The following is a 144,179-nucleotide window of genomic DNA, read 5'->3' as shown; positions in this document are numbered from 1 at the left end:
AATATTGTACTGCATATTGCCAGAAACATTGGGCACATTTGAGTGAAAAAAAAGTGCTCGTGCTATATTCAATATGTGTTGATGTTTCCTTTTCACAATACCATTTTGCTGTGGAGTCTCAACACAAGAGGTTTCATGAACGATTCCTTTTGAAAGTTAATAAGAATCAATTTTAAATTCAAGGCCATTGTCACTTCAAATTCGTTTAACATTTTTACCGAAATTGAGTTTGAACTAATTGAATAAAATCTTGAATCAATTTTCTGATTTCTTATTTTAATTTCCTGCAGTATGTCCATGTGAATATAGTTTTATCTTCTACAATGGTAAGAAAGTATTTGTGTCCAGATGTGAAAATGATTGAAAGTGGTCCCCATATATCCATATGTAGCAAATCAAATATATTTTCTGACTTTGTATTACTAACAACAAATGGAAGCTTTTTTGTCTTGCATAATGGCAAGAATCACAAACATGAGAAGAATTAATGCATTCTATGAATGGAAATGATTGTTTTAATGTAATCATCCTAGTATGAGGCAAATGGCCTAATCTGGCATGCCAACAAAATCTTGAATCCTGATTTTGCTATATACTGAGTGAGGTAGAAAAAGCTTTAACAGAGGAACAGAACAATTGTTGAGGTGTTGCTTTAATCACATATAGATCACCAATAACTTTAACTTGCCCAATCATCCTCAAAGATGGAAGATCCTGTATCTTACAAGAAGAATTAGTGAATCTGGCTTCACAATGCAATGATTTTGTAATTTTTGAAACAGAAATTAAAGTATATTTGAAGTGAGGTATGAAAAGAACATTGGTAAGGATCAAATTTGCTGTCAACTGTACAGTTCCACAAATGTTTGTAGTTGTTTTTGACCCATCAGGTAGGTTACTAAAACTAGTTTAATATGCATGAAAGTTTAAAAAAAAATCTTGGATGAAGCAAGCATGGTCAGTGGCACCACTGTCAAGAATCTAAGAGTTTGCAGAAAAACATGATACACTAAGAATGTGTCTACCTTTTGGTTGAGTTAAGGTGGCAAAAGAAGTGATGTGGTTGACATTACTTGAAGTTGTGATGGATGATTGCTACAATAAAGCCATTAAGGTATCCCTTTGGTCTTGAGTTAGAGCAAGTTGAATTTCATTATTCCTTTCGTCATGACCAGAATCAGCCATATTAACACCTGAATCTTCAATTTCACCTTCAGTGTTAATATGATTAGCTATTTTCTGTTTCTAGTGTGTTGAAAATCCATTTTTCTTGTAGTAATTGTCAATTAAATGTCTAATTCAGTTACAATAGGTACATTGCTTAGATATATAACCTTTTCAAAAGGTTTTTTGCGAGTGACTACCTTTACCTGTGGTAGAATTAGACTTTTCTCTCCCTTTTTCTTTGGAGAAAGTAGACTAAGTTCCTCCTGAGGATTGCTGCACATCAAAAGCATTTGCTACAATTTTGTTATCCAACAGATCAGTAGATAGTTGTTGTTCCTACTGTGTTAGCATAACCAAAACAGTATCTGAATTTGGAAGAGGTCTCAGCAACATGATCTGAGACCTCACACCAGCATACTGCTCTTTTAATCCTCTTAGAAATTTCACAATAAATTCCTCTGAAGCATATTCTCTAACAACTTTCAATCCACAAGTACAATTATCTGAGTAAGATATACAGCTAGGAAAGGCTCTAAGACTTTCAAATTTTTCCCAAATTGACTCTAATTGTACAAAATAGGAAGTAATAGAGATATCACCTTGTTTAACAGCATAGACTCTTCTTTCAAAGCAGCAACTCTGAAAACATCACCATGAGAGTATGGATTCTTCAAGTCCTTCCATAGATCCACATCTGAAGTGATCCACGTGATACTCTTTGCAACTTCTGGACTAAGAGATAGATTGATCTAAGAAACGAGAAAATTGTTGCATCGATCCCACGCTTCATACTTCGGTTCATGCTCCGCTGGTTTGATTATTGATCCATCAAGGAACTTTACTTTGTTCTTAGATCTGAAAGCCCTCTCTATATATCATGAGATCACTGATAATAATTCTGAGGCGTGAGTTAGAGAAGAATGAGTTCTGTTCCTGGACTTTCTGCTGGATTCAAGAAATAAGGGCTCAAAGGATCTGATATGAGCATCGATGAAGGTGACTTGTTGAATTGTGTTTGAAACTGAGAGAATTGCTTCATGAACGTCGTAAACCTTTTAAAATTTGTAGCGACTTCAGATCCGTCATTTGGATTCAAGCTTTTGTCGTCATTGTTTCTCATGGATTCAGCAAACTCTGATACCATGTAAAACGGTACTAGAATATGATGTTAAATAAAAAAATAAATTACAGCTCTGCTCTGAGTAATAGTAAATTAAGAGAAGGAAATTGAGAATTGAGAAGGGAAGGAGAGAGAGAGTGATGAATATTCAGTGATTGAACTAAATGAACATTCATAACAATACAAGGAATGTTGTATACTATATATAGTTACAAAAAGAAGAAAATAAAAATTAAATAATTGAATTCTTCTAATAGAATTCCACTACTTTTTCTCTAATAGAATTTCACTACACTATCAATGCTAACCAACTTGTTTAGTTGTACAATTCTAGCAGAATTCATCTGTATTTTATTTTAGTTTATCAGTATCAGTATTTATTTCACTTTATTTAATGTAATAAATCATGGTAATATGCTGTACTCTAATTCAAAACTTAACGAAGGCCAAGTAGTTGATAGAAATTCTTATGTGTTGTGTGTGTGAATATGTAATCTGAGTGAGTTTGTGAAGTTATAATACTTAAAATTAATAATGGTTCAATTCATCAAATAAGAAAAAAATATACATATAAACGATAAATCACTAATAAATTCCCTAACCAAGTGAAAGAGTTTAAATTCCACTTTGAATATAAAAAGCATCTTGTTAATAACTATTACTCTTATTTAAAAAAATGGAAGATTTTATAACGTAGACTGTAAAAAATATCAATATTTATAGATCTTAAATGTTAAATTTTTGTGTCCTACGCGTGATAGAGACAACTTTATGATAGTTGTGATAGAAACAACTTTATGATAGTTTTAATTGATGCAACTAAAAAGCTGACACTAACCGAGTAGCCAAAATTTTCTCAAAACTTTGTCTCATAATAACATAATTAGAAAGGTAATCAAATATGCTTAATAACAAGTTTCACCTAATAATTTTTTCTAATGGGCTAACTTCTATTTTGGAGCCAATAAGTTTTCATTGGGCCATGCTGCCGACTGTTTTCTAAACAAACCTTTCTTAAATTTTTGTCACTATTAATGATTTTCTATTAATAAGATTATTGGAATTAATTTTCAAAAAATGTCTATTTCGGTATTTTTTTTGAATTCTTTTGCTAAAAAAAATTCTTCACAAAACTAAAACAACAACTACTACTACTACTACTACTACTACTACTACTAATAATAATAATAATAATAATAATAATAATAATAATAATAATAAGCTTAATTAGTTTACAGTAAATAGACATATACTAAAATGAATTACTTAAATAACAATGTAAAGCAAGATAAACAAATTTTAAAATCAACATCAACAATATTTTATATTTAATTAATGATTATATTGTTAAAGTAATTCAATCATGTTCCATGTATACTAAAATCAGTCACTAATATGAAATACATATTAGATATAAATATATATTAAAAATAAATTAAATTATATATATATTTATACACAAACTTGATGCGGTTTTAAAACCGCCGAAAATAATCCTAAATTAGAAAAAATCATCCTAAATTACGGCAATTTGTAACTCGCTGGTAAACATGCCGAGAATTCTGACACTTGCATATTGCGACAGTTTTCAAACCGCCGAAAATAGTCATGAATTTGAAAAAATGGTCCAAGATTGTGGTGGTTTGTAACTGCCGATAAACTTGTGCGAAACCCTGACACTTGCATCTTGCGGCGTTGAACTGCTGCTTAATTTGATGCCGCAAAATGCTGATTTAGTAACAGTTGTACCGGCGGTTACTGAAAATCGCTGTGAAATCAACTCTCCACACGTCAATAACGAGGACGGTCTGTTCAACCGTCAGTATTTAATTTTGCGGTAGTACTAACCGCCGCTAATTAGCAAAAAAACTGCCGCAATATTTCATACTCTCTTATAGTATTAATGTACAAATAATATTTTTAAAAATAATTATATATATATATATATATATATCCCATTATTTGTTGAAACAGTAGAATTCGATTAAATTTAGTATGTAAAATACGATTGCATAGTCCTCTAAAAGAGCCTACATATTGTCTTTGGTGTGATGGGAATCACATAACTAGTTGAATAATATTAAAAAATTGATATTAATTCTTATTCAAATATTTGTAAAAGTTGACACTAGGCATCAGTAATCAAAAAATAAAATGTCACCATTTACAAAACCACCAATATATTAACTTTTTTATTATACTATCTCAACAATAAATTTATTAAGAAGATATATCAAAAAGAACGTACGTAAAAATTATAATTTTATATAATTATTAGTCCATTTCTTTTAGTTAGATTATAATGAGAATAATTACTTATATATATATAAAATAATAATTTTATATAATTATTAGTCCATTTTTTTTAGTTAGATTATAATAAGAATAATTTCTTATATAGGCCAAATCTATAGTGTTTATAAATTTTTGTCTAAATTTATCTAACTTATTTTTGTAGTAAATTTTAATTTATTTTTAAGCACCATAACATTTATATACATATATATATATATTGCCTGTTTGTGATAGTTAGATGTAATCAGTGGCTAGTGTGACTATAAGAGTTTGACCTGTAATAATGTAACACGTAACAGGTTGACTACTAAGTTAAATCACATGATTCCAAATTTGAAGGACAATAACTTTTTTTCATTGATAAACCGACCGTAACTCTTCTAATCAAGATGGTAATTATGAGTGTGTGCACTTAATTTTTTTGTTGTTTTTTATTTTTGTTTTGGACTATGCATTTGAACCCTACCCAAAACCCACTAAAACCTGCCCGCCCCGAACCCATTCCTACCAGATACTACGCTGCTACTAGGTCCCCCTGACCAGCGAAGAACTGCTAACAAACTCCATGGTTGTCACACCTTACGAGAATTGCTAGTGATATTCCCCCAATGGCGCTAATCAGAACAACGAGACCACTTCTGCTCTAATAAATATGTTCGAGGATGGATCAAGTCACAAGGATTTCAATCGGATTCCTCTGTCAAACTCTCTTTCGCCGCCTGTCGTACCACGCTTTTCTCTTTTTCTTATGGTGTATTTCTACGTTTCATTTGGTACAGAATTTGACTAATGAATTTAAACAAGAAGACGTGGATATAAATATATAATTTTTACTTTCAAAAACCAAGCTTACTACTAACAAAAATAATAAAGAATAAAGTAATGATTTTTCACTCTCCATTCTAACACTTTCCGTTCACTATTCCACTAGAGCTCCGCCTCTACCTTTAACCTTCTTCATCCGTGTTTAACCTTCTTCACTTAGTCTAAACATTCAATTAAACTTGTGCAAAAATAAAAGAATCTTAGTCCAACCATAGAAACCACAAAAATTTAACAATCAACATAAAGAACTGCCCAAAGGCATTTTGAAAACAAAAAAACCCAAAAAAATAAACCAAGTGGCACCAACACATACTCATGTTCAACCTCTCCGTGCCATTGCCACAACCTGAAACCTCGCACCAACGCTGCGACTTCCTACTGCTTGGGATATTAACACACATAACAAAAACTCCATGGATGCAGACCAAAAACTAATGCCCGTTGTACACGGATTTAATCTGGCCTTCTTCAGTTTCTTCCTCCATAACCATAACTAAAGGATGAACATCACATCACGGTTCCACAAAGACATCCACACCATTCCAAAACATTTCCAATGTTCTGCTTTCTTCACTTTGAACCTACTGCATCGATGGAGGTTAAGTCCGGACGTCGCCCATCGCCGACCGGCACAAAACCCACCCAATCTCCCCCCCAAACTGATTGCACCAATTGACATTCATATCCCTAACATATCATGTATTTCCAACACAACTGCTGCAGTAAACGAAAAATAATTTACCACGTTTAATGTGTTAGTCACACTTTAATGCTATAAATGTACAATCCACATGTCATAATACCATTGTAGGATCAGCGCATAGCCATTTGTAGCCACCAGAGATGTATTTCTTAACTGAGAAAACATTTCTTTTGAATAATTTAAATAACTGAGTATAAGAAATATAAACTATAAATTAATGGGATGAATGACATGTGAGAGTCGAAGATGGTACCATGATAAAAATATATCTTTTTATTTTTTAATTATTTTATAAAATATAATCTTTTATCATTTAATATTTTTTCTCATATATTTTCTCTTAGAATCATTTAAAAAGTGTATAATAAAAAATTACACTTTACAAAATAATTAAAAAAAATGAAGAGAATCATTTCTTACCAGAACAATATTTATTTTTATTAGCTTTAATTGTTGAAAAAAATTCAAAAAATATTAAACTAAAACTATTTTTTCGTGGAAATAGATATTTTTTTAAATAAATTCTAATTGTCTTATTGATAAAACATTGTTTACAATGACATGAAAACCCAAAATGGAAGGGCAGCATGGCCTAATAGCATGGTCTCCAAAACAGCAGTTGACTACCCATGTTAATCATGGTAGCATGAGACAAAGTTCTGCTTGTATCAGTCTTCGAATAGCATCAACTGAAGCTGCTATAAAGTTTCTCCCACCACGCGTTACATAAGGAAACGTAACACCTAAGATCTATAGGCGTGTATGTTTTTTATAATTCACAATTTCACACCATAGACGTTCCTAAGAAAGAAAGCTTTGTTAGACATATCAGTAGAAGAACATACATTAGTTCGTCACTATTTTTGACTAATTTCACTTGAGCTCCAAAACGATACAAGAAAACTAGAAATAGGAAATTCAATATTGGTAAACAATTGGTAAAATAAAATGAAACAACAACCATACTTGATAGCTACACCAAAAGTAAGAGAGAGATATATATTTTAAATTTTATGCAGGGTTCTAAGTCTAACACACATTTCTCTTACTTTTATAAAATTAATCAGTGAAGTGGCATCTTTGCAAATGAAAAGATAATGGCTAATTGCATTATTGGATATTGAGCATACAGAAGTCTTTTTCTCGTATATGGAAGTTGAGATGGCAAAATTTTTAGAAGTGCGAAAATTTTTGTGGAGATCGTTTTAAACGATAATTTGAAGATGGAAATTTTTTTCTGTGAACATAAAAATGAAAGACAAAATTTTCTAAAATAAGTGTGAAAACTCAAATGGAAATCTCGACGATTTTCGCTAATCCTCGAATTATTAAATTTATTTAAATATTTTTAATAATTTATTTTAAATATAAATTTTTTTAGTCATTTCAAATAATATATATATATATATTAAAAAATCTAACTTTAATTTAAAATGTCTTTTTTTTTCTCCACAACACTAAAGTATCGTTTGTTTTGAGGTACTGAGATAGAGATTGAGAGACTGAGACTCAGTATCGTATTTGTTAGTTCAGAGACTGGTACTAAAATTTTTGTTTCTGTCTTTAAAATTTCAGTATTTTAGTACCTCCAAAAAGTAGGGACACAAGAGACTGAAATTTTTAAAGATGGAAACTGAAACTTTAATAACATTTTATACCTAAAATACTCTCATTTCAATTAATTAATTCCAATTTTACTCTTTGTACAAATTAAATTAGAGTTTCATTCTTGTTTCAATTACTGTCTCCCATTTTACACCAAACAGAATACTGGAAATTATTTCAATCCCTGTCTCTTAGTCTCTGTTTCTCAGTATCAGTCTTTCCGTCTCTGTCTCTCTACCAAACACTACCTACCAGTACTGTTCTACTTTTTAGTCCCTTCCTTCCATAATTATGGTGTGTTATCTTATAGTCAATCTTTTTTTAGTTATAGCTAATTGCATTATTGGATATTGAACATACAGAAGTCTTTTCCTCCTATGTGAGGGTGGAGATGACAAAATTTTTGGAAACACAAAAATTTCGTAAAAACCGTTATAAATATAGAATTTTTAATTTATATGTTATTAAATTATTAAATTTATTTAAATTCTTTTAATAATTTATTTTAAATATAAAATTTTTTTAGTCATTTCACACTCACATAAATATATATATTAAAAAATTTAAAAATTCTAATTTAAAGTGTTTTTTTTTTATTTTTTCTGCATCATTAACATTGTGCCGTTCTACTTTTTAGTCTCTTTTTTCTATGACTATACTATATTATTTTATAGTTCTAGACTTGTAATCTTGGACAATACTTTATTTATATGTTATAATAATATTTGTAATAATAGTTTGTAGCTTTTTTTATTTTTTTTATTTTTTATTAAAATTTTATATATAGACAGATAAAAAATAAAATCCCCACAAGAAATGGAGTCTCACAGAAAATAAGAATAAAGAACAATATTTTCTTACAGCAGAATATGGGCGTTTGAAAAAACTTCGATCGGAGAGTCCAAATAATTAACAAAATATTTTTTTTTAGTTTGGATTATTATTTTATATAAATAAAATAAATATTTATAAATATTTTATTTATAAATATATATAATTTCAAAAATATTTATATATTAAAAAATATAATCACACATTAAATATAACAACTATATGAAATAAATACACAAATCTAAGATGTATTCCGTTGGCAAAAGGTGAATATCTCAAACCAGGATACGTGTTTACTCGTCTTGGAAGCAAAGTGTGCAAGATGTGAAAAAGTTACTTCAAATTTTGTACATCCGATGTCCGAAATTGATATAATGTGTTATGATTTTTTTTTTTTGGTGACTATAATGTGTTATGATTTGAATCGTATTAGTTTGATTTTATTTTTTTATTTAATTTAATTTTATTCAAATTATTTAAAATTCTAAGATTACAAAATATGTAATTTAACAATAATATTGCAAAATTTTTCGACAAATCAATTAGGAGTTATAAGAATAGACTGAATTTAATTTGTTAGTTGTTAATAACATTGTTAGATATGATTATAAAAAAATGTCTATTTATTTAATTAATATTTGATTTTTTTATTTGTTTTGTTTAGTTCTTCTACTCTGTTTTGTTGAGCTCTTTCTTTAAAAAAAAAAAACCATTGAGATAGATATAATTTATGAAAAAGTCTAGGGGACCAGCAGTTTTATTGAATTTTGGCCAACATGTAATCAGCAGAGAAATGTGAGCCATTGGATGAAATCTCACACCAATCTCACACCATCAAATCATTATTGATGGCTAATTGATGACTAACAATCACAAAAATTGCTGATAAATTGCTGATCCCCTAGCATTCCTCATCATTTATATCAAAAATTTAGTTTAATTGGATAAAAATAAGCGTCCTCATATAATAATGTACTCACACTATTCCCTAGGCTCCCATCTTCTCCTCACTTTGTCATTGAATCCCATCCTCTCTACACTTTGTTTTTCGTCATTGTTCGCTGCTCCTCAGTCCTCCGTCAACGCTGCTTTTTTCGGGCCAACAGTTCTCACTCTAGCTGCTTCTTCATCATCGATGATCTACTGCTGCTTCTGCTTCTACTTTTTGTTCTTTGCATCGCCGCAACTTACTTTTACTTTTGTTCATGTTGCCATTGAGATCTGTTCACTCGATCAATAATAATGTTGTTATTGTCTTAAGTGTCACTGCAGCTGTTCGGCTCACTAAATTCTCACTTTGTTGTTGTATATTTGTTTTCAATTTTTTGTTAGCTGATTAGTAATTTATGCTACTAATATTAAATTAGGATTTTTTAATAGAAATTAGGGTTTAAACAAGGTTTTTATTTTTTTGTTTTAGGTCATTTTCAATTTATATCATTTTATGGGAATAAAATCAAATTGGAAAAGGGAGAAAAACAAATCCAAAGCTTTGATTCAATCCAATTTGGTTCGGATCGACTTCCAAGATTAAAAATGGCAATACCGCATCGGATGCAAAATTTTGAATGCACATCGTATCGTGGACTTGCCAAAATCAAATCCAATCTTATTCGAATTATACACCCGTTAAATCAATATATATATATATATATATATATATATATATATATATATATATATATAATTTAATAAAATAAAATTTATTAATTTTTATTCAATAAAAATTATATATATTTATTGATTTTTCTAAATTATTAATATTTTTTAAATAATTTTATAATTAAAAATAATTTAAATTAAATTATAAAATATTTATTTTTTAATATTATAATTATTATCATAATAATAAATTTTTAAATTTAATTAAAAATTTTATTATATTAATATTTTAATATAATAATATTAATAAATTATTTGACATAAAATTAATTAAATTATAGTTTTATTACTTATTTCCAACATTGACATGCATTAATATTGTGACACTTATTGTGCTTTAAAGTGTTGTCTCGATCCTTTCCCGAGGATTTCTAAAACAGGTAGGTGCCACTTCGACACCTACAGCATATATATATATATATATATATATATATATATATATATATATATATATATATATATATATATATATGTTGAAAATCAATTTAAATTAGTTAGATGGTTAATTTATTCGTTTATTTAAATAAATATTAAAAATTTAAATATGTAGCAAAATAATAGAATTATAAATAAAATTTAGATTCATAATAAATTAATGGTATATTAATAGATATTATATAAAAAATACGCAATGAAAAAATCATATGCCGATTGATTTAAAAAGAAAATATTAACTCTATCAACACTACAGCTCCAATTAATTTAAATAGAAAATTTGCAAAGCTGCTGGATAACTGTGTGATATAGGGATGTCAAAATTTTTTAGGAGGTGGAGATTCATGTGTGAACTATTTCGATTGAGGTTCTGATGACAAAAAATTTTTTTTATGAAAACAAAAATGAGGAACAAATTTCTCCTGTGATAGGTGTGAGGACTTGAGTGGAGATCCGTGTCTTTTTTCTCACATTCTCCGAATATATTAAATTATTTTAATTTTTTAGTCATTTTACCAACTAAATATATATATAGAAAAAGTGAGAACCCTAATCACTTTTCTCTTTTACCGTTCACCCAGTAACTCTCACTCCTGACCTAGCGACACCCCCTTTCTGTGTTCTCTCCATCCTTTCTACGTCCATCCGGCCATCTCTGAACATTTCTCATGTCACTGTCTGTCTCACCTCGCTATCCCACTCATTGCGTCATCACCGGGCACCCTAGCATTCTCTTTTTTGACGCTTTTCTCTATTCTGTATGGTGCCATCATCGCACCGCGCCGTTCCCCCTTCACACCGCGCCGTTGCGATCCCTGCTTCGTCGTGGCATCCCCGCAACTTGTGAAAAGAAGCCTCCAAAGTGTCCCTCCAATTCGTGGAAAGAACTCATCGTCGTGTCCCCCAACTTCTCCAACGAAGTCGTCGTCGCATTCCTCCACCGCAGCTGTCAGTTGTCCGTCCTCCTCCTCCTCCTCCACTTTCACCTGATTTTAGGTTTGATGTTCCTTTTTCCTATGTTTTTTTCCCTCTTTTTTTGACACATAGAGTTTATAATGAATTAATTATGAAACAGTTCGGGTTTGATACTTTTCTTTTGTATAATTTTTGTTATGTGTTCTCTGAATAATTTGCTCTATTATGTATTTTTTTTGTTGGTTTATTGCAATTTATAATTTTTTCATTTCTGTATTTTGTTGTTGTTTTCGCTGATTTATTGCAGTTTATATTTCATCCATCTTTGTTTTTTTGCCATTTTTTCTGATTTATTATGTATTTTTTTGTATTTGATTTCATTTTTTTGTTTTTTTATTTTTTTATCTGAAATTGAGCTAGAATCTAATTTAGTATTTTTTGTATTAAATCTTTAATTTAGTGTATCTGTATTAAATTTTGCTATTTATGTACATGACAGAAGGTTTTAACTCGACTCCTAATAAAAATAATAATGAGGCAGAACTAACATAAAGTGATGATGGTCAAGCAATTGAAACAAATCTCCAAGTAACACAAGGGGAGTGACAAGAAAAAATACAAGAGGAAAGACAAAAAGTTAGCCAAAGCATACAGTCCTAACAAAAAAAGATTAACTTCCAAGGTTTGGAAGCATTTTAGGAGGGAGCAAATTTAAGACTTTTCAAGTGAAAGTACTTATAATTCAAGTTTTATTTGGTATTAAAGTTTAATTTCATGTCAAATTTAACTCTCGTGAATTATTAGTTGATATAATATAGGTAATCAGGATCAAAAATTCCAATTCTTTGGACTATAAGATGGATATGGGGATTTAAGATTTTAAGTAATTATTTTTTTACTATGTCAAATTTTTATTTAATACATGATATTCTTGTTTATGATGTATGTTAACATATTTATATTTGTGTTGTTTTAAAGAGAACTTAAAATTATTTGTTGAAAATTATATTCTGATAATAAAAAAAAGATTTGATGTTGAAGACTTTATTTTATGATTTTTTTTTAGAATAGAAGTTGTATTTAAAATTTTGTTTTATAGACTATAATTTATTATTTTGTATTTCTGGATTTGTAAGTTGTAATCTTGGATAAAAATCTGTTTGTGTGTTATAATAATGTTTTGTGATTTTTTTTATTTTTTGCTATAATTTCTATATAAATGTTCAATATAAAGAGATGAGGAATTGAGTTCAAAAAACACGAAAAAATGGATGCAATTATTTTTTCATGACAAGAATTGGAACGGAGGCAAAAATAAAATCTATCTATCTACTTAATATACTAAAATTGGATTTTTTTAATTAATGAAAGCGAAGTATTGATTCCTCATGAATTCATTATTTTTTCGTCAAAATAAATGCACTATTTTCTCTTCTAAGTTTATTTTATAAAAATATCTTTGTTATAATTATACTATAATTAGCATTTAAGTAATAATGCATAATTATACTAATTTTAAAAAAATCTTTATTATAGTTATATAAAATCAATATTTAATGCATTATTAAACTATTTATCAATTATCAATCGAAAATATTTTTAATCATTTTAATAATAATAATAATAATAATAATAATAATAATAATAATAATAATAATAATAATAATATGATATGATAATTATATGATAATGGCACCAGTTATTAATAACCAATTTATATTTCTCTAAATAAATTTATTTTAAAAAAATATTTTTATTATAATTATATTATTATATTATAATTAGTATTTAATGAATAATGCATAATTATACAAATTTAAAAAATATCTTTATTATAATTATATAAAATTAATATTTAATACATTATTAATTTAATTATCAATTAAAAATATTTTTAATTATTTTAATTATATTGATACAATTATAATTCTTATTCATTATCCAATGATTTTATTAATGGCAAGTTGTTACCTTAATAATGATATGAAGTTATCCCCCTATTATTCTATTTATGATAAAAAAATAATAATTCTAATCATGATATGATATGATAAAATTATATAATTTTAACAAAACAAATATATGATGTATAACTAACATAAATAATAAAAAAATTTTTTAATAATAACTAATTTATATATTTATTTTTTTGTTAATAAAGTCTATATATAGAGTTTTTTGTGGTACATGAACCTAAATTTGAAAGTCAACTCATTTTCTTTAAATTTATTATTCTTCTTTTACTACTTCATAGACTGTAACCTTCATTTTTCATCAAAGTTGATTCTTTTAAGGTACAATTTATAATTTTGTACAATATTTTTCATATACTCATTTTATTATATTATTCTTTTGATAATTTAATGATTGTTCTTACTTCAACTTATTATTTTCGTCTAATGCTCTAGTGTAATTGTCTTTTGCTGCAATCATTTACAATGCATCACATCCATGAAATATCTCATTGAGTTGTATTCACTGATTCGGGTTCTAACTACATGGATGTAAGCGTCCAAAAAAAAGGCAGTAAACTTTATTTTAATGAATGATGATTGGATCTACTCACATATTATGACCAACCTAATGGAATGTGGGTAAAATTAGTTTTCATAGGAGGAGCTCGATATTTTATTGAGGAATTGTTTCCACGGAGTTTTGTAGGCCAAGTTCAAGTTCCATTCCCTCTATGCTTTCTACGTCTACCCGAGATCTTCGAAGTGGAACCATAATGAAATTGAATTCCCTCAATTTAAGTTCAGTTTTGCTGAATTCGTGTCAAACTCGAATATGTAATTTCAACGATTGGTAATATATTTAATTTTTTTTATTTTAAATTTTTCGTTATTAAAATAGTTTTATAACATATTGTGATTTTTTTCAGAAATTACCGGCCTTCTTTTACATTAATACAATGCCATTGAGGGAAATAAGGGTCAGTTTAGTTTCTCGGTGTGGCAATTCTATACCTTGCCGTATTGCACGGATAGTGGATGATGAAGCTTATTTAATAAGAGGATGGTCTGAATTTGTACGAATTCTAAATGTCCAAACTTATGATGTTTCAGTTGGTTGTCATTACGAGAATGACTCTAATCTATATGTGTCTAAAGACTAGAATAAATTAAATATTATTTAAGTAATTTAGTTCTAATATTGGTATTTGATTAAATTCGTTTTACATTAATTTAAATTTAAATTGTTATCTTAATTTATATATTACGACTATTTTTATTGGATATATTATTTTTAAATGTTTTAATATAAAATTTCTTTTTTTCTCATATTTAAGTTTTTTTTCTCTTGGATATATGTATTACTTTTTTTTTCTCTTTTTGTATTTTAGATTAGTAATACAATTCTTAATAAAAGTGTACTTAAAAAAAATTCAAATATCACTATTTAAACAAAAAAATATATCTAAAAAAATAAAATGAAAAATTAAAATTGCTCTATTAAAAAAATTATATATAATTTACGGATGAATGGAGTTTGGATTGGAGGCTATATATGGATATTAAACATAAAAGCTTATTGCACGCATTGTGAAATAATAAATATATTTAAAAGATAATTATAACAAGAAAATATTTAATATATGTGATTTAAATATTTTTATGTTTAATTAATATATATGTATGTATAAATAAAAAAATATTTAAAATTATTTAACAAAATTAATATATACATATACATAAATAAAGAAACTACTATAATTTATAAAGATTACATATAAATTTTTTTTCTTTCAAATGAATTTATTCTAATTATATTACAATTAGCTCATGAATAATATATAATTATATCATTTAAAAAAAATATCTTTATTATAATTATATTAAATCAATATTCAATGTATTATTAAAATAATTATCAATCATCAATATTTTTATTCATTCTAATTATATTAATTGATATAGTTCTAATTCTCATTCATGTACAATAATTTTATTAGTAGATAATTATATTTACAATAATTAATTCTATCCACAAATTTATTATTAGATAGTTGTATCTACTGTACAATGTGTGTATGTATATATATATAAGGAGTAATAGTGAATTGTAACAATTATTTATCATATAGAAAATTCGTACCTTATATATAGTTCTTTTTCTGTTTATTATTTTTATACCTAATGACCTACGATTCTATTAACAGTATTATTTATGGTAGATTATGTAATGAAAAAATTTGAAAAATAAAGACAAGAGTAATGAGTAAAGATGGTTTGTAAGTGCTATTGTAAGATCACAGATACTTGAAAGATAACTACACGGTGAATAACGTGGTATATAAAGAAGTTTTTGAGAGCTTATAATGAAAAGGTAATAACGAAATCTCTTAATTAAATTTATTAATTTATTAAAATTTATTACTATCAATTTAAAAAATTGACAAATTTTAGGTGCTAATGGATAATACATTTTTATTGTACATTTATAGCTTGAGAATATTAGAATTATCATAAAAATTCGTATTATTTTATTCTCCTGATAAACAATTTTATAATTACATTAATCATATAATTTTATATACTAACATTGATATAATATTGTTTCAAATATATATATTTTACAGATATCAAAGGATAGTATTGAGTTGTTATTTAATGAATTTAAATTATTTATTGTTTATTAAAAAAAATTTACATTAAAACTTTCTAATAAATTATTATTTATTTTCAACTGATTTTGATATTTTCTTACACATATAACAATTTATTAATAAATTTAAATATTATTAATTATTTATAATTACATTTAGTATATATATCTAATTTATTAAAAAAAATAAATTACTAAAAATAATTAATAATTATTTTAAAATTAATATAATTAATATTAAACTAAAAAAAACAAACAATACATAATTCATTAATTTTTTATTAATTAAATTATTATAATTTAAATTAATTTTAATAAAATAACTTAAAATTATAATTTCAATTTATGTCATCGTTACATTTGTTTGGAGACGAAAACGAAGAATAAGGAGGCATTTTTCAAAAATGAATTCATCCCCGATTCCCCCCTAGTGTGATGACGACTAATAAATACGACACAGTAAATACACTTAATTAATTATTTTATTTTATGATATTTTATTTTCTTATTAAAAATATGACATAATTGGTGAAATATATTGAGTACGATACCCTAGAATTGCTTCTTGGCCACAACATCTTGAATAAGCATGCAATTATTTCGCAAGGACACGTTAAGCTACCTGTTTGTATTTGCACCATTCATTGCCAGACAAAATTGTTGTTTCTAAAATATTTAAAAATATAATTATTATTTATGTTATTTTTTTATTAGTTTAATTTAAAAAAATAATATTATAATATATTATTAGAATTTTATATTTAAAAATTTGATTTTTAGTAAATTTTAAAAGAAAAAGATAACATAAAATAAATAAAAGAAAAATTATATAAAATTTAAATAAATAAAAAAAGGATTATTATTTGAGGAGGAATATAAAAATATAATTAGTTTAAAATTTTTAAAAAATAATATTATGATAAAATAAGTTTTTTTTCAAATTATTCAACAATTATTTGGATTTTTAATGATAAGTATTGACGTGACCATGCATGATGCAATATTTGACAAATTAAATTACTTTACCAGCACACAATGCAATGTCTGGAGATAATTAATGTATATGTGGCTCTTCCCCTAAACACACACTGATACTTACGTGTTTGATTTTCTACTTAACCCACGCTTTAATTTATGCTATCATATCACTTGAAAAGGATCAGTTGCTTGTTACATTCCAGGTTCTATATATACATTTATTTGCATGTTCAAGATTTTTAATAACCTAATGTTGTACATACATGTTTGCAACAGTTGTTATGTATATCTCATACACTTTCTTTTATGATATAAAAGATAAATTAATTTGTTCACATTTTTTTATCAATTTTTTTAATACAAAAAATAAAAAATTAATAAAAAAGATGTATATAAAAATGTATATATATTTATCTCGTAAAATAAGGCTTGTATAGTTGTATTGATGCTGAAGCTGGAAGGCCTATATCAATTATCATAGCGATGGTATCTTCGTCATTCAGGGGCGGAACTACATACTGCAAAAAGGGCAGCAGTCTCCCTTCTAATTTTAATGTTTTATATGTAAATTATATATAAATTTTAATTTAATTTTTTTAAAATTTATTTTAATATTATTTTATTATATAAATATTTTTAATTTATCTAATATTTCTTTTAGTTCCGCTCTGTAGTCAATGGCTACGTAGCATACGTATGAAGGTTCTGGAATCGTAGTCAACAGCTGTCCTACTTTTATTTTGTCCGTGTATTTGAATATTGAAACAAAGATTATGTGATGTAATGATGCTTTTTCATGGATATGCTAATTAATTCTTGGCTAAAGTATGTATTTGTTTTTCAAAGTTTTAAAAAAATTTTAAATTAAAATTAATATTTAATTTAATTCTCAATTTAAAATAAATTTTAATTTTATCTCGTTTTTTTTTTAATTCTTAGTCAATTTTTTTACCGTTAAATGTACATAACCATTATCCTTAATTCTAATCTTAATATTTTCTCCAATCTGAACCTGGACTTCTTTTTTGAACAAAGGACAAAGAAAATTCAACATATTAGTATATTACAGTAGAGTGACTAAAAAAAAAATAACACATACAACAAAAACAATAAAAATACAAATATCATTAATCTATTATTATATTTGATATTATCATTAACAATTAAATAGTTCAATATCATACTACTTTTTATAATTTAACAACTATCTTATTTTAATGTCCTCAATGCTATCTTTTTTGTTCTTAGATATTTTCGTATTTTGTGTCAGTCAGATATTTTAAATTATTATACAAAGAATCTAATGAACTTTTTTTTCTGCTCATATTTTCTGTTAGACACTCTTGTTCGACTCTCAAACAGTTCTTTGATCATACCTGAAATAGCCCAAACTCTATTAAAGTATGTCAACCATATACACTACACCTGCTAAATAAACTCATAGCAAAAAGACAAATTAAATGATGAACAAATTCTACATTTTTTTTACACATAACACATGTATTATCATTTTAATGAATGACTCCTAATCTACTCAATCGTTTTTTAGTATTCACCATTTCCACTAAAATAAACCATACAAAAAGCTCAATTCTTGGCGAGACCAAACCTCTCCAAATTGAACTAGTGAAGTTATAACTTGTGACTTCCTCCGAAATAGTCTCTATCTGCAATACCTGCACAAAAGAGTTAGCAAAAAAAATACTTTTGTTATCAAATTTTCATATCACTCTGCCCTCTCTATCAGTTGATAATTTAACTGGCTTTAACCTTTTATGGAGTTGGTTGACAAATGCCAACTCCCGTTAGAATAACTCTTTTCTTCAATGAAAATTTCATATCTATTCTAACCCATTTTAAAACCCACAGTTTCCTATAATAGATCCTTATTGGTTTGAAATAGAGAAAAGCCTAAAAGAAAACTCCCTTTCAAGGACTCACCTTGTAACCAATTATCTTTCCAAAATCAAGTTCTTCTCCCATCCTCTATTTTCATAGACAACCTACTAATCATCTTGTCTTTTTCCTATTGCTCCTTGAAATTTAACTTACATATATCTTTTCACATATCACCTCTTGAAGGTAGTAACTAATTTGATAATATTATATTGGGATATAAATTATTACAAGAACATACAATCTTATTCCATAATGGACATACAATCCTACTTTAAAAAATGCCAACACTACTTAAACAGAAGTGTTGTATTCTTAATCACCGCATCTCCCACTCCAATCCACCTAACTTTTTCGGTGTCTGCACTACTTTTCATTTTACAAGAGACATACCATTGTTTTCATTCTCTTTAATCCATAAATTTTTTTTTTGCAATGCAATCAACTTCTCTACAACCCTTTTTGGCATTTTATATAAGCTAAGATAGTAAACTGATAAGCTATTAAGCACAGACTTGATAAGAACTAACTTCTCAGTTTTGTTGAGTACTTTCATTTTTTTTAGAGACTGAACTTCTCTTCCACCTTATCTATAATCGATTTTCAGGTCTTCACCATCCGAGAATTTGCTCCTAAGAAAACTTCAAGGTATCTCACAGGTAGAACAGCTTTCGTACATTCTAGTAACCCACACATATTTGACACCCACTCTAACTCACAATTAACCAAATCAAATTTGACTTGTCAAAGTTATTACTCAAGGCAGACATGAATTCAAAACATTACAGGAGCCTCTTATAGTTCAAAATTGTCTCTGCCTTTGGTGGGTAAAACAAAATAGTGTCATCCGTAAACTGAAAATATGACAGTTCTATATTATCTCTCCCAACCAATAGTGGGATATGCGCTCATTTCTGGCTACCTCTCCCACCATCCTATGCAATACATCAACAACAAGAACAAACAGGAATAGAGATAGTGAATCTCCTTATCTTAGACCTCTTTCCATCTTGAACGGTTTGGACTGTGACCCATTAATAAGAACTGACATAGAGGCTGTACTTACATATTCCATTACCTGTGCCCTGCATCTATGACCAAAGCCCATATTTTGTAACACAATATCCACAAACCTTTTGAAAATCTAACTTTATAATTGCACCTTCTTCTTGTGCATTCTCAACCACTGAACCATTTCACATGCAATGAGAATGCCGTCATGTATTTTTCGTCTCTTCACAAATGTACTCTATGTCTCTCCTACTAATCTTGGCATCATTGAACTTATCCTTCTCACCAATACCTTTGCATCACCATGTACACATATCCAACTATACTAATTGGCCGAAGATCTTTGATCTCCTTGGCACCCACAAATTTTACAGCTAACGCCACCCAAGTTACATTCACGCCCGTTGATAATTTGGCGCTTTGGAAAAAATCCTAATACAGCTATAGTGAATTCATGACCAATCTCATTCCAACCCTTTTTGATAAAGTTCATGTTATATCCGTCATTACCTGAAACTTTAGTCGACTCACAATCCCAAACAACCTCTTTAATTTCCACAACAGAGGACATTACTTCCAATGCTGTAGCCTCTTCTCCATCAATCTTCTTCACTATTTCTTCCCGAAAATTAATCATTAGAGCATATTCCTGCCAATACAAATCTTTATAGAACCCTCTAATCGCAACATTTATTCTAACCTGATTCCGTACTAACTTTCCATGAAGTAACAATGCATCAATTCTGTTGTTTCACCTTCTAGCGAGGCTACTTAATGAAAGCACCTAGTATTCTTATTCATATTTCTTGCATGTCGAGATCGAGACATCTGCTTTCAATGAATTTCCTTTCGAATATATCATTTCTCACAACATCTCACTAGGGCCTTGTGTCTAGCCTCCACCATACCGTCATATGCGCCCTTACTTACCATATCATCAATTTCCTTTAATGCATTTAAGTCAGTTACCTTTTTTTCTTGAACAATTTTAATTGCTCCTGATTCCAATTATTCAAAATTAATTCGTGAATTACTATTCTATCCTTCTCTTCACTGTGATCCATTGACTTTGCCACCACCAATTCAGCTGTCAGATCAAATAATACTGCCAACCTTTTCATTCATCTGTCACTTAAATCATGGTTTTCCTTCGTCCTTCATGAATTTTCACCTACTAGAATACTCTTCGCTCCATATATCTCATGTCCCACTTCCTTTACAAGAACATCAAACCCATTAGTATCGACCGTTATGTGAATTCATTCACTAATAACATCAAACATACATGTATCGATTTGGACTCTTTTAGAGCTAAATGATAAGCCTGATTTCGTCACTTCATCACACCATACTACTTCCCCCAATAACCACCTGTCATTTTGAATGTTTCTGTGGACCATACATGCAACGACACTCCAACATATTCTAGCCAAACTCTTCTAGCCTCACTTTGTTCTGATTCTTCCCATCTCCAAACACTATGACAAAATTGCAAAAGTCTATTTATTTTGAAGGTAAAAGACTTCTCTGCATGCTTCACGGAGTCAAAAGTTAATAGTGCCTTATATGCTCCTAATTTTCGGACTTGAACAACCTGAGGCAAATTCTTACTAACTGCCTTCTTTAATGCATTGAAATCTATGGCCGTAGTCGTCCCCTCGACTAAACTCCTTGCTAACCAACCCATATTCTTTTGTGCAACTGTCACTTCAACCTTCTTCGTCCATCTATTTCCATTTGGGTTATTAACCGTCGTCTTCTTCATCGTCACTTTCCCACCTGCATGAGTAACCATATTGTCTCCACGTTGAGTCTGCCTATTTCCAGCAACATTTTTTACTCTTTATTTGGCATGCACTCTTTTTTTCTTCTCCCCATTGTCCTTTTATACTTAGCATCTTTTACTGAGATTGTCTTACCTCATAATCTCATGCGTCCATATCCGTTATAGCCTTCAAGGTCCCTTTCATCGTGTACTGTTGATGCAAGCTAGATACCGATTTAAAATTTTTCACAAGTTATGAAACTTAATTTCATCAATACTATAGTCTAAACCGATAAATAATCTTAATCAGAGTTTAAAAAGAAGATTGTCACAAATCAAAATAAATAATCAAGAATGTTAATTTTGGATCATTTTCTTAGACTTGCAATTGTATGTATTAAGGTTGGTTGTGAAATTGAGAGTTTTCAAACATAATTGCGAAAATTTAAGAGATTAAAAAATTAATGGAGCAAATAACAAATAAATTGCAAGAGAATAAAAATCAATAACCAAATGAACAATTAGCTAAGCAATCATGAAACTAAGAACAATTATAAGACAACTATACATTAGAAAATAATTAAATTGAACTAGGAGTAATCAAAGGAATGAGCTAAAGAAAGAGATAACAGTCAAATGATTAAAGGATCTTGGCTAGGATTGAGATTCTAGACTTTCCATCATTGTTATCAACCACAAACATAATAATTGTGAAAAGTTAATTTCACTTTGTTGACCTCTAACTAATGAGAAAAATCAAGTAGGTATAATTAATCTCAATCTACAAATCCTAATCAACTTATCAATTAAATTTGATGAAAGATTAGCATTAGTGAAAACCAAATTAACTAACAATCTTAAATTACCAATCAATATTGGACACTGATAACTCAAGGATACCTAATTACTCAATCCCAAGCCAAGAATTAAAAGTTCTACTCCATACTCAAATAAAATATTTCATCAAACACTTAGTGTGCAATAAAATAAAACGTTATGAAATTGCTAAAATTAACCAAAACTATATCTAATCACTAATACCAATCAATTAAACATATATAAAACATAAAAACATCAATTCATTAATAGGAATTCAAGATTCACAAGGTTTATGAACTAAGAAAATAGCAAAGTAACTCAATGAAAATTCTAAAAAAAATTAAAATAAGAGAACAATAAAATTAAAGCAAAACTATAACTAAACAAGATTAAAGTTTAGAATTGAATGCAAAATTAAAAAGAACCCTAAGAAAATCTAGAGAATTTCTGTTATTAGAAAACTATGAGCAAAACTATAAAAACTATGTAGAATGATTATTTTCTCGGTGTGTGTATCTTCCCTTGAATCTAGGCCTCCAATGCTTCTGAAGGAAGCTGGGTTGGGCTCAAAATTAATATCAAAATTGCGGTCTCGTGCCTTTTTAAGTTAGGCGTGTGCTGCTCATCTTGCGTACGCATGCATCGTGTGTACATACAAATTGGCGATGATATGTATACATGATATTCAGATCTTTAAATCTTCATTTCTTTAAGATTTTTCCATTTTTTGCATGCTTTCACTCTATCTTTTTAAGCCAATTATTTTATCAGTTAAGTCTGAGATCACTCAACAAACACATCAAGACATCCAATGAAATAAAGATGAATTAAATATTTGATAATTCAATAGTTCCAAAAAAACAATTTTAACATTAAAACACAATTAGGAGAATTTCTTGAAAGCATGCATATATTTGATAGATAAGTGTAAGATAAGCTGATAAAATCTACTATTTTCAACCCTAAATTTATTACAAAATATGAGTTTATCAACTGTATAAAAGCAAAAAGATATAATATATTATTTTTCTGTTTTTGAAAAAGATATGTCATTAATTTTTCTTGTCCAGTTAAATAACTGAAATAATTCTCTATTCAAAATATCTTTAAATAAATTGTCGAAAAAAATAGAAAAATTATTTTCCAAGCGATGATACCCTTCTTTGTTCCAAACCTTAAGAATTAAGATCCTTATTGCTGATGAAATTTTCTAGTCCTATCCCACTACGTGTTTTTTCCCTCTCTCTCATCTCTCTATCTAAACCTGAACTTTATCCCACCCAACACCTATCCCCCGCCACTGTCTATTGCGCCTCCCTTCCATGGTTCATATCTCTATCTCGCTGTCCTCTCTTACCACCGTGCCCCTACCTCCACCATTTACTCTCACCATACCCATGCCTTCCTCTTTTTCACTTTGTCTTTTGGCTTAAAAAATTAACTAAGAGTTTAATAATGTATAAGAATAAAATTAAAATTATTTTAAATATTAAAGATAAAATTAAATTAAACATAACGTTAAGAATAATTTTAAAAAATTTAAAAATATTAAAGATAAAAAAATCAAACAAAAGAGTTAATTAGTGATGTTCACATATTAGATTGGATATTCAATCGGATATGCGAATTTAAGGCGTTTCAATTTAAAAATAAATCTTGTTTTTAACTTTTTTTTAATAAATACACTACTTTTTCGTATAAAAAAAAATAACACAACTAATAAATAATATAATTTTTATTTTTAAATTGGACAGAATTTGCAGATCACATCGAATAATATTCTTAGCCTAGTCGATTAGATATTATCTGTGAAAATCGGATCGGATTAGTTCTTATTTTGTTCACTCTAGAATCAATTTTTTTTAGCCAATATCAACTAAATTTTTTAAATTATACTTTTATTCATCTTTATTCACATTTCTTCTTCCTCTTCTAAACATTATTTATCCTTCATTATCAGTCGTTACTGCCAACCACCGTAAATCCTAAATCTAAATTATTCATCTTAAATCTTAAATTTTAAATCGTCCAAAAAATAAAAATTAAAAAAAAGTAACTTTAATTTACATTAAAAAAAGAAATTGGTTAATATTAACTAATAAAAAATTAATTTTTCACTATAACAAAATAGAATTTTTGCAACGATGTTTTTTAACTACTTAACAATAATTATAAAATTGCCGTCCATTTGCGCATTGTCATCGCTAGTACATTGCGAAGATTTAGACAGCAGTTGATAAAGCTGTTGCTAGTTTACAACATTTAATGTGGTCTTTTTTCTGCTACAAAGAGCAATAATTTTAAATCAATAAAAATTATAAAAGTAATAAATTTTATGGAAAAATAATGTTTCTCCATAATTAAAGTAATTAAAATTTTTCTATAATTAAAGTAGTAAAATTGTAAACCAACGTAATTTTCTTTAATTTATATATATATAAAAATTTAATTTTAATACACTAATAATATAAAATATTATATATATTTATGTAATCACAATCGATTTTTAAAATAATTATTTACATAATTAATATAAAAATAATTATTTTTATTAATATAATATTATATAATTTGATACATTTATAAATGTATATATATGATATATCTCCCTTATCATATCATGAATGCTAAGTTTGTTAGGAAAACTATATGATGTATGTGAAAGCGCATCAATGATATTCAAGCTTTGAGATTATTAGTTGACTACGTAGTACTCATTAATAAATTGCAACTCTTACTTTGTCGTTTTCAATTATTCCAAGTAATAATGCCTTCATGATTGGTCCACGTAAAATTTATGTTTTATGAGTTTCATGATGTTTTCCAATTGTAACTTTTATTTTAATATATCTAATGCATGCAACTAAGACATTTTTCACGTATATATTTTCAACCCTTTCCTCGAACTTTAGTTCCTAATTGGGTTATCAAAAGCTGTGAAATTTGAAATTAAGGTCTCAAATTAAATAGTTTATCGCAGCATTTTCAGTTTCATTTTCAACCATTGCAGGCAAGTCTAGTGTGCTATTAATTCAACGAAATGGACTATATATGGAGATGGCTTCTTCAGTCAAAGAGATATTGTGACGCTAATTCGGGTTAAGTACTTCAATCCTGCTAGGGGTGATTATTAAAACATAAATAATCTGCCAAATTATATGATTAAAAGGTTGCGACTTCTACAAAATTAAATATTATTCTTCAAATATGTAATTATCTAAGTTTAAAGGCTAATCCTTAAACATTCTTTGTAAAATAAAGAGTGTTGTATTCTTTGTTAATTAAATAATTTTTAATCTTTAATTTATTATATTTTATATCAATAATTCAAATTTAAAATTTAGACTTTAGAATTTAAAGAGCAATGCACTTTTTTAATTTTTCAGAGTATATTAATATTCGCCAAATTTAAAGTCATCATTAGTTTATTTGAAAAGATTATTAAATAACAACTATTTTTCAACTCAAGACTTTGATAGCAATAATTTCTGAAATAAGAAAAAAAAGGTAACATATGTATATGTTTTAAAAAGAAAAAAGGAGAGGACTTTAAAGTCATTGATCATCATTAGATCATTTCCGTTGATACTAAAAGAAATCATGCTTAAAATTGAACATTGTTTAATAAAAATCAAAACCCTTTTTCAACAACTTTCATGTGTTCTTCATGGATTGAAGTGAAAGTTAATTTTCAATTGTGGTCGTCTCTTAATTAACCCACAGTACCATCACATACACCACTCATTTTCTTGTTCTCTGAAATTCAATGAGGCATACAGCAGAACAAATTTTCCACACGAAAGAACATGTATGGCAAAACAGGTAAATTTACTATAAATAATTAGGGTTTAGGATATACTAGTATAACTATGAAGAAGAAGGTCAAATAACAGCGATGGAGAAGAATCAAATTTTGTCTTTCTTGTAATTTTCACCTATCACTTAGACCCTTGTTATATGGTTTGTCATAACCAAAATTCAAAATTATGTGTAAAAAAATTGATATGAAAGCTACTTATACACATCATTTCCAATATTTTCCATATTAATCATCATTAGTCTACATTTGATGGAAATATATTCATATTATAAATTAGTTATTATTAGTAGCTTTTGAATTCTATGTATAAATAATTATTATAGACCTTTATCTAACACCAATAATATTTTTAAATAAGAATCATAATGTACTTGTTAAAACAAAAACATATTATTGAATCCTTGCGTGAAACTAACGGAACATGTAATAGTAATATTAAAGTCTATACAGATATATGATAAGATAATTTTACCGTATAATGTTGAAGTGAGACCAATGGTCTATTTGGTCACATGTGAGAATAAAAAATATTGAAGTCAAAACATTTGTAATTGGAAGCAATTTTCACTGTTTTAGTTCGTTTAAAAATAGTATCTCTCAACATTTGTTTTGCCGTGTAACACTGTTGGCTATTGATGAACATAGTAAGAACCTTCCATAACAGCTAAGGCCAGTTATTTTACATACTATATATGGTACATACTTTGTAAACAAATTAAATGAAAAAATGAAGATATATATATGTTGACTTTTGACCAGAACAGATCAGAGGCGTTCACTGTAGCGCCGTCTGTATCTGCGTCAGTTGTGGAATAACGTCGCAATATGTCTTGCATGTCTATGGTGCCACATGTCATGTGTTTATTTATCAAACTTTATTTTCATTATTGGTAGAATTATTGGATATGTATGTGTTTCTTTTAATTTTAATCCATTATTCATGTAGAAAAATTTTATACTAATTGATACATAACCTATATCTCGATTACTCGAAAAACTTGGAACGAAACAATAAATTTGGATCCGAGTATTTAAAAAGAGAGACATAATCAACAAAATCTGATCATTTAAATCAGAACACGATAACTGACTCAGAATTACAGATCTATCTGCAACTGACGAACAAAATATCATTTATAAAGTCAAATACACAACCTCGACTAAAGATCATATTCTATTTTCAATTTTATATTCACTTAATATATTCACTAAAACTCCTTATTGACTTAATGAGTATTGGAATATCTTTTGTAAGTATTTCTGTCGTGGTGTTCAGTCCTGACCAACATATAGCTCTTCCTCCTTTTTTGACGACACCCTGATCGAAATTACTATAGCTTAACAACCCCAATACGAACGAATCACTAATATTTTTAATTTAGTATAATTTGTGAAAATATAAAATTTATTAATAATGTGTAAAATTTATAACATAAATACAATATATATATATATATATTTATTGTATGAAAAAAATCTACATAAGTTATCTTCATATAAAATTAATACTTAAAAACTATGAATATTATCTAATGATTTTTAATTTCCAGTTTCACATGAAGACAATGTACACAAGTCTTCAGCATATTGTATACGTTGAGCTCTTTTCAAAGTTTTTTGCGTACTAAACTGTTGATGTGGATAACTGTAGTGTTTGTGATATGGAAGCACATGCATGCTTTCAAGAGTTGAGACAAAAGCCAGCAAATAATTTTTAAATCATTGGTCCAAATTAGTCATTTTGATGTTAATCACTTAAGAAAATCAAATTACTTATCGGAATTACAGGTTTGCCCTTTGAACATTTTATTTTTATTATTATTACTATTACTTACTAATAACTATCATAGTCTCTTTCCATGCATTATGCTTACGTGAGTCATGACAGAAGAAAGGAAAGAAATAATTAAATAATTGAATAATAGAGAATCATGAAAATTATTAAATATATAATATTGAGGGGGTTAAAAACGAGTTAACATAATTGACATTCAAAAAGTTTTATTGAAAAACATGGAATAATGTACACATATATAGTTTTATTATTTTTTATATATATAATAAATATGACGATAATATTATTTATTTACGTATACGTAGCAATAATATTATTGAGCTAGCATGCTAGCTAGCTAGCTAGGGTTACATTAATTTTGTGGTGAGATGGTGTTAGAGAAAAGAGTTACATGACAGGGTGACACATACATATATATATATATATATATATATATATATATATATATTCAGTGAATATAAGGCTATAAGATGCTTTAATTTAATTTCTCATAAAATGTATTTTTTATTCTTTTCAGTAAGACACGTCTCCTAAGTAATGAACAAAGGACGGTACCGAATCCCATTGACTTAGATTATGTTCCTTACATTGCTTTCTCATCCTTCTTCTTCTCCCTTTAACTATTTATATATATATTCTATGCTTTCTTATTTATTTCCTACTCCTTATTATTGCTTGCAAGTAGTAGAGCCTTTATCTCCTTACAACAAGTGTTCATAATATTTGTTTTTTAACTTAATATAAGTAATTAATCATCATGGCCAAGTCTTGTTCTAGTGAAAAGAACAATAATAATGGATTGAAGAAGGGTCCATGGACTCCGGAGGAAGATCAAAAACTCATTGATTACATTCAGAAACATGGACATGGCAAGTGGCGAACCCTTCCTAAGAATGCAGGTACTTTAATTTAATTAATAATCATCTTAGTTATATAAGTGTAGGTGTGTTAGATAATAAGGTATTATACATTTATGTATATACTTAATTAACATGAATATATTTGTAATGATTTAATAATGTTGAACATGTTTAATATATAGGATTAAAGAGATGTGGAAAGAGTTGCCGGCTAAGGTGGGCTAATTACTTGAGGCCTGATATAAAGAGAGGAAGATTCTCATTTGAAGAAGAAGAAATTATCATCCAGTTACACACTGTTTTGGGAAACAAGTAAGATTATTAAATCAAACCTAGCATCACCTAAAGAATGTTATCCTTCATTTTTAATAAGTCTATGTATAAATTATATTAAAGAAGAACCTTTTTGAATTTGCACATGTAATGTACAGAATTATTGCCAACTAATTCATAGACTTTTCGATTGTGTAAAGAATTAAAATTCATTTCATATACAGTACTCTTCAAAGTCAATTATACATGCTTAACTTAATTTGAACAGCATTATTTATAATTAAACTAAACTTTTTTGTGTAATGCTTATTAGGTGGTCTACAATTGCTGCTAATTTACCCGGAAGAACAGATAATGAGATTAAGAATTATTGGAACACTCACATCAAGAAGAAATTGTTGAAGATGGGGATTGATCCGATGACTCATACACCACGCCTTGATGTTTTTCAACTCTCTTCAATTCTAAGCTCAACCTTATACAATAACAATAATTCACCCCAAATTAATAATAATTATTACCCTACCCTCTTTGGTATTGGATCATCAAGTGTTGCAAATAATCCAAGCCAAGTCCTAAGTTTGCTCGCATCTCTTCTATCATATCAAAGCAGAAACAATGACAACATTTTAAATCAACAAAACCAACTTGGTACTATTAGCCCTCTATTATTGCAAAATCAAATGCACCTTAACCCTAGCCAAGCCTTCCAACCAAACCAACCTTGTGCTAATAATTTTCATGTGGAAACCCAAAACATGAAATCAAAATTAGAGCCTCAAATCCCTTCAACTTCTACCCCTTTTAGCCATCAAAATACATTACCAAATTTGTGGCACTATAATGGTGGCGGTTACATGGCTAATCAACAAGGTTTTCCTTCCTTGCTGGAAAATAATAATCAGATTTTGTGTAGTGAAGGGATTATGGCTAATTTCAATTTGATGAACTCAATGTTATCCTCTTCTACAGCTTCATCTTCTAGCCCCAGTAATTTGAATTCATCATCTTCAACAACATTTGTCAATGGGACAACAACCACCGAAGATGAAAGGGACAGTTATGGAAGCAACATGTTGATGTATAAATATAATATATCAAACGGATTGAATAACTCTGGACTTTTGTGATTGCATTGAACTCAGTTTTATCATTTCAAGTTGTGCTGTAATATGCTGATTATTATTGTTATTATTAGTTTTGTCAATACTTTACATTTGTTTAGTTCAGTTTTAAGACTTTTTGAAGGTTCTTTTTTATAACACTCATGAATTTATTATTTACTAGATGATTTATTATTATTATCTTGCAAGATTCGTAACTAAATATATAAAATATAATATCACATTTACTTAATTTTAATAACCCAAAAAATTAAACCCAAAATGGCACGCGCTGTATGTGTCACAGAACTCATGTATATTAGATTATTACTCCTTTGGTATCTAATTAAAGAAATATATATGATAATTACATCTACCAAGTGTTTTGTTACATGAAACAAGCTGCGTTTATTTCTAAGAACAGGATAGGATAAGACACTGAGAATAGGATAGAATAAGATACTGATGGACAGAAATACAAAATTTTGTGTTCTTGTATTCTTTTTGATGATAAACTAGAACAAATTATAAAAATTCAATTTATTCTCATTTTTTTTCATTCAAAAAAATTGAGAAAAAAATATAACAATAAAAAATATATTTATGAAAAAATAAAAAATAAGTTGTGTCCCTTGTTAGTGTCTCCGTGTCCTTCCTGTCATGATGGACACAAAATACATTAATTTAATGTCTCGTACACATTATCTTTGTCTATGTCTCCTCTGCCAAACACAACTTTGTATCTCGTGTCTCTGTCTCTGTGTCCTATCTTTATAAACAAATGGAGACTATATTATCTTTTGTGTCCACCAATCACAATGTTTTCTAGTCTGATACATAATATAGATAAACATGTTGCATAGGTAAAAAGTTATACTTTATTAAAATAAAAAATGTAAGGCAACTATAGAAATAAATAAACATAGATTTCAATTGGCAACTGGCAGAACATAATTGATGGGACAGAAGATTTTTCATCCTTTGAGGATTTGAGATTTCGTCCACACAACAAAGCATATATATATATATGGATAGCTTGATTAATTAGTTTATAATTCAAATTGTCCAAAAGTTAGGCAAGTCCTAGTGAGCATGTACCATGCATTAATTAACTAATCAAACAATGTGTGAACGTTGCTCCATCCCTTAGAGATAGCTAATCAAGAGAATAATAACTTTATTTAGATCATTTTTAAAAAAAAAAATATTAGGTGAATAAATTATTTTTGTATCTGCATTTAATCAAGTATATTTTTTTTGTTTTTCTTATGTTTCTTCTATTTTGTTCTTCTTCAATTAAAATTTTTTATTATCAATCCTTAAATTATTTAACCAACTTAATTAAACTTAGTTACTAAAATGATTTGGTCATATAGTATTACCGATTTTTAAAAGTATATGACATTATTGGGCTATTGTGGATAATAAGTCATCGATGAACACGGTTAATTAATTAAGCTTACCATAGCATGGTCACGTACAACTCTAGGTTTCTTGCATGTTCCAAATATGTAATGAACAATAATCTCGTAAACAGTTCGGATTTATGAATTCAAGTATAGATTTTTGCGAGTCTTGTATGGAAAGAAATTGGGGTGTAAATAATTGCTGAAGAAGTAACTCTAAAGACTAGTTATTCTGGATGCATTTCCATATTTGGGAGGGACCACATAATTGGAATTTGAAAGTGAAGAGAAAAAGCGAATTGTGGAACTTGAACGCTACACTGAATAGAAACACATACACTCATAAATCATTATCACAACAGTCTACAACCTCTTCCGTCTACGCATCTACTAAACTGTTTCAAAGCTTTGACTCCCCCTCATTTTTTCTCTGTTAAAGTTCCCAATAAAATCCACTTCATGTTTCACGTGTCTTAAATTAAAACATAACATGAATAAGAAAAGAAGTTAAGTATATCATTTACCTCTCAAATGTTTTATTTTAATTTTATTCTAATGTTTCAATTATACTTAGAAAGTTAACACTCTTGACAGAGATAATGACGTTGCAATTATATGCTACCATATCACTAACATATAACAACTCTCAGCTGACACATCAACGTAAATTGCCACATCACTCGTATTCACCTGAAAGCCGAGTCCTAAGATATGTTCCTCGTAACACTGTATTTAACGTTCTCTGAAATTTAAAAATATTTTGTCGTCCCATCTTTAAATATATTAGATGCAGTGTGGTCTATCTTTATCCTAAAAGCATTCTCTTAAACTTCCATTCAACTTCTACACTAAGAAGTACTTGCCGGGATATAAGGTGAAACACAATCTAGCCGTTAAAGAGAAACATTCTCATGCATAAACTCATCAAATAACGCTTTGCTATTCAATTTCCAAACAGTTCATTTCTATGAATATCTGAGATAGGTATGAACGTTCGGTCTAGTTCTCACAGAATGGAAGCACAACTGGCAGACCCAAAAAATAATGGTACAGCCAAAGATGAGTGTTTACCATGCCACCAAGAAAGGTATGTAGTGTAGTAGCTGGTTTGTGCCATTCTATCCTCTTTACAGATGAAATGTTCATCATCACAATGTTCAAACATGTGATAAAAAAAACAGTATCTAATTCAACCATCAATCCTCTCGAAAAAATATAGATAGCCCATGTCCTTAGGAGGATTGACCGAAACCGCAACCTTGGTGTCATTGAAAATAACCCATCTACCTTCTTTCAAAATGTGAGCTACATAGTGACCACAATGTGTCGAGGTTCCCATGTGGCTAACAATTCCTATAAGTCGATATTCTGTGAAAAGCCAAAGGTACCCAAAAATTGATTAAAACCAACATGAACACTAGAATGAAAAATAATGGAATTTGAGCAGAGAAGTAGGATGAAGTATCACACCATAGGGCAATGACAATTACAGCATATACCAAAACAAAGTAATTGAAAAAGGTAATAACTTACTTCCTCCTCCATCTGACAAGCCAATATCATTTGAAGCAGAGGTTGTGTTTGATGCACTAGCATCCATACTAGAAACTGATGCATCGGGATTGCTGAATATCCACTCTGTTGCCTTCTCAATGTCTTCACCCTACAAGGCAGGTTTTACCAGTTCAGACTGTCTGGACGAACTCACCCAACAAAATCCAACAACGGGGAGAGGTAAACATCATAGAATAATTACCGATGCCTTCAATGCCTTTCGAGCAACATGATCTTCAAATCCAAAAGAAATGAGTATGTCCACTTTTGATTGATCAACATTGTCAGAGCTGTTCCCTTTTGAAATAGGGCTGTCAATATCTAATTAATAGAAAAAAATTACCATTATCCCCTGAATATTAGGTTTACAACGAAAAGCAACCACAAGATCAGCTAAAAGTAATTGATTCGCATGACAAAGGAAAGCAAAATAGAAACCTGGATCATCCATGTGAGATAGTAACCAATTCATTGCCTCCTCTACTCCAGCATTTAAGGTGTTAATAGCTGCCTTCTGACAATGAAGCTGGTTAAAACCCATAGAAACCAGCTGTGCCACAATGTCTTCATTGGCGGAAGGTTGGTTTGAATCCTCGTCAATGGGTTCTGTGCAACATGATGCAGATGTGGTTAGTTAACTTAAATACCATCTTCGAAAACCAAGTAACCAACACAGAATTCTAATAGAGAACATATTACACAATACAAGCAACTCATTCAAAAATGAAAACTTGACATGGTAAACAACCCATTGATGCGACAGAATGGATAAATAAGCATATATAGAATACATATCCAGACTGATTAATCCCAACATAGTTTAGTTGACACAAGCATGTTTCTCTGAAATCAAATATCTATTATCTACTTAAAATGTCACATACCCGCATCTGGTAACAGTTCTTCCCCTGGGTGATGACCTTTGCTACGCATATGATTAATATCTATGATATCAGGAACATCTATGTACACATCTGAAAGAAAACAAGTTATTAGTAATATGAAATTCTTTGAAAAATAATACTAAGCAAAGTGCATTAATGACATCTTGATAGAAGAATTACCAAGCTTTTTGGGCACCCATCCCTCCTCCATGACGAATTTCCTCATATGTAACACAAGGTAATCAGGGAATGATGTGAAACCAGCTGTCCTGCAGATCAAGAGTTTCAGAAGCAAAATTACTTCCAATGTACTATTAATAATAACACCACCACTACTTAGGACAGCAACAAAATATACCAGCCAATGCATATTTTTATCTACCCAGCACAAATGAGGATAACAGATTAAATTTCTCATGAAGCCAAGGAGCCATAAAATACCATATGGAACTTCTATCCTGTATGAACCAACATGCATGTCATTGTAATATAAGCTAAATTTTATTGAATGCTCACTTCAATGCTGTTGTCTTTGCTTTTAAGGCAGTGCTGTAAAAATCATGTATCTCCTCTGGAGCTGAGAAGTTTCTAAGGCAAGCTTCTAAAGGAACTCTTGGACGTACAATCTCTTCGGCCGACCTATTGGAAAAAATATCATTAGAAAAACCTATATAAGCAAATCTAGGAAATAGCAAGATCCCTGAGAATCTGGACTTACACATCCTTCCCTTCAGAAAGCTTCTCTGCTTTCAATTTGCGAAATAATTCCATTTCTTCTGCAATTCTCAAAGAAACAAAAGCACTAGATATTAGATCTAAATAATTCCCATTTAAGTCCAGGCTTATGATTTGAAAAACCACCTTTATTAGTTGCTTCGTGCAATGGGATATTAAGAGATAGAATGTAGTCTTGTCTTTTATTATATGCAACTTTTCCAGATGAACACAAGATTCGATCTTCAATACCAAACTTGAAACACTTTGCAGGATCTAGTTCAGCTTTCCCAGCATTAGATCTTTCAACTTGATCGAGAAAATGAAGGAAAAATTCTAAAGCATCCTAACAATATGTTGGAAACAAACTGTAAGAAGATAGCATAATAAATGTCCCTGAATGGAAAAAATTTAGTATATCGAAAATAGAAGGAACAAATTATTTTCAAACAGAAGTCCTTAAGTTGTCAGTTTTAGCGCTAGTAATAGGCCAAAATTAATTATAAGACGTAAAATTCATCATAACAATTGCAAGTAAAACATATCTACTTCCCATCTTCTAGTGCCTTGTGATGAGAGGAAGATACATTCTAAGGTTCATATATATATAGAATAAAATACTAAAATTAGATTCCAATGCAAGTTCATAAATAACTATGGACATCTCCAGCAACATAATAACACACTTTTTATACTATTGATTCATGTTAAGGGAATAAAAATACCTGTTGCCGCATAGATGAAAATTCAGGATGACTGGCAGCAATCACAGACTTGAACATTCGTGGAGGTATCCCTTCCTGTTTCTAATGTTTTAGTATATTGCAGAGGGGAAACCAGAGACAACAGGAAAGAAAAAACTAATCAAAATTAAAAACAATAAGATGAAACAAATAAAAAATTCTGATGAATGCGCATTAAAAAAGAAAGGCCGGAAGGGGGGGTCCCATTGACAAAAACTAGTAGTGAATATAATCCTAGAAAAATACACTGCCCGCAGAGGAAACTGATCAATTAAAAAATTTAAGTATTCATGATGACAAAAGCTGACTAGAAATCGTAGTCATCAAAGAGATAGAGAAATTACTGGAGTCTTAGTTGTGGCATCAATGCTTGAATTGTCATCATTCTGGAGGAAAGAAGGTGATATTAAGAACAAGAACATATCTGAACATATATTCAACAGAAATGTATTGATGGTTACGCACCTCATAGACTGGCATAGAATATTTGCCAGATAGTAGACCATGGGCCAGTTTTGTCCTGGAGTAAGACAAGAACCATTATTATACTTTTCTTTTGAAGATTTTTGTATGGGAAGATAAATCTGTTTTGAAGAAGCTATTCATCATTTATAACCTTTTGCTTTATTAAGAAGAGAGAATGACATGTGTAATTAATACCCAAATCCATGTTTACCATCCAAGAAGTATAATAGTATATTATAAACAAAAGATCCACAGATGCAGTGCCGAAGTTGTTCCAAGAATTAAGACACAGCACATACTGATTTAGAAAAGAGATTGCAACAGATTTCTAATAAATTACAACAATCTAGTTACTTACAGTTGCATATTCAAGTCGACGGTTGGATCAGCAGGAGCCGTCTCAAATGCCTTTTTCAGACTTTGGTTTATATAGTACCTGCCACACAATCATACCAGATATAAGATATTGAAGCAACTGCGAAATTGCAAATATGGTTCAAACAATTTGAAGGCGGCAAAAATATACAAGACACGAACAGACCTTGAACAGAATGATCTTGTTGTGAACACAACTTGCATAGTTGCTGCCAAGTAACAACTGAAAGAAATAAAAATGAGTAAAGTAGAAAGCAGATAAAGTAGTACACTGTAGCAACCAAGAGTCAAACAGGCCTACTCTACCTGTTGCCAAGATTGACCAATCCCGTGTATCCAGGTCCAAAAATTGGTTCCTTTTCCTCTCCGCTTTCTTGGATCCGATTCCAATCGAAATTGGTATTGTGATCAAGTTCTCTTTCGGCGGTCGTCATTTCAGTCTGAATATAATAAATTGGCAATTAGATAACATGTAACATTCAAACTCTTATGTGACATCATGTCCAATGCATAAACATCCAACAATACTCACATTAACCTAATGCTTAGAAGGGGAAGAAGCTTGACAAGCAATCGGCATATATTTGCACAATGAAACATTTTCTTTTTAAAGATGGTCAAAGGGCACAGTCATAAGTTCGGGTGAAAAAATGCCACGGAATTCAAGTACCATCAGGAATATATCAAGTTATCAACACAAGAGAAAGAATTAACCTTTTGTAGTGATGAGAAGTCAATGCCAAAAAAGGCCAGATGCTGTGCTAGATGTGGGTCTAAGACGCTGTTGTCCTCTGGATACGAGTAAACGTCTGAGCTGCCAAAATACATTATCCATAATTAGCACCGAATGTGAAAACAAAAAAAGATTAAAAGAAAAAAAAACCTAGTAGCCTCTCCTTCACATTACTTATTTAAAACCAACATTACAGCAAAACAATGAAGTTTGTCAACATAATGATCATGTGGGCAATGGTAACCCTTCATGATTGCAAAGTGAATCAGGCAATACAAGTAATCATTGAAACTACTAGGACTATAAGAATGTCAAAGCACAATATGCTGTAGGGCATCACCTGCTGCTTCCAAATCAGCAGTGATAGTCCCGAGCTTTACAGCAAGAGGGTAGCCTGTCTCATTGTAATGCTCAACAGCATGGTTGTTTCCACCACTTCCATCCCAATTTCGCCTCCCACAAAGAATCATCCCATCAGTCAGATTTAGCCAAAGATTATCCGTCTTGTCACACTTGGCACATTTCCAACCAGACGGAGGGATGACAACACCATTGTCAAGTTGCTGTAAATTCATTGCATAGGTACTAACTGTTTTCTTATCAGCAGTCCAGGCTGCAACCTGCTCCTTCCGTTCAGCACCCTCAGCTAGTACTATAGCATCTGCAGCCAACCTTACCTGGAGTATTTTTAACGAAATAAGAAAAATACAAAAGAAATACACCACCATAACAAAAGACAGAAAGAACCATAAACAAGTACCTTCTCTGGCAATTCAACAGATGGGAATGGAAGAGATATATAGTTTGGTAAAATGACTATACTATGAGTTTCTTCATATTCGGGTTCATTGTTGTCGAATCCCCCTTCAACCCCTACAAATTAACAAGATATATAAAAGATAATACATCCATAAAAAGAACAGCAAATTTGTCAAACTGGTAGAAAGCCCCCTTATTCATCACAGATAACAGCAGAAGCAACGGCAGAACACTGAATATTAGAGCAAGCTTAATTTTCATTTCACGAACCTATCGCCAAGCGGGTTGGTTTCTTGGTAGGCCTGTCTTCTGGAACCAGTTTCTTAGTCTTCTTTACATGCAAATAAACAGGGTTACCAGTCTTCTCGAAATTCCAACCCACACAGTCCTTCCCAAAGGCAAGGAAAGTGAACATGTCGATGTACAACCCACCCTCTGACTTCTGAAAAATAGAATTCAAAAAGAAAATAATGATTCAGCACCAATCAACATGCATCAAATTCAAATCACAGTGCAGCCCAACATTCAACAACAACAACAATATCTATATATAACCTATCATTTGAATAAACAAAATCCATCAAAGAACTAATTTTGATTCCATTTCCAGCTAAAATGAGCCAAGACAGTAGGAATCCAAAGAAGAAGAAAAATTGCTCAGTGAAGCTCTGGTATTCGAGGGGGGGGGGGGGGAAGAAAAACCCTAATAGTAATTTGATTTGGAATTTAGCTTACGGGGGTATCGAAGGAGAGGCAGCATTCATGCTTGAAGATGCGATTGGTGGGTTCGGGGATGCGAACGCGGGAAAGATTTGATCGAAGCAAATCCATAGGCTCCACTTCCATCATCGATTATTCTTTACCAAACACACCACTCGCCACACTGTACCCTAGAAAGAAATCCTTTTTGGTCTCGGAGAGAGAGATAGAGAGAGCTAAAAGAGTTTTTTGAGTAGCAGAAGAAATGAAGAAGAGGGGTTTGGTCTGGGGTTAAGAAAAAGGAAGAGAATCGGTATTTGCCCTAAAACACTATGCCAAGTTAAGTATATCCTTTGTGCCTACCTGCTTCTGCAAAACCCAATTGGGCTTCTCTGTCTTTTTCTTTTTCTTTTTTTGAAGTCTGTTGTTTGGCACAAACAGTTAAGATCGGAAAGAATTCAATAGTTAAAGTCAAATATCATATATGTATAAAGTATATTATAGTTAGAGAAAATAAAAATAGGTTAAGTTTAGTAGTCAAGTTATTTTATTTGTAAGATTATTTGTGGTTAAAGTTTGTTTGATACTCAAGACTACTTGAAATTCAAGATTATTTGAAGTCCAAATTTATTTGAAGTTTAAAATTATTTAAAGTACAAGTTTACTTAAAATCTAAGGTTATATCAATTAGTTAAGAATTTTTTCTCTATAATACGATTAGTTTCAATAAATTAGGGGAACTTTCATTCACTCATACACTTACTCACTCTAAGAATTCTTAGTCACACTAACGTACGGAAATAAAAGTCACGAGTCCATCTAAGTATTGGGAGACTCCATTTTGCTTTTCAAATATTCTCCACATAGAACTCATTTACACGTACAAGTTCATACAAGTCTTTTTAACCTAATTCACCTCACGCGTCACTGGCTAATCAATTTTTCAATCAACGCGCAAATATATAACTGCCTTTTTCGAAAGCATTTTGTTTTCTTTTTCGAATTTTTTCAGCGTTTTTGATCTACGTTCTCTTCCATCTCCGCGTTCTCTGTGTTTCTCTTCATTCGTTCTCTACGTTCTCTTTCGTTATCGTCGTCACCAACACCATCTCCTCATCCTCTTCCTCCTTCTTTTCTCATTGAAATTTCTTTTTCTCATTCTATTTTCTCATTCTCCTCCATCATCTTCATCATCATGATCATTATCGTTATAGTCATCGTCGTCTTCTTTCTACACTATCGTCGTTATTATTATCGTTATCGTAGGATTTTTATTATATTGATGACGTTGTCTAATCCAAAATTGATTTGGATGTGTTTTTTTTTATAATTCAGCCATTTTCGGGTGTTGTTTTCAAACTGAATTTGTGTGTCGCAACCATTAAGTAATTTTGGTGCATTTCTGAGTTAATTGAGGTTTGTAGCAAAATTTCGGTGTAAAAATTAAAAAATTTATGTGTTATTGTTAAGAAATTTTGGTGTATTTTTATTCTGATAAGTTCTGTATAATTCAAAACTCTTTCTCTTCATCTTCCTCCTCCTCATCTTTTCCTGCTTCTTCTTCTTTTTCATCATCATCATAATATTCTTCTTCTTTTTTCTGATTCATATTTTTTTTCTTATTTTACCTTCTTAAGTTTCTTTTTATTTTACTCTCTTAACAAGAATAAAAAACAAACAAATAAAGAAGAAGAAGAAACACATAATGCTGCAAAATTACTAAGAAAATGATGAACCTACATTTATTCAATTAAAAAGAAAGAAAGAAATAAGAAAAAAAAGAAGAAAAATTGCAACATTAAAAAAAATATTTTTGTGTATTTGTAGCAAAATTTCAGTGTAAAAACTAAGACATTTATGTGTTATTATTAAGACATTCGGTGTATTTGTATTCTAATAAGTTCTGTATAATTCAAAACTCTTCCTCTTCCTCCTCCTCCCTATCCTCTTCGTCTTTTGCTGCTTCTTCCTCCTTTTTATCATCATCATCATCATTATCTTTTTCTTCTTATTTTACCTTTTCAAATTTCTTCTTATTTTACCTTCTTAACAAGAATAAAAAAATTAAACAAAGAAGATGAAAAAATACATAATACTACAAAATTATTTGGAAGATGATGGACCTATATTCATTCAACTAAAAGAAAGAAAGAAATAAGAAAAAAAAAAGAAGAAGAAATTTTATACATGTTTTATTGAGTTACATGTCTTTTTGAACTCACATTGTATGATGCAATCAAAAAATAATAGCGGTATGTTTTAGTTTGTGTTTCAGTGTACTTATTGATGTTGTCCTCTTTATACTGTAACTAGACAATAAAATATTGTTATTATGCTTCTGATATTATTTTGTACATATTTGAGTGATTTGCAATTGGTTTTGTTCATTTATCAAGAATTTTGTTCATCAATTTATTGTAACAAACCATAAAATTTTGTTCTAGTGCTTTTGGTATTATTTTATGCATATTTTATTGAGTTGTATGTCTTTTTGAACTTACATTGTATGATATAATAAAAAATAGCGGTGTATTTTGGTTTGTGTTTTAGTGTATTTTGTTTGTCTTTCGATGTATTTTGTGTGAATTGAGGTGTACTTGTTACTGTTGTCCTCTTTATGCCGTAACTAGACAACAGAATATTGTTATTGTGTTAAAGGGGGTTCCGCGGTTACTCATTTTCGATATATAACTTTGGTAAGAGCCAGTTCATCTAAATAGAAATCTTAGGAAGAATTAGGTTGCTTCGTTCTGATGTTATTTTGTACATATTTGAGTGATTTGAAGTTGTTTTTGTCCATTTATCAAAAATTTTATTCATTGATTTGTTGTAACAAACCATAGAATTTTGTTCTAGTGCTTCTGGTATTATTTTATGCCTGTTTTATTGAGTTGCATGTCTTTTTGAACTCGCATTGTATGATGTAATCAAAAAATAATAGCCGTGTATTTTGGTTTGTGTTTTGGTGTATTTTGTTTGTCTTTCAGTGTATTTCATGTGAATTGAGGTGTACACTTGTACTTATTATTGTTATCCTTTTTATGCTGTAACTAGACAACAGAATATTGTTATTATGCTTCTGATGTTATTTTGTACATATTTGAGTGATTTGCAACTGTTTTTATCCATTTTTCAGGAATTTTGTTCATCGATTTTTTGTAACAAACCATAAAATTTTGTTCTAGTGCTTATGGTGTCATTTTATGCATGTCTTTTTGAGCTCACATTGTTTTACTCTTTTAACAAGAATAAAAACAAAAAATAAAATAAAGAAGAAGAAAAAATACTTAATGCTGCAAAATTACTTGGAAGAGGATGAACCTACATTCATTCAACTAAAAGAAATAAGAAAAAAAGAAAAAAATGTATTAAAGAAAATATTTTTGTGCATTTGTAGCAAGATTTCGGTGTAAAAAACTAAGAAATTTATGTGTTATTATTAAGAAATTTTCGGTATATTTTTATTCTGATAAGTTCCGCATAATTCAAAACTCTTTCTCTTCCTCCTCCTCATCATCTTCTTCTTCTTCTTCATTTTCTTATTTTATTTTCTCACAATTCATTTTGGGAGAAAAAATCAAACAAAGAAAAAAAATACATAATGTTGCAAAATTAATAGAAAGAGAAGAAGGAAAAAAATGCAGCAACAACAGCAGCAATAAAAAGAATGACGAAGGCGTGAAGAAGAAGAAGAATGAACCTAAGAAAAAAGAGGAGGAACACAAAAAAAAGGAGGAGGGGGGAGAAACGCGGGGTACAAACATTGGAGGAGAAACGCGATGAAGAAGAAGAAGAAATAAAAAGAATGACGAGGACACAAAGAAGAAGAAGAATGAACGTAAGAAAAAGGAGGAGGAACACAAAGAAGAAGGAGGAAAAAAAGGAGGAGGAGGAGGAACGCGGGATACAAACATTAGAGGAGAAACGCGAAGAAGAAGAGGAAGAAGAAACACAAAAAAGAACGGCGTGATTTCACGAATACAAAAAAGAACGGCGTGATTTCACGAGTGTGTTATGTAAGTGGGTTTTGTTAGATTAGGGTTAGCTTGTTTGGACTTGTTTGCCAAAAAAATTTATATGTGTAGCAGGATTGAATAAATTAATAGACATGTTAATACTTATTATTCACTCGTCTAATATAAAATCAATTTTCTTACAAAAAGTTAACGAGTTAAGCCTCAAAATGATTCATGAAGTTACACTTGAGTCTTAAAATGGTCCTCCAAATTAATAGTTATCTAATTTTGTCCTCAAAATTATACTCCAAAACTCATAATAGTCCCTAAAACATTTTTTGTCCATTGTTGCCATCGAAAAGTTAAGCTGGACTAATTTTTCTCACGTTGACACTGTAATGACTAATTGATATAGCGAAAGAAACCCTATTTTTACAATTTGGTCCTCTTAAACACCAACACCAACACCAACACTTCACACTTTTCTATTTCATTGCATTATATGAAAATCTCAACTTTTAGAGACCCACAATTCCTCTTAACCTTCCTCCATTCCACACTCCTTCAAATGAACTACCACGACTGCTAACCCACCGCCAGAAAATGTCGCCGCATCAACGCCGCCTAAGAAGAAGAAGATTGTGACGCAAATAGCAACAAGAAGGAGAAGAACAGGAATAACAATAAGACGAAGAAACTTAATGGCGGTATCTTTACTTCGTTTGCAGTCCTCGACGTGCAAGAATATCACAACTCCACTGCAACGCTCTGCCACCATTCCAACCACGACAACTTCTACTCCCGCGCGCAACGAAGAAGAATCCCACGAAGTAAAGAAAAAAAAGTCACATGCCATGCCGTAGCTCTACCGCGGCGGTTGTGGGTGAAGGACCATTCGGGAGCGTAATAGGACGAATGCAACAAGCCTGAATTTTTCAAAGAAGAGTTTAGAAAAGCATTCAGAATGGGAAAAACAACATTTGATTCAATTTGCGACGACCTCAATTCGGTGATCGCAAAGGAAGACACCACCTTGAGGAATGCAATTTCAATACGGCAGCGTGTGGCCTACGTGGAATTAAACTTGTTAATAAAAGGGGAATTAAAGTTGTTTTATGATTATATGAAAAGAGTAGAACAATTCGGGGATTAGGTTTTAATTAGGAGGAAAGGAACCAAATTGTAAAAAAAAAAAAAAATATTTTGTCATATTAGCTAGTCATTAAAGTGTCAGCGTGGTAAGAATCAGCTCGATTTTTTTATGGCAAGCTATGAATAGAAAATATTTTATGGATAACTATGAGTCCTGAAGTGTAGTTTTAAAGACAAAATTAAATAACTATTAACTTAAAATACTATTTTAAAACTTGAATATAACTTTAGAAATTATTTTTTGATTTTGTTAAGTTAGAAAATGAATTATAAATTTGTGGATATACAATAAGAAAATCATGTGGCATAGGTTATCGTTAATTTATTTTGTTTAAAATAAAGTCTAATAAATAACGAGATATTAAAAAATAAATTTAATTTTAATGTATTGTCAGTATAAATAATTTTATACGTGTATTCAATTATGTAATATTATATCAACAAAAATATTTACTTTTTATATTAATTATGTAAATGATTATAAAAAACGAGTGTAATTATACGACTGTATATATAACAAAACGTTTTATATTTACTATTCATCAAAATTAAACTCTTACAAAATTACTATTATTTAATTATTATAACAAAAAGTTGATGTTAACTGCTCTATAAACAGCAACTCGCTGGGTAGACGATAAATAGAATAAAATAGAACATCCACCCTGAACTAATCAAATAATCATTATTATATTTACATTCCAACTAATAACTCGTGGTCACTTCCACAACAACTATCCTGGCTTTCTCATTTTTAAACCACAACATGATGTGGCGTTAAAATAAGCGTTGTTAACGGATTTGATATGATAATAATAGAGTAATTTTTAATTTGTTAATGTTACACTTTATTTCATTCAATTTGACTCTCAATTTTATTTCTTCTGTTACATGACTTACATCTCGTAATTTATTTAAAGACATTTAAACCTACGTCTTATCCATAATAACTACTTAATATTACTTTAATTAAAAGATTTTATTAGATGCCAAGCACTTCTTCGTTGTAGCGACATCAAATCAAATAACTGTAATAACTAACGGAACCCATGGAATCTCAAACGCCACCACGCTTCTCTATTTTTCTCCTTTAATAGTTGTTTAATTAACCGCTTTCTCCAACAGTATATATATAATTATCTATAACAATAACAAATTAACAACGTTCTTATTTTTCTTTTTCTTCATAGGCAATTTAGCATCAACAACATAAGAATTATTCTATTTCTCTTCTTATTCATCTTCCATTTCCTTCAAAGTAATTAGGCCTATTTCTTAATTCGTTTTGTGAGATATATTGATGGACTCCATGGAATTCATAAATAATCATGGCATGCAAAGGAGCAATAGCAATAGCAGCAGCGACATAAGCAGTATGAGCAGAAGGAGCAGGTTGCTAACGTGTTTCAAGCCCACTGCCACCCTCGACGACGACGACATGCTGCTGTCTCCCGGAGGAGAGACTCGCCGGAGAAAGAGCAAGTGGCAGGCCCTCAGAAAGGCCATTAAAGAGACATCATTGGTTTGTTTTTGTTTTTTTTTTTTTCCTCACACATCCTAATATATATTAATTATGCTAGGTGTTTATCAAAATTAATAGTAGAATAAATATTAAAATATAAAATTTATATTAAAAATAATTTAAATTAAATTATATATTTATACATAAATATAAAAAAAACATAAAAAATACATAAATACATCATAATTAATTTTAGTAATTAATTTTAATATATAAACAATATTTTTGTATATTTATATGCAAACACGATAGACATGCAATGAATCTAATTCTGTAACTAAAGATTTTTTTATTTTACTGATTAATGATTTTTTTAATTTCATTTAAGAATTTAATTCACCCACTAAATATAAAAAAATTATTAAAAAAATTAATTTTTTATATTTTTATTCAAACTATATTATTAGAAAAATGTAACATTTTGTCCCCAATAATGATGGTTTTAACAGGTTAGAACACTTTCTAACAAAAGAAAAGAAAGGAAGGAAAGAAAATTAAGATCAAATAGCAGCAGCAGCAGCATGAGCAGCATGAGCAGCCTGAGCAACATGAGCAGCAACGATAACAGCAGCAGCATTAGCAGCATTAGCACTAGCAGCAGCTCCAGCCCCAGCCTGAACTCCTTTAGCCCCATCCAAGATAACAATAACAGCAAAGTCTTAACCCCAACACTCACAATAAAAAACATGCGTTTGCATAATCTCCGAACCACCTCATTACCATCAAATCCTTCCAACAATTCCTCCCCTCTATTAACCACCTCGGCTTCTATAAGCTCAACAAGTTCATTTTCCTCTCGTCTTGGTTCAATATTTTCCCCTCATCATCATACAACCTCACCCAAATCACCCTTCTCGCCACAAAGTGTTTCCAATAGGACCCCCTTTTCGCCACAAAATCATCCTAGGACCCCAAAACAGGGCCAAATTTACATCAATTATAAGAGGGAAGGTTGCTCCTATGATGCTTACACAGCTACATACATGCTTTTGGTCAGTCTTTTGTTCTTGGTCATGTGGGGTAAAACCTTGGCTATATTTTACACTTCAATTTGGTTCTATGTGGTGCGTCCTGCAAGAAGAAGGCCAGAAATTAATAATTGTCAATATGGGCGTAATAAGAGTGGAGATTACAACCAGTTAATTGGGTTAATGCAATATAGGAGGAAGATGCTTAAGCAAGGGTCCCTTATTCAAAGGAGTGATACTAATTTGTTGTCTATGTCATCTTCTTGTTCTATGCCTACCCATTTGTCTTCAACTTTTAACTCCATGCGAAGAAATTCTTTCAGTGGAAAAATCAGTTGTTGACGGATTGGAGGAGGACAGCCTTTTATTCTAAATTTTGTAGTTTTCTTATGTTTCTTTTAATTTACTTGCTAATTATTAATTAGGATTTTTCTCATCATTCTCATTATGCCAAAGTGTTATATGTGCAGGACGAAAAATATAATGATATAGGATAAGATTATGTTGTTGCATTTGGAAAAATATTATGGGTCAATATTTTAGTTAGAGAAATGAAAAGTTGACTAATATTGACTCAAATGAAAATACAAATATAAAAAAATATTAGTCACTTAATATTATTTCTCTTAAATATTTAGAGTCAATTTAAATTGGTTTTTAAAATAAAAATATTAATTTTTTATTTAAAAAAAACTATTTTGCATTTAGAAAGTTTTTTTTTTAATTTAAAGATTGGAAATTTCTTTTGTTTTTACTTTATTAAAAATAAACTATTGTTAGCATAAAAATTTTTTTAATAAAAATATTTCAAAAAAATGTATTTGAATATATTTAAAATTTAATTTTTTTTAAAAAGTATTTTCTTCTTTCAAAGAATCTAATCCAAACAAACACTTAGTGCTGCAGTTGATCTTCGATATTTAATTATTTATTTACTTTTGCTATATACATGCGCTTATTATTTATTTTAGATTGAAGTAATATTTTAATCATGAAGCAATTAAAGGTTTTTAATTTGTACGTTGGAAACCAAATCTGTCAATAGTTAGTGGATGTGAAGAGACTGCAATAACGACATTTTCAATCCAAGTGTTCCGTGATCTTTCAAAAAGGTAATGATTCTTAGTCGAAATACTGCTAAAAAATTAGATTGAGTCTACTATATTATATCTTCCTTTTTATTGAATGATTGGTTGCCCACTTCTGTTCATTTAGTTAAGGTAAACCGTGATACTAATATTTTTATTGTTGATCAATCTTCTTATTTTAGGTGTATTATTCAAGATGCCAGTGGAAATTAGACGAAGGTGAAGGCTCGACGATCACATGTGACTAAATAATTATTAGATGATTTGAAAAATTTAACTAAATAATCATCTAATAATTTTTAACTGTTAATTTTATACGAAGACAAGTGCATAGGAGTTTCTACGTCGCACGAAATGTTGTACATGGATTCTTGCATATGCTTTTGTTTTGCATCACGAGCATCACGAGTTTTTTTCGCATTGGAAAAGGCTTATTTTAGTTTAGAAGTGTGGTTTTGGACAAGTGACTTGTAAAACAAATAATAATCTAAATGTTTGTGTTGCAGTCCAAGAAGTAAAGCCCTGCTCGCACTAGCGCGCGTAGACAATGATATATATATAGTGAATAGAATTCATGAGATTATTGTGCATTGGAATTAGATTGTTAAAGTGAAGCTAGTGCAAAACAACATGTTGAATGGTTAGAACCATGAATAATCTTTGTACCATCCTTCATAGGGACTTCCAGCCTCCCTTCTTTAAGGTTGTTTCTTCCTGTTTTGTTTCTTTTTCCTTTCTTTTGTCACAAAAATATTTTAATTATTTTAATACAGACTTCCTACGGGTTATTACAAGGAGCGTGAAAAGATCATAAAGATAGAGGATCAAAGTTCATAAAAACTAGTTTTCAAAAAAAAAATTCATAAAAACTAACATTTTATATTGCTAAAAAAAAAGAGCAATGCTAGGGGCCAGCAATTTTTGTGATTGTTAGCCATCAACTAGCCATCAATGATGATTTGATGGTGTGAGATTGGTGTGAAATTTTATCCAATGGCTCACCTTCCTCTGCTGGTTACATGCTGGTCAAAATTCAATAAAACGCTGGCCCTAGACTTTTCCAAAAAGAAAAAACTAAAAACGTCTCTTTTATTGAGTAGTATACGAGCATAACCATTGTGATTTTATTAATGTTTTTCTTTTGTTCAACAAATTAATTGACCTATATGTTATTTTATTCTAAAAGTATATAATAATATTGAGTAAAAAATAGTCTTCGTACATGGTACTAATTATTACACTTGTAAAAATAAAAAAAAGTTAACTACAAGAATGCTCTCGAATTATAAAATTATTAACAGAATTATCTAAAAAAATTTTAATTATAAAATATTCTTAAAATGCCTTTAAATGTTACATAAATAATAAAAAAATTACTTTTTTTATAAATAGTAAATAATTTTTGTATTTGATTATCTACTTGCTTGTGCATTTGATATGAAATTTTATAAAGATATTCAGATAACTATTTGAAAAATATACACATAAAGAAAATCGATCTCTATATTTATTTTTTAAAAATATTTTTGATCATTTTACTTAACAAAAAATATCAAATTTTAATAATAAAAATAAATTTAAGGTGACCAATATTTTTTTTTTATTTTTTTCTAACTTTTGAATCAACATTAGCAAAAACTCTCTTATTTTTAACACTAAAATATATATGCTCGAGAAACTGCATATAATCTCTTTAAAGCCCTTTTTTTATAGTATATATTTAATAATTTGATATTTTTGTTGCGTATATTTTGAGTGTTATTATGGATTGGCCCAACGCACAAGTGATCTCGGAGCATTTGGATCATGGTCCTCACAGCAATGTCGAAAGCCTCCCAAGGGGGAACATATTTGATCCTCTTTAAAGAGAAGCTCCCTTTCCCATTAACTTCTGTCTTCACTAGTCACTACATAAGAGGGAGCCCCACAACTCTGATGGTGCTAATAAATTCTAATGTTATGGTTTATCTTGTGTTGAATTTAGAAGATTTTATTAACTTATCTCATATTTATTCAATGAAATAGTATTTTTTATAATTCTTTTTTAATTTGTGTTTAAGAGTGAAAATATGTTTTTTAGGCTTTTAGATTATTAAATTTAATTCACCTTAATTTTATACGATACCTTGATATGTTTGTTGAGTTATTTCAAGTTTATAAGACAAGAATTTGATAGAAGAAGTGAAAAAAAAACATGCAAAATGGAGAACTCATGAAGAAATGAACATTAAATTAGCTGGATTTTATTCTCTAATAGAATATAGAATTTGTATATAAACAAAAATAGTTTCAAATAGTTATATTTTTTAATAAAATCAAAGAAACAGAATTTTATAATTATTTTTATTTAATATAATTTTTAAATAAAAATAATTCTATTAAATAAAAAAGCGGACTCGAACTGCTGACATCCGCCACAGGGTAAACCACCACCTGGAGGATTCAATGCCACACGCACGCGTATGCGTGAGGAGGACATTTTCCAATCCACGCGTACGCGTGATGAGGCAATTTGCCAGGCGACGTGCACCCGTCAACCACGCGCACGCGTGATGTTGGTCACGTGACCTCATTAAAGGCAACACGAGGGAGGCGATTTTTGAGCCTTTCAGACCCAAATCCAACTCATTTATGAAGCTATTTGATGTAGAATTCAAGAGGGAATAAGGGGGGAGCAATTAGGTAGTGTAGAAATCATGTTTTAGGTAGTTTATAGAGAGAGAAGCTAGCTCCCTCTTCTCTCTAGAATTAGGGTAGAACTAGGTCAAACTCTCTTAAATTTAGGTTTTAATTCTTGTTTTTATCTAGTTTTCTTTGCAATTTTTTATTCTTACATCCTTGTTCTCTTAGTTCCTTTTGTTAATTTCTCTTTTATGTCATTTTTTATGTTATAAACACTCTTGTCAATTTCAATTTCTTTTAATGCAATTTGAGGTATTTCATGTTTAATATTGCTTTTTTTAGTTGTTATTGTTGATTCCTTGCATTAGATAGTTGTAGATTTTATTATTTTGCAATTTTATGATGCTTCCTTTTTATGCCTTCCAAGTGTTTGACCCAATGTTTGGTTGGACTTTAGAGTAGCTTTTTGAGCATTATTGGCTTTGAAAGAGAAATTAGGCAATCTTAAGTCATTAATACCCAACTTATGTTGGTGACCCAGAGTTGTTAGTTAATATTATTTTCATTGACTCTAATCTCTTGCTAATTCAATTAGTAAGTTGATTAGGACTTATGGATTGAAATTAACTAGTCTTATTTGACTTTCTATCAATGTGAAGATAACATTGTACCTTCTTCCGATGTTAGAGATGACGAAATAGGATTGGCTCTTGTTAATTATTGTATTATGATTAATGACTATGATAGAAAGCCTTGATTTTCAATCCTTGCCATGAATGTCTCTCTTTAGTATTTGTTATGGCCGATTTTCTGAATTTTTGCAAAAACGGCGCCGCTTGGATTGAGGAACCCTAACATTACCCAACCCTCACTCCAAAACGGCAAAACGCGCAGCATTCCCCCATCACCCTCGACCTTGAGCTGCTCCTTCCTCTCATCGTCATCGAGCTCCTCCCTCACTCCCTGACTTCCGTCTAGGCACTGGCCTGCTACCGCTGCCGTCGCAACTTCCTTTCCCACCATCGTGCAACCATCATTTGAGCTTCGAAACTACCGTTACCGGTCTCGCCTCCTGCCTCCGTCTCGTAGCTACTGTTCTGCTGGTGCTAACTCTATTCCACCGGTCAGTCCTTCGGATTATATACTCTTCCTGTGTGAAAACTTATTTAAAATTTTATACACAAATCTCATCTATGAAACATTCTCCCCCATCTTGATTCTCTTAACATCATTGTTCTGAAAATCGAACTGGACTAACCGGTTCAACCGAAAACTGGTGACCAAGCCGGTTCAGTTGATCATATAAACCTGTCTGCAAAAAACCGATAAAAGAATCAGTTGAACCGGCGGTTAATCGGTGAACCGGTTGAACTGATCGGTTTTTTAAGAAGTTCCGGTTTGGCAACAACGTCAAAACGGCGCCGTTTTACATTAAAAAAAGAACCCTAAATCGGCTACCCATTCAACGCACCGCAGCCCCCATTTGGCCATTCACACTCCCACCCCTCTCCTCTCTGAAATCGAAAGAAATCAACAACTCAAGCCCCCGCCACCCGCCACCCGCTGCCCGCAGCCACCGCAGCCACGTCAACCGCCGCAGCCACCTCAGCCCCGCAGCCCCGTCGCGTGTGGAAGCTCGGCACCGTCGCAGGAGCTTGACGTCGTTTCCTCTGTTCGAGCGCCCTCTCTGTGTTCACCATGCCTCCGTCACCGTCACCGTGCCTCCGTCACCGTCCCCTCTGTTAGTTCTTCCCTCACCGCCGTCAGGTAGGTCTTCTCCTTTTCTCCATTTTGTAGTATTTATTTATTTAGACTGAGTTTTGCGCTGTTCATTCTTGTGATTACAGGTTCTGAGATTTCTGATTTCATATTTTAGTTACTTTTGGTGTCTTTGTTACAATGTTTATCACCCTTGTGATGTTATATTATATCTTATCTTCTGTGACTAGGAATCATTTAGTTTGGTTAATTACTTAATTTTCTTCATGATTTTTGTTAGCTTGATTTTGAATTTTGTTTGCTGTGACTTGGAATCATTTTGTTTGCTTAATCTCTCTCTGTCTTCGCCGGCAGTTCCGTCTCTCACTGTCACCGCGAGCTCACTCTATCATCGCCGTTCATCTCTCTCCATCTCTCGCCATCATTTTGAATTTTTTTTGCTGTGACTTGAAACCATTTTGTTTGCTGTGATATTGAACATTTTCCTTTGTTAGATACTTTGGTAGTTGATAATTATGACATGCTAGAATTATCAGAGGGAGATAATGATCAACATTCCAATTTGAGGTAAAGGTTCTACATTTTGTATCTATGCCAAATTTGGTGACCTTGCCCTTTGGCTTCAAGGATCTATGAAGCCATTACAGTATTTGTTGGTTTCAAGATGAATCAATCTTGTAGTGCTTCTTGAGTGACTACCAACTATGGGTTCACTTTAATTTTTGTTGCTGATGTATATTTTGATTCAGAAATCAGAATTATGGGAATTGTTGCTGATTTTCTGATTATGGTATTGAAATGATGTTGTTGCTGATTATGGGAATTGTTGCTGATTTTCTTAGTTTTGATGATTAGTACTTTTGTTAAGTTAAAAATGGTTGATTTTTTGTGTTGGTAGAACATTATGGGTGTTATTTAGGTGTGTCTTGATCTATTTTAGTTATAAATTTTGATGTTTGAAATTATTTATGAATTTTTATTGATAAATTATGTATAATTTATTATGTGAAATTGAGAAATTTTCAATTTTATTAGTTTATAAATGATTTAATTTAAATATTTAAAATTATATATTGAATTTAATAATTTTATTTAATATTTAATTAAACCGGTTGAACTCCGGTTGAACCTCAGTCGAACCAGTGAACCAGTCACCTTACCGGTTCATTGACCGGTTCGGTTATCGCAACCTTGGTTAACATACTCACCCTAAGTTTTATGCAGGAATGCAAATTATAGCGACATAACATGTATAACTTTCATTACAATCAGGTGAGTGCGACTGGAAGAAAGTCACATCCAGTACGTCCTGGCATGTTTCTTGAGACCGTCTCCAGGTTAATGTCAAAGTTATGCTTGTTACATTTTATTCTTTGGTATAAAGCAAATTGGACTAAGATGATATCTTTTATGCACTCTTTTATTGTTTTTGTTGTGTACAGTGAATTTGAAGTGTCGCGGGTTTTACCCATGTGATCATCTTATTAAATTAGAGCTTGTGAGTTTATGCTAATTTTGTAAAAGAGCTTATTTGGTTTATGTTTCTTTTGTTAAAAATATGTTTCTGAAGAATTTGACGTATGTATTCTTAGAACTGAGTGAACTTATATCAAGACAAATTGAAATGTTTGCTTGATTTAATGCAAGGTATGCGTTTTTTTTTTAATAATGTGTTGAATGTGTGGGTTTGAAGAGGCCTTTTAGTGCAAAAATTCCAGTTTGTATTAGCATTGTCCTATCCTGCCGTTATTCTGTGCATATGTTTTGAAATGAGGTTTTCTTGTTTGAACAATAAACCAAGTTATATAATCTGTAAGAGAATGCAAACAATGAATTTAGCTATTACTAACATTTTGTTGATATATATATATATATAAAGTAAATTATAATTATGTTTTAATGTGTTTATTTATATTTTATTTATTATTTTATTATAAAATAATTATTTTGATTGAACCACGATTGAACCGATTGAATCAATAAACCAATAAATCAGTAACTAAAGTGATTCGATGACCAATTCGATTTTCAGAACTTGACCGCAACATCATCCTCACTTGGGCTGAAACTACAACCATATTCATAGGCTCATAGAATCGGGAGTAGTAACAGAAACACAGACGCAGTTGATTCTGAATGAAGACAGCAGGGAGCATATTCCTAAGGACTCACTTCCCCACTCCAACTAAGCTCCTCTTCCTTCCTCTTACAAATCCCAAACACTCCCTCTCCCTAATTCCCATTTCCATATCCTTCACCCGCTTCTCATCCACCAATCCCAATCCAATCTTATACGGACCTTCCCTCCACAAAGGAACCGCTCCAACACTTCAACGCCCCCAAAACGATACCCTTCTCACCCTCCGTGAAGATGCCTTCACTCGCGTCTTCCACCTCTCTGCCCTCCGTGTCCCCTCCGCCCACTGCTCCGCCTTAGAGACTCGCCTCCGCGGCCACCTCCTCAACTGGCCTCGTGTTCGCAACATCGCTCGCGTCCCCGGTGATGACCTCGATCCCGACCTCGCTTCGCTAGTTACCTCCGGAGAATCAGGAGGAGGAGAAGAAGGACACGTGTCGTTGCAGCGATGGATTTACGGCCAAGCCGAGGGAGACGGCGACGTTTTGAGCCCGGTTCTGTACAGAGAGAAGCTCGCAAGGACGTTCAATACGCGTGGCTTCGTGAAGTTCAGGAACCTGGCGAAGATATCGAGGCCGCCGAAGAGGAAGAAGAAGAAGAAGGAGGAGGAGGAGGAGGAGGAGAAGGTGAAAGTCGAGAGATGCACGGGGAAGAAAGGTTTTGCTACGGTGGAGGTTGTTGAAGAGGACGATAATGGAGGGGGTATTTTGGGGAATTTGGTTGAGGAAGAGTTTGGGAGGGAGAAGTGGAGGGGCTCCACGAGGTTGCTGTTGCTGGATGAACGGTATGCCGGTCGCGGCGTCCAAGACTTGCCTGAGGCTATCAAGGTGGTGTGTGTGTGGGTCTTTTGTTTCTGTGAGTTCTGTGACAAACAAGCATTTTGCAACTGCTTTCTATATCTGATTTTGTTCATATTATTATTAGTATCTGCAATCTAACTAATTCGGTTTGAGCATTGCGGAAACAAAGCTCTGGCACTAGTTCTTACCCGTTTCAGAAGACTTGAATATGATTGTTGATACGTTAGTTCTTACCAAGTGATGTTGGTCTTTGTAGTAGTTTATTGATGCTATGCTTTGGTATGCATTGGTTCTTGTAAATTGATACCAGCTGAATAGGTTAGACGAGTAACTTAATCCTATCACATATATCATACCTCACACCAAACAAGATATAATAAAAATGAGTTATGTAGTATATACTTATACAACATAACAAACAGGGCTTTAGGCATAGCATTGTGATGCTATGGTACTAGGCATCTGAAAGCATGTATGTTAATCTCATATGATGTTTTGTGTTTGGTATGCTTTGTAAGATTGTACAAGCCATCTAGTCCTTCGTGCAATTTTAGCTTCATGCTGATGTGGGGAATTTATACTGTTAATCCTTGAGGACCTTAGTGTCATGTTATTTACGCTAGTTCAGTTTAATTGTGCTAGCATGAAAGTGAATACAAAACAGTTGAAAAATTACATTAATGTTTGGATATTTGTTACCTGATATTGGTCAAACTTTTTCATCTTGCTATTCGTAGTTTTAAATGGGATAATCATATGTAGATTCATATCTGTCTTTTGTGTATTATTATTACATTTTGTTTCTGACATTTTACCCATTCACTTTTGACATGGTTTATGTTTCCTGTCTTCAGGCCGTATTAAAGGAGTATGCCGAAAAGAGTGCAAATTTGACTTTTGAGCTAGTTAGGTGCAAATTGACTCTGTTTTATGATTATTGGCAGATGAATGAGGTAATTAGACCAAGGATATCCAGTTATCCACTGTTGTAAATATAAATCTCTTTTAGCCTGTGCTGTGTGTATCTGTGTTCAGTTTTTCATATGTAAAGATTTTTCTCTTTCTCTTGTCGTGGGAGATGAAATTCTCTTTTCACCCTCATGGTTTACATAAATGATATCTGTGCTTCAAAAATAAAATAATATGTTTTGCCCTGTGTTCCATACGATGTTTACTTTTTAATTTCAAATTTGTATTATGATCTCTAGAAGATATGTTCTTTTAAAAAAGAAATTATTGAATTTCTTTATCCAACTTCAAATTGTGAGTGAAAAAAGAAATTCTCAGTCAGTCAGTCCTTTATTATTGTTGCAGATCCTAGAGGTCTTGCTACCTGATGGTGTGGTTGTTCCTTCAGCTTTTGAGACCGTTGGTCACATTGCACACCTGAATTTGAGAGAGGAACATTTACCATACAAAACACTCATAGCAAAGGTTCTTTGTATAGAAATATCTTTACCAATCAAGTTAAACGTGTAACCTAGAACATCATAAAATTTCTTAATCATGTTAACACATAGTATCATATTCAGGTTGTGCTGGATAAAAATAAGCCAAAGATACAAACAGTTGTGAACAAGATTGATTCCATTCATAATGAATACATGACCATGCAGCTTGAGGTTCTAGCAGGAAACCACTCTCTAGTTACCACAGTTGTTGAGAACGGAATACGCTTTCAGGTTGACTTAGCAACAGTGTATGCTCTATTTACATCACTGACCAGTACAAAATATTTTGGAAGACTTGCTTTAATAATTGTTCAATTCATGTCAATGTAATAGTTCTCTATATCCTAACATAGTAAACACCTGGAATTTGCTTCTTTTTTACTATGCAGATACTGGAGTTCTAGGCTTGCAACTGAAAGACAAAGGCTTTTGAGTGGTTTTACATGGAAAGATGTTGTCTGTATGTATCTATTTCTTTAGATTATATACCAGCCTACTTATGTTATATTTCAGTTTCTGTGTCATTTGATCCTATGTTTTGAACAAATTTGGCTGTTCAGCGTAATCTGATGTCAGCTACCAATGATGAAATTTGATTGTTTGTAACAAATGTTTGAATATCAAAAGTGCTTAACGGTGACACAATTAGATAGTGCTACTTGGGTCTTGGTGCAGATTTGCTAAACAGTATGGCTGTGAGAATGAGATCATTGAGAAATGCTTGGAATTGAATTTTGTCTGAGATTTAACCTTTTCACAACTTATGGGCTCAGGTTATTTTAGTGCTACATGCTGGTTTACATAGATTTAAGCACGTGAAGAACTGATTTATGTGTTGAGTGGGTGTAGAAGTCTTGGATGGCTAGACAGCCCGTTGTTGGTAGCTGGATAGTGTGTAGTCTAGCAGCTTCTAATATTTAAGAGAGCAATTAATTTTTTAAAAATGATTTATTGTTTAAATGATATTTGCTTGAATTTATGATTTCCTGGAAAATGGGAACAGTAAAATTACTTTGAAGTCCTTATGACATTGAAAGTCTCAAGGAAAATAAAAACTAAGCAACAATTAGTGGACCTGCATAAAACAGACAGCACAAAAGTGTTGCTGTTGCTTCAAAGACTTTCCTTTTCCTTTTCCTTTTCCATGCAATAACTTCTCTTTTTATCTTTAGTTGGTGACTTGTTAGAGCATTCTCTGTATGTTGACTTAATGATAGGTTTTTTCTTTTTGGATAAAATTCATGACTACTAAATAATAATAATAATGTTATAAAATCATATTGACAGGTAATGTTTTTTCTGGAGTTGGTCCCTTGGCCATATCTGCAACAAAGATAGTTAAGCATGTTTTCGCTAATGATTTAAACCCATTTGCAGTGGAGTATCTGGAAAGAAATAGTGTTCTAAACAAACTTGAAAGGAAGATTGAGGTATGCTTGCTTGTTAAGTGGTTATCTTCTCGAATATATTTCATGAACTTTTACACACGAAATGATAAAAAGGAAGCAGCTCCATGGAATATATAGATGCCATTTCTTTGTTAATGTAGAAGTGCTGAAAATATTTATATATGGATTAGCAGGTAGGAAGTGCGGATATAAGCAGGAATTTTCAAAGTGTCTCTTTAGGATTTGAAGTATTATTTGTGTGCTACACAATGATGTGACTGAGTGATGATTAAAAACTATGCACTATACCCATTATTAGTGTAGTTCCACATGTTGATTAATAAACAAAGCAGAAGTTACACTTGAATCAGCGTACAGTAACAATATTTTTCTTAATCGGTTGTTCTAGGTCTTTAACATGGATGGGAGAAGGTTCATTAAGGCTATGTATGCCAGTGATAAAGCTCAATCAATCACGCAAGTGGTTATGAACTTGCCAAATGAAGCTGCAGAATTTTTAGGTTGCCTTTCATGACTGGATCACTGTGACTTTCTTTTTTTATATCTCATGTTCCTTTAATCTATCCAAATATATGTCACTCATCTAATTTGATCGACCCTACTTTGTATGTAAGTGTTATAACTTAAATCTGGTTAACTGTTTACACCTTGATAAACTTCTAGATGCTTTTCTTCTACTGCAGATGCATTTAGGGGAATATATAAAGACAGACCCAAGGACACGGAATGCAACTTGCCAACGATCCATGTTTATGGATTCTCCAAAGCGCAAGATCCGGAATTTGATTTTCACGAGGTAAGTTGCTGGTATTTTATCTGTATATATTTTTGTGCAGTCATTGGATCAGACTCAACACCAAATGACTGGGAATTTTACCATTGTGTCACTGTTGAATGCATGTGACCTGTTTCTTTTTTTCCCTCTGCTTCCTTTTGTTTATTTAGTCATACTTATACCTTGCAACAAACATAAAAGCATGTTAACGAAGAAGCCCTTGTGGTGCAGAGAATAAGAATTGCCCTGCTAGAGGTTGCAGTCGACGTAGAAATGCGACGTGTACGACTTGTGGCGCCTGGAAAATGGATGTTGTGTGCATCATTCGTTCTCCCTAGAAGTGTAGCATTTGCTAATACTGCAATTGATACTTAAATATTTTTTACTGTCATTTAGCCACATTGCATGGAGAAAGTTTTGTTGCATTACATTAGTTGCCCCATGCCCAGAGCGAATAATGTACATATGTTGTAACATGTATTTTTCAAAATCCATACCACAGCATAGCTTTGTTTATTTATTTATTTTCTTAGGATGTTTGAAATAAAAGTCCAATAACATGCATTTATTGAATTGTAAGAGCTGCGGGTGGGTTCTTTTCGAGTTGAAGTTGATTTATCTTATTCAAGAGTGGTTCCATGATCGACCCAAATGCTGATACTGCCAGTTCCTCATAAATAACATCATTTTTCCTCAACAAAAAAAAATCATTTTTTTGGCAGACATCTTTTTATATGTTTCTAATGAAAATAAAATTAACAAAAGATGGGCAAAAGTACCTTTTCCTTTATTAATAATTATCCTCTTCCTTTATCTAAGCTGAATCACAAACAATCCCAATAATCAAGAGTATTTTTCAAATATTCTATTCAAATGTAAAATACTGTTCCAACAAAATTGGCCATTTATTTTTTAATTCTTTTTTCTTTCGGGATCTGTTATCCAAACATACCTATGATTTATGGCTTACAATTACAGCCTTACACATGAGACAGAAAACAAGATCTTAAGGACCCAGTCAGGGGGCCAAAATAACATAACCACAAGAGAGTAAAATGTCTTTGCAACAAATCCAACAATGTTGATCTTTGAAGGTTCATACTTCATAGTATGAGCGAAAGATGGTTTGAACTTTGATGTCACATGTAGAAGCCCTTGAATTCTAGTACCACTGACTCCTAACTTCTTGTTGGGTTGTCTTCGACTCTTCGTGCATATCCCCACGGGGTCCACTTCATCTCTTGTATGGGCTGTGACACGTTTCAGTTTGGTATGCTTCCTCTTAATCACCAAACTGAACTTGCCTCCCAACTCAATTTTTTCTTAGTACTATCTGGATTTCGAAATGTTCTCACAATATTAATGTGTCAATATATGTATCCACTAACATATTTATGACATTTAAATTAATGAAAGAAATTAATTTTTACCTTTACCAATAAATTTGACAAATGTATTATTATTTAATTGGAGAGACATAAAAAGGGACACTACAAATATGACAAGTAATTATAAGTTCCTTGTCTGCTTGGTGTTTCTCAAATAACAAAATATATATATCCACACCATACATTCACAAAAAGGTAATAAAGATACTCTCTAAGTAATTGTGCATTATACTTACTCAATTCTAATATGAGTAATATCAATATATGATATGAGTATTCTTTTATCTTTGCGTGTGTTTTTAACCATGCTTTTAGAAATCGGACCAAATTAGTTGGTTGAATTGAATTAACTGAAAATCGATCACAAGATTAAATGAGTTTAATTTTAAGTTATGAGCGAATCAGTAAATTGATTAAATGAGTTTAATTTTTAGCAATCAATTAACTTAAAATAATAAAACACAAAAAAATATTTTTTAAAAATATATATTTTATGCATAAATATATTATTTTATGAGAGATATTACATAATCAAATCTTTTTTATAATTAAATTTAATCAAGTTTGTTCAATACTTGTTCGATGAGTAACTGAAGTGCATAATTGTAATGAGAAGATAGAATTATAGGAAGAATAATATTATGATGATTTGTGAAAAATGCGATAGATAGGTGAGAGAGTTGGAGGAGAGCTGAGAGAGGTGTGTGTTTACTAAGGTGGGAGTGTGGGACATGTACGAGAAACATGTTTGCTTTTATGTCTGTTCATTTTGTTTTCTAATTGTTTTCCTTTTGGCAGGACCAACACAACTACCAGGTGATGGTGACCCTTAAACATGCCCTTTTTCTTCTCTCTCTGCAATTTAATCAATGCTCTCTATATGTATCAACAACACACCCATCCTGGAATCCCTCCCTCCACGCTCCATATAACACTCACTACCCTAAGGACTAAGCTATATATATGTTGCTTTCATCAATATCTTCTTTGATCCATGTACTTCATCTATCCTTATGGCATAAGATGGGAGAGGGGCAAAAGGGTCTTTTTAGGATGGTAGGTAAGGGCAGAAGGGTAAAAGTGGAGTAGCAGAGGAAATCTCAGTTGAGATTGAGATCTAAATAATGATCTGGGGAGGTGAGTGTGGTCCTTCTTTGATTTTATTGTCTTATTGGTATGTATGTGTGAGAGAGGTATCTTTGGCTGTTTTGTATAGAAATAGTTATGCTCCTTCACTAGTTGCATAAAGTTACAACCAACAGTTACTCTAACAACACTATTCCTTTATGGCAATTCTCTCAACAAACAATATTACTTTTTTTTTTTTTTTTAAATAACAACGCTTCTCTTATGATCAGGTTCATCAGGACATGTGCTACGATGTTTTTGGTTGTGTATAATTTTTATGTTTTATTATGAATGGTCCTCCTAAAATAATGTATTAGTTGATTTAGGTCCTAACTTCTCTTCCCCACAACTTAATTGCATTGTCACACTCATTAAACCACCCCTTTTTGCTGCTACAAAACAAGAAGTGAAACCTTCGTCTTGGGCGGTGGATTCCTCCATATTTATGAAACATGAAGTGTGTTATATTTGTATGACATGCATTCATATAAAACAGCTGTTTGTGGGGTCCTGCTTTTCCTCTTCATTCACCCTTATTATTATTATTCCAACTACTAAAATTAAAAATTCAAAGATTCGATTAAAAATTAATTAAAGTTGAATTAGATATAATAAGATAACATTTATATATAAAATATACTTTAAAAATTAAACATATTTTTATATTTTATTATTTTAAATTCGTTAACCATTAAAAAAGAAGTGGATTCAAGTTTAGACAAATTCACTAACAACAACAATTACTTGTTTATATTGTTAATTGTATAACCATTAACTGATTGTATTTGTAAATATATATATAGATTAGATTTTAATTGGTTAATGGTTATACACGAAAAATAATTTGAAACTTGCATGTGAAGATGTATAATTAGGAATGATCGAAATAGAAATATTGGGAATGTTTTGGTGTTGTTTTAATTTGTTATTTTGGCCTCCCCCTATGATCTAAGTAATAATGATGAAGTAGGTATTTGCAGAAGAAGAAAGCATGATTGCATTTTCGAAGGTTAATAATAGGTGTGTCAAGGTGGTCCCCTTCAAAGACAAATAATAATATTATTGTTACATTAAAGTGTGGTAAAAGTGAAACATAATAACACTCAGGGTAGGTTCACTTTAAGGAGAAAATAGGGTAAAACTTTTTTAATTGAATTTCTTAAGTAGGAATACAAACAAAATTCATCCATAAAATTTTTTCCCCATCTTAAACTCCCAATCCAATCTTCTCTAAAAGTAAATCAATTATGAACTATAAGAATACATTGAAAATGAATATAAAAAAGAATAAAACAAGGAAATTAATGAAAGCAGAAAAGCAAATGCATGGATGGGGATCAGTTTGTGATCTTCAAGGTTGTTGGGACCAACCTAGCTATTCTTCAAGAAGCGGCGCTAGTATAATCCTGTGCTTGATGTTGTGATTGTGATTGTGGGATGGTGATTGTTACTTATACATGCCCTTTGATTTCATGATATTTGGTCCTGCTTCAACTCTTAGCTTCACCATTATTATCCTTTTACAAAATAAATGAAAATTCTTTGCAACCCTCACACACACGCTTTGCATCTTGGGGTCCCCAATTCACTAAGGTTTGCAAAAGTAGGGCATCATATATATGACTACTTGCATTCATGTTATCACAACTTAGGAGTCTTCATTAATTTCACAATGTATGAATACAAAAGAAACTAGCCTTTTTTTTTCGACATTCTTTAATTCGATAGGTTAATGACTAATCTATTACCAATTAAAGTTTAATTTAAAGATTTATTGTTAAACAATAAATTTTATATGTACAAAATGAGATTCGAATTCGACATTTATTTAAACAACAATGTTAGGGAACCAACTCTATATAAGCCAAGAATCAGCACCAGTGACTTTAACCGGATGTTGTTACTGATAAGCACATGGATGTTTTTTTTTCTTTTTCTTGTTACTGATAATTTCTATGTTTCATGTGTTACACATTAATAAAACATAATTAATTATATGAAACCAAGTAATAAATGATCAAAGTATCTGTTCCGTGATTCTCTCTTAACACTAGCGTATCTTTTCTCATGTTTTGAACATGGTCAATAATAATTTAACAAACAAATTAAATTATAAATTAAAAAACTAATTATAATTAATTATGTTGTTCCATTATTGGCTGATTATTAGTTGGTTTCATATGACCAATAAATTAACTAATAAATCAACCCAAATTAATTATGATAATAATTAGCTAATGTATGTTGCCTTGCATGTTCAAATTAACTTGTACTATATTATATATCAATTAACGTATTATGCGCACATAAAAAATTAACTATTGATCAATTATTTGTATAGAATATATATTTAAAATTAAAATATGTAAAATAATATATATTTTTATACATAATACATAACGATTGATTTTATAACTGATTTTTTTATGTACATAAATGTAGTAGTAGGATAATTATTTTTCTTAAAGTATTATTTATTTTATTTTATAATGAGAAATATAAATACAATAAAGTATATAATTGGTGTATAAAATTTTGAGAATATATATGACGTTGAAGCTAAGTTGTTAAGGTCCATGGAATGATGAGAGAACCATATATGCTTCTTTACATGTGCGTGGTTCAACTTTTTCTTGTTACTCAAATATGAAAGCCATCATTGCAAGTCTATTTCTATAGGCAGAGATTCTCATAATTCATGATCAATTATATCTTCTTCCTTATGATTGCCAAAAGCCTCCATCTTTTAAATGATTTACCACTTAGAACCGACCAACATTACGTGCGTATCTTTCAATTCCATATAACTATATCATCATATATATGCCCATTGCAAAACACCATCATATGAAAAAATAATACTAAAATTAATTTTATAATGACAAATTAACACATTAAAAATTAGTGTCACATATTGAATTTATTCTTATATTTAACACACGAAATGCAAAAGAATAATGTAACTTTCTTCTGAAAAACGAACAATATGATAATGTAAAGCCTAATGATATGTTGCCATATAAATTTGTTATAAAACTGACAGAGTGAGAATGCCACAAATACAACTAAACACATATTTGGCCCACATTCCTCAAAGTTTGACACGTGTCACACGATTATCACCTCATCACAACTACTAAAAAACCCCACTCTAATGTAGAGGACCTTGCCTTTCACCACCAATCAAACTTTGCCTTTCACCACCAATCAAACTTATGCAACTAACACATGTGACGTAATCATAGGGTTATGCAAGGATCACATAATATTAATGCATTGATCTACACCAAAATACCATAATATTAATGACAAAAACTATGGAAATTTAATTTTAGGGTTTACTTATATATTTTCCTATACTTATTACTAATAAAAGTTTTGTTGTTTAATAAATAACTAAGATATATTTGATAAATTCATAATTTTAAATGAAGGAGAAGAAGACGAAGGAACACACGTATGGCCATGTCATTTCACCATTTAAACACAGTCGAATTCTTTCTACTGAGTATATATATGAAAAAGATCATTTAGACCCATTTCAATTCTCTCTGAAAAGATTCCAACTTTCTGTTTCATTCCTTTTTTCTCTTCAACAACCACCATTAAACCTTCACCCATGGCTACTACTACTTCATTTCTGCATCTTATGGTTACTGATAACAACAACAACAACCATGAAGATCAACAACCCATGATGGATAATAATCCTGTTCTCAGTGAGGAAACAACAAGAACAAGGAGTTCTAATGAACATGGAGGAAGAATCATCAGATCAGGAAGGAATAAAGGTGCTCGTGTCAAACCAAAGAAACCGCCACAAAGAGGCTTAGGTGTTGAACAGCTTGAAAGGTTAAGAATGCAAGAGTGTTGGAAGAAGATGATGATGATGAACGACTCTTCATCTTCATCTTCTTCTTCACCCTCATCTTCATCTTCTTCTGGGGTTGTTCTTCCAACAACAACTTCCACAACTGCTGACTATTATCATCATCATCACTACCCTAATATGCTAGCTACTTTTGCTGGTAACAATGGTGGTGTTACTATGAAGTATGGTGCTGCTGCAGCACCATCAGCACCAAGAAGCCATGTCCATGCTGGTGGGTTTCAATTTATCCCTCAACAAGTTTTTCATGGAAGTGCTGTTGGTCATTTCATGGGGAATAATAGGAGTGGCTTTAGTGGCGGTTCTTCTTCTTCTTCTTCTTCTTCTTGTTCCTCGTTTGGATCTGTGGCAATGGCGCCAGTTTTTAACCCTTTGCTTGGAACCCCTTTGGTTGAGACCTCGAGATCAGAGCTCACTTCAATACCAAATCTTCACCACCATTCTCACCTTCATCAACCTCTTGATTTTTGCCTTAAGGTACTCTAATTGTTAATACCTCTTCTAACTAACTAATTAATTAATTAATCTCCATTTCAATGTGATTCTCGTTTCATGAATTAATGAATTGAACATCATTGGTATCATATGGCTTATCTAATTGCTCATTGTTTTGTGTTGATTAAATAATCTACTGCCCTAGCTTTTTGTTTATATTTACTTATTGCCATGATTTATCTCAGAAAACAAGGTTCAATAATGAGGAGAATGTGAATGGATCAAATGCAAGGAAGGAGAACCCTTTGATTATATGGAACAATGGTCCTAATTTTGTTGGATATGAAGCCCCAAACCTTGATGATAGGGAAGAAGTCACTGAGATTATTAAGAATGATGAAGCTGCTGCTGATGAGGTGGATTAATTAATTACTAATTAAATTTTATGTATAGATGATAGTAGGAATTTGGTTAATAAATGATTGAATAAAGGGGCATGTTTGTGTTTTATTGTAGGGTGTGGAAGTTGTTGCTGTTCACAGGAAGGGAAACTCAGTGTGTGGCAGAGTTTTCATGGAATATGAGTTTTTCCCAGGAAAAGATGGCAGAGGCACTTCTTCCAAGGAGCTGGAATTTCCCACAATTGCTGCTGCTGAAGCTGAAGCTTCCCCTATCACTGTTTCTCCTCCTCCTACTTCTACACCCTATAGAAAACTTCCTCCTCCTTCTTCCAATTCCAACACCAACAACAACATTGATTTGTCTCTCAAGCTTTCTCGCTAGAAAAGAAACCTTCATCATAAAGGGGGTCACTACTTTTTCTTTCTTTTCTTTTTGTCTTTCTTCTTGTTTCTGCTGCATTGTTCTTTGCATTCTCCAACTACAATACTAGTCTTCTTTAATTTTTGAACTTTTATTTGGTAGCCTAATACCTAGCAAAACAGTTCTATATGTATGACCTTGTTAGGAAAATCATCATCATCACTATCTCTATCTCCATATATCCTTCACAAGATTATGTCATTTAATATAGTCTCAGGTATTTTAATTTGTCTCCTCTTTACTTGATTCATGTTATATATTTTTAATTAATTAATGTTGGTTAATTATTGATACTGCATTATAAAGTATCTTCATTAATTATAACACAGATAGATTACAAATTTTACATATATTTATGTGCATGATAATTACAAGTCCATATTATTTAAGAGACTAAAACAAGATATAGATACAAAAGAATAACTCTTTATATAGACTCTGAACAAATGAACAGCTTCTATTACATGTATGTATAGATTTTGACTAAATCTTTTTTTTAAGTGATTCAAAACCCTAGCAACTGCTCCTTATTGTTAGTCTTTGAACTTTAAAACACTTTGCACAATGTACAGCCACTTGCTTCTCTCTCTATTTTGTTTTACTTTATTATTATTATTATTATTATTATTATTATTATTATTATTATTATTATTAAAGGGTTTCTGTTATAGAGCTAAGTTTGCATCTTTTATGTGCTGAAACACATGGCTGTACATTCTGCTTTGCCCTTTAGGGAGATTGAAGTGTATATATAATGCCTTTTGATAAGACTACTGCTGTTTCTAAACACATGAAAAGGATTCATCACAATACAGGCAAAACAATACTGAACTCCTTAATGTCAAATATTAGTATTTACTTTTTCTATAAACAATTCTTTTTATAATAAAAAAAAATAAATGTAAACTCAATATTGTTCCAACATTCTTTTTCATAATTTTTTTTATAATATTAAAAGCAAATTTTTTATATTCTCTTACTTCTCATTAATTACTTTTAATACAAAGAATAAAGAATGTACATGAAAAATGTTCAACTATTGCTTCTCCTTAATATATAATTTCATTTAATTTGACTCTAAACACAAAATCTAAAAAAATTAATTCAAATATATAAAAGAGGAGGAATAATAGAAAATTTATTTTTTAGCTAATATTAATTAATTTTTTAAAAATTATTTTATTTATTTTAAATTCTAAATCATAAATTACAAATGTTTGATTATAAAGGTTGTTGTTATACTTTGTGATAAAAACAAATTAAAGGGAGCATCTAGCAATACTATATACTAAAGAATGAGCATGTTATTATTGGGGGTTAACATTTGAAGAGGGTAGTTTCCTTTTGCCAAAGTAGTAGTAGAATGTAGTACTACATACACTACTACACTGTGTGCAGCAGCAGCAGGCTAATTAGGACTGATAACTCTGTGATGAGTATAAATATGTTCAGGCAATAAGGCAGGTGACACTGTCAGTAACAAATGTGTGTATATATATATATATATATATATATATATATAAGCTTGTGGAAATTAAACCTTTTTCTTTTTTGGACTCTGTTAGTTTGTGTGTGTGTTTTATGATATGTGCCTTTATCATCATCATCAGCATCAACATCTTGTCTTTAACCTATGCCCAGCTTTTTCTTTTCCCTTCCATCTAAACACATATAAATATTACAAGTTTTTGTAGGGTAGTACTTAATTATTAATTACTATAAAAAAAAGACTGCTTTTTTTTTTATATTGTGATAAAACTATATAATTTAGTTATTAATATTTATTCTATCAATTGATGAGAGGATGTGGCTATTGAGCTATATAAGTGTATATCTGAATAGTGAATACTCGTTATTATAACAATGTTGTATAGCATTTACAAAACCTCAGCTAACTAGCGTTTTATTGAGAATTAATTGGAACTATTTAAAAAATGACTAACTAATGCATGGGCATATATAACATGATATCAGCAAAATATGATGAAATGGAATCAAATGTGAATTTTACTACTTGCATTATTGCATATGCAGCATTTAGATGAGAGAAAATAAAGAAAGGAGAATATAAGCATGGCATGATGTGAGTGTCTCAAAATGCTAGGTAAGGGTATCTATGACCATGAGTTCTCCAAAAGTATACATATATAGCGAAAAAACAAAAAATCAGCCACTAAAAGTTTCATTTTATATTTGTATATAAGTGTTATTTAATTTATTTTTAATATATAATTTTAATAATTAATTTTTATATATATGCAGTAAGGTTTTATATATATATATTTCATTTAATAGAGAACCAAAAGTATCTATTTATTAGAAATATACTCATAACTCAAATTTAGAATTACTACTAGTTAAGAAAAAAGAACATGTATCATTCCAACTAACTATATATTGGTGGGAGAATTAATATGCTTAGTAGGCATTGAATTCGAGTACATAACATTTAGACTATTAAATGGTCTAATAATAAAATATATATTTTTTAAATTTTTTAATAATTATTAAATAGTTGTTATTTAATTTAAATAGCCGTTGGTTTGCAATGGTCAATAACAAAACATTTTTTTAAAATTTTTAATAATCATTAAATAGTTGTTATTTAATTTAAATAGTCATTGTTGATTCGCATTACTAAAATATTTATGAAAATCATGATTAATTAAAGATCTATTTTATTATTGTTTTTGACTTTTTATTTTTAATTATTAATAAACATAAATGAATAATAAAATAATAATTTATAAAATAAAAAATAAATTTAATAATTAAATAATATATAAAATTAAATTATAATTAAAATTAAATAAAAATTATTTAATAATTATTAAAAAATTAAAAAATATATATTTTATTATTAAACCATTTAATGATCCAAATATTCTCGCACCATACAAAATTTGGATTTTCTAAATTTTGTCCTATCCCGGATGTAACTCTTATTGCTAGCAACATATTTTTATTTTTATTTGTGGGGCTTTATTTATGTGAAACGGCAATTTTATCTATACACCTATAACTATAATAAGTTCTAACCGGAAATTTTATCCTTATAGATAATATAAAGGGGAAATCATTAGAAACAGTAAAAATTGGACCAATGGTTGAATCAATATATTTTAGCAAAGTATAAAAATAATGATGTTGAAAAATTCACAATAAGAAAACTGAGTTATACTCCGATCATTATCATATATGATCGGCACATAGTTTCCATCAGACAGTTAATGGTTACGAATAAAAAAAATGGAGACTTTAATTTATAGATCACTATAATATTGCTATACTATTTATATTTGACTCTCCTTCGGCTGAGATATATGTTAAATCACCAGAAGATTATAAAGAAGAAATAAAGTGGAATATAGTGATCCAAAAATGCTACATGTACAAAATAAAAGTTACTAAATCAATTATCATGTATTATTTAAATTATTTTTAATATATATTTTATAAAAGTAACCGATTTATTAATAATTAATTTTTAGTGTAAATAAAGCGTGGTGGATAATAATGACGGGTGCAATGAGAATAAAAAATAATAAGCATCGTGTAATATATTCTTAGTAATGGATATGGAGTATGGACCATCCTTTTTCATGTTCCAAAATTTGGCAAGTACTTTCCCCCTTGCACCCAACCACAACAAACGATTCAGACCCAGAAAACCATCAAATACTTTCTGACTACCTCTCCAATTTGGTCCCCAGTTAATTCTGAACTACCCTAGAAATAGAATCGACCACTTTTTGTTTCATAACTAGAGACTTTTCAAATATTTGAATTGTACGAATATACTCAGTTTTTATTATAAAACAGGCACAATAAAAAAAAGCATTTCTCCAAAATTTTTTACATGATCTCTCGCCCACTGTTTCGAGCCGAAAAGACAATGGGTCAGAGTGAGACAAGTAACATAAAATTGGGCCACCTAATACCTCCACTTTAAACCTTATCCACCGAATTTGTGGGCCTTGCACAAGTGTAGGTCCATTGAACCCGAGCCCACCACACCAACCTTGATAAATCCGCTCACATGTTGATATAAATAAACTTATTACATTATTTTTATTCTTGTAATTTTATAAAATTAAAAAATATAAAATATTAAAAAATATTTTTAATTTTTAAAAAATATTAGAGCAATATTGATAGAAAAAGAAAAATCTATTATTTTAAATATATTCACATGAAAAAAGCACAAGAATGTGGCAGCAGCATCATCAACTCAAGAATGAAAAGCAAAGCATATTCACTATTTCAGTCTTAAACTCTCACGCATAAGCTAAACTAAGCAAAACTACTACAGATTCTTTCAAAAACTTTCAAGAAAAGAAGATTAAAGAAACAAAGAAAATGCAGCACAACCAAAATGTCGATATTGACCATCAGCTCCCCGAAATCAAAATCCACCACCCCTCCGCCGCATCCGCCGCATCCACCCCGACGCCCACTGCCGGCGCCCGCCGCAAGATCGGTGTAGCCGTCGACCTCTCCGATGAGAGCGCCCACGCCGTCCGCTGGGCGGTCCACCACTACATCCGCCCTGGAGACGCCGTCGTGCTCCTCCACGTCAGCCCTACCAACGTCCTATTCGGCGCCGATTGGGGCTCCATCGACCTCTCCATCAACACTGATCCTGTCTCCGAGGAGGAGGCCGTCGCTGCCGCTAACCAAGGAAGCGGAGACAATCGCCGGAAGCTTGAGGACGACTTCGACGCGTTCACGGCGTCGAAGGCAGCGGATCTGGCTCGGCCACTTAAGGAGGCTCAGATTCCTTACAAGATCCACATTGTGAAGGATCATGACATGAAGGAGAGGCTTTGTCTCGAGGTTGAGCGGTTAGGGCTCAGCGCCGTCATCATGGGAAGCAGGGGATTTGGCGCCGTCAGGCGCGGCAGCGACGGCAAGCTTGGCAGCGTCAGTGATTACTGTGTTCATCACTGTGTCTGTCCTGTCGTCGTTGTGCGGTATCCTGATGATAAAGACGCTGAGGTTGCTGGTAACGCTGCTGCTGGAAGCGGTGCTCCTGCTGCGGTTGTGGCGGTTAAGGAAGGCGAGGATGGCGAGGCGGTGATCAAGCCGGTTCCGCATGAACATAAAAAAGGTTTTGAATTTGTTCGTTTGTTTCTTATTTTTTCGAGTTGTTGATTTTGATTTTGCTTTTGCCAATTTTGCAATTGACTGATTTTTCTGATTGAACCTTTTATTTAGTTAATGCTAATGATTTGAAGTGCACACCTATTCAGCATGATCTTCAAAGTCATGGTTCGATCATAAGCTCATAACTATGAAGTTGCTTTCAGCTTAGAGCATGTTATTCAGTTATCGTTTATTTGTTTGCAAACTTAAACTATGAACCAAACTAACCCTAAGTTGTGGGTGTTTTTGTTCTTAGATTTGGTTATGGAATTTGTTGCAGTTATAGTAAGGGGCAACTTTTGTTGTTGATTTTGTGAATTGAAGAAATAATTTCCCGTGCTTGAGTATTTAAGTGTTTCCCTTTTCTGTATGTAACATATTGTTCTTCACTGATGTTACGGATTGGGATTGGGATATGGATACATAGTTGGCTTGATAGCTGTGAATCATGAGAGTAATGCTGTGTTATATTTAGGTTTTGGTTTTGGTTTCGATCCTGGTAATTTAGTTGTGGAATGCACTGAAGCAGGGTTGCCATTGTTGTACAGATTAATATTGTTGATTTTGTGATTAGTTATAAGTTTTCTAATGAGTCCTCTAAGAATTGTTTGTTAAGGTTTCAAAATTGGTAAGTTTAATATATATATATCGACGGTGTGTCAAAACCAAAGTGTTGATTGTTAGCTCTCTGAGTTATTGATTTTGAATCTGCCTACTACTATCTGTGCAATCTTTCTCTAAAGCATGTGAAGAAAGTAAGAAACTAGTCTTTGTACTTGATCTCCAAAACATACCTACTATGCTTACCCCTGCAAATTTCAAATTATGTGGTGTGGTGCTGCATTGTGCATTCCCGAGGACTTTGGTTAATCCCGAATTAGAGAAAACATGGTTTTATGTAAATATTAATATAGATGTTAGGGGATTTGGGCCTAGGGAAAAGGTGCATTTGCATTGCATATTTGCATTCCACATGGTTTGTGATAATTGTAAACATTATGGCCAGGCATCAGCTATTATTGATGAGGACCGTTATGGTGTATAATGCTGTGCTCATTGATGTTTATGTAGCTTCATGGGCTACATTCACATATACATTGTTGGCTAGTTAGATTTGTTGCTGCAATGTTGTACTTGTTGTTCACACATTAGGTGCCACGTGGAGAGTATTTCCGAAGGATTTTCTTAATGAATGTAAATAGTGAACACCCCCCCCCCCCTTCTTAAAAACCGAAAAAAAGGAGAAAAGTTTACTGCATGGATCAATATGCTCTTGTTTCTATTAATTCAACTACTGATCATTGGTGAACACTAGCCATTGTTATATGTAACTGATGCATTACTTCGATGAGTGTTGAGTCATTGAACCGTGTAATGTAAAACATCTGTTATTAGTGAATGTGCTATATATATATATATTCCTCTGTTTGTATACATACACTGGTTGCGAAATTGAAATTTGTCCTCCTAACTGTTGGTTGCTTTGGAGCAGAGGATTAGCTGGTGCCAAGACATTGCTTGATCCTGTCTCTTGAGGTGTGCACTTAAACTTTTTAAGTTCTTTCTTTTGTTGTTCCTGCTGCGTAATAAAAGAAACGTAGTTTTTTAAGTTATTGACTTATCATCTTCTGCTCTTCACGGTTCTGTTTGCGCCAGTAATGTGCATGTTCAAAGTATTCCTCTTGCTCATTCAAGCACTTATTATATGTGTTAGACATAAGTCACATAACCATTTTCATTACCCTCCTTACTTCATGTTTCAGCCTCTTCTATTAAATTTCTTTTGAGTCTCATATATCTTGGCCTTTTAAGTCCTGACTATGTTCCCTGTTTTCGCATTTGTTTCATTGCAGAATGTATCACCTGATTCTAGAAGGTTCACAAAACATTTGTGGAGTGCTCTCTTACTTTTCCTGTCACCTTGTGCTTAGAGCATTTCCTGAGAAAAGATTAAGGATTGTTGTGCTTGTTGTGATCTTGGTTCGTTTAGGCTCTTAGAGGTTTTGTTTTCTCTTCCGAAACGGTATATACTTTCTGATGTTGTAGATGTAAAATGTCTCTGCCTTTGGACAGTTTATGGGGTAATTGTTCTCATTCTGTATGTGGGATATCATATTATATCATATAACGAGCACTCCCTATTTAGCTAGATTATATCAACGAATTGCAATGATGGTAAAAATTGCATATGCTTAACTAGAAATAAAATGTGAGATGAAATGTGATATACTGTAAATTTAATGAATTTGTATAAGCATAAGAGGTAAAAATGTCGATCAAGGAAAATGTATAATTCTGTAAATGTAGTGGTCAGGTTTTTTTCTTTTTAATTTTTTTCCTTGCCAATTATTAATCAGGTTTGTGTGCAATAGTATGCGAATTTCATTTAAAGAAATGGCATGGATACAATCTAATTATTGGAACGCCAAACAGAACAGACTCATGCATGCTAATACAGCGGCACAGATACTCATTATGAATTACAAAGGTCTAGTTTGGAAGAAATTTTATATTGAATTTATGAGTCATTTTCACCCTATAAAACTGGAAATGGAAATTTTAAAAGTTGATCATATGTCCTGCATATCAGGTGATGTAAAATTTTATTCTGAAGTTTTGATTTTGAGGAGGAACTACTGAGGGACATTGGCATATAATTTCTCTTTATTGAAAAACATAATTATATATTCACAAATTTATTAATATTAAATTATTATAAAAAAATTGTACGATTAAAATTTAAGACATACAAATATTTATAAAAAAATTTACATTTAAGCAATTTGTGGACAATAGGCAAAAATAATAAATTTTAAAATATTAAAAATTTTAAATTTATAAAAAAGAAAGATTGGTTCGAGAGTAATCAGCCGCCTTATAAAATTCAGCGGCTAATTTGAATTATTTATAACGATGACATACAAGTGACATGTTTACAGCACGTGGCACTAGCATGGCATGTAGATAAATTGTGTTTTTTAGACGGTGTTTGGTTAGTGTCTTTTAAGACATATAGATACATACACAAAGATACATAGACATAAAAATACATAAATTTTATAATGTATTTAATAATAATGTACAAGATACATATGTATAAATTAAATGTTAATTTTATTTTCATTAAAAGGAAGGGATGAGAGAAAATAAAAAGTGAAAAGAAGATATGAAGATAAAATTGGTAATTTCAAAAATAATTAGAAATAAAAATATCAAATTTTGTGTCTCATGTATTATATCTCTATGTCTCAATTTTAAAAAAGAATATTAGATACATGTATTTTGTGTGTATCTCTATACTACTATATCCATCTAAATATGTGTTTCAACAAATTTATCGTGAACGTTATTGTGTCTAACAATTAGTGTGCATATTTTAACAAACAAACATACTTATATAGCATTATCTTTTGCATTGACATGTTATGTATCACATGTCATTATCCTATTACATATAATCGAATAATTATCTGACATGTGACATTAATAGTTAATGTTAATGCGCAAATTTAGAGACCGAATTAAATAAATTAAAATTTTAGAAAGTAATTTGAGAAGGTGATGCAATTTTAGAAGCCATTTCAAAAATTATATGGAAAGACGTAATTGGAGAGAAATTAGATGGGTTAATACTCAAAATCGTCACTGAAAGATCATGTATTCTTTATTTTTATCTCCGAATTATTTTTTTAATTAAATTAGTCCCTGAATGAATATTTTTAAATTACGTTCGTCCTTCCGTTAACCTCGTGATGCTGCTGTTAAAAATCTGCTGACCTAGAATGTGAGCTGGCAGCCCATCCTACCAAACAACGTCATTTTGCACTTTAAGAGTATCCAAGTTGTGAAACACCACCGTTTTGAGAGTAGAGAGTATAACATTTTTCACTTTGTCTCCTGAACAAGTCCTCATTTGTTCTTCTTCATTCTCACCGTGACTTTCTGTTTCTTTGACCCATAAACTACCATCACGAAGATGAAGAAGACCACGTCGTCGTCCGCAACCATTAGAGTAGTTGTGGAGCATTGTTTGTGCGTCAATTCTGGAGATTGGTGGAAATCTTGAAGGCAACGACACAGCGTTGTTTCTGCGTTCTACGTGAGAGGTAAAATTTTTGTATCTTGAAAAAAAAATTAGTAACACTATGTATACCCTTAGTTTTTCCATATGATTGAGTCATGGTGAAGAATCTGTTAGTGCATAGGGTTTAGGGTTTCATTCCAAGGGTTTAGTTTATGATCGGTTATATGGGTAACAATGGCAAGATTCTGTTTTTGTGGCTTCGAAAAATAATACTTGTTGTTTGTGTTAATGAAGTAATGGTTACTGGTTTAGTTATTGTGTTAGTGATGAGTTAGTGTTATGCATGTTCTGTGTTAATTTTTGATAGGGTTTGGAGGTATTGATAGTCTTAGATGGCTTGCTACATTAACTTTTTTTTCTTAATATTGTTGTTTGCTATTATGTAGATGGACGGTCCTCCGATTACATTCATATTTCATCATGGTGAAAATTTTAAAAATTATGAGAAAGAAAGTAAAATCTACGAACCAGATAATACAGAAGTCTTGTTGGGGGTTGATGGAATACTCTTGATGTGTTTTTTGTTAAAGGATACTATAAATAACTGGAATATGCTGGGGGAACATGTATTTGTGGAAAGTTCTTTGGCTGTCGCTTGAGGGTGGGCTGATAAAATTAGAAACTGATAAAGATCTACTTAAAATGTGTAAGACTTGTAGAAGGAAATCACAACGTCATGAACATATTCTTTGAACATGGAGTTTTAGAGCCACACGTGGTGGAATGCATGAGTGAGAATGATGAAGTGATTATGCCAAAGAATGCCTTTTTGTTGAAGCTGCCTAGCACACAGCCTGTAATGCAAGCTACTAAAAACACATCCTAGCCTACAAAGAGCCACTCACAACCATCAAAGACTAACCCCCTCCATTCCCCTTCCAAAAATATAGCCAAAGCCAGTCCTACCTTTGCTGGACCCAATCCTCATCCCAAGAAAATAGACTATGTACAGCCTAATACAAGGTCCTCCCAGCCCATACAGAAGCCCATTGACAAGCCCAATTCTCAGCTCACCAAAAAGTGCAGTTCTCAGCCCATACAAAAGCCCAAATCCCAGCTCAAGTTCCAACAAAAAAGTTTCTCCCAACTTACAAAACCTTGCATTGATCCTTTGAAACCTGCTGTTAAACCAAGAAGTGGCCATCAACCTCCAAAGAAGTCACATGCTCAAAATAAGAACAAAGAACCTCTGCAATTCACAAGGCCTAGTCGAGCTGTTAAGCCACCCCCAATTCAAAATAATAGTGACTCTCATGACTCATATGAGAGTACTGAGGACCACTAAAATCTTAGAAGATCTCAGTGACACTGACAGTGGCAGTGATGACTTCAATAGTAGAGGACCAAGGAAAATTGATTTCAGAGAGAAGCATAGACCAGCTTCTTCTAGAGGGGCTAAAAAGGTTATTGACACCGATGACTCTAGTTATGAAGATATTGAAGAGGATGAGCCATCTGATTCTGGTAAGTCATGATTGGTCTTTCTTATGTTACTCGTTATTTTATATCACACATGTTGATTGGAATACTAAACTTTATTGTACTTGGATTAACGGACTCGGAAGAGAAAATTGAAATTGAAGGTGAATCTGACTATGACTTCTAGCACTCGGCAGATATGGATAAGGTGTTAGACTCTGATGAAGAAGAAGCTACTTTGTATCCACCATACAATAAAAAGGTAAAGTTCGAAAACTTCAACCTTAAGGTAAGCATAATTTTTAAGTCGAAGCACCACTTTATGAATGCAACTAGGGATTACACCATACAATGGGGGGTATAAATATTATTTTTACTAAAAATGACAACATCAGAGTCAGGGCTGTATGCAAAATAAAGGGATGTTCTTGGGTTGTGTATTGTGCATGTAATAAGCAAAATGAGATTTGGCAGATTAAGACATTAGTTGAACACACATGTGCTAGGAAAAGAAAGAACAGGGCTGCAACACAGGAGTAGACCTTAGGTAAGCTGGTTCCTAAGCTTAGGAAGCACGCAACTACGAAGCATAGAGAGGTTTATGACTAGTTTGTGAGGAAGTGCAACATTAAGCTAAACAGTACCTACATTACTAGGGTCTTAAAGTCAGCAAAGAAAGTAGTGGAAGGAGATGAAGTTGCACAATATGCACTTATCTGGGATTATGCTAACCAACTGTGGACCACCAACCCAGGTTCAACAGTCCAAGTTGGTGTCATTCCCATGTCTGAAAGTCCTCCACAGTTTCAAAGGTTTTATGTATGTCTCGATGCGTGTAAGAAAGGATTCAAGGCCGGGTGTCGATCGTTGATTGGCTTGGACGGAGTCTTTCTGAAGACCTTGCATGGAGGACAGTTGCTGACTGCTTGTGGCCAAGATGCCAACAATCACGTGTTCGTGATTGCTTATGTAATTGTGGATGTCAAAAACAGAGACAACTGTCAATGATTTCTTGAACTGCTACACAACAACTTTGGTGACTACAAGAAAAATGGATGGACCTTTATCTCAGATATGTAAAAGGTAAAGACCAATTTGATCCATGAAAAAATTTTAAAGGACCAATTTGATATACTGAAATATCTTGCAAGGACATATTTGATTTAATGAAATATCTTTTGAGGACTATTTTAATGCAACATCTTTTCGCTGCAATTTGTTTTTCCAGGGATTAGTCCCAGCCATACAGGAAGTAATGCTAAGAGTTCACCATCAATTTTGCGTGTGGCATCTCTGGAGGAATTTCTCAAAGCAATGGAGGAGTATACAACTGAAGGAGTTTGGTGTGAAAATGTGCTAGATCAAAGACTGTAAGTGACTTTGATAGGAACATAAAGAGAATCAATGTGATAAACGAAAGGACATGGGCTTATTTGGATAAGTGGTCGAAGGAAGCATGGACTAAAGCTCACTTTCGTGAGGGGCCAAAAATGGACACTATTTGTAACAATGCTTATGAGTCGTTTAATGCAAGGACAAAGCATGATAGGGCGAAGCCTATCCTCACATTGGCAGAGGAAGTTAGGAGGATGATAATGAAGACCATGATCGAGAATAGGCAGAAACTGACAAACTACCAGGAAATTCTGCCTCTAGTGCAACAAAGCAAGCTTGAGGCAATAACAAAATTTTCTCAGCATTGGTCCCCACAATGGAGTGGTGATCAGAATGAGGACTTATACGAAGTTCAAGGTTGACTAAGTACAATGGTTGTTGATTTAGAAAAGCGTATTTGCACATATAAATATCATGGTGTTAAACACTATCAAGTCTTACTGTTTTTTAAGGCCTTTATTTTAGGAACTTTATTATTTTTTATGTCTCTAATTTTTCATTTATTTTTTTATATATGACAGTGTGAGTAATGCATAAATATATTTTCTTCACATGTGTACTCAAAATCCAAGTTGCCATTTATAGGCTCTACTTTCAGTTTACAATAGTTTAGCCATGATAACTAGAAACAAAAAAATCAGAACCCTAAATCACACTACCATATCACATTCACTGTTTCCTACTTGTACATATATGACATGCAAAATAAAGCTCCTACTAAGATGACTATTATAAGACTAGTAAACATGAAACACATTAACATTTTGAGTACTTTGACTTCTACTTCTAAACTACCTATTCTCCATGCTAATTTAACCTTCCAATCTTCATAATCAATCTCCAGTGTTCCATCAATTTCTGGGACTCCCCTTCGACCTTCTGCAACAGCTACATGTTCATTTTTCTCGACTCATTTAAAAAAAATTGCAATGGCTCCCTTTCTGAAAACATTGAATAAAATTGTTAATCCCACATAAAGAGTGAAAGCTAAGATGATGCTATCATTCATACAAAATTAAACTCACCCAATATTTTGGACAAGTATGAAACAACTTATCTAAATTCTGTGATGTCCCAAATTTCTTAATCAAAGTTTTTAAATTGTAGAAACAGATTTTTTCATCGTTTTCCCTTCTTCTTTGCATGGACGAACTCGAAACATAGCTACCATGTGAGTGCGACGACAACCCACCACCGGGACCTCCACTTCCACTCCCCATCATGGTGCGGAAATTGACTTCCTTCTCCCTCAACAGTTGCTGGATCTGTGACAACACTCAAGCAAGATATTTATGTTAATGGGAAGATGGGAATTAGAGTTTATTTATTTGAGACTTAAGGACTAAATTAATGTATAATTCGAAACATATCTCGTCAGCAATACACACACCATGTCAGGTATTACTCGTATTACCAGCTCACGTTTCAGATTAGCAAATTTTTAACAACAGCGTTACAAAATTAACAAAAGGACAAATGTGATTTAAAAATATTTATTAAGGGACTAATTTTATTAAAAAAATAATTTAAAAATAAAAATAAAAAATGCATAGTCTTTTAGATACAATTTTGAGTATTAACCCGAAATTAGATATTGATTTTGTGATCTCAACGGGATAACTTATGCGACAATGGATTAAGTGGAGTGCATGATCCAGCCTTTCAAGAATCATTCCCCAAAATCTAACAATTAATGAACAAACTTTTCAAATTAGGATTAAATAAAAAATACGTAACTAACCATTCTTTTTCGTTGTATAGTTTTGGGAAATCATGACTACAGAGGAAATGCCAAGGCACAATTAATCCCCGTCATTAGATACACAGACAATAGATCGATATGCTTCATGGGCCTGATTCAATACTCTTAAAAGATTTGGAGTATTAAAACTCTTTTTAAAAAGTTAAACAAAAGTTAACGTATTTGGAATTTTAATACTCCTTAATTAAGAAGAAAGAGAAGAATCATTATTTAATTATTAAAGAAAGAGAAAAGAATTAACATTAAATTCTATTTGGGTTAAATTTTTTGTTTTAATTTAAATTTATTTTATTTTTAAATTGATATTAAATTATTATAAAATTATGATAAAAATAAAAATTTAAAAGAATTAAAAAGATATAATACTCTTATTATTCTAAAATTTTTTTATTTAAACAAACATATTCATATTATTTTAAAATTAATATGAATAAATTTATTTAAAATTTTTAAATTTTAAATAAATATATTCATCTTATTTTAAATAAATGTTCTCGTATTATTTTTTTAAAACGATTAAACATGATTTTTAAATATTTCAACAAAAGAGATAGATATATATAATCTTTCAAATTAATAATATTAGAGTGTATATATAAATACATAATATCTGAAAAGATTAATAAATCTTACCTAGAAAATATAGTTAGAGATATTTTTTGCTTAAGATAATAAAAATAATACGAATATATTTATTTTTATTAAATTAAATTATTAATTTAAATTATATCTATCTAAATTTTAAATAAAAAATTTAAACATTTAAAATTAAAATATGTGAATAAAATTAGATTAATAAAAAAATAAAAATATACGAATACGATTCAAATTGTATAGAAATAGGAATAAGTTTGTCAGTAAACAAATTTATTATTTTTAATGAACAAAAAAAGATAGTATATTAAATAAACTTTATGAAATAAGTTATAATTTTAAATAAATAATTAAAATAAATAAAATATAAAATTATTAATTAATTAAATTTTATTAACTAATTAAATAACTTATATACTAATAGAGCATATTAAATTTCTTATAATAATTATAATTATTATTTATTAAAAATATATTTTATAAGTTATAATTAATATGTTTATAATTTTTCAAAAAAAAAAGTATTAATTATTTATTAATTTTATTATTATGCATTAAATATTAACCTAAATCAACGCAAAGTAAATTAAATTTTAAATTTTAATAGTGTTTTTTTTTGGTTAACATCATATCATAATATCATATATTCCCAATGCAAGAACTAAGCAAAACAACTCCAAAGTCCAAAGTCGTCTTCAAAAACAACATTACCACACTTTCAAGAAAAAAAAAAATAAAAAAAAGAAAATGCAGCACAACCAAAATGTCGATATTGACCCTCAGCTCCCCGAAATCAAAATCCACCACCCTTCCGCCGCAGTCGCCGCATCCACCCCCACGCCCACTGCTGGCGCCCGCCGCAAGATCGGCGTAGCAGTCGACCTCTCCGATGAGAGCGCCCACGCCGTTCGCTGGGCGGTCCACCACTACATCCGCCCTGGAGACGCGGTCGTGCTCCTCCACGTCAGCCCTACCAACGTCCTATTCGGCGCCGATTGGGGCTCCATCGACCTCTCAATCAACACTGATCCCGTCTCCGAGGAGGAGGCCGTCGCTGCCGCTAACCATGGCGGCGGAGACAATCGTCGGAAGCTGGAGGACGACTTCGACGCGTTCACGGCGTCGAAGGCGGCGGATCTGGCTCGACCGCTTAGAGAGGCGCAGATTCCTTACAAGATACACATTGTGAAGGATCATGACATGAAGGAGAGGCTGTGTCTCGAGGTTGAGCGGTTAGGGCTCAGCGCCGTCATCATGGGAAGCAGGGGATTTGGCGCCGTCAGACGCGGCAGCGACGGGAAGCTCGGCAGCGTCAGTGATTATTGTGTTCATCACTGCGTCTGTCCCGTTGTGGTTGTACGGTATCCCGATGATAAGGACGCTGAGGTTGCTGGTAGCGCTGCTGCTGGAGGCGGTGCTCCTGCTGCAGTCGCGGTGGTCAAGGAAGGCGAGGCGGTGATCAAGCCGGTTCCGCATGAACATAAAAAAGGTGTTGAATTTGTTCGTTTGTTTCATTTTTTTCCCCAACGACTTGTTGATTTTTATTTTGATTTTGCTATTGTGAATTGTGCAATTGATTGATTTTTCTGATTGAACATTTTATTTAGTTTATGCTAATGATTTGAAGTGTGTATATTGAGTTTCAACATGATCTGCAAAGTCATGGTTTGATCATAAGCTCATAACTAAGAAGTTGCTTTCCGCTTAGAGCATGTTATTCAGTTATTGTTTATTGTTTGCAGCCCTAAACTATGAACCAAACTAAGTTGTGGGTGCTTTTGTTCTTGGATTTGGTTACGGAATTTATTGCAGTTATAGTAAGAAGCAACTTTTGTTGTTGATTTTTGTGAATTGCAGAAATAATTGCCCGTGCTTGAGGATTTAAATGTTTCCTTTTCTCTATCAAACATATTGTTCTTCGCTGATGTTATGGATTGTGATTGGGATATGGACACATAGTTGGTTCGATAGCAGTAAATCATGAGATTAATGCTGTGTTATATTTAGCTTTTGGTTTTGATCCTGGTAATTTAGTAGTGGAATGCTCTGAGGCAGGGTTGCTATTATTCTACAGATTAGTATTGTTGATTTTGTGATTAGTTATAAGTTTTCTAATGAGTGCTCTAAGGATAGTTTGATAAGGTTTCAAAATTGGTAAGTTTTTATGAAAGAAATAAACTTCTGAAACTCCGAAGGCATTCAATGCATTCAGAACCCTAAGGCTTTGTTTGGTTGGAAGGAAAGAAATAGAAAGGAAAGAAATAGAAAGGAAAGAAGAGAAAGGAAAGAAATTGAGTGGAATTTTATTTTCCTTATATATGTTTGGATGAAAGGAAAATGAGGAGGAAGGAAATAGTATATAATGTTATGAAAAGACAATTTTATCCTTAGATATTTTAAAATATATTAAAAAATAGAGGATAATATTGAAATATTGATATAAAACACATTTTCCTTCCATTTTCCATCCATTATTGGAAGGAAAAATTTTTTAATGGGTCCCACCTATTTTTTTACACTATTTATTTTTTCCCTTTGACTTTTCCATTCAACCAAACAAAGGAAAATAGTTATTTTCCTTTCAATTTCTTTCCTTCCTATTTCCTTCCTCCCATTTTCCCCTCAAACAAACACACCCTAAGAATTTGTCATATTGGAAAGCTTAATAAGTGTCTCTAGGGCGCTTGATAGCAAACCCCTAATTGATAGATGATGTAATAATCAGTGTTACATTGCTCTCAATCATGTTATTTATGACTAATATATATCAACGGTGAATCAAAACCAAGGTTTTGAATGTTAGATCTGTGAGTTGTTGATTTTAAATCTGCCCCTGTTTGTGCATCTTTTTCTACAGCATGTGAAGAAACTAGTCATTGTATTTGATCCCCAAAGCATATCTACTATGCTTCCGCTGCAAATTTCAAATATGTAGTGTGGTGCTGCGTTGTGCATACACAGACTTTGGCTAATCCCAAATTAGATAAGACATGGTTTTATGTAAATATTAATTTAGATGTTATGGGCTTATGACCTAGGGACAAAGTTGCCTTGATATTGCATATTTGCATTCCACATGGTTTGTGATAATTGTAAACATTAGAGCCAGCTGGCCAGGCATCAACTATTATTGATGAGGACCATTATGCTGTATAATGCTGTGGTTCTTCTTGAACCTCTATTGTACTTCACAGTTTCTGAATTCTGAAATCAGATATTAAGTTGCGAATAAGTATACATGTTTTGTTTAGCTTGTCATTGATGTTTATTTAGCTTCATAGTCTCCATTTACATATACATACTTGACTAGCTAGATTTGTTGCTGCAATGTTGATTCACATAAGGTGCCACTTAGAAAGTATTTCCAAAGGATTTTATCATTTTCTTAATGAATGTAAACAGTAAATGTACGCAATGATCTCTTTCCCCACAAATGTTAACTGCATGGCTCAATATGCTCTTGTTTCTATTCATTCAACTACTGATCATTGGTGAACACTTGGCATTCTTATATTAAACTGAGGCATTGCTTGGATGAGTGTTGATTCATTGAACTATGTTATGTGAAACCTCTATTATTAGTGAATGTGCCATATATTGATTGTTGATATTTCCTTTGTTTGTATACGTACACTGGTTGTAAATTGAAATTTGGCCTCCTAATTGTTGGTTGGTTTGGAACAGAGGATTAGCTGGAGCCAAGCCATTGCTTGATCCTGTCTCTTGAGGTGTGCACTTCAACATTTTTAATTCTTTCTTTTGTTGTTCCTGCTGTGTCTCTAGATGTTAAAAGAAATATAGTGTTTTAAGTTATCAACTTATCATCGTCTGCTCTTCATGGTTCTGTTTGCGCTTGCACCGGCAATGCGCTTGTACAAAGTATTCCTCTTGCTCATTCAAGTACTTATTAGATATCTGACATAACCATTGTCATTACTCTCTTTACTTCATGTTTCAGCCTCTTCTATTAAATTTCTTCGAGTCTCATATATCTTGGCCTGTTAAGTCCTGACTTATGTTCTCCTTCTACGCATTTGTTTTTCATTGCAGAATGTATCATCTGATTCTAGAAGGGATTCACAAAACGTTTGTGGAGTGCTCTCTTTCTTTTCCTGTCACCTTGTGCTTAGAACATATCCTGCATATGAACTCTGGAAAAGATTAAGGACAGCTTCGTTGTGCTTGTTGTGATCTTGGTTGGTTTAGGCTTAGAGGATTTGTTTTCTCTTCCGAAACGGTATATACTCGCTGATGTTGTAGATGTAAAATGTCTCTGCCTTTGAACACTTTATGGGTAATGGTTCTCAATCTGCATGTGGGATATCATATTATATAATATAATGAGTACTCCCTATTTAGCTAGATTATATCAACGAATTGCAATGATGGTAAAAATTGCATGTGCTGAACTAATAAAATATGATATACTGTAAAATTGAATGAATTTGTATAAGCAAAATAGAGAAAAATGTCAATCAAGGAAAAATGGCAATAAGATTTGAGGCATTACCTTGGTGTTCACCAAGTATCCAATTCAACTGTTTGGGAGCTACTATCATTCCAAATCTTCAGTTCCATTTAGGAATGTATCATATAAGGGTTGATTCGAACACTTGATATTGGTTTAAATAAATGAGTGAACTAATTATTTGATTGGTTCTGTTGTATTGCAATATTTTTTTGGTTTTTTACGGTATTCACTAGCTCAATAAGTCGTGGATTAATCCATTTTTTGGTTGGACTAGAAAGATAACTACTAGATTAATTTAAATTGATTTGTCCCGTTGCATTATTGTTGCTACAATGGGCTTGTTTAATTTAACTCGCCCAAGGCAAAACAAAAAGATTGGGGACTCCAAAAATATTTATCAAGTATTATATAGATTACTAGTATTTTTATCTGTAATGTTTATCTGTAATAACATTACAGAATATATATTTTTTAAAATTATGGTTCATTTTGTTCTGACAGTATAGATTATGTATGACACAAAAAATTTATAAAATCAAATTATTTTTACAAAAAAAATCATAGGCTGACAAAAGTCTCTGACTAAAAAAATCAATATACCTATAGATAAAAAATCAAATAATAAAATTTTTAGTTATTATTTTTATATGAAAAAGTCTCATTTTTTATTAATAGTTAATTTTAACATTCGTTATCTAAAATTTAAAATAAGTTAACATGTATACTTTTATATTTAATTAGGTGTTAACTCTATTGCACAAATAGAAATCATTAATTTTTATACTTATTATTTAAATATAATATATTTTCTCTCTCTATATATATAAATATAATTAGATATTAGTATAAAAAAATTATACGGATAGTTATAAAATTAACTCAAAACTAACTTTTTTAAAACAATTGAATCTTAATTCTAATTTTTAATTATAACATTCGGTAAAGTACTAAATTGGTCCCTCATATTTAGGCGTAATCCTGTTTTGGTCCTTAAGGTTTAAAGTGTCCTATTTGAATCCAAAAAAAAGTTTTATTTAGTTTCAATGTAGTCCCACCGTGAGGTTAAAGTTAAATAATTAACAGAATGTCCTAATGATAGTAGTATAAGAACAAAATCGATAATCTGGAGAACAAGTACAAGTTTCAGAGGCACAAAATCAACTGTGGATGCATTAATATATTTATTTATTATTTTTATTATAATTTAAATGAAATATTTTCTATAGAACTAAGGAGAATGATAAATAAATGTATTGATGCATTCATAGTTGATTTTGTGCCTTTGGAACTTATACTTGTTTTCCAGATTATCGACCTTATTCTTGTACTGCTGTCATGTAAGACATTTCGTTAATTATTTAACTTTGACCTCACGGTGAGACTAAATTGAAGCTAAATGAAACTTTTTGGAATTCAAATAGAACACTTTAAACCTTAAGGACCAAAACAGGATGTCACCCAAACGTAAGGGACCAATTTAGTACTTTACCCTTATAACATTAGTATTTTCTCCAAATTATATGTAATAAATATTTGAAAGAAAAAAAAATAAAAATATAGATTAAAAAAATAAGCAATGAAAATTTAAAATTAAATAAAAGACTAAAAAAATATGTATATAATAATAATATTTTTTATTTGAATTATATTATTTTGTTTTCTGTAGAACAGAAAGGTAGAAAAAATAGAGAATGAGAAAAAAGAGAGAGAAAGATAAAGATGAAAAATGAGAGTGAGAGTTTGTTAACTTTGGAAGAAAAAAATTTATTTTAATTATAATAAAAAAATATCCGATGACATATTTTGATTTGTCAAATTACTAATATAAAATATAAATTATATATAGTAAAAATGGTAGAGAGAAATAGAAAAAATGGAGAGAGGTAGATAAGAGAATTTAGGAAGAGAGTTTATTAATTTTGGAAAAAAATATTTTCGCTCAATTTTAATAAGAGAGTGTCACGTGACACATTTGATTATTAAATTAGATAGTAATATATGATACATACTATAGGTATATTTCAATTTCAATTTTAATATTTCAATTTTAATTTTAATGTAATTAAAGAATGTCATGTTGTATATTTTGATTGTCAAATTAGTAATTAGTCATTGATATTAATATTAATAATGATATATAAAATAGATAGAGTGGTTGAAGGAACGAGAGAGATAGAGAAAAGAAGATGGAGGAGGGAAGAACTCTTTAATTTTGGAGAGAGAAAGATTTGATTTCAATAATTATAGCATAAAAACAGGGTATCAAGCGGCAAAATTGGAGACATGGGAAGGTTTGAGCGAGAATCCATCTACAAGCATTGATAACCGAAAACTCTGGAAGAAAATTTGGAATATGAATGTTCCGTCGAAAATCAGGATATTTTTGTGGAAGGTAGCTCAAAACATTATTCCAGTAAACTCTAATTTATACAAAAGAAGGCTGCAGGACAACCCAATATGTTCAATTTGTCAAAAGGAAGAAGAAACAGTGGAGCATGCGATGTTGCTTTGTGAATGGACCAGGAAAACTTGGTTTGGTGCATAATGTCATTGCATACCTACCAAATACACAGTAACATTATTTGGTAATTGGTTGATAGACAACATTTTGAAAATCAAAAAGAGTGGAAGGGATGACCACGAAGACAGAATCAGCAGAATTGGATTTCTATCTTGGAAAATATGGAAAGCGAGAAATAAGGTAGTATTCTAAGAACAACAAACAAATTCCAAAAGTACTATCATAAGAGCTGAATTAATGGAGAGAATTCACAGAGAAGAAAAAAATTAGGAGAAGACAGTAACCAAAGAGTTAAAAAAAAGAAGCATTCAACAAGTAAAATAGAGACCTCCTCCTGCAAATTGGCTTAAAGCTAATGTTGATGCTGCCTTTGACAAGAAAACTGGAGATGGGACAATTGCTGTAGTATTCAGGAATGATAAAGGAAAATTAGAGTTGGGATTCTCCGGAAGAATTAAAGCTCACTCTAATTTAGCAACTGAGGCAAATGCAATTAGACAAGCACTTATAATAGTGGAAAATTTGGGAATGGGAAGAACGCTTATTGAATCAGACAACCAACAATTAATTCAGGCAATAAAATCTCAAGGTTCAATAGGAGAAATTGAAGCAATTCTGCAAAATATTCAAATTCTAAGAAACTGATTGCTAGATAGTGGGTTTACCTGGATTCCTAAGAATGAAAATCGTTTGCCTTATATAATTGCTCAGCTAACAAACTTGAACAGATTGCAGGCGTCGTGGTGCATATATCCTACAAAAAAAATTGCGAAAATATTAAGAAAAAAATTCGGAATGTCTTGATAATTCATAAAAGATGGGGTTAGTAGAGGTAAGACAATGAGATTATAGATAGAGGATATAAGAGAAGAACCTGAAATACTGTGGGTTCAGGAAGTGACTCAACCTCTGGAGCGGAACTTCTTGTCGAAATGATGCCAATAGAGAGACCTGATGTGGACTTCATGAACCAGATCACGCCTTGATTCCAGATTTGAGGATCAATCGAAAAGTGAAATTAATCATGATCTTAGCGTGGTCATGGAAACTTATCTCTTGATCTTACAATTCAACGCCTTGAGAGGGAAAAGATCATGTTGGAGTTTGGATTTAGGCGGATTGAATTATGGGTTCGGTAGGATTTTTGAGCTTAACCCAAAACCAAAAAAAACTTGCCCAAGCCAAAAATAAATTACGTATTAAATGTATATAATGAAAGTGCCTATTAATATATTATTATCTGAGAATAATTAAAAGTGATAAATATTTTATACTCAAATTAAGAAATCTTATATTTGAATTTTAAAATTATTATTGTTTTATATATTATATAATAAAGAATATTTATAGAAGAGAAATCTGAATACCATTTCTTTTCCATCGTTTTTATATATAACTTACAGGGCATTGGATTCGATGGTCCCATAATAAAATATATTTTTTAAATTTTTTTAACAACTGCTAAATAGTCATTTTCTAATTTTAATTACAAATTAATCCCATATATTTTATTTAATTATAAAAACTATTTTTAATTTATAAATTATTATTTTATCATTCATCTATTATGTTTATTAACAATAAAAAACAAAAACAATAACAAATTAGACCTTCCATTGATCGTAATAAAATTTTTGTGTTTCTTTCCGAATCAATCGATTGGATTAGCAAAACAATCGATTGAATTTCAAGTTTCCCATAACTCAATCGATTGGACTAGGTTGTTATCACAAAACAATCGATTGAAAATTGCAAGGCAACATGGTTTTCGCAAAAATCAATCGATTGGTCATATTACCCAATCGATTGAACGATGACTAAAGTGTGGGCTTTTAATAATTCAATCGATTGCTTATACACCCAATCGATTGAATGCTTGAAAACAACCTGAGGTCTCACAATTCAATCGATTGGTTGTGTTACCGAATCGATTGAATTCATCAAAACAATATGGATTTGCCAAATTCAATCGATTGGTTGTGCTACCCAATCGATTGAATTGTGTACTACGCCGTTTTAAATTTTCTTATCATTACAAAAATTATTATCTTATTATTTATCTATCTTATCTTTAAAATTCTATCTTTAATTTTTAAGGCTTTATTTTGATTTAGATACTCTAATCTTATCTTTTCCTTAATATTAACATTATAAATTGATGAATAATCTATCACCAATTATTCAATCCCACCATTGGAATCGTGTATCAATCTCTTTGATTATAAAAAAATTTCATTGTTTTTTTCGGATATCCATCTACTTAATTTCCAATTTTTCTTCATTTTTTATCCGTCTATTTAATATCCAATATTTGTTCATCATTAATTGATCTTCACAGTATCAGCAAAGGTCCAATCAATTTTTTCATTATAGTGTTTAGAAAACAATCTATCATTTTGATTACAAAATCCAGGTCAGTGAATAGAATATCTAATTTTGTAATTCTTTGTTTCGATACTTTATTCGTGAAATTGATTGTGTAATGAAAAAGTATTTTTTTATCTTTTATTAATAAACACACATTGAGAAATACTAAAAAGTAAATAAATTTTAATATTTTTTAATATTAATTAACTATCAATCAGAGACGGACTCAGAGAGGGCGAGTACTGGCCTGGATCCCCCAAAATTTTAAGAAACTATACTTGTATATAAGATTTGTGTTTAAAAAATAAAAAAATTTTGGAATCAAAACGATGAATTGTTTTCTGAACACTACAATAAAAAAATTGATTGAACCTTTACTGATACTGTGAAGATCAATTAATGATAAACAAATATTGGATATTAAATAGACAGATAAAAAATGAAGAAAAATGGAAATTAAGTAGATGGATATGGGAAAGAAGAACAATGAAATTTTTTATAATCAAAGAGATTGATACACGATTTCAATGGTGGGATTAAATAATTGGTGATAGATTATTCATCAATTTATAATGTTAATATTAAGAAAAAGATAAGATTAGAGTATCTAAATCAAAATAAAGCCTTAAAAATTGAAGATAGAATTTTAAAGATGAGATAGATGAATAATGAGATAATAATTTTTTTTAACGATAAGAAAATTTAAAACGGCGTAGTACACAATTCAATCGATTGGGTAACACAACCAATCGATTGAATTGTGAGACCTCGGGTTGTTTTCAAGCATTCAATCGATTGAGTGTATAAGCAATCGATTGAATTATTAAAAGCCCACATTTTAGTCATCGTTCAATCGATTGGGTAATATGACGAATCAATTAATTTTTGCGAAAACCATGCTGCTTTGCAATTTTTAATCGATTGTTTTGTGATAACAACATGTAGTCCAATCGATTGAGTTATGGAAAACCTGAAATTCAATCAACTTTTTGCTAATCCAATCGATTGATTCAAAAAGAAACACGATTTCACAGCCCTAGACGAACGTCACGTATCAAATATAAACTTTAATCGATCGGAATGGCAAAAAATTTTATTACGATCAATGGAAGATCTAATTCGTTATTGTTTTAGTTTTTGTTTGTTAATAAACATAATAGATGAATGATAAAATAATAATTTATAAATTAAAAAATAGTTTTTACAATTAAATAAAATATATGGGGTTAATTTGTAATTAAAATTAGAAAAGGACTATTTAGCAATTGTTAAAAAAATTTAAAAAATATATTTTGTTATGGGACCATTAAGTAGTCCAAACATTCTGGGACCATCGAATCCCTTGCCAACTTACGGCTTAGTAGGCACCGGATTCGATGATCCAGAACGTTTGGACCATTAAATGGTCCCATAACAAAACATGTTTTTTTAAGTTTTTTAATAATTAGTAAATAGTCTTTATATAATTTTAATTACAAATTAACCCCATATATTTTATTTAATCAACAACAACAACAACAACAACAAAGCCTTGTCCCACTAAGTGGGGTCGGCTACATGAATCAAACGACGCCATTGTGCTCTGTCATGTATCATGTCTACAGAGAGACCGTTTATATGTAGATCTCGTTTGACCACCTCATGGATGGTCTTCTTAGGTCTTCCTCTGCCTTTCGCCCTTTGTCCATCTTCCATCTCATCCACCCTCCTGACTGGATGTTCTATCGGTCTTCTTCTCACATGTCCAAACCACCTGAGACGCGATTCAACCATCTTTTCCACAATAGGTGCTACTCCAACTCTCTCCCTTATATCTTCATTCCTTATTTTATCCAATCGCGTATGACCACTCATCCATCTCAACATCTTCATCTCTGCCACACTCAGCTTATGTTCGTGCTCCCCTTTAGCCGCCCAACACTCCGTACCATACAGCATAGCCGGTCTTATAGCGGTGCGATAGAATTTACCTTTAAGTTTTAAAGGCACTTTTTTGTCGCATATAAAACCAGATGCACTCTGCCATTTTGACCAACCTGCTTGGATCCTATGATTTACATCATGTTCAATCTCTCCATTATCCTGTATGATGCACCCAAGATACTTAAAACTTTTAACTTTTCGTAGGGTGTTCTCTCCAATTTTCACCTCTATATTGGAGTTTTCCCTTCTCAGACTGAACTTACATTCCATATATTCCGTCTTGCTACGGCTTATGCGCAGACCATACACTTCTAGAGCTTCTCTCCATAACTCCAACTTCTTGTTTAGGTCTTCCCTTGACTCTCCCATAAGGACGATATCATCGGCAAAAAGCATGCACCATGGCACAGGCTCTTGGATGTGCTCTGTGAGTACTTCTAAGACTAATGTGAAAAGGTATGGACTTAAGGATGATCCCTGGTGTAATCCTATACCAATAGGGAATTCCTCTGTCACACCACCTTGAGTCTTCACACTAGTTGTGACCCCATCATACATGTCTTTAATTGCCCGAATATATGCGATCCTTACTCTCCTCTTTTCTAAAACCTTCCATAAGACCTCCCTTGGTACCCTATCATACGCTTTTTCCAAATCAATAAACACCATGTGTAGATCCATTTTATTACTACGATACCTCTCCATCATCCTTCTTAATAGGTATATCGCTTCAGTGGTAGATCTGCCTGGCATAAATCTAAATTGGTTCTCTGTTACTTGTGTCTCTTTTCTCAACCTCCGTTCTATCACCCTTTCCCATAACTTCATAGTATGACTCATAAGCTTAATCCCTCTATAATTTCCGCAACTTTGTATATCCCCCTTATTCTTGTAGATAGGTATCCACTCATCAGGCATCTTCTTTGACCTTAAAATCTCATTAAAAAGCTTGGTTAACCAGTTAATGCCTTTTCCTCCAAGACCCTTCCAAACCTCAATCGGGATATTATCATGTCCTACTGCCCTGCCATTTTTCATCTGCTTTAGAGCCTCTTTTACCTCGAAATCTCGAATCCTTCGATAGTAGTCAAAGTTTTGATCTTCTTCCCTTGTGCATAATCGACCAAGGCTCGGAAGAGTCTTCTGTCCCTCATTAAATAACTCGTAGAAGTAGCTCTTCCACCTTTCATTAATCTTCTCCTTTTGAGCCAACACCTCTCCATCCTTATCCTTTATGCACTTAACCTGATCCAAATCTCTCGTTCTACTTTCCCGGCTCTTTGCAATTCTATATATACCTTTTTCTCCTTCTTTCGTGCCCCATATATTTTATTTAATCATAAAAACTATTTTTTATTTTATAAATTATTATTTTATCATTAATCTATCATGTTTATTAACAATAACGAATTAAATTTTCCATCGATCGTAATAAATTTTTTGGCTATTTCAATCGATTAAAAGATTATATTTGATCCGTGACGTTTGTCCAGGACGGTAAAATCGTGTTTCTTTAAAAATTAATCGATTGGATTATCAAAACAATCCATTAAATTTCAGATTTTCCATCCCTTAATCGATTGAACTACAAATTGTTATCACAAAACAATCGATTAAAAATTGTAAGACAGCATGATTTTTACAAAAATCAATGGATTGAACGATAACTAAAATGTGTTTCAAAAATCCCTACCAAATGGCAAGATCAAGCAAGTTTTCTTTTTCGATCCAGATGGTAACGGTTTGGAGGTTGCAAGCCGGGAACAAGATTCCTAATTACTAGTATGTTTCTATGTATAACTATGAATCTATGATGTGACGTATTGTGTTTGTTCCTTATCGTTTAACAATACTTGTAATCATGACCGATTTATATTATGCATGCTATCTTCGAGTTTCCAATCAAAGGCATTGATCAACACCCTAATACATCCTCTGCCAATGGCTAGCTTGAGTTCTTCTATCGCTTTTGTCATAACTTTTGGATTGCACAGTAATTCAATCGATATAAATTTTAAACTCTAGTAAGAAATTTTACAAACCTTACTTAAACCTGGACAAGCGAATTAGCAAGTGAATTTTTACGAGTGTGATGGTGAATTGGTGATTATCAAAATAAGTCGAATATTGAAAGAATTGGTCACTGTCTCGGGTGATTTACAAAGAATTTATGGATATAGTACAACTTTCTCGAGAATGAACATAACAAACAGGTTGCAGCAGTTACTGCTGGACTGCTGGTCACTTGGATTAGTGGCTTCTGTTGAATACTTTATACAACAACAAATGCAGGTCCTCCAATACTTGAAGAGTGGTATCATAACATCTTAATAGCTTCACTTCGCAGCACCTGGGCCGGAGAGGGGTAATGAAACTAAAAAGTTATAAGAAACTCAAGCACAATGATATGATAAAATCATCTCTGCTCGTTAAAGACATCATTGATTCATTTCTACCTTGTGCAATCCAACCATACTGGTTCTCGTACTAAATAGATTCAAAAACTAATTAGTCTCAGGATCGGATATTTATTCCCATTCCATAATTGCAAACAAGCCACAAAAACAGTATTTAGAGGAAAACAGAAAAGTCAAAATCATGGAACTGCAATCTGAAAAGAAAGTTGAGAACTTGAGTAATAAGAAAGTTGAAGAATAATAAGAAAGACAGGGTAACCATTCACGAAACAAGTAGTGTGAAATAAATAAATATAGGAATGTTTCTGTGTGGGGTCCATAATTAATAAGAATGAAAGGGAAAAAGGTAGAGGAAAACGAAGAAGAATGAACTAGTGTTGGCTATTCCATTAATATCAAGTTCTAGATATGCAAATTCATATTGTTTTGATGATTTTAATTGATTGGGTAACACAATCAATTGATTGAATTGTGGGACCTCAAGTTGTTTGAAGCATTCAATTAATTGGGTAGTATAAGCAATCGATTGAATTATTAAAAACTCACATTTTAGTCATCGTTCAATCGATTGGTAATATGACCAATCGATTGATTTTTGTGAAAACCATGCTGCCTTACGATTTTTAATCAACCTGTAGTCCAATCCTGAAATTCAATCGATTGATTTTCAAAGAAACACGATTTTACAGTCCTGGACAAACGTCACGGATCAAATATAATCTTTTAATCGATTGGAATAGCCAAAAAGTTGATTACGATCAATGGAAAGATCTAATTCGTTTTTGTTTTTGTTTTTGTTTTTGTTTTTGTTTGTATTTTTAATTGTTAATAAACATAATAGATTAATGATAAAATAATAATTTATAAAATAAAAAATAGTTTTTATGATTAAATAAAATATATGGGGTTAATTTGTAATTAAAATTAGATAAAGACTATTTATCAGTTATTAAAAAACTTAAAAAATATATTTTATTATAGGACCATTTAATAGTCCAAACGTTTTGGGACCATCAAATCCTTTGCCGACTTAGTAGACACTTTCAACTATTTTTCTATTATTTTTTTAAAAATAAAATCACAAAAAATTAAAGACTTTTAAAATACTAAATTAAGTACACAATAAATATATCTATCTTATTGAAAAATAAATTGTTCAAAAATTAATGGTTATAATATTATTTTGATAAAAAAAATAAATATAAAACAAAATACATATTAGTTATTTACAAAAGATAAATTATACTTAAATATCATAAAATACATGTTAGTTATTTTTTAAAAGTGTTAGGTTAAAATATAAATCTAAATTTAAAATTTTTTTTATTTTTCTATAAATAGTAAAAAGGTAGAAAGATAAATTAGCTTATTTTTTGTTTTTTTATAATTATCTATGCAGTAAATATAAATAAATAATTTTTATTATCTTAACAATATATAATTGGATATATATGTAAAATTATTTTTATATTTAGGATTCATCAATGATTAAATTTTAAAAATGATGAAAAAGATAAAATTTTGACATTTTCAAATATTTTAAAAATAAAATTTTAAATTGTTAAATAAGTATTTTTAAGATACTTTTAAGTAATATTTATAGAATAATATTACTAATATCCATTTCTTTTCTTTCAATGCCCTAAACTGTTTTCTTATTTTTTATTTCTTTAATTTTATTCTCTTTACTATTAGATTTGAGTAGGAATTTTAAAGAAAACACACATTTTAATATTCACGGTTGATATTTTATGTTAGATTTTATTGTCTTTATTCTTGTTCCAAATTAAACTGATTCATTAAGTTATTGATATATTATTATATATGCAAATCTAAATAGGTATATTATATGTGGATCAAATTTTGTCACCAAAAATAATATTTTTTATACCATGTTGTTTATTTAAATTTTTTTCCTTTTTATTTATTTTTGCTGACATCGTATGTAATATGAGCGTCAAATTTTATTTATATTACTATACTATTATCATTTACATTCAAGTATGTTATTATCATTTACATTTAAGTAGTAAAAAAATAAATTTTATCAACTAATAACTTTAACTACTTATACATATATAAGTAATGATATCATGATATATATATAAAGGGATAGTACGAGGAGTCAATAGAATATTTGTATAATGTGTACAATAGAGGTTTAGGGAGTATTAGAGATATAACTATTAGTGTTATCTTTTTTTGTCAGTTAAACTTTTGGGATGAGTGGTATTATGACATGGTATTAGAATTTTAGATTCGAAAAGTCAAAAATTTGATTCTTGGTAAACCAGTAATTTTTGGGAAAATATTTATTATTCTTAATACTCAAATGATTATTTTAAATAGTATAGGAGATGTTCATATTTTCATTGGTCGTTTAAATTTACTATATATTCAATTTTTTTTATGTCAAATCATCACACAGAACCATATCTATAATGAAAATAAGTAGAAACTTTCATATAATTTTTCCTGGTTGGATTTTCTCAATATGCAATCCACATGGTTCCATAGAAAAAGAATACAAATCAAAACACCAATGTCATGCGAATTCTCACTACCTACTACCAAATTTAATTCAAATACACTAAAAGATTTTAAATAACAATGTCATTCGAACTCTTACTGCCTATTCCTCTTACTGCCTATTCCTTTCTTTTCAACTCTTTGAGTTTAGTGTTGGAATATTATTAGGTGAGATATCTAAGATATTTTATTAAAATAATAATCTGTGTTATTTATATTTTTATAATGTGATAATTATAAATTTTAAAATTTTTATTAGTATAAAAAATAATTTTTGAATTAATTGTAGAAAAAAAAAACTAACAAAATATTTCAGACGATGCCAAAATGAAAGTTTTTCCATTTCAAATAAAGATTCAACCCTTTACATAGCCAAAAATGTACATTTAGTCCACTTTCCAATTTATGTTAGGATGCACTCTTAACCAAGCAACAAAACTCTTCAAGTGAAGGAATTTATGTCTTCTTTTTTCTTCCAATAAGTTCTCTTAAGTAAAATACACAATTTCTAAATATTCAATCTGTGTTACCCATGTAAAAGGAATAACATTTTTTTCAAAAGAATGTAGAAACAAAGTTGAAGAAATAAAACGTGACTTTTGTATAATTTTACTGAAAATAAAAAATGTTCAATACTCAATATTATAATAAAAAAAATAGTTATTATTATAAAAGTTTTTGTTAATAAATACTTAGAAAAATGAAGGTGGTGGTGGTCTATTAGTCACAAGACTCACAACAAAAAAATATGTAAAAAGTACATACCAAAATCTTAACAATGTTAACTTGCATTGTAAGTTTAGACTTACTTAATATTAACGTTGAGAAGGTGGCTTCGGATGGGCCAGTAAGATTCAACGTCTTTCTGATTTGAAAACCTCTCTAAAGGTGGAGGCCTCTAAAGCGTTGCGTCGAGTAGAAGAGGCGGAGAAGCGGACATGATATTAACTTTGATGTTTTCGTATTGGCGCGATTAAAACTATCCGTGCCGTTGATCTCAACCTTGGAAAGAGGGCTCAGCTGTCCCTCTCTCCCGTTTTTATATTTCATATGGATTTTGAACTTATGCCTAAGGGACTGACTTGTAATGAATTGTATTTATGGAATCTCTTTTTTTTGGTTTGGCCGAAAGTTTTTGTGTTATGGTTGCCGAGTTGATCAATTTGGAATACCGCATATGCTATCTTTAAGTTTAATCGAGCTATCATACTGAATATAAGTAGGTAAACTTACGGATTTAATTACTGAAATAGGAAAACTTTAAATTTTTTGTTGGGCCTCGTTAAAACCTTTTCTTGGTCTTTGTGGGTCCAAAAGGTGAGGAAAGAGTGCCTCCCGATTGATAAGATGACCAAAGAAAATATAAAGTTACATAAAAGGTTCAGCATCTACGAGTAATATCTCTTACGAGTAAAATTTTTTAAGGTTGACGACGTTCCAAGTTCTGAGAATGATGGAACCATTGAGTCATTCCAACTGATAAGCTCCTTTTCTATATACTTCACGAACATGGTAGGGACTTCCCAATTTGCCGCTAGCTTCCCTTCGCCAGGCTTCCGAGTCCCTATATTGTTTCGCTGTAGCACCAAATCTCCTTTTTCGAAGACTCGCTTCTTGATGACTCGGTTATACCTGAGTGCTAGCCACTGTTTGAGGGCTGTCTCACTTAAATGAGCTAACTCTCGAACTTCGTCCAACAAATCTATCTCTACTTCTCAGGTCCCGATAAGGAATCTGGGACTGGGTTCTCTAATTTTCACGGGGATTACTGCCTTCGTGCCATAAGTTAGGCAGAAAGGCTCCAATTGCTGATTATGGGCTGGTGTGATACGACCAAAGAACTGAGCTGAGTTCATCTGCAAAGTCGCCCTTTCTCTATTTCAACCTCTTCTTGATGCCTTTTAGGATCACTTTGTTGGTGGCTTCGACCTGGCCATTGGGATGGAGATGCTCGTCTGAGGAGAAACTTTGCTGAATCCCCAACCCTTCGAGAAAGCTGTGAAATTTTTCACTAGTAAACTGGGTCCCGTTGTCGGAGATAACGACTTCAGGGATGCCAAAGCGGTTAATTATCTGCCTCCAAAATAATTTTTTGCAGTGTGTTGCCGTTATGGTGGCCAGAAAATCGACCTTAGTCTACTTAGTGAAGTATTCAGTGGATACTATGAGGTACTTGAGCTACATAGGGGATATAGGAAAGGGGCCCATGAGGTCGACTTCCCATGCTGCAAATGGTCAGGAAGTCGTGATGGGAGATAGTTCCTCCGCAGGGACTTTGTGAAAATTGTCGTTCTCTTGGCTCTTGACACACATCCTGACGAGCCGCATTGAGTCGTGGATTATTGTTGGCCAGTAGTAATCTGCTCTTTTTACTTTTTGGGTCAAACCTTTTTCTCCTGGGCTTCCCTCAATACGTAGTCTGTTTGATCAGGGCAAAGTCACATCAGAAGTGGTTGAGAGGTTCCTTTTCGATATAAAGTTCCCTGGACTATTGTGTACTTGGCTGCTTCCCTCTTTATTCATTTCTGTTCCACCAACTTATCGGGTAGTTCGCCTTCTTCTAAGTGTCATCTGATCAGGGTTGTCCAGTCGGGGGTTTCCTGAATGTCTATGACTAAAGCCACCGATGGGCATCTGATTGCCTCATGGATGAGGGAGTGGTTTCCTCCTGAGGACTTTGTGCTAGCAAACTTCGATAGTAAGTCTGGCCTACTGTTTCTTTCCTGGGAAACATGCTGGATTACCACACTGTCAAAACTTGCGCACAACTCCTTGGCCTTCTTCGGATATTTCTGGAGCAGGGGATCTCAGGTCTGATACATGTTGTTTATTTGCGATGTGACGATTTGGGAATGGCCTTGACCACCAGATCCTTTACCACCATTTCTTTGGCTAGGGTGAGTCTCGCCATGACGGCCTCGTATTCTTGGTTCCATTGTATCTCATGTCTATTGGTTTGTCAAAATGCTTTGAAAGGCGAACCCAAAGGATCTTACAGGCAAAGGGGTCATGCCCACAACTATAGGCTCGTTTTATCGCGTCCTTTTTCCTGTTAGGGACCTCTCATGTTCTTGGCCTCGGTGCTTGTGCCGTTCGTTGTTAGGGGAACGTGAGCTACTATTATGAGAGTGACCTGGGTTAGTTCTACCTCGCCGTCTTCCATTTTTCTATTTTGGTGAGTCGAAGAGACGTCTTTTTTAGGGTTATGTTCCTGAGTGTTCCTCAGCAGATAGTTGAAAACGATCTCTGGCTGTGACTTCTCTTTCCAAGTTTTGCAACCTGTGGTGTAGCTCTTGGATGGTTCAAGAATTATTGGTGCATGTCCCCCCGAAAGGGCGTGAACCAGTCTCCGGGTTTGAGTTCGAGCTATTACGTGGCTGGTGACTTGGCATCACTGGACCATGCTTGGCATTCGGGATCAGGTTGGTGTGGGATTCTCCAGGAGATTCTACTCGTCAAAGATTTTCATTGGGTTCTAGTTGCCCACCAGCCTGAAAGCCATTGGCTTCTTTGATTAGAAGATCTCCATAGATGGCGTCAATGTTCAAAATTAACCTTGAATAATGGGATCCGTGACCTAGCAAAGTTGTCGTGCCTCGCGGTTTTCGGGACTTCATGCAAGCGGTGGGTGGTAAAAACTGCAAAGACACTCCAATGCTCAAGCAAGAGAGAATCTCCCAAGATTAAGGCTTAGGGATTTTTTGTGTCACATCGGGAGAATCCGAGGCTCCCCTTATATGGATCATTTCGAGATTCCGATATCATCTTTATATGGAAAAATATGATTTAGTATCCAAACATGATTGATGGAATGATTTGTGGTGAACCGGAGGGTCCTGGGTGATTGGGTAGAGGGGGACGAATTGGCCCAAAGATCAGATCTTCGTCAAGCCTCTAAGGTTGAGAGGCTAGGTCCGTAACAAATATATTCAATTATCATATGGGTTGTTTGATAAGAATATTGTCCTTACAAAATTGTATAAATATAATCCGGCATGTATCGTTCAACTCAAAAGTGGATGCATTAAATGTGACTGAACGAATCATATTTTTCCTAAGTTTTTTTTTCACACACAAAGCATATTTACTCCAGCAAACCTAGAAGTTGAAGCAGAAGCAGAAACAGAAGAAACACCAATGAACCAACAACAACCAAAAGCACAACAACAACAACAACAACAATGGATAATAGAATCAAAATAATAACAACAACAACAAAAGAAACTAGAAGAACAATGACAATAATGAATAATGAAAATATTAAGAAGAAACATCAGAAAATCATCATCATCGTCAAGAACCCAGAAAAACAAGAACCCAGATGTAGAACTCAGAACTCAGATTTCGCACACGACCACCACCACCACTTCTTCGACGACGACAAACACGAGGGCGCGGCGCTGCGAGACGAGGGCGACAATGAGGCGACGACGACGGCAAGGGCAAAGAGGAAGAGCAGAAACAGCGAATGACGAATAGCAGGAGCGGCGGCGACGAGGAGCAGCAACGGTGACCTTTCCCCTTCCCTCTTCTCTCTTCCCCCTTCCCCTCACCAAACCAAACACTCCCGTGATACCCTTTTCCCTTCCCCGTTCAACTCATTTTTTTTAGTTTGGGATATTTTCGGAATAAAAATTAAAAATTTGGTAAATATGACGATTTTAAAATTAAGTTAAATTTTAGAGACCATTTTATAGGCAAAAAAAGGCCAATGACAAAAAAAAAATTTCAACCCTTATCTTAGTAACCAAAATCGTACTTAACTTTAATAATTAGCTTCTTCAATTTATTGGGCACCATTTATTTCTTTTTCAAACTCCTTAACATAGACTTCAAACACCAAATTTTTTGCCTTCACTGTAATCCATATATTTCTTGCACTAGTTCCCATTGATAGCAATTAATGAGCACTCTTGCGTGCAAAAATAATATACTCCATTTCGAGACATCATCCACCATAACCATATTTTTTAAATTCTCCCAATTTTATAGAACGCATTCTCAGACCACAAGTGTATCGGTAGTGCCATCACCTCCACATACCCGAGCCCCAATGTGGTTTCAGGTCGTCAAACATTGAATTCGGAATAGGGCACTCCATTACCCTATCTCTAAATTTCTCATAGTCCAACATCTCTACATTCGATTCTCTTAGGACCATCCCACTTCTCCGTCTTTGCATCATCACAGTGAATTTAATTGGCTGAATATTAATTCTTAATATACTCATCATCAACTTGTGTTGTTGATGAAGTAGTCTCCACCACTTTTCTTTGTAGACACAAGTCCTTTTGTTGAAAAATACTTCACCCACCCAAAGCCCCATGCATGTTTATAATTGGTGAGGTGCGTTACCTTGCTAAGCTTCTAAAGGATTTGGATTTGGAAGACAGTGATTGGACATCATACAATCAAAAGTGTTAGCCATCATGGACCCACCCAAGAACTTCTTAAACATCTCCTTCCACTTCTTCAGGCAAATAATGTTGATTTGTGCATAAACGGACACGAACATTGCTTGGAACACATAAGTAGCTAATTTGTTCTAATAATATAAATGTTTGTGTTGGCAATAACAATGTTGCTGTAAATGGGAAACAATAATGCATGCATCAATATTTGACAAGTGGTGGTGGCGGTCCAAGGCATGGAGAGGAGATGTGAAAAGGATGATGAATCCGGAGGAGATGAAGTTTTACTACGATAGCCTAGGATTCATGTCAGTACAAATCCATTCAACTCAGATTCAAGTAGCTTTTTTCTATGATGTTTTTGGCAATGTCCTCCGCAACAGGAACAACTCCAAACTTAACTACTACTATGTCATGTGATGAATTACTTCCCACTTCACACTTTCTCTTGTTTCAAACCAACTGTTCCAAGTGTTTGGAAGATTAGCCCTGTGCAATAGAGTAAATAAATTAGTTACGTGTAGTGAAAATTTTTAATGTGACTTGTGCTTTACTATAAGGTGGAATATATTTTAGTTAAGGACATTGTCTATTGCCCTCTTGCATTGAATCTGTTAATTAGAATTACTAAGTTAACAAATTGTTAACTATTTACAGTGATAAAAGGGGAATGAAATGAGGAGTCACCAGTCAATCATCACATTGAAATTAGATGAGGGTGACGTATCTGCAAAGATTTCAACGATCAAGTCAATTCGAGGTTCAAAAGATACAAAAATTAGAGTTAGAAAATATATCTCAAAAAGTCTTGTTTTAGAATTTACAGCTTTTGGTGACTAAAAATTCAAAAAAATTTATGTCTGATTCTATCCTATTTTGCGGAATATGATCCTGATTTGGGTGTGTGACCCTTAAATAAGTCGCTTACACACATCCTAAACTAGCATGGAAATTAGGTCGTAACAAAAATAGTGTTGTTCACTGCATCATTCTTTTGGTGATTTTTTATGTGTTAAGATTTGTTTCTTGATTATTGTTTTCTCCTTTTTTTATTGGGGTAGGTTACAAATTTTACTTTATTTACTTGAATATGAATACAACTTTGTTTGGTAACCAATAAGAGGTGTTGCTAACTTCAGCTAATTCCTATTTGAACTGCACTTCAAGATTTATGAAAAAAATATTGCAAGGATTGTGAATGTTTTTTTTTTTCCAGTAATTGGATGTTTCATTTTATAAAGGTTCGATTTTTTTTTAGGTTTAATTACTTTGTTAAACTTTATAGTTTTACCAAAATTTCAATTAGGTCTTTATATATATTTTTTTAATTGAGTCTTCCACATTACTTTTAATTTTATAATTAGATCATTTTTATATTAAAAAGTTAGAATTAAAAGAATATTTCTCTCAAAATATATGCGGTCAAAGATTTAGTTAGATTTTTTTTATGAATACCTTCAATTTGTAAAAAAAATATTCAATTAATTCTAATATTTTTTACACTAAAAAGGACCTAATCATAAAATTAAAAACAGTATAGGAATTCAATTAAAAGAAAAAAAAGTATAAAGACCTAACTAAAAATTTGGTAAAACTATAAGGACCAATAGAATAATTAAACTTTTGTTTATTTATTAGGATTTATGAATTAAAAATTTATTCTCAAAAAGATATAGACGTGGATGTAGATGTTTCTTTCTTAGTAATTGAATGTTTCATTCCGTAAATATTGAATGCTTTTTTTTATTTAGTAGGATTTATGAGTTGAAAATTTATTCTCAAGGGATTATAGATATTTCTTTTTTTGTAATTGGATATTTTTTTGTAATTGGATCTACATTCTAAACTTCAATATTTTTTAATAAAGGACAAAAAAGCCACAATATACAAAAAAAAATTCAAATTATATAAAAAAATTCAAATTACATAAAAAATATTCAAATACATTAAAAAATTTAAATCACATTAAATTAATTCTCTAGAGATTGTGAATGTTTCTTTCTTTATAAAAAAAACATTCATATTCTAAATTCTCAATACATTTTTTACTATGAGATAAAAAAAACATCCATAATATATAAAAAATATTTAAATTATATAGAAAAATATCTAAATCACATCGAAAAAAATTCAAATCACATTAAAAGAATAAGAAGAGGCAGACGCGAGAGAAGACGCAAGCACTGGCGTGATGGAAGAGTGCAACACAAGGGTGGGGTGAGGCGCGATGGACAACAACGGCATGATAGGGGATAAGAGACAACCAACGGCACAATAGACGAGAGGAGAAGGGGAAGAGAGAGGATAAAAATGCATATGGTAATTGATTTATGGTTTGGTGTTGTGTTGGTATATAAAGAGTGCAAACTTAATTTTGTAATTTCAAAATTAGTTTTAGAGAGGAGTTGAATGAGTTGAGTTATAGGGGAGTTATGGAAAGATTTCAAGTGGTTTGAATGGACACCAAATTTTCTTTCATGTCCTTTGAATGCAAATAAATTCTTAAACATTAATAACTGTGGCAATATTTTAAGGGTTTTATAATGAACATAGTGAGGCTAAGTACCTGCAGTATGGCTCTACTTAATTTAATATACTGTATATAAGTTTTAGTATTAATTTTAGTTTAAAAAAAATAGAGTAAAGTATGTTTTTGTCTTCAACGTTTGAGATAAATTTTATTTGTGTTCTTAACGTTTAAATCGTCCTATTTGTATCCCTAACGTTTGTAAAAGTGATTTAATGTTATCCTGCAGTCAATTACACATCATGAACACTTTAGTTTAAGTTTTAAAAATCTCTTCTTGAAGTTAGAATACAAATATGTGGATAAAATTGATGATCCACTCTGAAAAATAGCTCATCAAAAGTTGAAACTAATTACTACAACATTTACATAATTCACTTTTCTAGGGACATAATTGAATCTAAATACAAATAGTGGGTATAATATTAAAATCGAACACATCCAAGTGAGACTTAATTGAGAATGAATACATCCAAGTGATAATAATTGAAAAATATAATCTGATTTGTTAGTATAATTGATAGTAAAATAACATTGAATCACTTTTATAAACATTAGATATACAAATAAGACGATTTAAACGTTAAAGACACAAATAAAACTTACCCCAAACGTTGGGGATAAAAACGATATCTACTCAAAAAAATATTTGATTTCAAAAGATTCATCCTTGCAGTGAGATTCTTTCCTATATATTTGAAACTCATTTTCATATTGGGAATTATTTTCATGTGCTGGAGCACATTAAAATCCAAAAACTATCGGTTCTAATTTTCTAAATGCTTTATCCTTTCCATCGTTGGAATTCACCTAAATTCTAAAAATTCTGTTTATGAAAAAACTCAGTATATATATATATATATATATATATATATATATATATATATATAGAGTATGTGTGTGTGTTTTCACAAACATTTTCCTGGAAAGACAACAGCTGAAGTATGGGTAAAATATGGGTCCCTGTCTTTCTCCATTTTTGATTTCTTGGTCTCTATTCATTGAATTGATTCATTATCCTTTTCTAATTATTATCTTTGTAATTATTGCCTCCCCCCCCCCCTCTCCCTCCCCCTTTTTTTTCCTATCAATGTATCATATCATATCATATATAAAATTGTATTTATATGCCTGTAATGTATCTTATTTTTGCAAATTTGTACCCGCTTGTACCTGTTTATTCCAAATGAATTAATCCCGAACCTATGCGTATGCCTATTCCTATCCCCACATATGTCCATTTAGAAATGAAAATTAAGCAACCAAAGGCAATTGCTAGTGGCCCATTTTGATTAAAATGTTATTTTTCTTCCTCTATTGTTGTTATTATTGTTATATTATTATATATATAAGTGACTTCAACAAGAGGAAAACGAAATATCTAAATTAACCTAAACCTCAATGATTAAATAAGCATGCTTGTATGATTAAATAAGTTGAAAGAAGTTCAAACTTCAAACACCCCATCGTCTCCTTATAATGTCCAACATGTTTAAATTCTTCCAAAAAATTGGTACTTTACCAAATAATAAAAGGGCAAACTGCTCATATTTCAACGTCTAGATCAAACTTTATCCGCTATAGCTTTTTCTTTTTGGGGATGTGATTTTTTTTTTCAGTATAAAAATTGAGAAAGGTCCTTTGTAAGCATTAAGAAAAATGAAAAAACAGAGTTTGTACCTTTTATAATTTTAAAACAATCATGTTTCAACTCTTTTTAAAAAAGTGAAGTCATCCAATACATTAGAATGTAACAACTACTTACTTAACCCTATATTTTATAGAAAAGTTTTCAAGTGTACCGTTGTATCGGTATTATAGTTATTTTTAACCGTTGATTTTAATTATATATATTATAATATTTTTTATAATTAAGATCAACGGTTAAAAATCAGTAAAATACCAGTATAACGTTACACTTAAAAATTTTTCTATCACTAGTCCACATTCAAACTATACTACTTAAATCTTCTATATGTAAGATTTAGGGGTATATATTCAAATTGGTCCCTACAAATTTTATGACAAATATTTTTGTTTTCAAAAAATTTTATTATGTTGAGATCTATAAATTTTATAAAAATAAGATATATAAATCATTTTATCACATTTTTAAAGACCTATTTATTTAAGTAAAAATGATGAATTTAACTAAAGTAAAAATTTATATGTAATTTTATAAAATTCAAAAACCTCAATCTAATAAAACTTTTTTAAAAATAAGGACGTTCGATATAAATTTTTTTAAGAACCTATTTAAATATATACTCTAGATTTAATATAAAGAGAATGTTATAAAAAAATAAAATTAAGTTAAAAAAGATTATTTTTTATAATAAAAATATAAAAAAATATGAACATTAAGTGTAATATACACTCTTCTAAAAAATTTAGTTATAATATTCGCTTCCTACTTAAAAATTTTCTTAAAGTTATTTTCGAGGTCATCCCATAAAAAAAAAAAAGAAAGCAGTTTAGACCACATCCATAAGTGGAGGAGACAAATTCATCCAACTTGGCAAGTTGTCATAAGACATAACTCATAAGTCGTGTAAGTAGTAAGTACAGTGTATTTGTCCTTCTTCACAACCACCACTACTATCTACACACACCTTCCCCTTCCACTTCCAAACTTTATAGAAGAACACAATTACACTATCTAGAAGATGGAAACTATTGATGACAAGATGATTTCAATACACAACACTTTAATTGAATTGAATTGAATGAGACGTTTCAACGAAAGTAATTAACCTTGCATAATGAAATAACTGGCCAAGAGGGAGTGCATGTGGTTTGAAATACCTACTACCTTCCATGGACCATGCTAGTATTCACATCAACTCATCAACTACAGTTATTTTTACCAATGGATTTCACTTTAAATAAAACAAAAAAATATCAAAATACATGATAAAAATTAAAATGGGAAATTAAGGCTTCACTTTCCCCTAACATGAACAAAATCCACCCTTGAAACTGAAATTGAAGTTGAAGTGTGAAGTTTAGGTGGTGATCATCAATTGGGGTGGTTAGCGGGTGAGTTTTGATCATGGATTCATGGTGGTTGGTGAACAGCATCATAATCATTACATCTTTCATAATTGTTCTCATGAGGATGATATCTTAATTAATGTTCAAATATCTTCATCACCGTTTATGATTATGGCAATGTATATCGTCATCCCTGTGATTGAAGATTCTACGGTGCTTGAATGGCCTCATATAATCTTCATCATCGTTATCTCCTCCTAATCTTTCAGACGAGCAACAACCTATATCGTCGTCCTGTCATGAAAAATTAATCACCAAATCAGTTATTTGTATAAAATAAATATTTATTTAATACAACCACTTTATAATAAGAATTAACAGAGCATATATTATGAAAAACTTACATCTTCATCAGAAATAGAAGAATGGTGGATGTTGTGATGATTATTATGTTGAAAGCGCTTCAAGTTGTTGAATCGAAAAGAAGAAGCAGTGTTGCTAGACATGTCTCCGTCATCGTAGCCATTAGTATTACCACCGCCGCCGGAAGCGGAAGACAAAGGCACCACCTGATTCTCCCCCTCCTCCTCCTCTGCTTCATATTCATCTTCCTCTTCCTCTTCCTCCTCTTCATCATCCTCAGATTCATCGTCTTCAGATTCATGATCATGAATGGCGGTGGTGATGGGAAGAGAAGAAGAAGAAGAGCAAGGATGGCAGAGAGAGGAGGTTACGGTGAGGGAGGGACCAGAAGCCTTCCAGGGAGTAGGGCGGTGGCAGTGGCGGCAGAGGAGCACTCTGACGTGCTTGGCGACAAGGAAGTTGGCGCCGTGAACGGTGCGATCGCAGTCCCAGCATAGCTTAGCCTGGTCTGACTCGCACAGCATCTGAGCCCTCTTTCCACACAGCGCGCACAAACACTCATTCCCTTCTTCCATTCCTTCTTTCTTTCTTTCTTTCTTTCTATTTCTTGTTACCAAATAACTAGCAACTACTATATATATGTATGTATAAATAATTAAATATAAATAGATAATTACAATTACAGTCACAATCACAACTGGATAGGCAAGTAGTTTTCTTTTTTTTTTTTCCTTTTTTTTTATTTGACGGGTAGGCAAGTAGTTAAATGTGTACTGTGTGTGGATTTAGAAACTGTGGGAATTCAGTTCTCTAAAACTATATTTTATTTGACTGTTCGCTGTGGTCCAAGGTTAAGACCCATTCTTGTTTCATTTCAACTTGCTTATCTTCTTATTCGGTAAAAAATTTGAAATCTTACGTTAAATTTAAAAAATAGATTAAATATATAAAACATAAAATTTTAATAAAATTTAAATTATAAAATTATTAGATTTAGTATAAATTTTTTAATATTAAAAAATTTTAAAAATTAAATCGAAATTCTAACTATTATACATATACATCAACATATATAATTATATAAAATTATTTTTTGAGTCTAATTTTATTTATTTTATGGTATTAAACATTTATTTTCTTTCTATATCTATCTACTATTTTATTGTTTTTTTACTGTTCTCTCGCTTTATCAAAATTATATAAAATTCTTTTAATGGAGTACAAAAAATAGGCTGAATAAAAAATAAATACATAATGTCTCTAAATATATATAAATCATTTTCTTGTTTGGTTATTATATCCTAGTGATTTCATGGTTGACACTTGACACTTGACACACTACTTAAATCATCCAACGCCACATTTTATTATAATAACATGCTGGTTTTTTATTGAAACAACTATCAGGGTTAAATAAAAGTTATAAATTAAGGCTCAAGATATTTCATTTTTTTATACAAAATATTTTTTATTAATAAAAATTCACGTACAATTATTTTCATGTAAAATTAATAATTGAAAATTATTAGATGATAATTTTATTTAAATCTGTTAAATTATATAATGTTTTGTAATTATTAACTTCAGATGAATATAATTTTACATGAGTATTTATTTTTTTATCTTGTATAAAATTAAAATATTAAAAAATGCAAAACAATTTCTCATCATCATTTATATAATAGTTTTAAAAAAATTGTAACTAATTAAAATTTTCTTTTTAAGAAGACATTAGTTTTCTTTTTTTTTTTGGTATACTTTTTCCTACGTGGTTGGTTTATATCTAGTGTCTGAGCCCACGCACGTGATAATCACCTGGGCAGAGACAATCTTTTATTTCCTAAATTAAGCCCACGTAAACATTCATATCATGTTATCATGTCTGTTCCTAATTTTATAATCTACTACTCACCACCTCATCTAATAAGATAGTAAATTTATTATTCATAAAAATTCCTACAGTTGTGGAATTGTTGATAACAAGCGGTTTTATAAAGTTCAAAAAATCCTTTAGAATATTTTTCTCTTAAAGAAATAAAATCCATGTACACAAGTAAAATTCTCTACACCACTTATTTTCTTTTTTCCTTTATTTAAATCAATTTTGGATATTCTAAATAGGTTATTATAATAATATGGCCATATATGGTATGTAAGGAAGCCCGAAGTTTGTGGGATGGTGCTTTGGTTACCTCCAAAGGGGTGAGAATGGACAACCATATATATTGTTAATAATTTTATTTGGTTTATTTTAGACTTTAGATTCACCACACAAATAGCTAAGCATTTATGATTTCATTGGATTGCATATTTCAAAGGGAAAAGCAATCTTTTTATGGGCTCATAGCAAACCACTCAAGATCTCACATGGGTTTGCGTCAAACGTGGCATCCAAATCTTGATCATTGCTTAGGTGGAGTTTTGAATACTACTAAGATCATGATATTTATATAAATCAATTATAATGTTACATTGTGATTTCAATGAGTGGATAGAAAGAAGAGACGGTGATGAGTGATTACTATGGTTCAATGAATTGAGACTTTCTTTTCTTTTCTTTTTTTATTTTTGGGAAGAGTTGTTGCATGTTACATGCTTTTGTCCCAGTTCTAATTTTTAGTAAAAAGCTACATATATCTTTTTATTAGAAACAGAATTTTATTCAAATATTTAAAATTTTGTAAAGAATATAATTTAATTATTTAACTATTACAATCTTTATTTATAACGCATAATTTGATTATAATATTATTAATTAAGAAAAAAAATACTTATGATTCTAATTTGAGCTCCACGTATTGTTAACCCATTGCATTTCCAAGTTCCAACCCTAGGAGCAATCCAATAATTTTGTGATCCACATTAATTTGTCCCATTCATCTAAAAACTATGGGCCAACTCCCACTGTTACCAACCATGGATTGCAAAAACCAGATGATGAGTCATAGGGTCCTGAATTCTTACTCCTTAAATCTACATTATTATATTCTACTATTCTTATCACTTGCTACAATAGCCTTAATGTAATTTGTAGTTTGTACGATGGAAAATAATCCATGATTATGTTATGTGGATATCAAAATCGTTATTAAAATTAGTTATTAATATAAAATATAAATATATATTAAAAATAAATTAAATTATATATGTATTTATATATAAATAATATTTTTAAAACAAAATTAGGATATGTCATATGTGTTTAGATTTTTTAGATTATTTGAATATAAATAAATCCTCTCATGATTAGTATATTCTCATAAATTTGCATTCTTATTTTATATTTTTTTATTATTAATTATTTAGTTATCTTAAAATTTAAAAAGGATAAAAGAGTAAAAATAATAATGATAAAGATATAAAACTTTGTTGCATTTATTTTGATAGTATTATTAGGGAGACAACATAAATTACTAGTAATCAACGAATACAAAAATTTCGTACATCTATAATTTTAAAAAAGAGAAAGTAAAAGAAATTAATTTTTAATTTTAAAAATTACAATTTTTTAAAGGATTTAAAATTTAAAATTTAAAATAAATAAAATAAATTAAAAAAATTAACTGATATTTATTAAAAGCATTAGCTCTCTAATATTATTCATTTAAAATTACATATTTAAAATTTATGCGTTAGTTGATTATTTTTTTTTAAATCATATTTATCCATATTTTAAAGATAGGAGGATTTTTTAAGTAATATTTTATTTAAAATTTAGCGAAAGTCAACCTAATAAGTGTAATCTCTTGGTAGTTTTTTTATGATACTGTCAAAGAAGATTGCGAGAAGGATATTAAGTTGAGAAAGGATTTAACGCTCTAATAATGTTTCGATTATTAAATAGTTTTAGTAATAAAATATATTTTTTATTTTTTAATAATTATTAAATAATTTTTATTTATTTTTATTATAAATTAATTTTTATTTATTATTTAATTATAAAATTTATTTTTTATTTTATTATTTATATATTTTATTTTTAAAAATTTATCTTTAAATTTTTTAATTTTATTTTAATTTAGATATTCTAATTTTATTTTTTTAATACTAAGATTAATAATTGATTTATAATCTATTATTAATTTATTTTTTAACTATCTAATTCTATAATTGTGATTGTTTATCAATTTTTATTATAAATTTTTTATTATTTTTTATTCATCGTTTATCCATCTATTTAATTATTAATTTTTATTCATCGTTATACGATCTTCATAGTTGCAGAAATTATAATTTGTAGAGATCTAATTGATTTTTTCATTATAGTAATTGATTGGTTCGTAGAAGAATTTTTTTATCTTATATTATTTATAAAACAATCAATTGTTTTGATTCGAAAATTGATTATCCGGGAAGATCACGCATTTTGTGATTCATCCGGTCTCTGTCATTTATCGAGTTTCTCAGCATATCGGTGCTCCTTCATTGCGATTTTCTCCTCCTTCTTTCTCTTGTGCACAATTTTCACTATCTCTTTCTCATAGCATAGCTAAACCCTATGCAAGATTTCACATATGTTTATTTCCCTTATTGTTTCGTATTTTTCTTTCTTTGCCAACAATTATGAAGAAGAAACTAGAAGAAAAGAACAATGGTGCACGAAGAAAATCTCATATCCTAATCTATTCAAGATGTGATGTTAATGATTTGACGAACTGAGAGAGAGAGAAAGAGTGAAAGTTGAGAGAGGGGGAGAGAAAATTGTTTTTCTAGTTTTGATCATTTTCAATGAATGAAGAAACAGAAAAATAAAAAATCTTATGTACTCTTTATATACTTTTACTATAATTAATTACCATCAACATTAAACTAATAAAAAATAATCTAGATAACACCCTCCCGCAAGCTAGAATTGTATAAATCTAACAATCCTAACTTGAAAACATTAGTAAGAAAAAGACCCGGTGACAGTGGTAAGAAAATCAGCAAGTTGATCTTTAGAATGAACTAGTATAAGATGAATAAGACCAGACAAATAATTTTCACAAATAATGTGGCAGTCCACTTCAATGTGTTTGGTTCTTTCGTGAAAGATAGGATTATTGGCAATATGAATGGCTGACTGGTTGTCACAGAATAGAGTGATAGACTTTTGAAGCGGCAACCAATAAAATTCATTAAGAAAGATAACCAACTAGCTTCACAAGTGGCAACGACAAGAGGCCTATATTCAACTTTTGTAGAGGATTTGGCAACTGTGGTTTGCTTCTACTCTTCCAGCTAACGAGAGATTTCTCATGCATGAAGCAATAACAGGAAATAGATCGACGAGTATCGGCACATGTAGCCCAGTCAGTATCGGTAAATCCAGTGAGATGCATATTAGAAGTAGAGTAGAAGAATAGACCAGTTGTAAGTCTGCCTTTTAAATATCAGAATACGCAAAAAGCAACCTGTAGGTGAGAAGTAGTTGCACAGTCCAACAATTGGCTCAAACGTCCCACAGCATAAGAGATATTGAGTCTAGTATTTGTGAGTCGGCCGGTGAGCTGTCTATAAGTAGTGTTGTCCGCTAAAATGGTACCTGACTCCTTCAAAAATTTCTGACTATGATCAAATGGAGTGGATAGAGACTTTCAATCTAGATAACCAAAATTCTTGAGAAGGTCCATGGCGTATTTTCGCTGATAAATGTGAATTCCAAAATTGGAGCGTGCTATTTCCATTCCCAAGAAGTACTTGAGATCTTCAAGATCTTTTATTTTGAATTTGTCATCCAAAATTTGCTTGATGGAATTAATTTCGCTAATGTCATCCCCGGTTAAAACCAAGTCATCAACATATACTAGAATGGCAGTGAAGCTTTCAGATTGTTTCTTGATGAAAAGGGAATGATCATGAAAAAAATTGCTTATAACCAGCATCAACAAGAGTCTGAGTGAGTTTAATGTTCCATTATTTGCTTGCTTGTTTAAGTCCATATAGAGACTTTTGTAATTTACAAACCAAACCTGGTTGTGACACAACCAAACTGGGTGGTATCCTCATATAAACTTCCTTGTCCAAATCTCTGTGAAGGAAGACAGTATTGACGTCTAGCTGTTTCAAATGCCATTTCTTTATCGATGCTAATGCTAACATTACTTGTAGAGTAGTCATTTTGACAACTAGACTAAAAGTTGTTCTTATCTGTCTATTTGTTCATCCTCTTTGTAGCTTTATTGAGATAAGAATGAGTGACATCTGCTTGTTCTTCCCATGACTTAATCATATGATAAGCTCCAGGACTCTTTCCTGAGTAAGAGGAAGAAAGAGAATATGGTGTAAGCGGCTGTTGTCTAGTCACAATCTCAAATGGACTCTTCCTTGTGGACTCGCTTCTTTGCAAATTATTTGAGAACTGAGCAATGTCCAGAAGGTTTGTCTAATTTTTCTGATTAGTGCTTACAAAATGCCTCAAGTAACACTCGAGTAAGGCATTCACTCTCCAGTTTGAGGATGAAAACTCATTGAAAAATGAAGTTCCGATCCAAGGAGTTTGAATAGCTCAATCCATAATCTCCCTGTAAAGTATGGATCTTGATCATTAATGATGCTCTAAGACAATCCCCAATATTTCAATACATTCTTAAAGAATAGTTGAGTTGCTTTCATTGTAGTGCAATCAGTAGGGGCAGGTATAAATGTGGCATACTTAGAAAATCGATCCACTACCACAAGGATAGATCCAAAGCCCTCGAACTTTGGTAAGACAGAAATAAAATCTAGAGAGACACTTTTCCACGGTCGTTCTGGCAGAGGCAAAGGTTCCAACAATCCACTTGGTGCCTTATTTTTAATCTTATCTTGTTGGCACACAAGACAAGTTTTCACATAACTCTCCACTTCATCCCTTATTTGAGGTCAATATAATAGGAAGATTCAATGAGTGCCAAGGTTCTTCGTTGACCTTGGTGACCAGCCCACTTAGTGTTGTGGCATTCTCTCACTAACTTGCTTCTTAGATTTTCCTACTTAGGGATGCATAGTCTTCTCCCTTTGGTATACAGAAGGTTATTTTCTAGCCAAAATTTTTTTGTCTTACCTTCTCAAGCTAACTTGGCTAATGGATCATGATGTAGCCCTTTTTGATGATGCATATAATATCTCCCTCGACAGTGGAAATAGCTGCCAACTCAGTCTTCGATGGACGGATGAATCCATCATCTAACAGATCTTTGAGTTGCTTCTTCAACTCCTTAAGTTCTAGCGATGCCATCCATATGGCGTTGAGGTAGGCGACTTCGCTCCTAGCTATAATTCAATCTTGTGATCCACCTTTCTCTTAAGTGGTAGTTGCTTTGACAACTCAGGAGGCATCACATCTTTATTTTCTTAAAACACTTTCTTGATTTTTGGAGGAACGTTGGTGTGCAGAATTAAACTTCACACAACTAAACTAGCAAGTGCATTGGGTCGTCCAAGTAATACCTGAGGTGAGTCAGGGTCGATTCCACAAAGATTGTCGGCTTGGATCAAACAGTGGTTATTTTTTAAATCTTAGTCAGGCGGATAGAAATTTTTTTTAGTTGTTTAAGCGCATAAAAGTAAAATAAAGATAACGTTACTCAGTGGTTGTGAATTCAATGGCAAGAAGATGGTTAAAACTTCAGAGATGCTTTGTTCTTCTGGATCAATCCTTTCTTATTGTCTACTCCAACTATGAATCAATGTCGGTTGAGAGGCCGCCAATCTTCCTCTAGGCTAAACACCAGGTTTAGTGCGCATCCAGTCTGAATGAGGGTGAAGCTCCTGCAGTTCATTCCCTTGGTGATCCTACTCAAAATACCACAGACAAGGTCGAATCTTTTGGATCGGAGAATGTTGTGCCTTGGTTCTAGCTTTTACCACAAAGACCCTAATCTCCCCATACCTCGGCTGAACTGATGTCTCGAGAAGTCCCCAACGAAGTCGTGGATTAGCCGTCTAAGAGATGTATAATCAAGCTAGTGGTTCAGCAATATCCGATGAAAGACGCTCACTGAACCCATGTAGATTAGAGATAACTTGTGACGGTTCAACTCATTCATAAGGTTGAAGAACGAAGATACATCTTAAAATAAAATCAAACACTAATTGAGATAGAACAGTAATACTTTTATTAATTCATAAAACTTAGCAAAGCTCCTAACATTAACCTAGGAGGTTTAGTGGCTCATACAGTACAATGTAAAATGTGAAAAAGGTGGAAGAAGATCCTAAACAAGGGTGATCTTCTCCTATATATACTAACCTTATGACTAAGGATTACAGAAATATGATAAACTAGTCTATTAGTGCGAAAATCTACTTATGGGGCCCACTTGGTGAGTGTTTGGGCTGAGAAAAAGAGTAATCCACGTGCCAGGACTCCTTAGGGGCGTTGAACGCTGGCTAGGAGCCCCCTTTTGGGCATTGGACGCTGGTCACCTCCTTGTGGGGGTTGGATGCCAGAATAGGGTTGGTGGATGGCGTTGAACGCCAGTTTTTGGCCTTCAATTCTGAAGCAAAGTATGAACTATTATATATCTCTGGAAAACCCTAGATGTTAGCTTTCCATAGCCGTTAAGAGATTGCCATTTAGGCTTGTGTAGCTCCAGAAAATCTCCTTCGAGTGCACAGAGGTCAGATTCTAACAGCATCTGCAGTGCTTTATCTGTCTCTGAAACAGACTTATGCTCCAACTCCTCAATTTCAACAAAAAAATACCTGAAATCGCACAAAAACACACAAACTAAAAGTAGAATCCAAAATGTGAATTTTTCACTAAAACTTATGAAAAATTAATAAAACTTAAATAAAACATAACAAAAACTATATGAAAATGATGTCAAAAAGCGTATAAAATATCCGCTCATCAAAAGTCTTCTCTTTCAGGTGTTAACTCTTGTAATAGAGCTAAATATGTAATTTGTTTCTTCTTGAACCCTTTCGTGGATTGCATAGCAAAGAACATCGGTGGTCCTTCAACTTTAGAGATTGTAGGGACCATGCATTGAGACCCTTTCTCCATGACACATACTATGTCGTAGTATATTATAGGTATTATATTTGCATTCCTTTGCAAATCGAACTTGATGACTAATCATTTATGGGTGCTACTGAGAAATCCACAAGTCCCATCCAAGAACCAAGACTCATCTCAACCCTTTTTGCTATTCCCTTAAGAGGTTCACCCTTGGTATTCATGGATTTAAACTAGCCATTCTTTTTAGTGATATTCAACCTAAGACTCTTTGCTTCATCAGGCGTGAAGAAGTTATGTGTAACACCAGTGTCGATCATATCCATGACGGATTTTTCATTGATAAAAGTTTTGACATACATCAAGCCTTTCTTTTCTATAGAGCTTGCCTCTTTGCCATTTACAGTATTCATCAGTTGGACAGATCCAACACATTCAGTCACCTACGATTTAGTCTCTCATTCTTCGGCGATGGATACCAAAGTCCCTAACTTGGGATAGTCCTTCATTTGGTGTGATTCTTTGCACACGAAGCATTATCCTTTTAGCACGAAGGCCTTCTTCTTTTCCTCGTACTCTTTCTTTGAAGAGTACTTCCCTTTCTTGTTGGTTGAGAAACTCTTTCCCTTGTCTCTCCCACTTTTAGTAGAGCTAGGCTTGAAGGAATACTTGGGTTCAGAATCTCCTCGATGATACTCAGTGAGTGATTTGGCCATCAAAATGGCTTCATCGACATCCTTAATATTTTTTCTTTGTAATTCTTGCTTTGGCCAAGTTTGGAGTCCATCAATGAAGAAGAACATTGCATCCTCTGATGCTAAGTTGAAAATTTGAAGCGTGAGAATAGTGAACTTTTTTATGTAGTTGCTAATCATACTCTTGTGTTTCAACTCCCTCAACTTCTTTCTTACTTCATAGACCACATTTTAAGGGAAGAATTATCTTTTTAACTTTCTTTTAAAATCTTCTCATGTGGTTATGTTACAAGTACCATTTTTTATGTCTACTCATTTTTTTCTCCACCACAAAGTAGCATTATCAGAAAAGTAGAGAAGTGCAATGCGTACATTTATTGCTTCTTCAACCACCCATTGACCTTCGAAGTACCTCTCAATTTTCCATAAGTTCTCCACCTCTCGAGCGTCCCTCACGCCCTTGAACTCCTTTGACTTTGGGAGATTAATCATTGTCGTCTCCCTTATAATAGTTGGTCGGAGATCTCGCCTCCTCAAATCAAACTCAAACCTTCTCAAATAGTTTCAAATAATTCTCAAACTTCTCTTATATTTGGACCATGATTTCTTTAAAAGCATTTAGTTCTCCCAACACACGAATCTACACTACAACATTTTTGGCCTAAGGTAACCCTTATTCGAAGCAACATTTAACAAAAGTTGTCTTAAATAGGCAAAGACAACATTTTTTACGAATTGCTTTTGAGTAAGGCAAAAATAACAAAATTTTTAACTATCCATAAAAAGAATTGTCTTTGATATCCAAAACAACATTTACAAAATGTTACAAAATAAAAACTTTAAGACAACATTTTTAAATAAAAATACAACATTTTATAAGAGTTGTCAAAAAATTAAACAAATAACATTTAAAAAAAGTTGCCTAAAATTAATTTTTGTTAAAAATAAAAAAAATTTTTTTAATTATATTCCCACCAATTATTTTTTCAATAAAAAATAACTTAAACACAAAAATATAAATGTGCTTCAGAGGTTCATTTCACCAACACACAGACACGAGCCCTAAGCCTTTCTCCCCTGCAACGGACGCACCCACCGTACCCTTTCTCCCCTTCCTAACGGCGACAGCAGGTCAGAAACGTTCAATTGCCGGTGCACTCCTCCACGTATGATGACGGCGCGCTGCTATCCTCGACCGGCGATGGTGCGGTGCTCTCCACAAGCCCTAACATAGCCACTGCAACAACTCACAGACACTTTCTCTCCTTCCTAACGGTGACAACAGTGCTCAATCGCGGTGTACTCCTCCACGTACGGTGACGGCGCGGTCCTCAATCGCGAGAAACCCCTCTCCCTTCTCTTCTCCTTGTTCTTCCTCTGTTCCTCCGTTTCCAGGTATTTGAGAAAACTGATTTTGATGTTCTTTGAATTAATTCATTACAGTTTAGTTAGATTATAATTTTTTATTAGTAAATTATTTTTCTGGTCTCTGATTTGCTGGTTTGTGATTTTGCTGTTCTACAGATTATTATTGTTGTGTATAAAAGTTTGTTATTTATATATAAGAGCAAATAAAAATAATAATATAGAGTGATATAGAGATTATTGAACTGAGATGCTAAAAGCCTTCGCAAACATTGTAAACAATCTTGCTGTATATGGCAACACACAAAGAATTGCTAATCAGAGAGAATATTTAGGATTAAATAGCACAGAATGTCAGAATAATTTTGAAGTTTCTTTACACAGGCGTTCATATTCTTATGGTAATTAAAATATAAAATCCATTCTATCTTGTCTTGTTTTGATAGGATATTCTCACGCTTCATCTAAATTATTATTTGGATAAAAATCATAATCAGCATTGATTTACATTATTTTTATTGTTCTATTAGACTATTACCATTATTTATTACTGCAATAGAGTACTTAAAAAAAAATCAGAACCTAGTTAATGCTCTTGTCTCAATTGGATACACTCTTGATTATATGTTCTGCATTTTTTATTTTGCATTCATATAATTTTGGGAGTTGATTGACAAATTTTCTGTATACTTTTATGTGTGAAGACCATGAGATTTGAGGCTCAGTAGGGTTATGTAATTGTATGCTTGACTCATTGAAAGGAATATAATTTAGATGCCATAGTATCATTTTCTTATTGTTATGTTTCTAGAGTCGAGCAAAAAATTGAATTCATTATTTTTATTTATTTTTTGTTTAAGGGAGTACTTTACCTTTATAGATGTTAGAAAATAAGTTTATAAAACTCTGTATTTATTTGAGTTAGCTATCATGTTGTGCTTGAAAGTATCATGTTATGCTGAGGAAACTATTTTGTTGAGACACCATTTTATGTTTGAACAAGTTCTTTAATAATTTTCTTCATTTAAAAGTTTAGAATTCTCTACTCTATTACTTTTTATTTCTCCTCAACTTTATTTATTTACTATAATTTTATTTGAGTTTTAGTTTTTTTTAATTTAATTTTTTTCCTTACCAAAATCTGAGAATTAGACGAATAATTCTAAACGAAATTGAATGAACCTTGAAAGAGATTTAGTTTATAGCGTTGTCAAACAAGGTTTATAATTCGGAGGGACAAGGTTTAATTGTTATACTTAGGAGTACTAAACCTCCTTAGGATACTACTGAAAGAAAGTTTTGGTGATCTAATTTTGCTAATTAATTCTTTTTTATTTAGTCCTCTTCTTGATGGAACTTTTCACTTGCATTTTATTCTGTTTTTGGATTTGAAGAGTCAAAGAAAGGCTTTGTACCAATATCTCCTTAGGATATTATTTTATTTTTATTTATTTGTGATCGCTTTGTTTTCTTTAATGATGGTTCAGGTCTTCATCCTCGGGACATTCGAAGTGTGGATCCATCTTTGTTTTCGACGAATTTGGTACCCTCTTTGCTGGTATAGTTTCTTTTGTTTGCATCCTCACTATTTAGTAATACTTCGTGGTGTATGTTTATGCAACCATTCAAGTTTCATGAAGATGTCACGGAGTGCTCTGTCCTCCATGATGTTATAATTTGTAAAGTTTACATGGCTTTGCTGCATTGTCTGCTTTTATCAAATAATCAAGGATGGTAGCCTTATAGAACTTGCCTTTTATATCAATTAATTTTCAGCTTCTTTGTCTTGAATTAGGTTTATGAGCATATGATACTTCTAAATCTGGGCTCCCTTCAAGCAATAGCAATGAAAGATTGTGTACTTATATTTGAATATAATCGGTAATGTCTTAATTCCAAATTAATACATTATGGTTACATCACTGTCATCATTTCATGGATAAAGTTATTTGAGTGGACTAAAGCCAAACTTCTGCCTCTGTTGATATTTACTAGTAAAGGAGGGCAAGCTTTTCTGGAGTCATTGTTGCCCAGGTTGAACCCCAAGAACTGTAACGGAGGGCCATCAATGCCATTTGAACTCGAGGTTTGTCTAAAATTTACTACTTTCATTTAACATACTTACATACATAGTACTGATTACTGAATAGGATAAGGAGAAAAACCAAAACTGAACGGTTGGAGAAATTTTAGAATTATAGCTCAGTAGATCTTTATGGCCATAGTTTTTGAAAAGGTAAAAATAAGTTTCGTACTATAGTGGATGTTTGTGTACACAAAGTATATAGATTGGAGAACTTAACCATTTCTTGGCTCTTCAACAGTGATTGTCTCTCCTAAGAGTTTTCTTTTGATTTCTTTTATGTTACTGAGGCATCCATTTGTGGTGACACTGTAAACAAGCGGCTGTGAACTGCCATCCATTAAACTATTAGACAAATCACATACATGGAGCCTTCCCACTAAACTATAAACAATTTACACCCCAGTACAAAATAGATGGAAATCCTCTATTTTATATCCTATAATCTTCGAGGATTTCTTAGTTTCCTTATTAGAGGGATATTTAATAAATGTATTCATATTTTTCTTAAACATGTTAATATTTTAAGAATCTGGACCAATCTCTATTGACTCATATACCGAATCATGATTAGGTATATGTGTGCTAAATTATTGTAACACTTGAGTATACTTGTTATTGTTAAGCTGATGTTTTGACTATATTTTTTTTGTCCGTTTAGATTTGGCTACAACTTGCTTATAGTTGGATGAGGTTTTCTGAAGAGATAAAGGCGATTCTTGGCACAACAGTGAAGCACAAAGTCCTTTTGGTTTCAAATGAACTATTTTTTTTGTTCAAGTTCATCATGAGAAAAACATGTATTTTATTTGCTTATGTTAAATTTTTATTTGACTTGGTAATGCAGCAAATATGTTCATTGGTACTTGGAACACCTTTCTATATACATGCAATATATATTATTAGCCTATTCTCCCTATATTGAATAAATTGAATTTAAATATTTAAATATTATTAGTGTGTGCTATATATCCTTCAATTGTCATTAACAAAGGTAAAAAAATATATTGCTTTAGATATAAAAAAAGAGAATCTAACAAAAACTCAATAAGGTGTTGCTTTCGGTATTAGAAAAAGACAACTGCATATAAACTTAGGTAAGTGTTGTTTTAGGTCTATGAAAAAGGCAACTTAAAAAAATTTTTGGATAAGTGTTGCTTTAGGTATACGAAGAAGGCAATTTAAAAAAACCTGGACAAGTGTTGCTTTATGTATTAGAAAATACAACTCGTAAAAAGTGTTGTCATAAAGTCTTGTCTAAAGCGTTGTGTTTGGGTCCTCTAAGGCAACCCTTATGAGGGGTTGCTTTTTTTGTAGAAAATGCAACGCTTTTTGAAGGTTGCCATAAAAAGGGTTCCCTTTGATACACAAAAGCGTTGCCTTAGACCAAAGGTAACGGCCGTATAGCCAACCCCCCAAAAAGCGTTGCGTTTTGTCGGAAAGTGTTGCCTTTGATCAAAGGCAACATTTTTCCTTATTATAGGCAACGTTTTTAAAGGGTTGCTTTAGCCCGAATTTGTTGTAGTGCTAGAGATTCTCCTTGTTGTGTTCTATCTTTTGGAAGTGCTTATCCATAGTAGATAGAATATTCTCCAATGTAAAAACTCTCTTTTCTAAAAAGTTAGAGCCCTTACCTCAAGGCTCACTTGAAGAACGGGTCTTCTTACCTCCCTATTGAGAAGGAATAGCATCCACTCTCCTTTGAGACTCAACATGCTCCATTGTTACACTAGAAGTCATACCTATAAACCACTTGTGCTCTCTCTCTCCAATATTGCTCTGATGCCAAATTGTCACGGCCTTGGACACACTCCAATGCTACCGTACCGGCACTCAGACTTACTCAACTCCTTGAGTTAAGACCAAATCAGCCTAACCCTCAATACTTGCAAGAAAGTTAAGAACACAAGAGAATACAAGAGAAATAAAGTTTTAGTAGAAAGAACACTTTATTACTCAAGTATTTGTTACAAATAACTCACACACACAAGCTCTAACTTTTACCCTTATTTATAGTCATTCACCTCTTCAATGGATGGTTAGAATTAAATCTAATCAACGGTCTAGATTGAGCATCCAGAACTTTCACTACAAATATCTATCCTATCACATTTTTCTAAATATTTTTAGATTATTCTATACTACTCTTCATATTTTTATAGACATCCACACTTTTTTATAATCCTCTATGACCATCCAAATTTTTTTTAAAATTTTTTAGAATATTTTAAAATTTTTTAAAATATTTTAAAATATTACAAAATTATCTAAAACATTCTTAAACATTCAAAAAATTATAAAAATATTATTAATTTTAACCTTCTAAAATTTACGATAAAAACGTATCAAAATAGTCTTGAACCATTTTTGTACAGACAAATTAGTATAAAACAAATTGGTTTCTAATTTGATGATTCTTTTTTTCCATGTGAAGAGTCAATTTGACATATTACTCTTATAATGTATAATAATAATATTTGTGTTATATGGAGATCTTCCAAAATGCAAGATATAGATAGATCTACTAGATTTTTATAAATAAAATAAATATCATATTTATCACGATATATATTAATAGAGATATTTATATTTTTATAATTTTGTTTCTGGTCTTATTTACACGCTTATCAATTGGATTGAATTCAATTAAAGAAAAATAAAATATTATTTTAGTCTCAATATTTGGCATGATTATTTTAATTTTTAATATTTTAATTATTTTATTTTTATTTTAAAACGTTTAAAATAATATTGATATTATTTTATTATTAAATTTTTTATTAATACTTAATAAAATTAATATACTATTAATAATATTCTTATTAAACTATGTTTGTTTAAATTCTATTTTTTACTCTTTTTTTTTAATTTCTCTTGGAGAACTTAATAATGTAAAATAAAAAAGAAGAATAAAATAGGAGAATGAGAATTAGACTTGTTAAAAGGATAAAAGTAAAAAAAGGAGGTTGGATAAACATAACTTTAACAAAAAAGTTATTAACATTACATTAATTCTGTTAATTGTTAATGAAAATTTGATGATGGAATAATATTAATGTTATTTTAAATGTTTTGAAATAAAAATAGGACGATTATAATGTTAGAAACTAAAACAGAATTTACTCCAAATGTTGAGATCAAAATAATATTTTATCTTTAAAAAAATCAAACTAATACAATATTATATTTTTTTTAATTGTCCACGATATTTTTCAACCCGATAAATTAATAATTAATCTATCCCAAATTAAAATTTTATTTAAAAATTTATTATTGGCCAATAACTTATAAATTACTACATATAAAAGATAGTGTTCAAATTCTGATATTTGTTTGAGTGGACTATTAGACTAATCTAAAATACCATAATATTCATGTGTTGATCCAACAAAGGCGAAGGACAAGCATAGAGGGCTAAAAACCAGATACAAAAAATGGGCCTCTGTGCGAACATTCCATGATAATATCATTATTTATGGGAGTCACAGCCACCACCATAGGCATTATACGCTGCACACTCCACCAACCAAGTTTCCAAGTCACACTAATAACAAGTCCAACAAAATAATACCTAATAATAAATGCAAATGGGCCTTATTGTTGAGGCTCTTCATCATTAGCTGAATCCAAAGGCCTAAAAGTGTTCACAATTCTCGATAGCAACAACAGGACTCAAAGACCAAAGTGCCAATGCGGTGGTCTAAATAAACATATACATATAATCATATATGACCCAAAAAAAGAACATATATGTATATGGATAAACTATCAATTCTATGTTTGAATTATCAAAATATTGACATAAATGACTCTTATTTTTATTAACAACAAAAATATTTTTTAAATATTAAAAAAACTACAAAAATATTTAACAGTAAAAATAATATTTTTTCATTAACAAAACAAACTGATGTGATAAACAAAAATACCAATATAACAGCCATTACTTACTTAATTCCGTTAGATTTTGAATATTTCTAAATTTAAAATTATAATTTAAAACATATTCTCTTTTTCTCTCTTTTTCTCTCTAAAACTGTAGAACCATTTATTCTCTATTAATAATTTTTTTCACTAATTGTTTCAACAAAAGCTTTTTCTGCAAGGAGATACCATTTTTGCCACCATCACTATTAGCAATGATAGTGGAGCATAGGAATTCCAAGTTCAAGTGGTGAAGAAATAAAAAAAAGGTGAGACCTTGACTCGTTCTGACGGTGGCAATAACAAGTTAACAACGGCAAGTGCAACAGCGTGGTGAACGCGGACCGAATCGGATTAGATAGGATCAAAATTTCGATTCGATCTGCACAAAAATTATCAGATTGGACCAGATTCAATATTTACAGTTTTTAAGTTTGGATCCGATCTGATTCGATCGGATCGGATATCGGATATATATCCGCAAAACATAAAAATATTTTTAAAAACTTATTTTTATTAAAAAATATCAATAAAATTTATTTTTTCTATTCTTTTAAATATGTTTACTCTTAAAATAATATTAAACATAATTTTCTTAAATAATAAATTAAAATAATATAACTGTTGTGATAAGATAGCCTTGGTGGATGCCCATTTTCCCACAAGGCTTAGGATTTCAAAGAGAATCTTATTTAATGTAGTTTGAAAAACTACTTTCCTATATGCTTATAAATAGAGACTTTTGCTTCTGAGTAAAACACACAGCAATAAGCACACAATAATAATTCTCTCTCTTCCTTTGAGTAATATCTCTCTCTTATTATAATATATATATCTCTCTCACTTATATATATAATTATATACACATTACTTCATATAATATTAGTAAATATATATATGAATTATTATTGAACTAATTATATTAAAATTAGAGTCTTCTATTTATACATCTTTATTTTATATTTAGTATATCTTTTATTTTACAACACGTTATCAGTACGGGACTCTGATTAAATTTTAGAAAGACTCAGGTAACAAATTTTCATTATGTCAAAACTCTCTCATCTTGAATTCAATGCTCTTGATGTATCTAGAAATAATTATTTATCATGGATATTAGATGCTGAAATTCATCTTGATTTAATGGATATTGGAGATACCAATAAGGCTGAAAATAATGGATCCCAGAAGGATAAAGCCAAAGTCATGATTTTTCTTCATCGTCATCTTGACGAAAGATTGAAAAATGAATATCTCACATTAAAAGATCCTGCAGATCTTTGGAAAGACCTTGGAGAAAGGTATAATCATCAGAAAACGGTGATACTTCCTCAAACTCGATATGAATGGACGCACTTGCGTCTACAAGATTTTAAATCTATAAATGAATATAATTCTGCAATATTTCGAATCACCTCACGAATGAAATTATGTGGGGAAAAGATAACTGATCATGATATGTTGGAGAAAACTTTCTCAACCTTCCATGCCTCGAATGTGCTCCTGCAGCAGCAATATCGAGAAAAAGGGTTTAAAAAATATTCTGAGTTAATTTCTTGCCTTCTTGTTGCTGAACGAAACAATGAGTTGCTTTTAAAGAATCATGAAGCGCGCCCAGCTGGCGCCGCCCCATTTTCTGAAGTAAATGTGGCAAATCATTACCCCAGAAGAGGTAAATGGCAAGTTTTTAATAACAAGAAAAATTATAGAAGGAAAAGGAATTATATTCAAAAGAAAGGATCTCACCAGAAGTGGGATAAAGAAAGAAATATCGGGTAGAATAAATCAACAGAGGATAAGTGTTTTCGTTGTGGTGGAAAGGGCACATTGGTCACGTACCTGTCGTACCCCAAGGCATCTAGTCGATCTTTACCAGGCATCTTTGAAAAAGGACGACAAAGGAAAAGAGTCGAATTTTGTTTCAAATGATGCTGAAAATTCCACCACTCATTATGATGTATCTGATTTCTTTGAGAATCCTAAAGAAAATATTGGTCATTTGATCAATGATGGAATAGTTTATTGTGTAAGATTGTTAAGCATTCATGTAAATAAATAATGTAAAGAACTTATTGTTAAGTTTTATTTTCTATGTATTTAAGTTTCAAATATGATGTATATAAATAATGAAATATTAATGTTTATGAATTTTGAAATTATTAAATGTGTCATGTTTCAAAATAAAATTTTAGTATATCACATTATTTTTATGTATAATATTTCTTAGAAAAATAATTCCGATCAAGTATTCAATTTAACTATGCATACTACTCATTTTATTATTATTTGTCTTTGAAGAGAATGGCAAGGATATGTAATGAAGATATATGCCTTACGGATAGTGCAAGTTCGCACACTATTCTCAAAAGTGATATATATTTTACACATCTTGTGCCAAAAGAAGAATGTGTTAATACTATAATTGGCTCAGGCAATGTGATTGAAGGCTCCGGAAGAGCTATAATTTTGTTTCCCGGAGGAACAAAATTCATAATAAATAATGCACTGTTGTCTACCAAGTCTCGAAGAAACTTGTTGAGCTTTAAAGATATTCGTCGAAATGGATATCATATTGAGACTATGAATGAAGAAAATCATGAGTATTTATGTATCATAACTCATGATTCAAATAAGAAAGTTATATTAGAAAAATTACACTCTCTTTCATCTGAGTTGTATTATACCAAAATTAGTGCAATTGAATCACATGCTACTGTAAACCAAAAGCTTACTAGCCCAAATAAATTCATAACTTGGCACGACCGATTGGGTCATTCGGGAACAACCATGATAAGAAGAATTATTGAAAACTCTCATGGACATTCACTAAAGAACCAGAAGATTCTTAAAACTAGTGAATTTTGTTGTGCTGCATGTTCTCAGGGAAAGTTAATTTTAAGGCCATCACCAGTAAAGATTGGATTTGAGTCCCCTAAATTCCTGGAAAGGATTCAAGGTGATATATGTGGACCTATTCATCCACCATGTGGATCTTTTAGATATTTTATGGTCCTAATAGACGCATCTTCGAGATGGTCATATGTGTGCTTATTATCTTCTCGCAACCTGGCGTTTGCGAGATTACTAGCTCAAATTATTCGATTAAAAGCACAATTTTCAGAAAATCCAATTAAAGTAATTCATCTTGATAATGCTGGTGAATTTACTTCCTAAGCTTTTGATTCTTATTGTATGGCTAATGGAATAAGTGTTGAACATCCAGTAGCTTATGTTCACACACAAAATGGGTTAGCAGAATCACTTATTAAACACCTCCAATTAATTGCTAGACCCTTACTTATGAGAACAAATCTCCCAACCTTGGTTTGGGGGCATGCTGTTTTACATGCCGCAGCACTTATTCGTTTGAGACCAACGAGTTATCATCAGTTCTCTCCTATGCAATTAGCTTTTGGCCAGCAGCCAAATATTTCCCATTTAAAAATATTTGGATGTGCGATATATGTTCCCATTGCACCACCTAATCGCACCAAAATGGGAGCCCAAAGAAAATTGGGAATATATGTTAGATATGATTCTCCCTCTATAGTGAAGTATCTTGAGATACAAACTGGAGATGTATTTAAAATCCGGTTTGTGGATTGTCATTTTAATGAATCAAAATTTTCAACATTAGGGGAAGAGAATAAGCTTTCTGAAAAGGAACTTAATTGGAATGCATCATCGTTAATGCATTTAGATCCTCGATCAGGGCAATGTGAACTAGAAGTTCAAAGGATTATACATTTACAAAGAATAGCAAATGAATTGCTTGATGCATTTTCTGATACAAAGAGGATAACCAAATCTTATATACCAGCGAAAAATGCCCAATTCGAATTGATGTCCCAGTTGGACAAATTGCCACCAAAGCAAATACACGCCAGAAGCGTGGCAGGCCTGTCGGTTCCAAAGACAAAAATCCTCGAAAGAGAAAAGAGGTAAATAATATTCCTGTTGAAAAAGACATAGTAAAGACACCTGCCGTTGTCCAAAATTTTGATATAACGCCAGAAGACATTCAGGTATCTGAAAATTATGAAAATGATGAGATCTCGATAAATTATGTCTTTACAGGAGAGAAATGGAGCCGAAATAAGACAATTGTCAATGAAATATTTGCATATAATGTGGCATTAAATATCATACATGAAAGTAAGGATCTTGAGCCAAGATCAGTCGAAGAATGTCGACAAAGGAATGATTGGCCAAAATGGAAAGAAGCTATGGAGGCTAAGTTAGACTCACTTGCTAAACGTGAAGTCTTTGGACCTGTAGTACGTACACCAGAAGATGTAAAACCTGTTGGATATAAGTGGGTATTTGTGAGAAAACGAAATGAGAAAAATAAAGTTGTGCGCTATAAAGCCCGACTTGTGGCACAAGGTTTTTCACAAAGGCCCGATATAGATTATGAAGAAACGTATTCTCCTGTAGTGGATTGGATAACATTGCGTTATTTGGTCAGTTTATCTGCATATCATAAATTACATATGCATTTAATGGATGTGGTAACAGCCTACTTATACGGCTCATTAGATCAGGATATCTACATGAAAGTTCTTGAATGACTAAAGATATCTAAACCACCTAATGAATATTCGCAAGGGTTATACTCAGTCAAATTGCAAAGATCTTTATATGGTCTAAAGCAATCTGGACGAATGTGGTATAATCGTCTTACAGAGTATCTGGCCAAAAACGGTTTCAAGAATGATGATATATGCCCGTGTGTTTTCATAAAGAAAACTGCATCTGGATTCATTATAATTGCTGTGTACGTTGATGATTTAAATATCATTGGAACTCCTGAAGAAATTCCAACAATTATAAAAACTCTAAAAGAAGAGTTTGAGATGAAAGATTTTGGAATGACTAAATTTTGTCTCGACCTGCAGATCGAGCATATAAAAAATGGGATCTTTATTCATCAAACAACATACACAGAAAAGATCTTGAAGAGATTTTATATGGATAAGTCACATCCCTTGAGTACCCCAATGATCGTAAGATCTTTGGATGTGGAGAAGGATCAATTCCATCCTAAAGAAGAGAATGAAGATATCATTGGTCCTGAAGTACCATATCTTAGTGCCATTGGAGCGCTAATGTATCTTGCTAATAATACAAGACCCGATATATCATTTGCTGTGAATTTACTAGCAAGGTATAGTTTCTCTCCAACCAAAAGACATTGGAGTGGAATCAAGCAAATCTTTCGATATCATCATGGAACGGTTGATATGGGATTGTTTTATCCCTACGGATCCAAGTCACAACTAGTTGGCTATGCAGATGCCAGATACTTGTCTGATCCACACAAAGAGAGATCTCAAACAGGATACCTGTTCACATATGGTGGTACAACTATATCATGGAGGTCCACGAAACAGACGATAGCAGCAACCTCCTCTAATCATGCTGAAATACTAGCGATTCATGAAGCAAGTCGCGAGTGTTTTTGGCTCTGAAGTTTGATCCAATATATCCTGTCATCATGTGGACTGATTGATCATAAGATAGCTCCAACTGTCCTGTTTGAAGATAATACAGCATGCATTACTCAACTTAAAGGCGGATACATTAAAGGTGATAGAACAAAGCATATTTCTCCCAAATTCTTCTTCACTCATGATCTTCAAAATCAAGGGACAATTGATGTCCAACAGATCTGCTCAAGTGACAATCTGGCAGATTTATTTACAAAGTCACTCCCAAAATCCTCCTTTGAAAGATTGGTACATGAGATTGGGATGCACCGATTTCGAGACATTAAATGATGTCGGCAAAAGGGGGAGACTATACTCTTTTTTCCTTGGTCAGGTTTTTTTTCAATTGGATTTTTCTTGACAAGGTTTTTAATGAGGCAGTCCCCATCACAAAGGATATTGTACTCTTTTTCCTTTACTAAGGTTTTTTTTCCACTGAATTTTTCTTTAGTAAGGTTTTAACGAGGCATAATCCTAAATGGTCATCCAAGAGGGAGTGTTGTGATAAGATAGCCTTGGTGGATGCCCATTTTCCCACAAGGCTTAGGGTTTTAAGGAGAATCTCATTTAACGTAGTTTGAAAAACTACTTTCCTATATGCTTATAAATAGAGGCTTTTGCCTCTAAGTAAAACACACAGCAATAAGTACACAATAATAATTCTCTTTCTTTCTTTGAGTAATATCTCTCTCTTATTATAATATATATATCTCTCTCACTTATATACACATTACTTCATATAATATTAGTAAATATATATATGAATTATTATTGAGCTAATTATATTAAAATTAGAGTCTTTTATTTATACATCTTTATTTTATATTTAGTATATCTTTTATTTTACAACAATAACATATATGATAATTATTAGTTGAAATAAAATATAAAAAATATTTACTTATTTATTTTTTTATTTTTGCGAATACACGGATATGTAGATCGGATATACGAATACCTACACAAAATTCGCAATCCGATCCTATTAATGTGCGGATCGGATCCGATCCGATAACCTTACGGATCGGATCTATATCCGCAATTTTTTGATTGGATTTGGATAAATACCGCGAATATGCGGATTGGATCCAATCTATGAACACCCCTAAACAGCGACGGCGCTAGGAACAACTTCCCCCTAGTATGCTCGTCACATCTCTCTTTTTTGTTTTGTTCACCCTCTCTTCTCTCTTTGCCGGTTTCATTGACGGTCAGCAGCATCATTCTCCTTTGCCGCCGTCAGTGACGGACCCAGAAAATTTATGGTAAGGGGGCAAAAATAATTCACATTATTATCAAAAGATATATTAATTTAAATTTAAAAAGAGCTCTTTTATAAAAGCATTACTACTCGCACTATCAGATTTCATAAGATAATAATAGAGATAAAAAACAGCATCTTATGAAATACTATATTCCAATTAATTGCTAAATTCATCAAACCAATCAGCATTAAATTTACCAAAAAAAGTCCCAAAATATGTTTGTAGAAAATTATATTCTCTTGGTTGACAATGATCTTTTCACAAATAAATTTGTCTAATTTCATCTCTGTCATTTATATCATAATTTAAAATTTTGGGTCGTTGTTCAGGATCAACTATGAAACTTTTTACATTGAATTTTAAAAACTTTTTTTTATTAGAAGAGACTAATGAAGTGACTTCAGATTCTAGTGGTAGCTTTCTTTTAAAATATTTTTCCATTATTATTTCTAAAAATAAAAAATATATATTCTAAATTAGTAAATTGATCGATTCACTTTAGAAATTTATATGCAACATAATTATATATAATAGAATAGAATGAAAGATAAACAAATAAATAATAAGGATCACTAAATCAAAAATAAAATAAAATATATAAATTCATGAAGAGAATATAAAAATAGATTAATACCTAAACTATAATTGTTTGAATTAAAATTTGCAATCGAAAATATGAAAAGAGAAACAATAAAATTGAAAAAAAACATAAAATCATAGAGAGCTGTATAAAACAAAATAGAGAATTTAAAATTTACCTGTTGATGAAGACAAGATGACCACTAAACAAGGAATAGAAAAAAAATGTTGAAAATATGAAACTAAGAAGAGAGTTTAAGAGAATAAATGAGTGACGACTAGGATTTGAGAATGAGAGAAGACTAAATTTAATTAGGTTAACTCATAATCAAAATGATAGCAAGATAAAATGGATTCAAGGTTTTAAATAATTAGTTTAATTTATTTGTAATGGGATCATTTAAAATTTAAAATGGGGGCATATTATATATGTATATATTTTTTTTTGTTTAAAAAAATTAAATGAGAGTGGGGGCAAGTGCCCCCCCATGGTTCCATGTAGGTCCGTGCCTGGCCGCCGTCTTTTTTCCTTTTCCTTTTTGAGTCAAGTCATATTTTTTTTGTTTTGTGCTTCGTCGTTAATAGATTGATGCAGAAAAGGAAAAGTAATGATGAGGAAGATAGAGAAGGAAAAATAATGATAAGAAGTAATTTTAGAAATAATGTCACAAATTTCTATTTCTTTATTAGATTGTTGACAAAGTTTTAGGAATGAAATAAAAAATTTTAGAGTTAATGGGGATGAAATTAGAAATTTTAGGTTGTGTGTAGAGGTGGTGGTAAAGTAGGAGAAGAGAGGTGGTAAGGTGGGTTACAAGAAGGAGGATTTAGGAGGAACGAAAAATAGAGGAGGTTGTGAGAGCTATGGTTTTAGTTCACCGAAAAAAAAAAATAGTCTTTCTATATCAATTAATTAAGAAAATTAGAGTTTTTAATTTGAAAATTGAATAATAATATTGGTATATTAACATCTTTCTTTATCACCTTAATCAATTCTATTAACGGAAAAAGACTTCTCTTTATAATTGATTTTTTTATAATGTTTTTAAATATTTGAGGAATATTTTTATCCTTAATAAAAATAGAAGTTATTTTTATGGTCCTCCTGATAATTTGAAATCGATAGTTTTTAATATATATATATATATATAAAATTATAATTATAATTATATATGTATTATCTTATTATATATTTATTGGATACAAAATTATACAATTATTATGGCTAAAGTTAGTGAAAATAATTAAAGAATAAATAAATTATGACTATTTTTAATCTCTTAATATTTTATTATCTAATTATATATATTATTTCAAATAAACATGTCATGTAATTGAATCTAAAAAGTAATTATTTAAAAAAATAATTATTTTTATCTATAAAATTTAATTTATAAATACAAATAAAATTATTCATAAAAAAATCATTTTATATCTATAAAAAATAAATTTTATTTAACAAAAAATTATTTAAATTTCTCAAATTATCTTAATCATCTCTACCTCCATTGCCATCACCTTCGTACCCTCCTCTTTTACTATCAAATCATTCTTATCATCTTCATTATCAACTAACACCGTTCCTCCCCAACCCACCACCACTACTCCTCACCACTTCTCTCTATTTAATTTTTGCAAACTTCAAAACCAAAGTCCCAAACTTTTAAAGAAAACTAAAAAAAGATAGAAAGAGAATAAAGGCTATTTTTTTTTTCTATTCTATGCTGTTATTGGTTTCTTCGAGTGTTCAGACTAAGCAACGCTGAAAAGAATTTACTTTAGGTGTTCCTCTGATCTCGTACGTAGCTTATGGTTGCTAGCCATGGTTGTTTTCGATGTGAAATTGCAAATTTGGCAACTTGGTTTTGGTAATCCTGTGGTAGAACAAGAGCAAAAGGAGGAATTAGAGTGATTGCTGAAGAAAGTGAGGTTAGAGTTGTTGTGGTGTGGATGAGAAGTGGAATTGGATTTGGGTTTATGATAGGATGTGAAGGGAAACTAGGGAGTTGGTGTCTTTGAACGTACTAGAGATGTTGCAACTTCAGGAAGTTTCTTACAGAAATTGAATCTTAGGGGGTATGCAATTCAAATATTACTTTGTTATTCAGATTTTATTTTCATGAGAATGATGAGAATCAAATATATTTAGGGTAAAAATAAAAATTGAAGGGATGATATTTTATTCTCTAAAATCAAACTTATTTAAAATTAATATTTTAAACTTTGAATTAAATATAAGAATACAATATTTCCATCTTATCATTTTCCCAACCACACACACCCTTAATGTTGGTGAGGAGCTATTCTTATTTCATACTATTGTTTCATCATGAGAGTTTTAGGTAGCAAAATTTGAGTTTATTGTGTCCTGAGATGTTTTGTTTTGAAGGGGAAGAAAGGAATTAAAGCGTGAAGGTGGCAGTGGCGGAGTAGGAAATGATCCGGGTAATTTTGGAAAATTGGATAATTTTTTTAATGAAATCAACAAAAATGTAATGTTTGGTTATTTTTATTAAATGAAATTTATTTTTAATAAATATAAAATTATTTTTTTATGAATAATTTTGTCAGTATTTATAATTTTTATGAGTATATAAATGATTTTTTTTTGCTAATTGAATAATATATATATTATATATAAATATTTTTATATTAATGGTACATAAAATTTAAACTTATATTAGATATTTATTTGTTTGTTTTTGCAAAATTGCCTCTTCTATTGTGATAATAATAATAATAATAATAAAAACACTAACATATAGTTGCAACTTGAAATAGGCCAAGTTGATACTTGTAGGGCATATATGGGATTTGTACCAAAAGGAATTAAATGTTATGTAGCATATGGGAATTTAATTTTGGCATTCAGATTATGGAATGAAAGCACAATGGGGCCAAAAACATAATGGTCCCAACGTTTCTTGCCATCTTTAGCATCTTCACTAGTACTCAGTTTGGTGGTACAATGATATGTTTGAATTCCACATTGATATTGCAGAGTTGCCGTTCTTTTCATTTGTGGATAATGATGGTATTGGTAGTTAAAGTTTTGCAATTCACAGTTTATGAGATTTAACATATGAACGAATCATATGTTACAGGTATGTAATGTATGATATGATTTAATTTGGTGCGGTTTTCCTTTCCTTTTAAGATTTTAATTTTGACTTGCCATTTAACTCTTAATTTTTATAGTGTAAAACTTACTACCACCAGCGACTTACATTTATAAATTATAATGATCCCTAAGGTTGCCGAATTCCAAAGGAAAATGTTCGAATATAAGACAAATTAAAGCTATAGATTAGAATTGGCGAAAACTACTACATATATAATCATTTGTTAGATATATAACCGTTGTGTTATTTTTTTTTATCAGTTTAAATTTTTAAAATGAATAATTTTATGATATAGTACCAAATTTTATGTTCAAAAAATTTAAAATTCAATCTTTAGTAAATTTTATATTGAGTCAAATATTAATTAATTATCTTGTGATGACAAACATAATTAATAATTTTTTATTATATTTATCTTTTTTATGAGTCTTGTAAGTATTAATAGATTGGCAAGAATAAAAAATTATAATCAAACAATCCATAATTCAAACTAATTAGCACATAATGGATTTTCTCTTCAACACCAAATGACTACAATATTAAAGGTGTATCAACTAGCTTGATCAAAATAAAAATTATTCTAACATTGAAAAAAGATGTTAGCTCTATATATGAAGAATTCATCAAAAGAAGGCAACCATTAGAGTATAATCTGATCATATACACACAACATTTGCTTTTTTATTATTCGAGTTTATTCATATTTTTTATCTAAATTTAAGCTTAAAAGATACAAAAGGTAGAGAGAGTAATGCACACAAAAATCATTTAATTTTTTGTTTAAAAATTTGACTTTGAAAGTGTGTTGAGTTTAGAGTACATTTAGTTCTTTTTAACTAAGTTGGGTTAGCATTTAATAAGTGAGTTATTAAGTTTTGGATAATTTAAGTGATTTATAAGAGTGTGAATTTTTTAAAATTGGTAATTGTAATCCTTATTAATTATAGTGAAAAATTATACCGTTGATATGGTGAAAATCAGACATAAGTTACATTGCACTTCATGGCTGAATCAGAATATATCGTGGTGTTATTCTTCTTCATTCTTAAATTCTGTAACTTTCATTTTCGTTCTGTTCTGCGTTTACAGAACAAAATAAAAAAGAAAATAATATCTTGATTATAGTGTACTATATAATTTATTTTATTAAGCGTTAAAAGTAGTTTCTTAATTCAACTCCCTTCACAGCTTACTTGAGAACCTTTACTCAAAAAAAAAAAACATAAAACAAATAAAAAAATTATACAAAAATCAAATAAATTCAAAAAAATGTTCTTGCTTCAGGAGGGTAGAGGCAGATTTTTGCCCTATCCTACCTCATCCTCTTTAGAATAACCACATAGAATTCGCTCTGCTTCAACCACGGATAATAAAAAATTAAACCCTATAGCTAACTCGCCCGCACAGGTGTTCGTCCCTATAATTATTAAAATTTAACAAATAAAATTAAATATTAAAATTTATATAACCATCATCACATATATAATATAAATTTAAAGTAAAAATTTAAAAATAATGTAATATTATTAATTATTTTACTAATTATCTGACACACACAATATATATATATATTGGAACGAATAATTATCCATCCGAGTGATTAGAGGCGGGATGGGTACCCACATATTTAGATAGTGTTGTCATTTTAAATGTTGTTTTCTCCTATCAATATAAAATCAAAGAATAAGGCAAATAAAAAGAAAAAAAGAATATCTATGTAAAAGTTAAGCTAATTTAAAAAAGACTTTGTTTGAGGAATAGTATTAGAGATATAATCACTCATATTACATTCTCTTACGAACTTAAACTTTTATAGTGAGTGATTTTATAACAATACTACTTGTTAGTTTAGATTAGGATATTTAAGTGAAAAAAGATTTTTTATCAAAAATAAAATATTTTTATTAAATTTTAAATACATTTGGATACATTTAAAAAAATATTAAAAAATAAATTATTTGTTTTCTACTAAAAATCAACAATATTTTACTTTTAAAAAAATCGAAGTAAAAAGTATTTTTAATACTTAAAAATTCTATTCAAATATAAAATAATATTTGTCTATTAAAAAAAATATTTTTATAAACATAAAAATAAATAAAAAAACTCATTCAAACTAATCTTAGGTATAGAAAAATTAATTATTAAATTAATTATTTATGAATATATATTAAAATATAAAATACATGTTAAAAATAAATTAAATATTATGAACATTTAGATACAAATATATTGTAGTTAATTTAATAATTAATTTTTTATATGTACGCAATATTTTGTACATGAGTAAATGATCAAATTAGTCTCTAAAAGATCATTCGATCTCTAAATTGGTCATTGAAAGATTTTATTAATCAAATTTATTATTTAAATATTTTTAATTAGTCATGTTAATCTTTTCGTCATTTTCTTTGTTAATGGTGTCAAAATTTACTAATGTGATACATTAGGTGATACCCAAGGTTCTGAAAACCGGTTCGAACCGGCCGGTCGAACCGGTTGAATCGTGAACCGCTGAGAAAAGCGATTCGGTCAAATACCAAAACCGTAGATTCCAAAAATCGTAGTTGAACCGGTGAACCGGTCGGTCGAACCGAACCATGACCCGACCGGTTTTGTGAAAAGGCAACCAAACGTCGCCGTTTTGTTCACTAAGGCACTCAGCAAGCCCTAATTCCATCCTCGCGTACCCAGATCCAGCATTCCAGACTCCAGAGCGCCTCTCACACTGTCACACACACTCAGTCCAGGGAGGGCTCCTGATGAGCGGATAATTTGTACGCTTTTTGGCACTGTTTTTAGTATGTTTTTAGTATGATCTAGTTAGTTTTTAGTATATTTTTATTAGTTTTTAGTTAAAATTCACTTTTCTGGACTTTACTATGAGTTTGTGTGTTTTTCTGTGATTTCAGGTATTTTCTGGCTGAAATTGAGGGACTTGAGCAAAAATCTGATTCAGAGACTGAAAAGGACTGCAGATGCTGTTGGATTCTGACCTCCCTGCACTCGAAGCGGATTTTCTGGAGCTACAGAAGCCCAATTGGCGCGCTCTCAACTGCGTTGGAAAGTAGACATCCTGGGCTTTCCAGAAATATATGATAGTTCATACTTTGCCCAAGATTTGATGGCCCAAACCGGCGTTCAAAGTCACCCTCAGAAATCCCAGCGTTAAACGCTGGAACTGGCACCAAAATAGGAGTTAAACGCCCAAACTGGCATAAAAGCTGGCGTTTAACTCCAAGAGAGGTCTCTGCACGAAAATTCTTCATTGCTCAGCCCAAGCACACACCAAGTGGGCCCGGAAGTGGATTTTTATGTCATTTACTCATTTCTGTAAACCTTAGGCTACTAGTTTTCTATAAGTAGGACCTTTTACTGTTGTATTGAGACATCGAGGGGTAGCTATCTTCATTGTTATGCTATCTTAGATCATTGGGAGGCTGGCCTCATGGCCATGCCTAGACCTTGTTCTTATGTATTTTCAATGGTGGAGTTTCTACACACCATAGATTAAGGTGTGGAGCTCTGCTGTACCTCGAGTATTAATGCAATTACTATTGTTCTTCCATTCAATTCCGCTTGTTCTTGTTCTAAGATATCACTTGTTCTTCAACTTGATGAATGTGATGATCCGTGACACTCATCATCATTCTCACCTATGAACGTGTGACTGACAACCACCTCCGTTCTACCTTCGATTGGGTGAATATCTCTTGGATTCCTGATTGCACGATGCATGGTTGATCGCCTGACAACCGAGTGCTCGCCTGACAACCGAGCCAACCATTCCGTGAGATCAGAGTCTTCGTGGTATAGGCTAGAACTGATGGCGGCATTCAAGAGAATCCGGAAGGTCTAACCTTGTCTGTGGTATTCTGAGTAGGATTCAATGATTGAATGACTGTGACGTGCTTCAAACTCCTAGCAGGCGGGGCGTTAGTGACAGACGCAAAAGAATCGCTGGATTCTATTCCGGCCTGACCGAGAACCGACAGATGATTAGCCATGCTGTGACAGAGCATATGAACATTTTCACTGAGAGGATGGGAGGTAGCTACTGACAACGGTGAAACCCTTGCATAAGCTTGCCATGGAAAGGAGTAAGAAGGATTGGATGAAGACAGTAGGAAAGCAGAGAGATGGAAGGGAAGGCATCTTCATGCGCTTATCTGAAGTTCCTACCAATGAATTACATAAGTACCTCTATCTTTATCTTTATGTTTTTATGCGTCCATCACCATATCCATTTGAGTTTTCCTGACTAAGATTTACAAGATGACCATAGCTTGCTTCATACCAACAATCTCTGTGGGATCGACCCTTACTCGCGTAAGGTTTATTACTTGGACGACCCAGTACACTTGCTGGTTAGTTGTGCGAAGTTGTGTTTATGCCATGGTATTGAACACCAAGTTTTTGGATTCATTACCGGGGATTATTTGAGTTGTGAAAAGTATTGATCACAATTTCGTGCACCAAGTTTTTGGCGCCGTTGCCGGGGATTGTTGAGTTTGGACAACTGACGGTTCATCTTGTTGCTTAGATTAGGTATTTTTTCTTCAGAGTTCTTAGGAATGAATTCTAGTGTTTCAAGGTGATGTTCTTATCATCACCAAAGCTGATTGATCTTCATCAATTTAGCTCTTGAATGCAATATTCTGCTGAAGCTTGGCTGACCATGTCTAATTCCTTTAGACTGAAGCTTTAGACTAACATTGCATGATTCCTGGGATTCTCATTAAGAATTTTGATATCTTTTTCCACTTAATTTTCAAAAAACACAAAAAAATAAAAAAAATCATAAAATCCAAAAATTTCTTGTTTGAGTCTAGTGTCTCATCTTAAGTTTGGTGTCAATTGCATGCATCCATTCATGTGTTCTTAAGGATCTTCAAATAATTCTTGATGATTTCTTACTCTGATCTTTGAATTCTCTTGACTTGAGTGTTTTATGTGTCTCATATGCATTCTCATTAGTGTCAGTAGTATACAAACTGCTAAGTTTGGTGTCTTGCATGCATAGTTATTTGACTCTTGTTGCATTTTGATTTTTCCTTATTATTAAAAATCCAAAAATATTTTTTATTTGTGTCTTCTCAAGTCAATACTACAGAGAAATTAAAGATTCAGAACATACAGCAGAGGAATTACACAGAAAAGCTGGGCGTTCAAAACGCCCAGTGAAGAAGGACAGACTAGCGTTTAAACGCCAGCCAGGGTACCTGGTTGGGCGTTTAACGCCCAAAAGGGTATAGTTTTGGGCGTTAAACGCCAGAATGTGCACCATTCTGGGCGTTTAACACCAGGATGGCACAAGAAGGAAGATTCTGTTTTTCAATGCAATTTTTTTTTCAGGTTTTCAAAGTTTTTCAAAATCAAATCTTTTTCAAATCATATCTTTTCAATCATGTGTTTTCAAAATCAATTTCTTTCCATTTTCAAAGATACTTACTATCAATTAATAATTTGATTCAACACTTCAAGCATGTTGCCTTTTCTGTTGAGGAAGGTTTAATGTTTGAATCATATCTTTTCTTGTTAGTCAAGTTTTTAATTTTCAAAATCAAATCTTTTTTTTTAAATGTTTTTCAAATCATATCTTCTCAATCACATCTTTTAAAAACTAATCATATTTTCTTAACCACATCTTTTTCAAAATAGTTTTCAATCAAATCTTGTGATTTCTAATTTTAAAATCTTTTTCAAAAATCACTTGATTTCTTTTCCACTTTCATTTTCGAAAATCAAGTAGTGTTTTCAAAAATGTTTTCAAAATCTTTTACTTAATTTTCGAAAATTACTTCCCTCCTTCTCACACCCTTCTATTTATGGACTAACACTATCCCTTAATGCAAAATTCGAACTCCATCTTCTTTGATAAGTTCGAATTTTCTACTTCTGTCTTCTACTCTTCTTTTCCTCTGACACTTTAAGGAATCTCTATACTGTGACATAGAGGATTCCACAATTTCTTGTTCTCTTCTCTTTCATATGAGCAGGAGCAAAGACAAAGGCATTCTTGTTGAGGCTGATCCTGAACCTGAAAGGACCTTGAAGAGAAAGCTAAGAGAAGCCAAAGCACAACTCTCTTTAGAGGACCTGACCGAATTCTTCAAAGAAGAAGAACACATGGCAGCCGAAAACAATAATGCCAACAATGCAAGGAAGGTGCTGGGTGACTTTACTGCACCTACTCCCGATTTCTATGGGAGAAGCATCTCTATCCCTGCCATTGGAGCAAACAACTTTGAGCTTAAGCCTCAATTAGTTTCTCTAATGCAACAGAATTGCAAGTTCCATGGACTTCCATTGGAAGATCCTCATCAGTTCTTAGCTGAGTTCTTGCAAATCTGTGACACTGCCAAGACTAATGGGGTTGACCCTGAGGTCTACAGACTTATGCTATTCCCTTTTGCTGTAAGAGACAGAGCTAGAACATGGTTGGACTCTCAACCTAAAGAAAGCCTGGACTCTTGGGAAAAGCTAGTCAATGCCTTCTTGGCAAAGTTCTTTCCACCTCAAAAATTGAGTAAGCTTAGAGTGGAAGTCCAAACCTTCAGACAGAAGGAAGGAGAATCCCTCTATGAAGCTTGGGAAAGATACAAACAATTAATCAGAAAGTGTCCTTCTGATATGCTTTCTGAATGGAGCATCATAGGTATTTTCTATGATGGTCTCTCTGAACTATCCAAGATGTCTTTGGATAGCTCTGCAGGAGGATCTCTTCATCTGAAGAAGACGCCTACTGAAGCTCAAGAACTGATTGAAATGGTTGCAAATAACCAATTCATGTACACTTCTGAAAGAAATCCTGTGAACAATGGGACTAGTCAGAAGAAAGGAATTCTTGAGATTGACACTCTGAATGCCATATTGGCTCAGAATAAAATATTGACTCAACAAGTCAATATGATTTCTCAAAGTCTGTCTGGAATGCAAAATGCACCAAGCAGTACTAAGGAGGCTTCATCTGAGGAAGAAGCTTATGATCTTGAGAACCCTTTAATGGAAGAGGTGAATTACATGGGAGAACCCTATGGAAACACCTATAATCCTTCATGGAGAAATCATCCAAATTTTTCATGGAAGGATCAACAGAGACCCCAACAAGGTTTCAACAACAATAATGGTGGAAGAAACAGGTTTAGCAATAGCAAGCCTTTTCCATCATCTTCTCAGCAACAGACAGAGAGTTCTAAGCAGAATAACTCTGACTTAGCAACCATGGTCTCTGATCTGATCAAAACCACTCAAAGTTTCATGACTGAAACAAGATCCTCCATTAGAAATTTGGAGGCACAAGTGGGTCAGCTGAGCAAGAAAATTATTGAACTCCCTCCTAGTACTCTCCCAAGCAATACAGAAGAAAATCCAAAAGGAGAGTGCAAGGCCATCAACATGGCCGAATTTTGGGAGGAAGGAGAGGCAGTGAACACCACTGAGGAAGGCCTCACTGGGCGTCCACTGGCCTCCAATGAGTTCCCCAATGAGGAACCATGGGAATCTGAGGCTCAAACTGAGACCATAGAGATTCCATTGGACTTACTTCTGCCATTCATGAGCTCTGATGAGTATTCTTCCTCTGAAGAGGATGAGTATGTCACTGAAGAGCAAGTTGCTAAATACCTTGGAGCAATTATGAAGCTAAATGACAAGTTATTTGGAAATGAGACTTGGGAGGATGAATCCCCTTTGCTCACCAAAGAACTGGATGACTTGTCTAGGCAGAAACTGCCTCAAAAGAGACAGGATCCTGGGAAGTTTTCAATACCTTGTACCATAGGCACCATGACCTTCAAGAAGGCCTTGTGTGACTTAGGGTCAAGTGTAAACCTCATGCCTCTCTCTGTAATGGAGAAGTTAGGGATCTCTGAGGTACAAGCTGTAAAAATCTCACTAGAGATGGCAGACAACTCAAGAAAACAAGCCCATGGACTTGTAGAGGATGTTCTGGTTAAAGTTAAAGACCATTACATCCCTACTGATTTCATAGTCCTAGAAACTGGGAAGTGCATGGATGAATCCATCATCCTTGGCAGACCCTTCCTAGCCACAGCAAGGGCTGTGATTGATGTTGATAGAGGAGAGTTGATCATTCAAGTGAATGAAGAATCCTTGGTGTTTAAGGCCCAAGGATATCCCTCTGTCATCATGGAGAGGAAGCATGAAGAGCTTCTCTCAAAACAGAGCCAAACAGAGCCCCCACAGTCAAACTCTAAGTTTGGTGTTGGGAGGCCACAACCAAACTCTAAGTTTGGTGTTGAACCCCCACATTCAAACTCTAAGTTTGGTGTTGGGAGATTCCAACATAGCTCTAAGCATTTATGAGGCTCCATGAGAGTCCTTTGTCAAGCTAATGACATTAAAGAAGCGCTTGTTGGGAGGCAACCCAATGTTTTATAATTAACTATTTTCTTTTGTTATTTTATATTTTGTAGGTTGATGATCATAAGAAGTCACAAAATCAATGAAAAAAGCAAAAACAGAATGAAAAACAGGAAGAAAAACAGCACACCCTGGAGGACGCACCTACTGGCGTTTAAACGCCAGTGAGGCTAGCTGTTGGGCGTTTAACGCCCAGTCTGGCACCATTCTGGGCGTTTAACGCCAGAAAGGGGCACCAGACTGGCGTTAAACGCCAGAAAAGGGCAAGAAGCTGGCGTTAAACGCCAGAAATGGGCACCAGCCCGGCGTTTAACGCCAGAATTGGCACAAATCGAGATTTTGCTTGCCATT

At 31.5% G+C, this 144,179-nt stretch overlaps 8 protein-coding genes, 1 long non-coding RNA gene and 1 other non-coding gene across 12 annotated transcripts; 7 read left to right on the top strand and 3 right to left on the bottom strand.

The window, feature by feature from the left end:
• The first annotated feature begins 28,829 nt into the window (after positions 1-28,829).
• Positions 28,830-30,684, top strand: LOC112707339 (uncharacterized). The gene is made up of 3 exons (XM_025759030.3): positions 28,830-29,146; positions 29,290-29,419; positions 29,694-30,684. The coding sequence occupies exons 1-3, from the start codon at positions 29,005-29,007 to the stop codon at positions 30,508-30,510; spliced, it is 1,089 nt and encodes a 362-aa protein (XP_025614815.1). The 5' UTR covers positions 28,830-29,004; the 3' UTR covers positions 30,511-30,684.
• Positions 30,685-32,782: 2,098 nt separating this feature from the next.
• Positions 32,783-39,288, bottom strand: LOC112707338 (ubiquitin carboxyl-terminal hydrolase 14). Its single transcript, XM_025759028.3, has 20 exons — positions 38,852-39,288; positions 38,387-38,558; positions 38,118-38,230; positions 37,698-38,034; positions 37,339-37,433; positions 36,931-37,064; positions 36,791-36,847; positions 36,608-36,685; positions 36,250-36,304; positions 36,129-36,170; positions 35,767-35,847; positions 35,189-35,387; positions 35,046-35,103; positions 34,844-34,966; positions 34,508-34,596; positions 34,328-34,417; positions 33,882-34,049; positions 33,646-33,764; positions 33,423-33,552; positions 32,783-33,257 (listed from the first exon to the last, which is right to left on the bottom strand). Exons 1-20 carry the CDS (start codon positions 38,963-38,965, stop codon positions 33,079-33,081), a joined length of 2,433 nt encoding a protein of 810 aa, XP_025614813.1. The 5' UTR covers positions 38,966-39,288; the 3' UTR covers positions 32,783-33,078.
• Positions 39,289-45,108: 5,820 nt separating this feature from the next.
• LOC140174852 (uncharacterized) lies at positions 45,109-46,844 on the top strand. Its single transcript, XM_072201269.1, has 2 exons — positions 45,109-45,445; positions 45,895-46,844. The coding sequence occupies exons 1-2, from the start codon at positions 45,224-45,226 to the stop codon at positions 46,753-46,755; spliced, it is 1,083 nt and encodes a 360-aa protein (XP_072057370.1). The 5' UTR covers positions 45,109-45,223; the 3' UTR covers positions 46,756-46,844.
• Positions 46,845-47,274: 430 nt separating this feature from the next.
• Positions 47,275-48,287, top strand: LOC140174607 (uncharacterized). The gene is made up of 2 exons (XR_011864343.1): positions 47,275-47,525; positions 47,684-48,287. It is a non-coding gene; the product is annotated as an uncharacterized lncRNA (long non-coding RNA).
• Positions 48,288-53,860: 5,573 nt separating this feature from the next.
• LOC112707337 (tRNA (guanine(37)-N(1))-methyltransferase 1) lies at positions 53,861-59,023 on the top strand. Of its 2 annotated transcripts, none has more exons than XM_025759027.3 (9): positions 53,861-54,806; positions 55,634-55,732; positions 56,094-56,213; positions 56,312-56,478; positions 56,620-56,690; positions 57,518-57,660; positions 58,028-58,139; positions 58,323-58,435; positions 58,646-59,023. In XM_025759027.3, exons 1-9 carry the CDS (start codon positions 53,979-53,981, stop codon positions 58,787-58,789), a joined length of 1,797 nt encoding a protein of 598 aa, XP_025614812.1. In that variant the 5' UTR covers positions 53,861-53,978; the 3' UTR covers positions 58,790-59,023. The 2 variants fall into 2 exon arrangements, with proteins under 2 accessions (XP_025614812.1, XP_072057369.1); XM_072201268.1 differs by having other exon boundaries at positions 53,876-54,806; positions 57,608-57,660.
• An 11,222-nt stretch (positions 59,024-70,245) lies between these two features.
• Positions 70,246-73,375, top strand: LOC112707336 (universal stress protein PHOS34). The gene is made up of 3 exons (XM_025759025.3): positions 70,246-71,186; positions 72,714-72,757; positions 73,075-73,375. The coding sequence occupies exons 1-2, from the start codon at positions 70,436-70,438 to the stop codon at positions 72,719-72,721; spliced, it is 759 nt and encodes a 252-aa protein (XP_025614810.1). The 5' UTR covers positions 70,246-70,435; the 3' UTR covers positions 72,722-72,757; positions 73,075-73,375.
• Positions 73,376-81,088: 7,713 nt separating this feature from the next.
• Positions 81,089-84,842, top strand: LOC112707335 (universal stress protein PHOS34). 2 transcript variants are annotated; one of them, XM_025759021.3, is made up of 3 exons: positions 81,089-81,964; positions 84,160-84,203; positions 84,526-84,842. In XM_025759021.3, exons 1-2 carry the CDS (start codon positions 81,223-81,225, stop codon positions 84,165-84,167), a joined length of 750 nt encoding a protein of 249 aa, XP_025614806.1. In that variant the 5' UTR covers positions 81,089-81,222; the 3' UTR covers positions 84,168-84,203; positions 84,526-84,842. The 2 variants fall into 2 exon arrangements, with proteins under 2 accessions (XP_025614806.1, XP_025614805.1); XM_025759020.3 differs by lacking the exon at positions 84,160-84,203.
• Positions 84,843-107,332: 22,490 nt separating this feature from the next.
• Positions 107,333-109,958, bottom strand: LOC112707333 (uncharacterized). Its single transcript, XM_025759019.2, has 2 exons — positions 108,040-109,958; positions 107,333-107,929 (listed from the first exon to the last, which is right to left on the bottom strand). Exons 1-2 carry the CDS (start codon positions 108,571-108,573, stop codon positions 107,792-107,794), a joined length of 672 nt encoding a protein of 223 aa, XP_025614804.1. The 5' UTR covers positions 108,574-109,958; the 3' UTR covers positions 107,333-107,791.
• An 8,891-nt stretch (positions 109,959-118,849) lies between these two features.
• Positions 118,850-122,013, top strand: LOC112707332 (uncharacterized). The gene is made up of 5 exons (XM_025759018.3): positions 118,850-119,011; positions 120,469-120,539; positions 120,777-120,862; positions 120,977-121,067; positions 121,726-122,013. Exons 3-5 carry the CDS (start codon positions 120,789-120,791, stop codon positions 121,987-121,989), a joined length of 429 nt encoding a protein of 142 aa, XP_025614803.1. The 5' UTR covers positions 118,850-119,011; positions 120,469-120,539; positions 120,777-120,788; the 3' UTR covers positions 121,990-122,013.
• A 19,961-nt stretch (positions 122,014-141,974) lies between these two features.
• LOC112708505 (small nucleolar RNA R71) lies at positions 141,975-142,082 on the bottom strand. Its single transcript, XR_003156358.1, has one exon. It is a non-coding gene; the product is annotated as a small nucleolar RNA R71 (small nucleolar RNA).
• Positions 142,083-144,179: the final 2,097 nt, after the last annotated feature.

Source organism: Arachis hypogaea, chromosome 8 (genome assembly GCF_003086295.3).
Source record: "Arachis hypogaea cultivar Tifrunner chromosome 8, arahy.Tifrunner.gnm2.J5K5, whole genome shotgun sequence".
Lineage (NCBI taxonomy): Eukaryota > Viridiplantae > Streptophyta > Magnoliopsida > Fabales > Fabaceae > Arachis > Arachis hypogaea.
Note: the sequence above shows the minus strand (reverse complement) of the source record. Positions and strands in the feature narration are given on the sequence as shown.

Bases quoted from the DNA above. Each gene is read 5' to 3' on its own strand.
- LOC112707337 (XM_025759027.3), top strand. From the start codon at position 53,979: ATGAAGACAGCAGGGAGCATATTCCTAAGGACTCACTTCCCCACTCCA. The intron at 56,479-56,619 runs GTATGCTCTATT...TTTACTATGCAG, and splicing joins CAGGTTGACTTAGCAACAGT to ATACTGGAGTTCTAGGCTTG. The intron at 57,661-58,027 runs GTATGCTTGCTT...CGGTTGTTCTAG, and splicing joins AACTTGAAAGGAAGATTGAG to GTCTTTAACATGGATGGGAG.
- LOC112707336 (XM_025759025.3), top strand. From the start codon at position 70,436: ATGCAGCACAACCAAAATGTCGATATTGACCATCAGCTCCCCGAAATC.
- LOC112707338 (XM_025759028.3), bottom strand. From the start codon at position 38,965: ATGATGGAAGTGGAGCCTATGGATTTGCTTCGATCAAATCTTTCCCGC. The intron at 34,050-34,327 runs GTATGTGACATT...CATGTTGCACAG, and splicing joins AGAACTGTTACCAGATGCGG to AACCCATTGACGAGGATTCA. The intron at 33,553-33,645 runs GTAATTATTCTA...CCTGCCTTGTAG, and splicing joins GAAAGGCATTGAAGGCATCG to GGTGAAGACATTGAGAAGGC.
- LOC112707335 (XM_025759020.3), top strand. From the start codon at position 81,223: ATGCAGCACAACCAAAATGTCGATATTGACCCTCAGCTCCCCGAAATC.
- LOC112707332 (XM_025759018.3), top strand. From the start codon at position 120,789: ATGATACTTCTAAATCTGGGCTCCCTTCAAGCAATAGCAATGAAAGAT. The intron at 120,863-120,976 runs GTAATGTCTTAA...GATATTTACTAG, and splicing joins CTTATATTTGAATATAATCG to TAAAGGAGGGCAAGCTTTTC. The intron at 121,068-121,725 runs GTTTGTCTAAAA...TTGTCCGTTTAG, and splicing joins CAATGCCATTTGAACTCGAG to ATTTGGCTACAACTTGCTTA.
- LOC140174852 (XM_072201269.1), top strand. From the start codon at position 45,224: ATGGACTCCATGGAATTCATAAATAATCATGGCATGCAAAGGAGCAAT. The intron at 45,446-45,894 runs GTTTGTTTTTGT...TGGTTTTAACAG, and splicing joins CCATTAAAGAGACATCATTG to GTTAGAACACTTTCTAACAA.
- LOC112707333 (XM_025759019.2), bottom strand. From the start codon at position 108,573: ATGGAAGAAGGGAATGAGTGTTTGTGCGCGCTGTGTGGAAAGAGGGCT. The intron at 107,930-108,039 runs GTAAGTTTTTCA...TTTTCATGACAG, and splicing joins CTTCTATTTCTGATGAAGAT to GACGACGATATAGGTTGTTG.
- LOC112707339 (XM_025759030.3), top strand. From the start codon at position 29,005: ATGGCCAAGTCTTGTTCTAGTGAAAAGAACAATAATAATGGATTGAAG. The intron at 29,147-29,289 runs GTACTTTAATTT...TTTAATATATAG, and splicing joins AACCCTTCCTAAGAATGCAG to GATTAAAGAGATGTGGAAAG. The intron at 29,420-29,693 runs GTAAGATTATTA...AATGCTTATTAG, and splicing joins CACACTGTTTTGGGAAACAA to GTGGTCTACAATTGCTGCTA.